At 47.7% G+C, this 144,179-nt stretch overlaps 4 protein-coding genes, 1 long non-coding RNA gene and 1 pseudogene across 12 annotated transcripts; 5 read left to right on the top strand and 1 right to left on the bottom strand.

Moving 5' to 3' along the window:
• Positions 1–12,918: 12,918 nt before the first annotated feature.
• Positions 12,919–14,497, bottom strand: LOC125760292 (uncharacterized). The gene is given in 2 exon segments (XM_049420171.1): positions 12,919–13,314; positions 13,316–14,497. Coding segments are annotated over 2 exon segments (1,575 nt in total). The 5' UTR covers positions 14,495–14,497.
• A 9,860-nt stretch (positions 14,498–24,357) lies between these two features.
• On the top strand, positions 24,358–66,191 carry LOC119372249 (zinc finger and SCAN domain-containing protein 5B). The gene is made up of 7 exons (XM_037642727.2): positions 24,358–24,653; positions 25,091–25,186; positions 25,327–25,389; positions 38,141–38,284; positions 48,595–49,182; positions 59,383–59,537; positions 65,285–66,191. The coding sequence occupies exons 1-5, from the start codon at positions 24,449–24,451 to the stop codon at positions 49,086–49,088; spliced, it is 1,002 nt and encodes a 333-aa protein (XP_037498655.1). The 5' UTR covers positions 24,358–24,448; the 3' UTR covers positions 49,089–49,182; positions 59,383–59,537; positions 65,285–66,191.
• On the top strand, positions 51,881–52,723 carry LOC119406654 (tigger transposable element-derived protein 6-like). The gene has a single exon (XM_037673386.1). It carries the CDS (start codon positions 51,881–51,883, stop codon positions 52,721–52,723), a length of 843 nt encoding a protein of 280 aa, XP_037529314.1.
• A 6,297-nt stretch (positions 66,192–72,488) lies between the features above and the next one.
• Positions 72,489–141,494, top strand: LOC119372247 (zinc finger protein 37). 8 transcript variants are annotated; one of them, XM_049419743.1, is made up of 4 exons: positions 72,489–73,103; positions 82,019–82,046; positions 126,634–126,761; positions 137,882–141,494. In XM_049419743.1, exons 1-4 carry the CDS (start codon positions 72,755–72,757, stop codon positions 138,415–138,417), a joined length of 1,041 nt encoding a protein of 346 aa, XP_049275700.1. In that variant the 5' UTR covers positions 72,489–72,754; the 3' UTR covers positions 138,418–141,494. The 8 variants fall into 8 exon arrangements, 7 of the variants coding, with proteins under 7 accessions (XP_049275700.1, XP_049275701.1, XP_049275699.1 ...); XM_049419741.1 differs by lacking the exon at positions 72,489–73,103 and adding an exon at positions 73,363–74,373; XR_007417743.1 differs by lacking the exons at positions 72,489–73,103; positions 126,634–126,761 and adding exons at positions 77,786–78,496; positions 97,398–102,031 and having other exon boundaries at positions 82,019–82,174; positions 140,468–141,494.
• LOC125760085 (uncharacterized) lies at positions 74,634–77,357 on the top strand (annotated as a pseudogene).
• On the top strand, positions 116,081–116,486 carry LOC125760087 (uncharacterized). Its single transcript, XR_007417745.1, has 3 exons — positions 116,081–116,177; positions 116,256–116,303; positions 116,398–116,486. It is a non-coding gene; the product is annotated as an uncharacterized LOC125760087 (long non-coding RNA).
• Positions 141,495–144,179: the final 2,685 nt, after the last annotated feature.

The following is a 144,179-nucleotide window of genomic DNA, read 5'->3' as shown; positions in this document are numbered from 1 at the left end:
TCTAACGGTTACGCAACTGATCCCTCCGTACACAGCTGATCCCTCCGTCATAGAAATCTGTATATCAGGAAAGTGACACGTGTCCTCGTAGAAGTAGTTGAATGTATATTATACATTGATATATGAGAGCTTGTACAACGTGTGTTGATGTTTGGCAGCTATGCACCGTTTGTTATTGATGGACCCCGGTGACGCCATGAGGCACATCTCCATCCCGATAACCAACGCCCATGATCATGAATTAATCGTTTGGTAGCTGAAGTTGTTAACATATACGTGAACACAGCATACCGTGAATCCCGCACACAGATGGCATCAAAAAGCACATGATAAACTCGGGAACTCGGTATGCACTCCTTCAAAGCTTGGTCAGTTGTGGTGCGAAACGGCAAGGTGTGCGCTCCCGCGTTTGAGCGTAACCTAGGCCTGCGCTCATGCATACAATACCAACACTGCGCTTCAGCAACACGGCAGGCAGAGGTTCGTAGCTTGAGCCATGAACTCGCGTGGGCGGAGCTTCCCGCTAGCGTGTGTCGCGCTCCATAAGGCGTGACATGCGCTCGTCGACATCGTTGCCTTTGTGCGGTGATGGTCGCTGCGTCGTCTACAACGGTCGTCATGCAGCAGCCAAGAGAGCCGTCAAGTTTCCGTGGATCGTCGTTTGAAGACACGGAGAGCTGGCTGGAGACGTACGAGCGAGTCGCCACCTTCAACCACTGGTACTCTGAAGAGAAGCTGCGCCACGTCTACTTCTACTTAGAAGATGCCGCGATTCTCGTGTTCCGAGAACCGAGAATCGACCCTTCAATCGTGGGACCTCTTTCGGACGACGTTCCTTAATACCTTCGCGAGCATCATCCGCAAGGAAAAGGCCGCTGCTTTGCTGGAGACACGAGTGCAGCTACCGAATGAGACCGTCACCATCTACACGGAAGGGATGACGCGACTATTCCGCTTGGCCGATGCTGCCATGCCTGAGGAGAAAAAGGTCCGCTTCCTTACGTGGCGAGTGGAACAAGACCTCTTTGCTGGATTGGTGCGGAACCCACCGAAAACAGTCACTGAATTCCTAACGGGGCCTACAACAATTGAAAAAAATCACAGCATATCCATGTGGTGAATGATGATGAATGGGGCGAAGCTCCGGAGAGAATCATCGGTAAACCGTGAATCTTCCGTGTAACGCCCCATTAATCATCATATAAAGAGTGAGAAACAGTGTGTGTATATTACAAACATCAAACGTTTATTTTTCTTAATTAGATTATGCTTGGCTTGCGTTGTCCCTTCATTATCACGGCTTTATGGTCCGTGAAATGAAGGGATAGCGGTTCCTGTACGGGTCGCAATTGAAAATTTGAAAATACCAGGTCTGTACAAGTCCCTCGGATGGTCGTTGGTTTCATATGATCAAAGGACGTGCACGTGAGAGCATGTCTGGCTACCATATGTTGTATTAACCACTCATTGTTCTTTTCGGTAATATCGACATTAACTAACACAAATGGTCTATTCTTGTACATGTCATAATTACACAATGCCGTGTCAATGAATGTCTTGATATTCCCACTCGACAAATTGGGTACAAGGTACATGGTCATGATGATGCATCCATCAAAATCGATGGCAGCATATTCACTGTTGTGGCTCTGTGTCGTTGGTAATAGTTTCAGATCTTGTGCCTTTTCTGTTTGTTTGACGTATACGGCCACAACACCTGCAGGATGCTCTGCATCATCGATGCACACGACTGGAACGTATCCTTTGATATACGGTCTTTTGGCGTTCCACGTCTCGGTAAGACAGAGAACGTCCACCGCAGTAAGTGTGGGGTCCTGTTCCACATCCTCTACACGCTTGACATAAAACCAGCTAGGCTTACATGGTAGGCAGGAAACTACAGAAGGCAACAACAAGTAAAGGAAACATAAGAGAACGGCAATCTTTTGCCAAGACGTTCGACCACTGCAATGTTAACGGCTATCTCGTGGGTGGATCTCTGTAGCCTTGTCTTCCGTCCGGCGACTCCGAGCGAAAGAGAAAGCGCGCCAAGACGGAGCCTCATGGCGCGTTACTTCTGAAATGTTGTCTTCGGGCGTCGTTGAAAACACGAGACGTAGTAAAGAAGAAAGAACGCCACACAGGCAAACACGCACGAGAGACTCACTCGTCAACGTGTCTTCTTCTTCTACTGCATACCAGAACGCGCGCTTCTCACGAACTAGAGGCGGCTACTACAAACAAACAAACAAACAACGGAGGATGGACAGACTCACGGCATAAGGAGCTTCGCCCCTAAAATCCCTCGAGATGCGAACGAAACAATGCAACAGCGCAACGCTGTCTACAGGCTATACCGAAGCGCACTCGCTGGGCACCGACGACCAACGGGAAACCATCAGAGCGATCGTGCGGGAGGAACTGAGCAAGATGTCATCTTCGGCGCAGCCTCAAGTGGATGCGATCGCCGACATAGTCCGCGAGAAAGTCTGGAAGTCGCTGGTAATGCCTGAACCACCACAGCCTCAGCCGCAAGCAATGAGCTACGCTTCTGCAGATCATCGTAACGCTACCCCTCCGCGCCCACCTGAAGGCACCGCACCTCCGCAGTTTCGCCGCCAGACACCGTCGCCGCCACCGATGCCATACCGCCCACCTCCCCGGCCAGCCAACCGATGTTTGGCGCGCCCCCGACCACCGCCCACTCTGCTGCCATTGTGGAGACGCTGGCCACACCTGCCCCGCTGCCAGTAGCGACAGATGGGACTGCGTGCGTTCGCCATCGGCCAGAGTAGGGTGAACGACCACGTGAAATCGCCGACTATCTCGCAGGAGCGCACTGGACCGCCCGAGGACCTTTCCGATCGACGTCGCCAGGCCACTACGTCTCTCCCCTACGCCGACCGTACACTGGCCCATCCAGGGGCCGCTCACCTAGGCCGTATCTGGAAAACAGAGGGAAGCAACCGATGGAGGTGCGGTTGCTGTACGACGAAATACCGAAGATCCTGCGCCGCCGACGACGACGACGCGACGATATCTCAAGAACACGACGCAAACCAGACTGAGCCCTGACGACGAAACCTCGATGCCTCAAGACCTGTCGACGCGACACAGAAGCAGCGGCACAATCCGACCTAGCCGTGACACGACGCCGCGACTACACCGCAACGCAAGACGACGGATTAGCGACCTCGATGTACTATTCAACGGCCACAATGTCACCACTCTTGTTGACACTGGAGCCGACTATTGCGTCGTCAGTAGACCATTCGCCACAAAGTTGAAGAAAGTTAGGACTGCTTGCCAAGGCCTCAAAAAACTGACCGCTGGGGGCTATCTAATTACTCCGTCTGGAGTCTGCACCGCAAGAGTCAACATCAATAACAGGACCTATCCAGCAAGCATTGTAATCTTACAACATTGCCCCAGGGATGTGATACTTGGGATGGAGTTCCTAAGCCACCACGGCGCCGTCATCGATCTGAGGTCTGAGTCAATAACACTAACCTCAGAAAAAGCGCTGCAGTCACACACGACGCCAGGGAACCCCGCAATGAATGTGATAGAAGAGCACGTCACCATTCCGCCTCTCTCGAGCGTCATAATTTCCGTCGGCACCGAAGAACCCGCAGACCTTGAAGGCGTCGTCGAGAGCGATCAGCACCTGCTTCTGAACCGTCAGGTTTGCGTCGCCAGAGGCACAGCCGAGCAGCGTGATGGCAAAGCAAAATTAGTGCTGGCAAACCTCAGCCATTAATATAGGCACTTCAACATTGGTACGACGGTCGCCCACATCCACGAATTCATGGACGCCAGCAATGCTTTCGCCCTCTTCCATGCTACCGAACCTGCTTCGACGGATCGAGGAACCCAACCAGATTTCGACGTCAACCCGAGCCTCCCGAAGCGCGAGCAAGATTAGCTCAAAGCCCTGATCCTGAAATTAAAGGGCTGCTTCTCGTCGTTGTCAAGAATTCGACAGTCCGCAGTCGCGCAACATCGCATCATAACAGAAGAAAGTGCCCGACCAATCCGTCAGTGTCCGTACGGAGCTTCGACGCGAGAACACGAGGCTGTCAAGAAACAGGTCGACGAAATGCTACGCGACGACATCGTCCAACCGTCCAAGAGTGCGTGGGCGTCGCATGTGACGTTAGTGAGGAAGGAGGATGGAACATTGTGAAGGAAAAAACAGCGCTACAAATGGACGAGGACTAAGGAAGAAAATACGACATGGCGACTCTTCTAGTGAGAAGGATAGAACCCTACGTTTTTGCGCCCACTATCATCGCCTGAACAAGGTCACGAAGAAGGATGTGTACCCTCTCCCATGAATAGACGACGCCCTAGATCGACTTCACAACGCCAAATACTTTTCGACGATGAACCTCAAGAGGCTACTGGCAAATCCAAGTCGACAAGAGAGACCGAGAAAAGACTGCCGTCAAAACACCAGACGGTCTGTACGAGTTCAAGCTCATGCCCTTTGGTCTTTGCTCGGTACCTGCGACTTTCCAACGTGTCATGGATATAGTACTGGCTGGCTTGAAGTGGCAGACTTGCATCGTGCACTTGGACCACGTCGTTGGGTTTGCCTCAAACTTCGACGAACACCTACGGCAGCTTGAAGCTGTACTCAAGCATTCAAGATCTCCGGACTCACCCTGAAGCCAGAAAAGTGTCACTTTGCGTACGAGGAGCTTTTGTGACACGTGATAAGCAAGTCCGCACTACGCCCTAACCCGCAGAAGACAGTCGCCATCACGATATTCCCGCCAGCTGCCGACAAGAAGGCTGTGCGTCGATTTCTGGCGCACCTCTCCCCCGTGCGCCTATTACAGGCGGTTCGTCAAGAACTTTGCCCGCGTCGCCGAGCCACTTACTAACCTTACCAGGACCGACGTCGGGTTCAATGGGAAACGTCGCAGGAGGAAGCATTTTAATAACTAAAACGACGCCTGCAAACGCCTCCGTTACTCGTGCATTTCCGCGAATACGCCCAAACAGAAGTACTATCGCGCCTAGTATGAGCTACACCACGCGAGCGTGTGGCCGAACGCTCTGCAAGGTTGTACAGTTGCGCCGATTATGGCAGATTTTCGAGTAATTGGGAGAGAGTTTGGCATTCCCTGCGAGCGCGCATCGCCCCCACTTGCTTGCTTTCACCCTCGAAGTTATCATTTTCGCAGCTGATATCACCGCAGGGCAAAACGAGGGCGAGGGTGAAAGCAAGTGGAGGCGATACACGCTCACAGGAACAGCCAAACTCTCTCCCAATAACTCGAAAATATGCCATGATCGGCGCCACTGTACAATCTTGCAGAGCGCTCGGCCACGCGCTCACGTGGTTTAGCTCATACTGAGCACGATAGTACACACCGACGCAAGCTGTGTAGGGCTTGGCGCCGTTCTTGTGCAGAGGACTGACAGATTGAAAAGGGCAATCAGCTATGCTAGCCGGTGGCTATCAAAGGCGGAAGCCAACTATTCTACAACAGAAAAGGAGTGTCTTGCCATAATCTGGGCTACATCAAAGTGTCGCCCCTACCTCTACGGCCGGCCCGTCAAAGTTGTGAGCGACCACCACGCCCTGTGTTGGCTAGATAAGTTGAAGGAACCTTCAGGTGTTCTCGCACGATGGAGCTTGAGACTTCAAGAATTCGACATTACCGTCGTTCACAAGTCCGTAAGAAAACACTCTGACGCCGAATGCCTGTCTCGTGCCCCCATGGACCCGCCGTCGCAAGCAGACGAGGATGATGACTGCTTCTTGGGAAACATAAGTGTCGATGACTTCACTTAACAACAGCGATCCGACCCGGAACTCAGGGGGCTTACGGAATACCTCGAGGGCAAGACCGCCGTCGTTCCGAAATTGTTCAAGCGAGCACTGGCATCGTTTTTCTTACACAGCGGCGTTCTCAAAAAGAAGAACTTCTCACCACTTCGGGCCAAGTACGTTCTCGTGGTGCCTTCTACATTGCGACTAGAAGTCCTCCAGGCCCTGCAGGACGACCCCAAGGCAGGACACCTGGGTTTTTCCCTCACGCTTGCAAGAATACACGAAAAGTACTACTGGCCGCGCCTTGCCACCGATGTCGCTCGTTACGTAAAGAATTGCCGAGATTGTCAGAGACAGAAGACACCACCGACTAGGCCAGCCGGGCTTCTGCAGCCAATCGAGCCCCCTCAGAGGCCGTTCCAGCAAATCGGGATGGACTTACTGGGGCCGTTTCCGACGTCGACTTCTGGAAACAAATGGATCGTCGTAGCTACCGACTTCCTCACCCGCTTCGCAAAGACAAGAGCCCTTCTCAAAGGTAGTGCCTCCGAGGTAGCGAAATTCTTCGTTGAGAACATTGTCCTTCGCCATGGCGCCCCAGAGGTCCTCATCACAGACAAAAGTATGGCATTTATTGCTGACCTAACTCAGGCAATACTGAGATACAGCCAAACAAGCAACCGCCGAACCACAGCGTACCACCTACAGACCAATGGCCTCACGGAGCGGCTAAACAAACCCATCGCCGACATACTGGCCATGTACGTCGACGTCGAACACAAGACGTCGGATGCCATTCTTCCGTACGTGACCTTCGCATGCAACACGGCCGTGGAAGAAACGACGCAAATGACGCCACACAAGTTGGTCTTCGAATGGAGCCCGGCAACGACGCTCGACGCCATGTTACCCAACGCCTCCGACGAAGAAAACTTCAACGTCACCGTCTACCTTGAACGCGCCGAAGAAGCCCGACAATTCGCCCATCAGCGCATCCAGAGCCAGCAAAAGACTGACAGCCGTTGTTACAGACTGGTATTCGACGCCTCCACGTGGAATACCAGCCTGGCTACCATGTCTGGGTCTGGACGCCAATACGCCGACGCGATCTTAGCGAGAAGCTTCTTCGACGATACTTCGGACCGTACAGGGTACTTCGACGCCTCGGCAAGCTCGACTACGAGGTTATTGCTGAGGGCATAACGAACTCTCCGCGGCACCGGGCACGCCTGAGGTCGTGCTCGTGGTACGCTTGAAGCCTTTCTATTAGGGGTGTGCGAATATCAAATTTTTCGAATACGAATCGAATACGAATATCCACCTTCGAATATCGAATCGGATATCGAATATCAATGGAAAAATGTCTCCACAGTAACAATATTTTATTTAACATGTAGCTATTTGAAAAAAAAACATTAACAGCCGGACTGGCAACACAACATACACTGCTATCTCCAGAACACAATGTCCAGGCTAGCACAATGAAAGTAATGACTAGATGTTATCATGAAGAAATATAAGTTGCTCCACATGATCAGGCAACAGAGACAACCCCCCCGCCCCTTAAAGGCTACAGCGCACAAAGACGGGGACAACAGAAGAAAACACAGGACTGAAAAGGCACGCTCGCTTGGAACAGAAGTGGCTGGTATAGGGAGGTACATGGGGCAAAGCTTTGCCAGACTGGGGTATCTGAAGGTGCCTACAGTTCGCCACCAGTCATGTGGGTCACTGTCTTTCTTCAGAAGTGGTCTCGCATAGTGAACGAGTGGTAGTGCGGCACGTTACGGCCGCATAGTATTGAAAATGTACGGTTACATGATCGCCAACAGCTCTGCACGCCGGAGATGCACCAGCAATAAAGCATGCGTATTGGGGCGCTCGTCGCAGGCAGATATCGTGCCTCCGTGTACTTACGATGTTTATCGCTCCTCTCGGCAACGTTTTTAGCGATACGAACGCAGCAGAAATGTGGAAGACGAGTTATTTTATGCACGATAATCGAATCGCACATCCGATTTTTCGAATATTCGAAGTTATCGAATATTCGAAACTTTTCGAATACACGATTTTCGAATCGAATACGAATATTTCGAATGTAATATTCGACGAATATCCGAAACTTTCGAATATTCGCACACCCCTACTTTCTGTGCGTTTAAGAAGAGTAATAGCGCACTGAAGACGAACACACAATGAAGACACACACACGCACACACATAGCGCTAACTTTCAACAGTTTATTTTTCTGATCTCGACACTACTTATAGGGAAAAACCATGAGCACATCTGCTGCGCAGAGGTGCATCTGCTGCGCAGAGGACAGAGGTGCCTGTGGACCTGTGGACTCCACTTTTTGCTTGTTTTATTATGTTTCTTTTGTATTGCATGCATGTTTTCAATTCTATGCTCTGTTTTAAGCATCGGGCGATGCTTTCTCAGAGGGAAGCAATGCCACGCGCGCTTGTTTTGCTATGTCTGTGTAACTAGTCCATTGCACGTGTGATCGCTGTCTTGGAACATTCCAGATTGTAGTAGATTATTTTGTCAAGATTGCGCACATGACGCGAATGGTCAAGATTATTCCAGAGCTTGCGCAACCACCAGTGATAGGGATAGAAAGTTTTATGCATGATGTATAAAAGACGGCGCGTCCCAGCAATAACCAGTTTTATCGATGGACGACACTCTGTTCGCCGCTTTAAGTGTACAGTGTGTATTGCTGTAGTCTGACTTTCCGTTTTCCGGCCACAAGTTCTGCCAAATAAAGACTTTCAACTTCGACACGCCGACTGCTTCCTTCGTCGACGTCACGACCGCGTGACAATATCAGTTTTGCACCCGTGATTTGGTGCTGCATTGATTCCATATTGCTGTGTTGATGGTTCTGGAGGCGCCGGTCTCAAGACACAGCAAATCATTACATCGCCGCCCAGTTGGCGAGAAGTAAATGAGTTGTGGCTTTGTGACCTCTCCCAACGGAGGCCAGAAAAAAAAGCCGCCATTCGATATCACCACACCGGAAACGCATCTCCGGCAATTCTTGCACTTCCACTTCAGCTCCACTTCACGTAACAGAAAGGTTCCGTAAGCTAAAATGCAGAAACTTCAACCATCGCAACTCACCTGGGTGAAGATCGGTCCTACCCAGTGATACTCCAAGCGCGAGTTAGGCCTAGCGCAACGGCCGAGTCCGTCTATCAGCCACCGGGTCATCAGGGATTGCCGGGAAATGAGGCTGCAGATGCGGCTGCCCCAGCGCTCATTTCCGGGTTTCCTCCGTCAATCCCAGTGGAGAGAGACGGGGAGGGTTACCCTCTCCTTCGTTATAGGGAAATTCTAGAATGATATAAGGAAAGTCATCGCCGCTACCCTCCTCCCGCAAGGGGGTTGAAGAAAGCAGACGAGCGCATCCCATTAAGACTCCAGACTAACACAATGTTATGTCCTGCAGTTATAATTGGATTGGATTGGAACAAACTTTATTTGTGCCTGCAGTTGGGCACTCGCGCGCCCCGACGAGGGCCTACGTCGTCTTCCGGGTTGCCGTTACTCGGCGCGGGTCTCCGCTCGCCGTTGCCGGCTCGCTGGGTCCCTGCCTTTCGAGCGCCCCGAGGACCTGCTGGACGGCCCAGAGCTGTTGATCCTGGTCGTAGCTCTTCGCGGCTTCCTCGAGCCGCGACGGGATCATTCTTGATCTCGCTTCCTCTGGGTGTTTGATGCAGTCCCACAAGATGTGCGTGTGATCTGCCGTCTCCCTCCGGCAGACCTTGCACTTGTCGGTCGGGTATGTCTCGGGGTGCATGCGATGCATCAGTCCCGGACTCGGTAGCGATCCGGTCTGGAGCTGTCTCAATAGTACCGCCTCCGCTCGACTCAACCGCGGGAGCGGGAGTGGGAAAGTCCTGCGAGCCATTCGGTAGGCTTTTGTGATGTCGTTATAGTCCGTCATGCGGTCCTTGGCTCCGAACCACGTCGGACGGTCTGTCGCCGGGGCGCGGTTAGTTAGCGCTCGCGCCGCTGCGTGTGCCGTCTCGTTGTGGTTGGCATTGCGTTCCGACGCGTCACCCGCGTGCGCCGGGAACCACTTAATTCTCACTTTTCTGCCTTGCAGTTGGGCTGCACGCAATACTCGTTTGGCCTCTCTACATACTTGGCCTTTGGCGAAGTTTCGCACCGCCTGTCTCGAGTCACTTAGCACAGTGTGGCAGTCTGGGTCGATGATGGCCAGGGCGATGGCCACCTCCTCCGCTTGTTCCGCTCCAATGCTTTTCACGCTCGCTGCCGTCCTTGTTGCGCCGGTCGACGCCTCGATGACGACCGCTGCGAAAGCGTTCTGTTGGTATTCGGCCGCGTCCACATATCGCGCGTGCTCGTCGTTGGCGTGCAGGTCGATGAGAGCCTTGGCCCTCGCCGCTCTTCTTCCCTTGTTGTAGTCGGGATTCATGTTCTTGGGTATGGGGTCGGTTCTGGTCTGGCGTCGGACCTCTTTGGGGACGGGGAGCTTCGTCTCCGCTTCGTTCGAGTGTCCTATTCCCAGGTCATCCAGTATTTTCCTCCCGGCATTGGTCGTGGACAGCCGCTCCAGTTGAGCGCTCCGTTGTGCTTCGGCTATTTCCTCGAGCGTGTTGTGTATCCCGAGTTGTAAGAGGCGGGTCGTGCTCGTGGACTCAAACAGGCCCAACGCCGTTTTGTACGCTCTTCTGATGATGGCATTGATTTTGTTGCGTTCCTGTTGCAGCCATCTGTGGTAGGCTGCGACGTAAGTGACGTGGCTGATGATAAAGGATTGTACGAGCATGATTAGGCTCTCCTCTCTCATGCCTGCTTTTCGGGACGTGACTCGTTTGAGGAGTCGCGTCGCGTTGGCCGCCTTCGCCGTAAAACGGGCGATGATGTCGCCGTTTCTTCCGTGCTTCTCGATGACCATGCCTAGGATCCTGATTTTACCAACCTCGGGGATAACGTTGCCGGATTTGGTTGTGATTCGGATCTTTTCGTATTCGCGTTTTTTGGTCTTGCCTCTGACGTTGGTGGTAGGTGGGAGTATTAGGAGCTCCGATTTGCTCGGCGAACATATCAGTCCGGTGCCCTCCAACCGGTCCTCTATCGCGTCGACGGCGGTTTGCAGCGCGCACTCAATGAGGGCGTCGCTGCCACCGGTCACCCACAGTGTGATATCGTCCGCGTAGATGGTGTGCCTGACGTGTTCGACATCCGCGAGCTTCTCTGCCACTCCGATCATTACCAGGTTTAACAGCATCGGCGAGATGACCGAACCCTGCGGTGTGCCAGTGCTCCCGAGCTTCTTCTCTTGCGTCTGTAGGTCGCCTGCTCGCAGCTCGGCGGTCGTGTCCGTGAGGAAGTCCTTAATGTACGTGTAGGATCTTTCACCTATGTTGAGATTTGAGACTTGGGACAGGATCGCCGAGTGTTTCACCTTGTCGAAGGCGCTCTGCAGGTCGAGCCCCAGGATTGCCTTGTTGTCGCGGGCGCTGCCATCGCCGTCGATGATTTGGTATTTGAGCTGCAGCATCGCGTCCTGCGTGCTCAGGTGCTGTCTGAAGCCGATTACCGTGGCCGGGTACAGCCCTTCTCGTTCCAGGTAATCTTGCCACCTGTTGAGCAGGACGTGCTCCAGCACCTTGCCCACGCAGGACGTGAGCGAGATGGGCCGGAGGTTGTCCGTGTCCGGTGGCTTCCCCGGCTTGGGAATCATAATGGTCTTGGCTGTCTTCCACTGCTTCGGCAGCTCGCCCGCTTTCCAGCACTTGTTGAAGTACTTTGCTAGGTTCTCAATGGAGCCGTCGTCGAAGTTCTTCAGCGCTTTGTTCGTGACGAGGTCCGGGCCTGGTGACTTCATGGTGATACGCCTGGTGACTTCATCGGCGCCGTGTACCGAGACCGCCCAATGTAAGAGCTTGGCGAGTCTGTCCCTTTGGTGTGACTTGGTCTTGGTTTCGTCGAGCAGATGCCGCAGCAGGTTCCACGTCTTCCCGCTGTGCATCTGCCCGTCTGCTGCGTTGCAGATCTCGTTCCACTGTTGCGCGCATAGCATGCGGCAGTGATCTTCGATCGCTCGGTTGAGCTCCGCCACCTGCTTTCTGAGTCTGCGGTTGAGCCGTTGTTTCTTCCATCGATTGAGTATCGACTCTTTGGCCTCGATGAGATGCGCTAGCCGGCTGTCTACTTTGTCTATCTCCGCGTCCGTTTTAATTTCTTTCGTCGCGTCGCGTACGTTCTTGGTGATTTCGGCCGTCCACGAGTTGATGTCTTCGATCTCGTCGTCACCGTCTTCCCTCTGGTTTCTGGTGTGTCGGAAGGCATCCCAGTCTATCCATCTGTGTGTTCTGTTGCTGGTGTCGTTGTGTTCCGGTATGCCGATTTCCACGATGGTGTGGTCACTGCCGAGGTCGGCCCCCATGTTTCTCCAGGTGATCGCGCCCCGGACGTCGTTCTTGACGAACGTGAGGTCCGGAGTGGTGTCGCGGGACACGGAGTTACCGATTCTCGTCGGATGCGTCGGGTCCGTGATGAGGGTGAACTCGAGTTCCGTGGCGTCTTGGTACAGGTCGCGGCCCTTTGCTGTGTACTTGTTGTAGCCCCAGGCTGGGTTCATCGCGTTGAAGTCACCGCACGCGATCAGCGTGTTGCGGCCCGCCGCGGTGCTGGCTCTGTGCAGTAGTGTCTTGAATCTCTCTTTTCTCTTCGATGGGTTGCTGTAGACGTTCAGCAGAAATATGCTTCCTTTTCTCTTCTTGCCCGGGATGATTTCGGTGAGTGTGTGCTCGATCTTGATAGTGTTGTGGAGCTCGTGTTCGACGAACGTGAGTCCCTTCCTGACCAAGGTGCACAGGCCTTTGCCGTCGGGTGGGCCCTTGTGCACTCTGTAGCCGGGGAGTGACGGTGCGTCGGTGAGTGTCTCTTGTAGTAGTATCACGTCCGGCTTGCGCGCGGCGCGTGCAATGTGCTGCTGGATGACTGCCTTCTTCCTTCCGAAGCCGCGACAGTTCCACTGCCACACTGTTACGCCTGTTGCTGCTGCTGCGTTGGCGGCCATAATTGCGTTGGCGCGTATGCGGTTCCTTGGTTGGGTGGATGTAGCGCGAAGATGGGCGCAAACGTCGGGTGGCTCACGATCGGCTGTAGGGCGAATCTGTTTCCATGTAGGCGAATCTGTTTATGTTCTCGGCTTGGTAGTTATTCACTGTTTGTTTCATTGCTGTCACTGCTGCGATGTTCGCCGTGAGTAGCTCTTCGAGTTTGGTGAATCTCGCTTCGAATTTGGCTTCGAGGTTGTCGTTGCGGTCGTTTTCCTTTTGCTTGCGCGGGGCCTCGATGGCTCGCTTCTTCTGTGCCGGTTCCTCTGCGGCTGCCTCCTGGTTCTTCGTGCTTGTTTCCTCTGTCTCTCTTGAGCTTGGCGTGGGTCTCTGTGGAGATTCGTTGTTGCATAGCAGCAGCTTACGGATCTCAGCAATCTCTCGAGAGAGCTTGTTAATGGTTGTTCGCAGCGCCGCGTTTTCTTGCCTATAAGGTCTCGTTGGCTTCTCGCACCTTGTTGATATCGTCTTTCTTCGTGGCTTCCGTGATTTTCTGCGCGCTCCTTGTATTGTTCCCTTTCGCTGCGTCGACCCAGCCTACTCGCTCATGTGATGGTGACCTTTTCTTGCTGCTGTCTCTGGATTTTGGCGCGCGATTCTTCGATGGAGTCCTTGACTTTTGCACAGCTGACGGCTTGTCGAGTGGCGGGAAATCGCTTTCCGGCAGCAGCTGGAGTTCGGCCTGTCGCCGTACCCATTGTCGCTTGCGCACAACGTAAGGCATCTTGTATTTTGCCTTGCACGTTCGGTCTCCGGTGAAGTGTTCGCCCCCGCACAGCTTACATTTTGGGGTACAGCTATGGTCTTCCTTGGGGTTCGCGAGCCCGCAGGCCAGGCATGTCTTGATTGTGGGTTTCGGGCACACGTCCTTACGGTGTCCCACTCGGCCGCACTGGTGGCAAACGTCGATCTGTGTCCTGTAGAGGTGGCAAGGTATCAGGGTGACTCCGTATCGGACGAAGTTCGGTACCTTGGGTCCCTGGAACACCACGATCGCGGAGGTCGTGCTGCCGATCCTCTTTGCGCCCACTGCTAGTGGGTTCCTCTCGTTGACAACATTTCTATCGAGCTCTTCGGCGTTCGCGTCGGTGGGGATGCCTTTGATGACGCCTTTTACGGTGTCGTGAGGTGCCGTGCGATATGCGCTGACTTCGTAGAGTTTGCCTTGAATAGAGATTTCCTGGGTTGTAGCGTACCTTGCTGCGTTGTTTTCGTTCGGTGTACTGACGACCATAATATTTTGTTGCGTGTTGGGGCAGATGGTGTCCGCAGCGCTTTCCTCGCTCGTGATCTTGGCCGCGGCGAGTATCGCCGTGGCGACGGTGGTGGTGCCGGTCTTGACGATGTCCAGTCCCCCTCTGGGTCTGACGACTATCTTGCTCTCTTCCAGTGGCATGGCTGGCATGCGTGCGGCCTTGATGACCGAGGCTCTCACGTTTTTGTTGAATTTCGATTTCGGGCTTGCTTGACTCCCGCCGGATCTGTCGGGCATGCCACTGGCGGGGGCCCGCCGGCGCAGCCTCGACATACGCTCCCCCGCGAGCGTCCATCCGGCCTCGTTGTGGTACTCCTCTGGTGTTATTTCTTCTCCTTGAACTTGAACGCACATTTCGTTGTCCACGATCACTGTTGTCCGAGCGGACGCCTCCGTCTCAGAGCTGACGAGCGGCCGCCACCGAGCAGTACGGCAGACGGCGACCGGTGCGACGGTGCCAGGCCTAGCGCCCGCGGAGCACGCCTAGGCCTAGCAGTCCTTCGCACGGCGGCGGTGGAAGAAGTCCCGAAATTTGACCAAAAAAAAGCGTACCTCAGGGGTCAGCTGGTATCAGTCGATGCCTCTCGTCATCACGGACACATTGGTGGAGGAAAAAATTTTGGTTCGAGGTAATTGGCACTGCGTAATTCGTCAGCAACGGCGGAGCTGATGCAAACACGTCTGCTCGCCTCGGCGATCGCAGCGCCCTCTTCTGCAGTTATAAAACATTTCGACCCTACGGTCACAGGACAGTGCAAGTACTGTGGGGAGGTGGCGGACCTACCAGATGGTGTGAGCCTGTCAAAAAACACAGCCCTTACTCCTCACCCAAACCCTACACGAGATGACTGGGAGGCGGCCCTGCTCGGCTGCTCATGCCTTCGGGCCCAACAGGCCTTGGTACAGAAAGCGGAGGCTTCAACCAATGGGCTCCCGGAATAGAGACTCCACCTAGTCTGTAGGAACCTCTAAAGGGGTCCCACATCTCTCATTGTAAATAAATGCTTTTCACCACCACCACCGTCGAAAGTCCCCGCCGCATCACCGCTCACACCCCTCTCTCACCTGTCTCCCTCTGACTGCGCTGCGCGCGCCGCACACTCACTCGCTCAGTCGTTGCCGCCACCGAGCGCAACAAACGCTGTCCCCTCCCGCTCCCAACCCTACCGCATTCATGAATGCCAGCAGTGAGATCTGGCGCATAGTCGCTTGCGTCCCAATTCTAAGGAGATTCGCTCACCATTTGTGTTCGTACACGGAACAACTTCTAGTTTCCTCTTTATTATCAGCGAAGCTGTTTGAGGCAGCCGTAATTTGTGCGGCCTATCCTGTGTGGCCTGCCCTGTGTGGCCTATCAGGTGTGTGCCACCGAAATTGGGTAAATAAGACTACTTACCACTGGTACACTGAAAAGGAAGAAGGCAACAGTTAGCCCAACACTAGGGAACGGGAAAGGCAATGGCGGCTGCGAGAAGACCCCGAAGCGATGGAAGGCAACTGCCAAATACGACGTGCCCGTAGATGTATGAGAGATGCGAACGCTTGGTTTCAGCGCGAGTTTCTGTCTCTGGTGTTTGGACATCCGTGTTGTTTCTGTGACTGTCTGTGGTTTACCTCGAAGCTCTTTGTGCTCAGAATCAACGTAAAAACAAGCTAGCATCACCTAGCTAAAGCTTAGCAACGACCTGGAAACAACCTAGCAACAACCCTCATCACCTAGTTAAGGCCTTCAAACAACCTAGAAGCATCCAGATTAGTCTTCGGAATCGTCCAGTTTCGATGATTCATGCATGGCTTGCGCGGCTTAGTGCATGCTTCACCAATTCTTTTTTTATATTTTTTTGTTTCTTTCTTCTTCCCTTATTCTCACTCTTCTTTATCTTTTTTTTACTTTCTTCCCTTTTTTTTATCTGTCTGTCTAATACTTTCTCACTCTTTCTTTTGTACTTTCTTTCACTTTCTGTCTTGCTATTTTCTTTCTTCCTTTATGTGCCTCTTCCTGTCTATCTATTTCTCTGTGTATTTCTTTTTTGTATTTATAGCTTTTTTTCTTTCATCTCTCTCTTGCTCGATAGTTGCTTCTTTTTCTTTCTTTCTTTCTTTCTTTCTTTCTATATTCTTTTTTTCTCTCCTTCTTTCGTTCTTTGTGTTTTCTTTTATTTTTCTCTTATCTGTTCTCGCTCTCTGGCCCGTCCGAGTTATTGCATCTCACGCCGGACAAATCGGCGCAGCAGTAGAGCCCGCGCAGGGCGCATATGTTAGGGGAGCGAAGAAGAAGTTGAAGGAGAGGAGAAAGAGAGCTCGCGGACCAAGTTATTGCATTGCACACGCTAGAAAGGTAGATGACATTCATGATGATATTGTCACGTGGTCGTGACGTCGACGAAGGCAGCAGTCAGCACGTCCGAGATGAAACTCTTTATTAGGCCGAACTTGTGGCCGGGAAAAAACTCCAGCTTACAGCAATAAACTGATAGCGGCGAACAGAGCGTCGACCGTCGATCAACTGACAGGCGGTGAAGCGCGTCGGTATTTAAACATGTGCCGTCGAATATTCCAGCGTTATCGTTGGCTGTCGTGCAAATTCTAGAATAAGCTCGAGTGTGCGCGTCTTGCGCGCAATCTTAACAAAACGATCTACAATGATCGCGAAGGTTCTCGAACAATGAGGCGCGGTTCGCGCTGAGCGTTGCTGACAGTCTTTGTGGGCGAAAACCGAATACAGCAAAAGCGATAAAGAAACTCACGTGGCAATATTGTTATTTGCGAACGCACAACAGCATAACGAAGAGCGTAAGAGCTCCACCTAAAAAAGAGAAAAATAACCGCTACTACCTAAAACTCTATGAATGCGCCTTTTTTTGCACCTGCAGCCTACGAACACAGCGAAATGCACACATGAGCAGCGCATCGACGCGAAAGCTTATATTTTCGTTGTGTATCCCCATGATCAGCCTCTCTTCGTGCGCGCTATACACTTGTGAGGTGCGGCAACGGCAGCGGGAAATCCTGCTGAGATTGTCCATATAGTTGTTATCGTAATAAAGAGGATCCATGAACATTCTTCTTTGAAAATTGCAAAGGTGATGCGTAAACGTAGAGACCTGTTGTAGCAAACTCTACACTTGCAGCATTCCCTGGAAGATTTGTGTCGGGCGGCATCCATACGCCTTGCTTCACTATCTTTGTTATGTTCCACAGCTTCTGGAACTGTACAGTAGAAAGACAGTCCCCGATCTCTGAAACGCGTGGATGTCATTGGTCTTACCTAAGAAGTAAAAGTGACATACATGGAGCTCCCAGACGTCGTTATTACGCTAAAGGCAGCTTTCCACAATTTTGTTCGAGTTCTTGTAATAAAGTTCAGTGCTTGCTGACCTGACGTTGTCTCAGCGCTTCGTAAAATCATGCATAATAAAAGTTTAGGCTGGTAGCTTAAAGAGAGGCATTAGAGAAAACCTGTGCTTTCTCCGCTGCTGAAAAGAAAGAGGTCTACCTGAGAATCCTCAGGTTAGACCTCTTTACGTTATATACCTACGTTATATACCTCTTTACGTTTCCTATTGAGGAATAGTGGAAGACTACCATTCAAGATTTGATAATGCTTGCCGAATGAGGCCCATCCAATCCTTATTCTTCTAGTTATTTCACTCTCATGGTTCGGCTCCGCGGTTACTACCTGTCCTGAGTAGACGTAGCACCGGTCCCTGCCGGCGGCAAGTCATCTTTTCGTCCACTTTACTTTCTTCACATTTATATTCTAAATACTACAGATAACACCCCCTATACTTTCCTTGGCGTTATTGTCTGTTAGTTCTCATTAATATTGTGTCTAACAAAGATAAACGAGCCCTTAAAATCGTCTGCTTTCCTTTACAACTTCCAGTGTCTCGCCACCTATCGCAAAGCGCTGTTCTCTGCCAAGATTGTTCCACATTACTTTAGTTTTATGCATATTAATTTTCAGACCTACTCTTCTACTTTCCGTATCCAGTTCAGTAATCATGAGCTGTAATTCGTCTCCCGAGTTACTAATCAATGCAATGTCATCGGCGAATCGCAGGTTACTGAGATACTCTCCATTAACTCTTATCCCTAATTCTTCCCAATCTAGGGCCCTGAAAACCTCCTGTCAACACGCGGTGAATAACATTGGAGAGATCGTGTCTCCCTGCTGTACGCACTTCTTTATTGGGATTCTGTCACTTTCTTTATGGAGGACTATAGTGGCTGTGGATCCGCTGTAGATTTCTTCCATTATGTTTATATAGGCTTCGTCGATGCCCTGATTCCGCAGTGCTTGCATGACTGCTGATGTCTCCACCGAATCAAATGCCTTCTCGTAATCTATGAAGGCTACGTATAGGGGTTGGTTGTATTCCGCGCAATTCTCTATCACCTGATTGATCGTATGAAGATGGTCTATTGTTGAGAAGCCTGTACGAAATCCTGCCTGGTCCCTTGATTGATTGAACTCTAATGTCGTATTAATTCTGTTAGCAATTACTCTTGTAAATAGCTTGTAGACAACGGACAGTAAGCTTATGGCCCTGTAGTTTTTCAGGTCCTTGACGTCCCCTTTCTTATGGATCAAGATGATGTTGGCATTCTTCCATGATTCAGGTATCCTCCCCGTCGAGAGACACTTCGTATACAGGGTGGCCAGTTTTTCTAACATAATCTCTCCACCGTCTTTCAACAGGTCTGGTGTTACCTGATCCTCACCAGCTGCTTTGCCTCTTTGTATTCCCTTTAGGGCTTTCTTTACTTCTGTCAATACTGGTGGGATGTCAGATTCCTCTGCGATATTACTGCTTCTTACGTTATCATCCTGACTGTCTCGGCTGCTGTACAGATCTCAGTAGAACTCTTCCGCTACCTCAACTATTCTATCCATATTGGTTGTGACCTTGCCTTCCTTGTCCCTTAGTGTATACATCTGATTTTTGCCTATGCACAGTTTTTTCTTCATAGCTTTGAGGCTTCTTCCGTTCTTTAGAGCATGCTCAATTCTCTCCATATTATACTTTCTTATGTCGGCTACTTTACGCCTATTGATTAACTTCGAAAGCTCCGCCAGCTCTATTTTGTCTGTTGCATTTGAGGCTTTCATAGCTTGACGTTTCTTAACGAGGTTTTTCGTCTCTTGGGATAGCTTACCAGTGTCCTGTCTAACGATTGTACCCGGCCCCGACTTCCACTGCACACTCCTTAATGATACTAGTCAGATTATCATTTATTGCGTCAACGCAGGTCGGTTTTCTCGGTTAAAGCCGCGTACCTATTCTGAAGTGAAACTCTGAATTCCTGTACTTTCCCTCTCTGAGCTAGTTCATTAATCGGCTTCTTGCGTATCAGTTTCTGCCGTTCCTTCCTCACGTCTAGTTGAATTCTAGATCTTACCATTCTATGGTCCAAGTGATGGATGCGAGCCGTTTATTATTCGGTTCCGCAACCACTTTCAGCAAGAAGAAAATGTTCCCGTCGTCGAGCATCGTATCCACGCTGTTCTTCTGGTGCCTTTAATTTCCGTGGTCTACCCATGGCAGAGCTAGAATCAACTGAACGAGTAGCTAGACGAGTCTCCCTTTTATATTTGGTCGCGGGAAACACACGCAGGGAGATGGAAGGACCGTTTCACGCCACTCGAAGCCCTCGTGTGAGGTCCAAATTAGAGCACTGCACAGGCTCGGGCCTATACGAAATCCCGGGTGTGGTCCGGCCCACGGGCCGGGCCGGGCCTGGGTTTCCGAGTAGGCCCGGGTTTTCGGGCCGGGTAAAATAGTTTTCACGGTGGGCCCGAGCCAGGCACGGGTCTAAAGCTTAGGGCCGGGCCCGGTTTAGAGATGGCGGGCTCGGGTCGGGCTTGGACTTCGCTCAACTCTTTAAGTGACACTAAAGATAAGCAATAAAGTTATACAATGAATCGGTTTATACTGATAAAGTTCACTCTGAGAACTCGAATATATATCATTATTTCACCATGATAAGTTTATTAATGGAAGATAAAATGAACGTCAATGTTCCAATTTTGAATTTCGCACTGAAATACCTGCGTGTGACGACACGGATTTCAAACAGTATTTGTCGTATTTTGGGGACATTGGCTCAACTAAATTTCGTGAAACGTGGTATGTTGGCCCCCGCAGAGGTCAATTTACTTCATTTTTACCGATTAGGAGCAGTGTATGCCCCGGAAGACGCCGTCAGATTCTATGACGTCATGGCGTTTGCTGCGTGAATTTTAAGGCGGCGTCCCCACCCGCGTTTTATTTTCGCGCGTTTTATCGCTTAGCAAGGGTCATGTCGCGGCGAGCGTGGTGATTGTGGAATGGGCCTTTTTCAGGAGGGCAGTCTGCGCATGCGCAGCGGCGGTGACGACACGCGCGCCATGTTTTTTGAGGGTCAAAGCGTGTCGACAGGAGCGAAGTGAACGCCACCTGGCGTGGAAGAGTTGCAAATTTTCCCGAAAAATGCCAGGCCTCCAAGAACGTCTACCGGCACGTGGCGGGCAACTTCGGAGGCCATGGACCCTCAGTTTCGATTTCAGCGATCTCCACTAGAGGCGCTGTTCAGACGTGAAAAAGGCCCATTGTAAAAGAGTAAATGACTGATCATGTGTGTCCCCTTATTAGGGGCGAAGCTCCTTATAGCGGCACCCGTTCGTCCCTCGTAGCGTAGTATGTAACCAGTCTTACGCTTTGACCTGCAAGGTGGTGCCTGTGGGAGATTTTTCCTGTGCGTTGTTGAACAATAAAAAATTCGCAGCGTTAGCTAAAAGCCGACTTCTTCTGTCTCTCATTCCCATTAGCAGCCATTCTTTACCTCCAAGGTAGTGCCTGGTGAGATTTCTCTTGTGCATGATTAAACAATAAAAATTTTCTTCAAAACGCCGTTGATTGAAATAAACCAACGAAAGACGCCAGATGTTTTCTAAAAGCAAAACGAAAAGACGCCAGATGTTTTCTAAAGCAATGGTTTTCCAAACAATGAAAATTCACAGCGTACATGTAAAATTAAAGTGAGCTGCAAGTCGTCATAACTCATCGAACCTTTAGTATAAACGCGCCCGATCTCACGTCGGTGATGATGTACTGGGCAGAATTCACGGAAGATTCACGGTTTACCGATGAACCTCCGCAGCTTCGCCCACTCATCATCATTCACTCCGTGGATATGCTGTGATTTATTTGTTTCACATAGGTTGTGCTACATGTACGTCACACATTTTATCTAAAAAAACGCTTTTTCTTTATGAGGGGCAAGCTATTTGAAGTTTATGAGCTGCAAGTACTGAACTTCGTTTGCTTCGTGAATGGCTACTCCATCTATCTGAAACGGGCGAGCTTAAAATAAATAGACGAGGCGCTTATATAATTAACGTATCGCTATGCGTTGCTTTATTTGCATTCGTTATTATTTTATATCCCAAATGTTATTCTGTAATCGCAGAAATAAATGTAATGTAATAACTTTATACCTATAATTTATCATCGCAAGAGCGATCACGGAGCTCCGAAGCAGCGAAATGTCCTTGAAAGTTCCAGGCTTCCACTAAAAAGAAAGGGTAAATTTTATACTGTGTTAGTCTCACAAGGTTTCAATAACGTCATTAATACGCCAACACGTATCACAATGCACACAAGCACCGTAATAGACCTCTTCATAACTAACCTTACTCCTAGTGATACTGCAAGCGGAGTTGTTGCATCACATGTCAGCGACCACCTGCCTGTATTTTTAGGGACGAAGCTCCTTAAGGCGGCACCCGTTCGTCCCTCGTAGTGGTAGTCGTAGTCGTAGTCATAGTAGTCGTAGTGCGTAACCAGTCTTACGCTTTGACCTCCAAGGTGGTGCCGGTGGGAGATTTTTCCTGTGCGTTGTTGAACAATAAAAAATTCGCAGCGTTAGCTAAAAGCCGACTTCTTCTGTCTCTCATTCCCATTAGCAGCCATTCTTTCCCTCCAAGGTAGTGCCTGGTGAGATTTCTCCTGTGCGTGATTAAACAATAAAAATTTTGTTCAAAACGCCGTTGATTGATGAAATAAACCAACGAAAGACGCCAGATGTTTTGTAAAAGCAAAACGAAAGAACGCCAGATGTTTCTAAAGCAAAACGAAAAGACGCCAGCTGCTTAACGAAAGACGCCAGATGTTTTCTAAAGCAATGGTTTTCTAAACAATGAAAATTCACAGCGTACATGTAAAATTAAAGTGAGCTGCAAGTCGTTATAACTCATCGAACCTTTAGTATAAACGCACCCGATCTCACGTCGGTGATGATGTACTGGGCAGAATTCACGGAAGATTCACGGTTTACCGATGAACCTCCGCAGCTTCGCCCACTCATCATCATTCACTCCGTGGATATGCTGTGATTTTTTTTTCATTGATTTATTCTCGAAGCATATCATGAATTTTTTCCCGTCATCACAATAAAAAAACCTAAGCGATCTCGTAAACCTTGGATAACGATTCATTGCCTCAATTTAATTAAAATATAAGATAGGTTATTTAAAATCTTCCTAAGTACACGTAACCCTGAACACTGGGAAACGTTCAAACACAGAAATCAAAGTGCCTCATTTCTTCGTAATGCTAAGAAAATATATTTGCATATATTTTTTTTAATAATCACTATAATTCTAGACCAGAAATTGTGTGGAAGAAAATAAGTGAGCTCCTAAATCGTTTACTAATGATGAAGATGTCACGTTAACAATAAACAATCGGACTTTGTACGGTGACGATTTGTCTGAAGCGTTTAATGACTTTTTCGTGAATTTAAATACCAGTGGTCAACACTCAGAAGCTGCGAACGCCGTTAACAGAAATGACAGTATTCTTTACCTGAAAGCTACTACTTCATTTGAGGTGCAAACTGTCTCGGCCTCGTTTAAAAATAGCTCAGCTCAGGACCTCGTCCTAAAACAGAAGTCGTCCGCGGCCTCGACTTCAGTTTCGTTTACCTTGATAACATACTGGTATTTTAACGCGACGCCGAAGAGCACCACATGCACCTTCGTCTGCTGTTCCAACGCCTCGATGACCACGGTGTCCTCGTCAATATCCAAAAAAGCACGCTAGGCGCTTCCGTCGTCCGCTTTCTCGGCCATGAAATTTCATCTGAGGGAACTCGGCCCTTGCCCCAACGCATCTCGGACCTGCAAAATTACCCTCAACCCACCACCGCTAAAGACCTTCGCCGTTTCCTCGGCATGCTGAACAAGCCCGCGGTAGAAATAACTAGAGAAACTAGAGAGAAAGGAAAAAAATAAATAGTGCGAAAAGTTAGGATTCTGCCGTAAGGGGCAGGGGACTGGGCTGTGAATTTGTTTTTGTTTTTCTCTATAGTAAGATTAATTTGATCATAGTAGACTAGACAAGGCATTACGCCAAGGGGAGAAAAAAACTGGCGGATCCCACGCGTTGTGGGAATCGGTTTCATGCAAGCAGTCAGCGAGTACTTTGCTGTATTTTATGGCTTTGAGTCAAGCGTTACTAGGTGGATCGACGTGTTTTTGTAAGTGTAGTAGCTGTGTATTTATTAACCCTGGAACCACAGACGTTCATTTGATATGGCGCTTGTATCGTAGGAGTACATATGTAGCGTTTATTGCTTTCTTGTAAAATTAGATAGCCAGTACCACAACCACAATTGACGTCACACCGACATTACGCCTGCGTAAGCTGTTTTTCCAAAACCAGTTGATAGACTTGGCGTGGTTATTTGGTGGAATACCTGATTGCCACGCAGAATGCTTGGGTTTGATTCCTGCTGGGATCCTAATTCTTATTCTTTCCATTCGTCAGGTCAGCGCTGCCGATGTCAGTTTTTCTTAACGCTCTCGCATTTAAATTGCCAATGTCTGTTCTCGCCGTTCCTGAGTAGATATAAATTGTCAATCACCTGCGGAGCATACCCGTACACCGCGGGCCGTGGTAAACGGGTATGTGCCACACGTGTCAGGAGGAAAAGGTTTTGACGACGTACCGTCACGTACGTGACAGGATTTTCACGTTATTTTCACGCTAAGAGATGCTTCGCATTTAAAATGCTTTTTTTTTTCTTTTTTTGTCGAGCCTGGTGGCACTGGCACACACATTTCACCGCTCTATTATAAAGGGGACGCTCATAGCATCCATCTATACTAGGTGTTCACTAGGGGTGTCACACTAATCCATACATCCATTGCGAATTGTCGCCATTCGCCATCGCCTGTGCGTGTTCCTTACACCGCTTACACTACGGTACAGTGTTCTAACTACGGTGTGCTGTACTTGCACTGCCGAAAACGCTTCATTTTCGATGGTGAGGTATTGTTCGGTTCCACAATGCCGTACATACTGCACAGAGCCAGGGATAAGCTTCCATTTCTATCCCACCGACGCGGAGCGTCGTCGAGTGTGGCTCATCGTGCTTCGCAGCGGCAAGACTCCTTCCAAGTACGCGATGGTGTGCAGCAAGCACTTCGACGACGGTGCGTTCAAGCGTTCGCGGACGAGAAAGGAGGGTGAGTTGTCAGCGATAACTTCGTGAATCTACGAGCGCGATGACGGGTGCAATAAGCGAAGGTTCGCCATGATTTCCTCGCGCTTTGATTTTCATATGTAATTCGGCAAGATCGACGGAATTTATTCTGTATCCCTCACGTACCGCCTGCGCTGTGAATGCGAAGTTTGTTCGCGCGCAGCTGCGAATCTGTTTAACCCCCGAGCCCCGTATTGTCGCATGTTCCGTTGTGTCAGTGCCTCCTTTCTGGTTGTGTTTACACAGCTACGAGAACAGTACTCGGTGTTCCGAAGTGTAAATACGAGCACCGAAACGCGGCAAGTAGTAAAGGGTATCGTTTTGTGAGCTAGCAACTGACGTAAGCGATGAATGAACATGAGTTCATCGCCACTGCTGATCTTGATATATATTTTATCGCTCGCTCTCTCTCCTTTGAAGGGTTCATGCGGAAGAGATTGAGGCCTGACGCACTTCCGACACTGAACTTGCCAAAGCGCAAACTTGACAAGTGTAAGCCTCCTCGCAAGCCACCGGGTAAGTGATGACAGGCTGTATCGATGCGCATTATCATTCCTACCTGCTCGCGCATGCGCCTTCAAACACCTCTGGCGGTGAAAGGTACCCGAACGTTTTCGATAACGCCGCCGATTACCTCTTTGTTTATTTTCTAACAGCAAAAAGAGCCCCGGTTTCAAGGCAGTCGCAGAGGCCTGAAAGCATAGCCAACAATGTTGCAGGTGAGTTATTTCTTATTGTCTCAGATCATTAGAAAACTAATTTTGGCTGCTCTTGGTAAATGTTGAGGCAAATTCTTTCCGACGTGATGTGCCTAACTGTCGTGACGTGTTGTGCATAACGTTTTTTTACTGCGAAAAAGAAATGATGTATTTTCATAAACACACAGTTCTGTAAAGAATTGCCTACACATGCTCCTTTTTTTATGCGTTCACTTACAACTAAGTTCTTCCTAATGTTTCATTTTTAGTAGCGACTTTTTGCATAAGTATTATTATATGCATCACTTTTCATTGTATGATTGTATGATGTCTAAGAACTGCTATTTACTGTCTTGCATGTGTGTACTTACGTGCATGTTTCTTCATTTATAATTGATGTTTTTTTTTATTCACATAACCATCAGTTGTCTACACTGTGTAACCTTTTTTTTTAAGCTCTCTTTACCCAATGTGCTTTTTCTTTGTGCCTTTAGTTATTTCTATCAAATAAATATCAATATGGCAGGAATTAAATTCAAAGAAAAGCTTTAAGGGGGTTGTGATAGAGCAGACATAATTTTGGGGACTGCCTTCATTTTTGTTCACTTATTAAATGCACAATGCTCCTGTGAGAAACTTCACTCAAAATCATGTCAGATCCTTTTCAGCACTGAAATTTAAAAGCAGAAACACAACGTCAACATTTTGTACAGATAGGATTGTCAGCTATGCACTGCTGCAAGCGTGCAGATAGACAGCACAGAGCCCAGTCAGAACTTGGGAAGGAGACAGTTTTCAGGCACACATGGAAGTGCATACTGTTGGGTATCAGGTGTCTCAGCTTGCGACTGCTTCTGCGCAGAGCTGATAGACGAAGCAATCAAGGCGACGGTGAGTTAAGGCAAATTTATATACATATAAACAGAGGCATTACTTATTCGGCACTGGGGCCGACAGCTTATTGGGCTCGCACAGAGGTGTGACAACAACCCGGGATTTCTTCGCTCGCTGTCTCTCTCTCTCCGCGCAGCTTGGTTCTTTTATAGCCCTGGCCAAGTCCTTGCATCAGCCAGTAGTTCGAAGCCTCCAATCAGGAACCGCTGTTGGTCGCTGGCTCGAACCGGATCCGCGGATGAGAGGGCTTGCCGCACGTTGCATGAGAAATTTCCGTCGGTTGCGTCAGACGCATCGCCGGAGTTGCCGGGGATTGCGTAAGGACTCCCGCCTGGGTTGGCTCCCATTGCATCACGCACCTCGCTGGTGTTGACGTTGGTTGCATCAGACAGCGTATCGATGTTGACACCGCTTGCGTCAGACGTTCTACCAGCTTGAATGTCTTGCCGAAGCAAGGAAGTTTCGGTTGGGAGCCCTGGCATAACAGCACCCCCGCCGCCAGACAATGCGCCGGAAAGACGAGCTGCTTCCACGTGGCTCAGATGCTGGGCGCGCTCGTTCGCCAGGTCCATCCAGGTTCACCTCCAGTGCCATGGGGACATTTGGCTCCACGGTTCGTTCTGTAAACAGATCCCATTTGTCAGGCCGGGTCCCTGCTCCACTGGCTTGCCGCTAAGGTGTGTCGACTAGCTTTGCTCGTCTCTTCTGACGATCTTTGGTCTCAGCCCTTGTTGATCGTTCTGCAACTTGTCAAGAACAGTCCGACAACAGACAACACACGACACAAGTAAATGCCCTCGGTCACCCGACATAACACCAGACCTAAATATCATCATATATTCCTAGCTACGTGTCTGTCGAAATTTTGTTCCCTCTATATCAAGAGGCACATGTGGGACACAAGTCTCTTAAAATCAGAACTTAAACTTTTACACGTGTAACAAACGTAATGTAACAGAATTCAAAACAATGTTGGCCCCTTGAGATCACTCAGAACGGAAGCGTTCAGCTGAGACTGCAAAGAGGACAAAATTTTGCCCCAATTTGCCGACGAAAAAACCGAAAGGATAGCCGAAGATGGCACTGATTAGAACGCGCGACTCGGTGCATCTGCGTTCGCATTTAGCTTTCATTTCTTGTAACGAACATTCAAGTTGTGCTGTTGGAGTATCATGCTCCACCACAGTAACCGGCCGCTTTTGGACGACATATTATTCAACCAGGTTAGAGGACAGTGGTCCGTTTCGACCACAAACTTGGAACCGGAGACATAGCAGGCCAGCTTTTGAACGGCCCACACGAGGCAGGCACATTCCTTTTCAGAGGTACTATATGCCTCTTCCCTGCAGCTCAGTTTTCGGCTTAAATACAAAACTGGTCTTTCGTGACCACTGCCATCTTCTTGGCACAATATAGCTCCCATGCCGCGATCACTCGCGTCGCATTGAATGATAAAGCCCTTGGAAAAGTCGGGTGCCATGAGGAACGGGCTTTTCGCTTAAGGCTTGTTTAAGCTTGCAAAACACATTCTCTTTCTCTGAGTCCCATGTTACTTTAATCGGCTCCGACTTCCGAAGTGCGTCAGTTAGAGTGCTGGCAATGGTGGAGTAGTGTTGCACATAATGCTGATAGTATCCCGCTAGCCCTAAGAAAGCCCTTATCTCAGACTTTGTGGTTGGTCGTGGATAGTTCACGACGGCGGCTACCTTGATCTCTGAAGGTCGACGCCGGCCACGCCCCACAACGTGTCCCAGGTAAGACACCTCGCCGCATCCTAGGTGACATTTAGCAGGTTTCACTGTAAGACCCGCTTCTTTCAACTTGTTCAGCACGACTCGTAAATGTTCGACATGTTCTTCCCAGCTGTTCGAGAAGACGGCAACATCGTCGAGATACGGCTGTGCGAACTCGGACAGGCCATTAAGAACGCGGTCCATTAGACCCGAAAAGCAATAAGGTGCATTTTTCAGTCCATAACTCGGCATAAGTGGACGATACGTTCCGAATGGAGAAACAAACGCGGCGTATCGGCTAGCACGCTCGGTAAGGGGAACCTGCCAATAACCTCGCACGAGGTCTAGTGTGGAAATGTAGTTTGACACTGTTTCCACCCTTTCCTCTAGATTTGGTATCGGATAGGTCTGGTCTCGAGTTATGGCGTTAAGGCGCCGATAATCGATGCATGGCCTAGGATCCTTTCCGGGCACTTGAACCAATATTAGAGGAGATGTATAGTTACTCTCACCCGGTACTATGACTCCCATTTCAAGCATTCTATCGATTTCATCTTTCATGATCTGCTTCTGCACAGGGGAACATCGATATGGCTTACTACGGATTGGTTCCTCACATGTTAGCTCATGTCGTGCTTAATAACAGTCGTTTTTCCGGGACGGCTGGAAAACACGGCTTTAAACTCAGAAACAATCCTTCTCAAGTTCTCCTTCTGGACTTGACTTAACCTTGGCTCCAGGTTCAACTGTTCCAACATCACCTCTGAACCCTTTTCGCTTACATCGCTAGAAGTCAGAACTTCTGCTCCTTCCTCCTCTGAAGCATTCAAAAGCAGATTTACGACCGCCTGACGTTGAACGTGCGGTTTCATCAAGTTGCTGTGATAAATTTTGTTAGACCGCTTTCCTAATTTCACTTCGTAGTTGGTATCGGAAAGCTTCAATATTACTTTAGCGGGCCCCTCCCAATGAACCTCCAGCTTGTTCTTGGAAGGCCGCAGCAACATTACCTGACTTCCCACTTCGAAGGTACGTTTTTTTGCTGATTTGTCGTAGTATTCTTTCGACAAAACTTGCGCTGCCTTCATGTGGCTCTCCACAAGAGCTTTTGTTTTTCCGAGCCTCTGAAGGAGGTCGAGAACATAAGCAACTACATTCGGGTCCTCATCATATCCCTCCCAGGATTCGCGTAGCATTCGCAAAGGTGTTCTTAAGCTCCGGCCATATACAAGCTCTGCGGGACTAAAGCCAGTGCTCTCATAAGGAGCAGGCCTCAAAGCAAACATAGCAGGAGGAATACATGCTTCCCAGTCGCATTTGTGCTCATAACAAAGAGCTCTCAGTATACGTTTCAAAACCTAATGCATACGCTCTACCAGATTAGATTGTGGGTGATGGATCGAGCTGTGCGCCACCTTGATTCCGCATTTATCCAAAAAGGTAGAAGTAAGGCAACTGCTGAAGACGTTGCCATTGTCGCATTGAATTGCAGAAGGAAATCCGACGCGCGAATATCGAGAGCAGAGCATCCACGACGTGAGGAGAATTGAGCTCTATAAGAGGTACCGCTTCTGGAAATTTCGTTGCTACACAGAGGGCAGTCAGGATGTATCGACAACCCTGCCTTGACTCCGGCAATGGTCCAACAATGTCGATAACTAGGCACCGAAAAGGTTCTGTTATAACTGGCGTTCATGGGCGCCTTCCACTTGTCAGTGGATTTCCCCACCCTCTGGCAAGTGTCGCAAGAGCGCACAAAGTCTTCAGTATCTTTCCAGCATTTCGGCCAGTAAAACTCAAGGGAAATCCTAGCCTTGGCCTTTTTCAAGCCCAGATGCCCTGCCCACGCGTTTTCGTGCGCAAGTTCCAATAGCTGGCGACGATACTTTTGCGGTATCAAGAGTTGCTCATACTTGCGACCTTGTACATCTGTGTAGCTACGATACAATAGCCCAGATTTCTTATAAAAAGAAACATTCTTTTTCTTTACTCCCAATTTTACGCTTTCCATTAGCGCTTTTATCGAGATGTCTTCACGCTGCTCTCGAATGAGCGTCGCTCGATCAACCCTCAACAGCTCACACCAACTTTCAGCTACAGGCTTGAGCGTATTGCCCGCCTCGCCCAACGGCGCCACTTCGGTTTCTCCGCCGACGGAGAGGACACTACCCGCTGCATCTGCAGGCGGCTCGAGTAACCCACTCCGAGAGTTTTCTGTCCGAGGCTCGCTCGACTCGATGCCAAGGTCACGCAGCTCGGCCGCTTTTGCAGGTGGTGTTGTACTACATGGAACGAGATCAAGTTCCTGTGAGAGCATCCGCGCTTGCGATCGCGTGAGGGCCATGTACGCAACGCTGGGAAAGAACGATTTACCCTGCTCTTTGAGAAGCTGCTCAGAGTTGTTTGAAAAAAGATAAGGAAAACAATCTGGAAGAGTGGCAGACACAGCCGAAGCGGCTGTGTCTGCCGCTCTTCCAGATTGCTTCCAGATTGTTTCCAGATTTGTTTGGTGTAAAGCTTACCAAAAGAGCCTTCAATGATCACCATAGCGATCGGTAAGCAAGTGCTCTGCTCCTCTGCGACTTGCCTGATCCATGCGCATTCTCCTGTCAAGTCGTTCAGAGACACAAACGAAGGATGGACAACGTCCATAGTTGCCGCTGAGTCTTGAAGTGCTTGACACGTTTTCCCATTGACGCTAATCTCCTGAATATACGGTTCTAACAACCACATGTTCTTTTCTGATTCACGGATCGTTGCGAAAGCAACCTTTCGTTTACGATTTACCGCGATGTGCCCTTTGTTTTTGCAATTGTAACAGATTAAACGCCCGTGTAGTATCGGTGCGCTGTTTGGGAAGCTCACTCGACTTCTGCGCTTCCGTTTGCCCTTCCCTCGCAGTCTCCTTCGTAAAAGACGGGTCTTTTCTGAAATTACGGTGCGGAGCAGGTTTCCGGTCATCAGGCTTTTTGAAAAGCCCTCTTTTCTCAGCTTTTTCAGCACGCACGGCCCTACTGCGCAAGTTTCTACGAGTGTAGTACTCTTCAGCTAACTCTGCTGCCTTGTTTAGCTGTACTTCTCCAAGCTTATCCTGTAGCCAAAGCTTGACATCATCCTCGATACAGCGGTAGAATTGTTCCAATGCTATGCACTCTACCACTTTATCGTGATCGTCATAGACATCTTCGCCCTTGAGCCGTTCAATTAAATCGGCTTTAAGACGAAACGCGAAGTCAACGTGTGACTCATTACCCCTTTTTGCATACCGGAACCTTTGCCGGAAAGCCTCGGGTGACAATTTATATCTTCTCAACAGAGCCTCCTTAACCTCGTCATAGCTCTCAAACGCCTCCCTCGACAAGCACGTTATCATGTTGGATACTTCCCCAGGAAGCAGAGCTAACAGGTTCTGTGCCCAAAGAGACCGCTCGATGCCATTTCTATCGCAGACGTGTTCGAACTTCACGAGATACTTCGCCATGTCCTCGCCCACTACGAACGGTGGCAGTTGGTCCCGAATTCTATGACCGCTGGCCTGAACCTTTGCAGAAGCTACGCTAGGTGCTTGCGAACACTGACGGAGTGCCAATTCTATTTTCATCTCGAGGCGCTCTTTGCGTTCCTCGCGCTCGCGGCGTTCTTGCCTTTACGCCTCTTCACGCACACGGAGTTCTTCTTTCAGCCTCCTCGTGGCGTTCTTTGATATCCGCCCAGGCCTCATCGACTTCTCAGCCGTTACTCCCTCCTTCTGCATGATCTCAAGGATTGCTTGCTTTCGTTTCGCACGGCCCAGAGTAAGGCCGAGTTCTTCGAATATTTCGATGAGTTCCTTCACTTTAAGGTTCTCCATCGTTCACACTAGCCTCTTGCTATTTGCCCTCGTTAGAATCTACTTGCCGTATCCCCTATAAGTCTACTAGAAAGACACGCAAGCAATTCTCAACCTGCCGTGTTTACACCCTCCACATTAACTTTGGTTTCAAAGCGCTCCTTCTTGGCTCGAAACAATCAAAGCTCACTCCAATGCTTCACACAACCTTCTCTAAACTACGATAACCCGTGCTAGAGAAGTCTGGTGAACTGAGGGGAAAACATCAGGCACTCGCCGCATCGAGGTAGCTGACGCCGGCCGATCCCGCAGCTGCCATCCATTGTTGGGTATCAGGTGTCTCAGCTTGCGACTGCTTCTGTGCAGAGCTGATAGACGAAGCGATCAAGGCGACGGTGAGTTAAGGCAAATTTCTATACATACTAACAGAGGCGTTACATATTCGGCACTGGGGCCGACAGCTTATTGGGCTCGCACAGAGGTGCGACGACGACCCGGGATTTCTTCGCTCGCTGTCTCTCTCCGCACAGCTTGGTTCTTTATAGCCCTGGCTGATTCCTCGCATCAACCAGTAGTTCGAAGCCTCAAATCGGGAACCGGCGTTGGTCGCTGGCTCGAATTGGATCCGCGGATGAGAGGGCTTGCCGCATGTTGCGGGAGAAATTTCCATCGGTTGCGTCAGACGCATCGCCGGAGTTGCCGGGGATTGCGTAAGACTCTGGCCTGGGTTGGCTCCCATTGCATCACGCACCTCGCTGGTGTCGACCTTGGTTGCATCAGACAGCGTATCGATGTTGACGCCGCTTGCGTCAGACGTTCTACCAGCTTGAATGCCTTGTCGAAGCAAGGAAGTTTCGGTTGGGAGCCCTGACATAACAATACATAGGAGCATAGGTCGGCAAAAATGTTGGAGCTCACTCAGACTCACTCGAGAAATATATTTTAATCTGAGGGCTCACTCGGACTCAGACTCACCAAAATTTTCCTCAACCGGTTTCACTCGGACTCGGACTCACTAAACTTTTTCTCAACCGGATTCACTCGGACTAAAGCTCCCCAACATATTACTCGGCTGGACTCCCCCAGACTCAGGCTCACGACTTGACTTGAGCCTGAGTGAGTCGATTCATGAGTCCGTGAGCGTAAAACTACCTTTTTTCGATCTTGGTGTCAATGCTCTTTAATGCAAATATCTCACATAATCGGTGCTCTACAATACACATTTTGATCTTATATCTTCAAGTACGAGTTTTGAGTAATTCAGTAAGGATATTTTTTATGAAATACCTGACTCACACAAGATATTTTTATCAAGAACTTTCCGTGAAAGAGTTTGTGGGGGGAGGTCATGGCACGGCTCCCTGTTCACGTCTCTGACCTATAAGTATTGAAGTGGCGCATGAACGTGAGTGCGTTGACATACGTGTGAATAGACTTGAGTATAAACGTAAGCCAATGTAAGGCTGACAGTAATGCTGAAGATGAGTAGATAGGACCACAGGTCGGCAATAAAAGGTAGAGCTCACTCAGACTCACTCAAAAAATAAACTTTGCGGTTAAGGCTCACTCGGACTCGGACTCACTGAAATTTTCCTCAATCGGACTCACTCGGACTCAGACTCACTGAAATTTTTCACAACCAGACTCACTCAGAGAGAAACTCACCAAAATATTACTCACCAAGACTCACTGAAACTCAGACTCGCGGGCCGATCTGAATCTGAGTGAGCTGACTCATGAGTGAGTTTGCCGACCTATGCATAGGAGTGCTGATGGTTCCCTGCATCCATGTTGATCAAGACAGGTACAGTGTTTGTGGAAGGAGATGTTTCTTTCCACTTAATCTGAGCAACATTTTTTTTTACAAGAAAGTGTCTTTCTACATGGCAGCAATTGTAACATATTAAATTGTTCATAGTGTCTAACGACGGATGAATTAGGCATGACATAAACAAAGGAACAGGAAAGCAAACATGTTTTAAAGGCCCTTTAACATCATGTGTTAAACTTTAGGCTACGCAGCACTAACTGAAGAGAGACTCGTTGTTCTTAAGTTCATTGTTAAGGTGCCATAAGTGCACCTTAAAGGCATTCGCTATAAATTTTGATGAACGCTATCTCAAAAATCGCGCCGCCGCGTCTTCCTAGTCGAAGTAGAAAAGAAAACGCCTCGCGTGGCGCATCGCCCGCCCGTCCGAGAAGTGGAGTGTAGGGTGCAGACGCGTGTTTGTTTGGTTTCTTCCAATGCCTCCAGACGGCGCTGACCTCCGCGCATTTCGAAGGAACTTTTTGAAGCCGGTGTAGGCTTTTGACGAAAATGCAACCCGGCAAACGCGGTGCAATAACGCCGCTGCTGAAAAACGTTCATTACCATCAACGTTTTTCATTTGTCAGTCTAGTCAAGTGTAGCTATTCAAAACATCGCTTATCTCATTTTCCTGAGTCATTGCTTTATCACAGCTGTGATGTTTTAATGATAACACGTACGCGCGTGTGTATATAAATATCATTTGTTTAAGTGCTGTTGGTTCATCAATATTGAATGTTTTCTAAAATCGTTGGAATTTCTTGTGTTTACCAGAAATGAACGGGGCAACCGACACTTGTCACATCACAGTCCCGAAGTGCGTCAAGAAGGGTTCAGAAAGTGTCGAAACAGAGCCAGTTCCTTTGTAGCTAAACTGAAAACAACTTGGTTTCAATGCCTCTAAACATACAAAAAGCTCCCATGAAGAAATGTCACGGTACGGGACTTGCCACAGCAGAAACATACCCCGATAACGGCGCACTGCACCTCGGCATGTCGAGAATTTGCGCTGACATTTCGCGGTATCTACTCAAATATACATATGCATGATCACTGCAAAGAGCTCATGCCTTGGTAGAAAGCGTGAGACTTCAGAATACATGAGTGATTAGGCAATCTTTGCGGTAGCTTTTCACGCAACTGTGCATGCATCGTACGCTAACCGCTTGTGTGCTCCCGTTAAGCGACGGAAATAGCGAGCCGCAAACGCTAACTTAGCGTACGCTATTCTACAACTGCCTATTAATGCACGACCGCAAACCAGCAACGCAGCAAAAGCACGCAGCTGAAGCAAGTGTCGCCCTTCGTACTGCATCTCAATTGATCTCAGCGCTACGCCAGCGCCACCTCTTGCGGCGGTGACAAAACCTGGCCGCCTCTCGAAGCTAGTTTGCAGACTGAACATAATCTAAAAGCGTTGGTTTGTACACAAGGGCCTGGTACCATCACCCCACTTGAGGCAATTCTTACCTTTTTCATCGTACAGGAAAGGTGCATGCGAGGAAAGAAACTTCACTGAACATGACTTATTTTTATTTCACGAAGTGATGAGGGTTTGCTTAGCTCCTGCCAGAGAAGCCGCGGTCACCTTGTGTTGCATTTCTTTGAGCTGCAGAACTTATGCGGAGCAGTCACCTTGCTGCTGCAGAAAATATCCTTTCAGGGCCTCAATGTAATCCATGGCCTGGGACGAAGAAAGCTTAGCTTCAGCCTCTTCCCTAATGTCGTCTTCTGATAGCGGGTCAGAAGAGTTCTTCGCAAGTGCTGCAGTCTCGTTGTCCATCAGTTGTTTGCTGTCAATGCCATCATCAAAACTGACGAAGTCTCTGGCCCCAAAAGCTTCTTGAATTTGGGGCCACACACATGGATCTTGTGGTGCAGTGCTGGGTGTGCTATTCGTGTGCCTGCCTTCCAGAAGCATTTACAAATGACATCACTGTTTTTTTAGAGAAGCGAGTTGGTCTAGTTGGTGCGTATTGACTGCAGGCATAACTAATTAACACAAAAAACAACGGTCAAGGTGAAGGCAACAGACAGGACTCGGCGCTCAATTTCAACTGAGCATTTACTCACAGAAAAACAACCAGAAGTCGACCTGATCAATAACAACCGATTTCAGCAACTCTACCAAGACAATCTTGACCACTTCGCGCAGAAACAGCAAGAGTACACTCGGGGCATAGACAACGACCGAATAATGGAGCTTACCCACACCACCATTGATGAGGCAGAACATGAGCAACAGCAAGTAACACCGGCTGACAATTATACTTCATTACATTGCAGCAGTTCGAAATGACAGCTACTGTGCAGCCATTCACAAGAGAGACGACATGGAACAATACTACAGTAGAACCTCGTTAATTCGGCCCCCGTTAATTCGGATAATTCGTCATTCCCACTCCCTCCCTTCAAAAATGTTCATAGCCCTATGGCAACAAACATTCGCTAATTCGACGCAAAATTGCACGCACACTGGTTAATTCGGACTGGAGGCAAGCCAAAGACGGCGAAACTGAAACTGTGTCTTGGAGGCCATAATATTTATCGCATTGTATTTTCTTTGCCACACATGTGCAAACTTATGGTCTCCGAGATGGGCTCCCACAGCAACGGTGCGCTGTCGATGCCGATCGCGGAGGCAGAGGAAAACCGCAGTTTTTTCTTTTTTTCAAAAACTTATGAAAGGGGACGCAAGGTGACGTTTTGGAGCACGCATCGTCCTGTCTTTGGCAGAGAACGGATAACAAAGAAACAAGGCCTCAGACGGATGGCGCGCGGACCTGCAGGCGTCGGTTGTGCTTTTTTTTCCTTCTTCGGTGCGTTGTGACATATCGGCATATCGGCAGTGTCGATAACAAAGAAACAAGGCCTCCAACTATATGGTGTTCCTTGACCTGCTTCCCTCCGAAGTGGAGCTTTTCAGATTACGTTACAATTGATGACGGTGTTGTCGTCACCAGTCACTTGAACGATGACGAGATCATCAGGGCTCCCTCGGTGAGACGGATGAGGCGTCCTACGAAGACCCGTGCGATGAACTATGCCCTTGTGCGTCGTACCGCAAGAGAAGCCGCGGACGCTCTCGTCGTTCTAGAGGAGTTGTGTTATGATGTCCCAGGCAATACTCTTGCCATAGAGGGTTTGTCACATGCCCGCAAACTATTCCTTGCCGCCCAACTGTCCACAAAAAAACAAACAAACAAGCATCACGGACTACTTATCAAAATAAAGGTATGCGATAAAGGAATTTAAAATGTGCGTTTTTGTTACGCATTCGTTAATTCGACATTTGGATAATTCGGACAATTTTTTCACTCCCTTGAGATCCGAATTAACGAGGTTTTACTGTATAAGATCATGTGCTTGACAAACGAGGAGCAGCATGAGTCGATTAGAGAAATAATTCACCGTGTTACAGCTCCTGGCTGCAGATCTTCTTCACCGGGGCTGTGGAAAGACCTTTGTGCTCAGTCTGGTGATAGATGTGTACAACATTTACTGCAGTGACTGCTCTGAGAGCTCTGGCGGTGCCTACAATGCTTAACGTTGCCTGCACAAGCACTGGTAAAGCAGCCATTGCATTGGGGGGAACGACCGTACATTCTGCCTTCAAGCTCGCCTGACAAAATCACGGAGAACTTGGCGACAGAACAGCGGCCTCAAAACCTTTCAATCGACCTTCCGCAATGTCCGGTGTGCTGTCATTGACAAAATTAGCATGCTCTCGGCAGATGTCTTCAATGGAATCGGCAACGGACTAAGGCAAACTTTATATACTTATGATCAAACGTTCAGCATGTGCAGAGGCCTCATGCAGTTGCCAGCAGCCAGAGCAAACAAAGTTGACAGACACTGCCGAGACTAAAACAAGCTTTTCAGCTCTGAAGTCAAGTGAAATGGTTTCTCTTACTTCCCCCGCATTCAAGCTGTATGCCAGAAAGACGCCACATTCTCATAGACACTTACGAAGGTTGGAGACGGTAGGGCTTTGGGACCCCAAGAAGTTAGTCTCGTTGAAAGCAGATTCGTGATGGCAGATCGAGCCTTAGCAGTTTCACATAATGCAGTCGATGCTGCCAACTTTTAACATGGAAGTCACATTGCTTGTAGCAGAAGGCTTTGAACATTCAAAGGCAAAGGACACCTACATTGAATACACGTCAGAAGAATCACGACGAGGGAAAACCGAAGCATAGAAATTCATTCACACAGAGATGGCCAACCTGCTGCACGTAATCATGCTTGCACATAGAAAGCCATACATGATTACTCTGAAGAACGTTGTAATGCAGTTATATTAATGTTTACGTTAAGACCCTACTATAACCTATTGTAAAAAGATACAGTAGAGGTTTACAGCTCCCATGCTATATTGACAGCTGCAATAGTATTCTCGCCTATGCTATGTTTTGCCATCTAATCATGCCACACAGGTGTCATGTTTTGCCAGAGAAGTCCAAGTGAAATTTTTATATTTCTAAAAACTGTCCGCACTGGCTGATCCAGATGTGCCACTGAGGAGGTGCCCCTGTGGCCAAGTGCTCAACACGGATGATGCAAGCCAGTTCCCAGGTTGGGAAGTGCGGAGGGAGGTGTCCATCCAGTGTGGCTTGCAACAGATGCCCCCTCTGCCTCTCCCACTGGATGTTGGTAAGTACTATGCAGCTGAGCTTGCGCAGGTTTGCAAATTGCAGTGATGCAACGTAGATGAACATGTGGGATGTCGTGTCTACTGAAGGACAAATCCCACCATAAAAACCTGACAACTGTTATTCAGTCAGCAGCGGCAGCGATCAGCAGCGCTCAGAGCACATGAACGGTGGTAACGCGCTGACACTTTCCTGAGATGTACCTTAGCTATGGATCTTGGTCCAGAACAGCTTTTTCGTAATTCCTTCCACCAACACCTCCAGGTTAATGAGAGAACCAACCATTACGATAAACCAACTAGCCCAGCAACAAGTACTTTTAAGTTACATCCAGGTTAGTAATCGCTCTTGCGGTAAATACCCCCTAAAAGGCCCGGCCCTTTCGAGCTCGTGAGTGCTAGGGTCCCAATTCTAATTTTTTGCTTGCTTTTCTTTAAAATTTCATCTCATTAATAAAAGCATGAGTCTGGGTCGGAGCAGCCGCAATTCGGTTTTAATATGCGCAGCTGTCAGTAGCGGACCCGTCGCTGGCGGCCCTGGCGTCGGAAGGCCCACTGTAAAGCCGCTACGCCATGTTACCAGTGACAATAGCTGATGGTTAAAAAAAATCATAGTTTTACTTAAGAGCGAAGCAATGAATGCGACACTACCAACAAAGTATTGTTATATGCAGTAAGGCTAGCAGCTAACTCTTTTGGGTCCAATCTCGAGTAATTCAACAAAACTCTGGTTTAAGGGAATATGGCCGCTTCAGGGACCGAAGAGGTTTTCGGGCTGTCAATTCTCTAAACACGAAGTAAGCGTTGAGAGCACAGCAAATCTGCGAACAGCCTCCTGATGCCTCGAGATAGCGTACGCTAGCGGCTGCGCCCTTCGAGCTTTGCAGCCCCCTCTCCTCCCCTGGCGTCCCTTCATGCTCCTTATGAAAGAAGGGCAGAGCGTTTCCTCTGTTAGATGAGCAATCGACAGTATGCCTTGCACATGGGATGACATTATCGCATCCGCCCTCCGTGCAATGGAGATGGCCGGCTCGTTTCATCTCCACTTCAGCCGCGTTCGTTGCAGCGGTCGCTAGCTTTTGCTCGCGGGTAGAATATACGATGCGCTGGGTGATGTTATCAATTCGGACTTTTTATGGAAAGTGACAGCGATGGCAAAAAGCTGTCTAGGGTGTCCATAGAATTGCTATTGCAATTCTATGGATTGCAATTCTATGAATTGCTATTGCAAAAAAAATTGAGGAGCCATTCCACTCTGAGGTGAATGACCAGTGGAGCTGTTTATCACACTCGCGGGATCGAGTCCCGGCCGCGGCGGCTGCATTTTCGATGGAGGCGAAAATGTCTGAGGCCCGTGCACTTAGATTTAGGTGCACGTTAAAAAACCCCAGGTGGTCGAAATTTCCGGAGCCCTCCACTACAGCGTCTCTCATAATCATATCGTGGTTTTGGGATGTTAAACCCCAGATATTATTATTATTATTATGTTTATCACATGGCACAGAGGTAACATAATAGAGGCCATTTTGGTAAGTAAGGCCAGCTTGTTAACAGCCAGGCTGTTAACCCTTTGAGGCAGGGTGTAGGAACGAAATGTTTTTCGTTTCAGTTTTAATTTCATTCCACCGCAAAAAGTTCCGTTCCGTTTCTGTTCCGGAACGGAAAAAAAAAATGTTTTGTAACGGTTCGTAACGTCTTTTTTTTTGTATGCAAAAATTCGAAGTTAAGGAAATCATAAAAAAACATTGAATTTGTGATACAGTCACTTGCCATCCTCTTAAGAAAGTGGGACAGGGGTAAAACACGTTCTTCAGAGGAGCGGAAGTAACTGTACCACGAATTCCTACCAACTAGCACAAACCAGTAGGGTATAGTCTTACTATACCCTTCAGAGTATAGTATTTCAGGGGTGTACCCAGAAATTTTTTTCGAGGAGGGGGGCGTCCGACCATACACTATGTATGTTCGTGCTTGCATTTGTATTTGTGCATGTATATATACGCAAGCAAAATTGAAAATTGAAAGGGGGGGGGGGGGTGGAACCCCCCCCCCCTTTCGCTTCGCCCCTGTAGTATTTATTTTCTCCAAAGTCAATTACGTTTGTTTTAGCGGGCTCGACGCTTACCACGATCCCAGAAGCAGCACGTCATTGAGTGTACTCTGATGTGCGAGACCGCTGTTCTGATAAAAATATCGCCATGGCCTGCGCGGAACACGCAGCAGTCACAGCAAAAGCTGGAAGAGCGGCCTTTCTAGAGCCCGTTGTAGACTCTCTTGGGGAAACTAATACAAGTACACATGCAAGGTACCCACTACGCCCTAAATCATTTTTTATGCGGAAATCATATTTCCGTTGCCCGAAGAAAGTGTGGCGATGCAGTGAAGCAGACTTACGGGCCCGCGTCCAGGCGCGCTGCGAACACTCAACATATTTTGTTTCTCGCGTAAAACAAAAATCACTCCGATTAAACTTTCACAAATAAATCTCCTTTGTTTACTCTTCCAAATGAGACCAAGCGTGCATTTTTACTTGAACCGCATCACCACTCTACGTGTGCCTGAACATGGGGCATTTCACACATTTTCCAATGTTTGCGCCCCTTCCACTTCGAAACTACTCGGTCATCGACTTCAATACTTTTTTGACACGCTTACTGCCAACTATCCAGCCATGTGATATAGTCCTATTGTGTCTGTAATATTTTTAGATTTTTAAAAAAAATAATCAAAATGGGCACAGAATTGCAACATTGCTTCGCCACAAAGCACACCGTAAGACATAGTAGTGGTCGTCAGTGGGTGATAATAACGTAGTGCCATTCCTTTCCAAGCAAATAGCTGATATTTAAGGTGTTCTGTGAAGTATTGTATTTTTTAGAGTATTTGTTCGCAACCTAGGTTTCACCCACTACGGCAAAATTCAAATTGCTGTAATAGACACAAAAATTTTTTCCCGAAAAATACTTTCCGAAGGCAGATAGTGCACTGATATGAACGTCCACAATTTTTTACAATACAATTGGAGAGGGTCGAGCGCAATGTTTGGGACGTTCGGCATGGAATGACCCATGTATGAGACCAATGCCTGTTATGGGCCTGACTTAAGCCCGAGCCAGATCCGACAATTCCTTACCTGTCCCGAGCCCACGGGCCAGGCTGGGCCCGTGCAGTGCTCTAATGCTAGACACCTGCTTTGCAATGTTGTTATAAGGATTCTGGTGGATTAAGTTCGTTACCTTCAGCTGAAGCTCCTCACAATTCTGTTTAAAATTTGGACTGCCATGTCTAGCACTTGTAAATGTTACATTGCTGTGATCCAAGTACATCTCTTATACCCCTGTCACACGGCCACCACCGAACTCCATTTATCTCCGTTTCGCATTGAACTCCTGGAGCTTAACCAGAATGGAGTTGTGGCCGTGCTACACGGCTCGATCCAAACTTTCGACGGTTGCCGCACTGCGCTCGTCGAAACATCCAATTTTTCGCCTGTGTAGTCTGTGGAGATAGGTTTGCGAGACGCTTACCCTACGAGGCGACCGGCAAGGGACGCGACGTTCTCCACTGCCGCAGCGAACAAAGACGCTACGGCCGGGTTCGTCGATTCTCCGGCACGGCGCAGAAAAGGCACTCGAGGCAGGAGGTCAACAAACAACACGGGTTTATTAACCCAAGATGCAGCACAGTACGACAGTCACGGGCTTGCAGGCCGTAAAGGGAACTCCGCAAGACCGATCGAGTACGCTTGCCAGCGGCGCTACGACTATCACACAAAGGGCAGCAGTCGAGCACACGAACGAGAAGCCGCCTGCTACAGCAGCGCGTCAACCTCTCGGGCCGGCCTGAGTGCATCTCTGACGCGGGCAAGCCCGCGCCAGACAGAAGCGAGCTCAAGGGGGAAGGGGGTTGTCACTGGCGGCCAATGAGGAGAGGCGTTGCGCAGTGACGTAAGCTAGCTTGGTGGTGTGAGCATGTGAGCATGTCGAGGCATGTCCGGACGCGTGCCCGCGCGCCGGGAGGCTGACGCATGGCTTGCACCAGACAAAGAGGCCTGGCGCTGCCGCCGCGGTCGCCATACCGCCGATTAACGGCGGTTCCCGGCGCTCGAGCCGCGCGGGGCCAACACGCGCGCTAGCTGGGGAACGAGGCGCCAAAGGGAAGGGCGCGCTCGATTCCCACATTCCCCCCTCCTAAAGACCGAGGCCAGCCTGTGAAAGAGGCTGTCCGAGGCCAAGTGGCAAGGTCAGCTCAGCCGCAAGGGGGCTGGCCAACGGGGCAAAGTCCAACAGGGGGGTGTCGTCTTCCCGGAGGTACAAGTCCAAAAGTCGGCCATGGCCACACAAAAATTCCACCACAAGGGGATAGCCCACCGCCAAGAAGAAGGTCCACAGCCCAGGAGGAACGGGGGCAAGACTGCACAAGGGCGGGCAGCCAGCCCGCTTGAAGTTCGCCGGACTGGAGAGGTTGGCAGCCGGGAACGTACGAGGCGTGGCTGCCAGTTGCGTGCGGCAGCCAACCGCCGAAAGTCGCTGGGACGGGGGCCACACAGGAACGGCAGGCAGGAACAGCAGGTAGCCAGGAACGGAAGCCGGAGCGACCACGCTCGGGCCTGGGCCAAAGCTTGAGTGGGCGGACCAGCCGCCGAGGGCGGCTGCCGACGCTGCCAGGTGGGTAAGGCAGGGTGGAGGTGACTGCAGGGCAGAAGGTGGGTACCAGGTCACAGCTGGAGGGACCAGAGAACAGCAGGCCACAGGCTCAGCGACAGGCTTGGCGGCCCAGTAGAGCCAGGCGCAGGGAGACGACAGGGTGACGCAGGAGTGGACAGAAATGTCCCCGGCATAGCCGGCTTGCCAAAAAGGGTGCCTGCCTGACAGTGCTGCCCAACAAAGGGGGCGCTTGCCAGGTTATGGCTTGGACAACACGTAAGAAGGTATTTTCGGCCACGAGAGCCTTCTACCACTTCCAGACGCGTGCCGCCGCACCTTAGCGGTTATTCTCCGATCACTGTCATGGTATGGAATAAAGTCCAGCTACCTGTCAGTGGGAGAAAGGTCGCTTAGGTGCGTTTCCGCAGGTTGTACCGATGGCGTGGCTTGGAGCCAGCCTTCTCCCGGCTTTCCTGCGGTTGTGTGACCGCCTCCCCCCCTCCCAAGTCGCTGCTGCGGGCGACGAAAGGGTTTGAGGGCAGCTGCATGAGCCCGGGGGGCTTGCCCGCACGAGACTGCACGCATTGTCACACGAGGAGTGAAGAGCGTCACGTTTATGCCTGGCCAGGTAGCACAGCGGCACAACTTTTAGAAAGTCTTACGGCCCCTCGCCTGTCCGGCCAACCGCGAGTCGTGGAAATAGCCGAGGGTGGCTTTCCTTAGACTGCGGGGTACCCCCACCTTAAAAGACTCCTGGGGAGCTTCCTCTGGTGGGATGTGGAGCGCAGGAGAACTCCGCCGGCGACAAACAGATGCGAATACAACGTGCCCGCAGCAATACCAGACTGCGTAAACGGCACACGGCGCCGACAGCAATACCAGACTGTCAATACGCGCCCGCTCCTTGGGAGCACGGCTCTTGGAGCCCAAAACGGATCGCACTGCTGTACCTTTGGTATCTCTTCTCTGCTTAACAGGATACCGGCTGAAGTGACGTGCTCACCCGAGGCGACCGACTCGAAAAGTCACTTCGCCGTCGGGGTTCGCGCCTTTCGACCCATTGGAGCCAGAGGCCCCGGAGTCTACTCGATGCGATTGCTCTCGGGAGTGGAGAACACAAGTGTCACACCGAAACGGGGGCACACGGCAAGGCGTGAACCACGACGTTTGAACTCCCTTTCCGGAAGCGCACAACGAAGTTGTACCGCTGCAAAGTCAACGCCCAGCGCGCGAGGCGGCCCGAGGGCTCGCGCAAGCGCTTAAGCCAGACGAGCGCCATGGGGTCCGTTTCCTCCACCAATGGCACTATGTTGACATAGCAGTCAAGCTACCGGCGAGCGAAATCTCGAGTGGCGTGCCGTGCTTAAAGGCAGCGGTAGCCACTACGAGGGTTGCAAATGGTTGTAGGGCGCCGAAAGGGACGACCCTGTAGCCACCGCTTGGGAAGTCATTCACGATACCCGTGCGCGCGAGAAAGACGCGACCTAGAACCGGGCAGCGAAAGACCAGGGAGATGCACAAAGCGCTGTCGGCGCGCGCGATTCTCCCAGCGCACAACCAACTGCGAAGCGCGCCGCACGAAACAGCGGTGCTGCTCGCGAGATGGAAGGCAATGTTTTGCCTGGAGCCTTGCCGCAGTTGTGTGCAGCGCTTATATCTCCGAGGCAGGCGCCGCCGTTCGAGGGTCGTGCGCCTGTATCTCCGCCATGCACGCCAGACCCAAAGGGGCCAATAAACGGCACAGAGAAGAAGGGTTTCCGCCCCGACGGATGCATGAAGCCTCATGCGACAGGCAAACGAATCGACGACGGAGCACGGTGGCTCACATTTGGCGAAAGCGTCGCCAAGGCGCGCATGAGGAAAATGATCGTCGGCAAACGCGGCGACGGTGTTGCCTATGCGAGCTGGCTCGCGGACGACACTGTCAACCCTTCACGCTCGTGACAACGATGGGACAGCGAGCGTGTGAATGCCAGCACCATGTGGCCTAAGTAGGGACGCTCCGGTGCGGCGGGTTAATCACTCAGCTGTGCTGCTAACAAAGAAAGGCCAGCGAGCGGAGACGACGCATTGGAGGGGCCCGAAAGCACGTACTCCGCGTGTCTTGAACAGCTGAGAAAACCCGATACTGGCTAGGCTAGGACTGTAGTCCACATTCGAGCGGTCATCACCAAAGGAGGCCCCAAAGACGGGATCTCTCCCGGTGGCCGAGAGCCGAGGGCCACTAAGGCGAGCTAACCTCGTGCTGCCGGCGTCGTCCGCATCGAACGAGAAGTCCGTCGCCACGGGATCGAGCAGGAACGAGCGCCTCGAGGGGGTCTGCTCTGAAGCCATGCCGAAACCAAGTTGGTTGGGCGCCAGTTATGTGGAGATAGGTTTGCGAGACGCTTACCCTACGAGGCGACCGGCAAGGGACGCGACGTTCTCCACTGCCGCAGCGAACAAAGACGCTACGGCCGGGTTCGTCGATTCTCCGGCACGGCGCAGAAAAGGCACTCGAGGCAGGAGGTCAACAAACAACACGGGTTTATTAACCCAAGATGCAGCACAGTACGACAGTCACGGGCTTGCAGGCCGTAAAGGGAACTCCGCAAGACCGATCGAGTACGCTTGCCAGCGGCGCTACGACTATCACACAAAGGGCAGCAGTCGAGCACACGAACGAGAAGCCGCCTGCTACAGCAGCGCGTCAACCTCTCGGGCCGGCCTGAGTGCATCTCTGACGCGGGCAAGCCCGCGCCAGACAGAAGCGAGCTCAAGGGGGAAGGGGGTTGTCACTGGCGGCCAATGAGGAGAGGCGTTGCGCAGTGACGTAAGCTAGCTTGGTGGTGTGAGCATGTGAGCATGTCGAGGCATGTCCGGACGCGTGCCCGCGCGCCGGGAGGCTGACGCATGGCTTGCACCAGACAAAGAGGCCTGGCGCTGCCGCCGCGGTCGCCATACCGCCGATTAACGGCGGTTCCCGGCGCTCGAGCCGCGCGGGGCCAACACGCGCGCTAGCTGGGGAACGAGGCGCCAAAGGGAAGGGCGCGCTCGATTCCCACAAGTCGCATTTAAAGCAACAAAAACGTGCTTTTGTGTGTTGATGAAGTGCTCGGAATCAACATTGCTGTCACAGTGCTTGTGCGTGCGCCTCACACGTGCAGAAACAAATATGGCACGACGCTTCACAGCGGCGGCTTGGCGAGGTGTTGGTGTGGAGAGTACAAGCGCTGATGTCCGAAAAAATACAACTAAAACTTACACTACGGGGCGTGAAATGCTACGCAAAAAAAGAGCAAAATTATAATTGAGCTCATCAGGACAATTTTGCTAGTGCGGTTTTCAGCGTAGCAGTAGCTGGCTGGGAACAAGAGTACTCCATCGAGCCGAAATAGTCATTACCAAACTCCCTCCACCAAAAGCTCCATTTAACTTCCTCAGCGAAATGGTGACCGTGTGACATGAACCCCATCTTCCTCGAGGAAAAGACAAGGGAGTAAACGGAGTTCGGTGGCGGCCGTGTGACAGGGGTATTAGAGACATTCTCCAATTTTTTAAAACTACCAAGTCATGATACAGTGAAATCTCGGTATAACGAACTTCAGGGGACCGCGGGAAAATGTTCGTTATTCTGAAAGGTCGTTATAGTGAAAGCCCAAAAATTTACCATAACAATAGAATTTCAGTAACGCAAACGTCCTACCTTTGCAATGGTACGTCCTTGAACTCGTTTCTCACAACAATGCACACGTGAACGTCAGACAAGGCACGTTTATTTGAAATAGTCCGTGATCGTTTTTTTGACGGGTGCAGCACAAACTCTGCGTCACGAACGATTCTAGACCGTCCGCATTTTTATCCGCCGCTTCGGTCGCTGTTCCGCTTTTTTCTATGAATATGCGGAGTTTCCTCAAGTAGTCCGACGCATCTGTGGCCGACACGGACTCGTCGCGATCTTCGGGTGCTACCGTGACATCGTCGTCCATGTCATCGCTGCAATCCTTTAAGGCCCAACTGCATGCACGCGAGTTTTGAGCGACAGCCGACAGGATTTGCTGTCGCAGAGGGCCACCCATCGCCGTCGCTTGTCGCAGGGGTGCAATCGCGAAACGATGCTATTTCCGATTCCACACGGCTGGCTGATCGCGCTGATAACACGGACGGACCGTCGTTCTGACCACTGGCCAAGCGCGAAAAGCACGAAAGGCATTGGAATCTGAAATAGAATCGTTCCGCCATAGCATCCCAGGTTTCTGGAAAGCCAGAAAACATCGCTTGTCGCCCGGAAGTGAGCATGACGATATCCAACAACATGGCAGCATCTCTGACCCTTGCTTCGGTTGCAATTTGCTCGTGATGCTTCCAATCGGCGCGTACTTCAAGGAATGCAAGTTATAGACTACCTTATTTACAGCCCCATCTCACGCGGAGAGCGATGCAGCGGCCGTATTTTGTCGTTATTTATGATCGACGGTTCGTTTTGATGTTTCGGTGGTAGCTTGCTGCAGTGGTGGTAGCTTGCTGCAATGTCAACATCGTCGTCGTGTGAGGTAGCCCTTCTCCCTGCGAAGCAACGACGTGAGGCGCTGCGGCTTTTCTTAAACGTTCTATGACAGCAAGAGGAAACGTTGTCGAAATGCGCCTCGTGGACTAACCCAAACATAACACAGTTTGCAAAGTGCGACGTAGCGTAGGCAGCGTACGCTTCCGGGCGCCCCATGGGATCACAGCAGATACTACTGCCGCGGTTAAACATAAGATTGCGAAAAAAGGAAGTCCCGAAACGCTTTTATGGCATCTTTATCTCGTCATTCATCTACTCTGTAATTCTTTTTCGTAATTTGCCTGCGTGCGCGCAATAGTTTTCAATCGAGCAGCGGGACGGAGCCCGTTTGTCGCAGTCGCCTTCGCTCGAAAGTCGCATGCTATGCATGCGGTCGGGCCTTTACAAAACCTGATGCGTTGTCGCCTCCGCAACGAAGGGGAAAAAAAAAAAAGTTCTCCGCCCGCGTCTTTCTCCTCCCGTGCCATCTCAGGTTTTAGCGGGAGGGCGTCCGCTCTTCACGCTGCGTCGTCTGCTACCTTACAGCTCCGACTGCCATGACCGATACACGGAAATCTAAGAATCCTCGCATTTCGGGATATAAGTTCGTAGTACTGAGGCGTTGTTAAGATTACACAGGAATTAAATAACGATCGTTATTCTGAAATGTTCGTTAATCTGAAGTTCGTAGTAGTGAAATATTTTTACATTGAAACTATAAGCAGTCGGCACGGGATTTCTTAAAAGTTCGTTAATTTGAAATGTTCGTTAATGTGGTGTTCGTTGTAACGAGATTTGACTGTATTTGTTTTCAGTAACAGCATAGCTCTCTGTTGATTTTGTTTATGATGCAACACATGCTTAAATGTTGGCCCTCTTGTAAATTTAGGCATAATTCTCAGCAGCACTAGTGTAGTGAAAAGTTTGAAGTATTCTGAGACCTCTTGTCTTATCTAGCAATGAATAGATGCAAGATGCTTTGTGGAGGAATTGAGTGTGGGCTAATTTTAATCATGATGGTTGTGGCAATAGCATTGTGGAATGACCACTGTAGATTGGTTTGCTTGTGAACTTGCAGTAAGAAGAATTTAAAGTTTTGAGTAAATTCGGAGCATGTTGTGTTTTCTTTTACAAACTGCAGTTCCATCAGCGACAACTGGTGACAGTGCTGAGGAAGGAACAGACCACGGCACGGGCAATGCACCGAACCATGAACGGCTTTTTTGGTGCCATCTCTGCAAATACTCAGCACCTAGCCTTTCCAAGTTGAAATCGCACCTGTTATCACACAGCACAGTGAAACCTTTCAAGTGTGAGGTCTGCCCAGCGGCATTCAAGAACTTGGCATCCTACAAAGCCCACATCTGCAAACATACGGGAGAAACGCTCTACCAGTGTGACCTTTGCCCATATTCGACTGGTTACAAGTCACGTGAGTTGGAGCACAGAAGAACTCACTTGAATGCCTGTACCATGTGTGCATATCGAACTAAAAGCGAGTCAAGACTCTGCATACACCAGCACCAACACACAAGCAATAAGCCTTTCAAGTGCAAAGTCTGTTCTCTTGGCTTCACCCGAAAGTACTCCCTAAAGATTCACATGCAGCGACATTTGGAGTCTCAGCTTTCGTGATGATTATGGGCTTCATGAGAGCAGCATCCACCATCGAGCACCGCGGAAGCAAGAGCACATGCACAAGCCAGGAACACAGGCTTGACAAAAGGAGGTAGGCACGGTTGATACCCATTACCTCACACTGTTCTTTGCATTCAATTAGTGTGTGTCTCTAGTGAGACACACACTACCCCCACAGAACGTTCTTGGCTATCCAAAATTGCACATTGCAGTGTGTGTGATTGTATGATGTGTACATATCAGATTGCCAGGAGTTTGTGGAATAGTTTGATATGTGAATATAGTTTTCAAAGTTATGCTGATACATGAAGCTGAATCTGGATGTAATGATCCTCGATTTAATGATATGTGTGATGTCAGAACTATATTGGTGCGTTCGCTTAAGAACGCCGGTGTATGTCTGCCGACCACTTTTAATTTTGCCAAAAAAAATATATCTTGCTGTCCGCTTCCCCAGTGCCACAACACCAACCTTAGTTTTGCAAAAAAAGATTGGCCTTCATCAAAAAAATTCTGATGTCTCACCGGGCCAGAACCACTTTTTGTGAGTTGCGTGAAAATTGTGGATTTTGATGAAATCCTACAAAAAGAAAAAAAAAACACCAGGCCTGCGCGGAAAGCGCAGCACAGTCGCAGCTAAAACTGGAAAAGCGGCATTTATACGCCATGAATAATAATTTTTGTGAAGTTGGGAAGCACCGACTACGCCACTATTCATCATTTTGCGGAGAAGCGAGGTACAAGCTACACATCTGTAAGACGTTATGAGCACTTTGTTGATGCAACGGCTGATGATGAAGAATTATGGCTGAGCCCTTTGTAATGGGTTGGAAGGTTTAAATGACCCACTAGTTACTTAATTAGCATTGTATGACACCCAGTCGTTATTTCACTCTCCCACCACACTATATAACATACGTTTATGTGAGAAAGAGAGAGAGAGGGAAATAACTTTATTGAGACCCTGAGGAAATGGATCATGGGGGCCTTATGGGCTCCCTTGGCAACCAATAGAAGTGCATAGTGTAATGAATGGGGCAGCGCTAGAACGAATACAAGGACGAGAAAAGACAGGACATGCGCTGTTCTCGTCCTTGTATTCGTTCTAGCGCTGCCCCATTCATTACACTATGAACCCTAACCAACTCGCCCACCTTTCCGTTATTCTGCAATAGAAGTGCACTTGCGAGGAACCCACTATGCTAGAAATCATAATTTTTGTGAAGTAGGGAAGCAGCCACTATGCCATTTTTCGTCATTCTGCGGAGAACCATGGTACTCGTTAAACACCTGTAGGCATTATGTGCACTTTGGTGATGCTGTGCCTGATGACGATGACAAATTATGGCAGAGCCCTTTGTAATGGGTTGGAAGCGTTCTACAACCCACTCATGCAATTTGCATTGTGTGATGCCTGGTTGCAGAATTCGTGTTGTGTGACGCCTGGTTGTTATTTTACTCTTCTACCGCGCTATACAGTATAGACCACTTATAATGTAACCGCTTATAGTGCGGGACCGGATATAATACGGTCTTTTCAGACTCTCGTTAATTCTCCCACAGAACCCTATGTATACGCATATCGCTTATAGTGGAGTCGCGGGAGGCAATGTACCGGTTACAGTGCAGATGCCTCGAAGTCCGGCAGACAACCGCGACGGCGAACGCCCTCCTCAACGGGGTGCAGCGGGTGCCCCAAGGAGCGCTGGTGAAAGAGAGAGAGAGACGAGGTCATTGTGCGAAGGAGAAGGGCGCACAGAGCGAACGAGTGAAAACAGGTGCAGAGAAGACGCCGGAGCATGGTGCGCCAGAGCACTCTTATTAGGCGATATTCGAAACAGCGCGTGTTTCCTCCGCCAATCGGTGTTCTCGTTGTCAAGTTGTTGCTCTTCAAGTTAGATGGAAGCACCGCCGCTACAGCGTGCGTTGTCGAACCGGTTGAACGGCCGCACGGCAACTGGCGCGGCACGCTCAGTCGGCCCGTAAGCCTCGCTCCTTTGGTGTTGTGTTTTGCTTCTCCTGATCGATTGGTTGCTGGGCCTACTTTTCTTCACGACCGCGTGCTTTTGATGGCTTCATCCACACCTGCAGGCGCCAGGAAACGGCAAGCCGTTTCGCTGGAAACGAAGGTCGCCATAGTGAAAGATGTTCAAAAGGGCACCAAGAAAACTGCTGTGGCGGCAAAATATGGTATCGCGGATACCACCGTGTCGGCGATTTGGAAGAATCGTGACAAGGTGCGACAGCAGCTGGACATGAATGCTGCCTCATCGTAAGAATGCGCACTTCGAAGTACGAGGATGTCGACGCTGCCTTATTCCGATGGTTCCGAAGTGCGGGCTCACAACGTGCTGATTAGTGGGCCCATTCTACAAGAGAAGGCCAAGTGCTTCGCTAATCTTTTGCGGCACGATGAATTTAACCCCTTAAACGGCTGGATCCAGCGGTTTAAGGATCGCCATGGAATGACCTGCAGAGTTATTTCTGGCGAAAGTGGACAAGTTGACGATTCCGTGGTGCAAACGTGGCTGAATATCAACGTTGAGGCAATGTTTCTGGCCCATGCGGACCGCGACATTTATAACGCTGACGAAGCTGGACTATTTTATAACCTGCTCCCGAATCGGACTCTTTCAATGAAAGGTGAGCCCTGCACTGGACGTAAGGCGTCAAAAGAACGTGTGACAGTATTGTTCTGCGCCAACTTAGATAGTTCAGACAAGCGCCGCTTACTTGTCATAGGGAAGTATGCGCGGCCGCGTTGCTTCCGGAAGACTGAGCATCTTCCCATGACGTACAAAGCCAACGGCAAGGCTTGGATGACCCAAGACTTGTTCAAAGATTGGCTGCAAAAATTTGACGAGGAAATGGTGACGCAAAAGCGCCGTGTCGTCATCATTTTGGATAACTGCTCAGCTCGTAATGTCCAGCCAAAACTTGCAGCTGTGAACTTGAAGTTCCTTCCTGCCAACACCACCGCGAAGAGCCAGCCGCTAGATCAAGGCGTCATAGCAACTGTAAAGGCTCTATACAAGAAGCGCATATGCGAAAAAGTTCTCCTGCATTTGCAGCGGAAAGAGCCTCTGAAAGTGGATTTGAGAGCAGCTATAGATATGGTCGCAGCCTCTTGGTGGCAAGTCAAGCCGTCTACAATTAAGAAATGCTTTGAAAAAGCAGGCTTCATCAGCGATCGCTGTGCCGATGCGCCCGCTGACGACGGTGACGACCAACCAGGAGTGCTGGTTGGTCGTCAGGTATGGTCCGATTTGATCAAAAACCACGTTGTATCGGAAAGCGACACTTTCGAGGACTTTTCGGAGGACATCGACGCCGACGTGGACGTGTGTGAGAAGGCTGCAACCGATGAAGACATCGTCGCAGCGGTCCGGGGTGACGAAGACGAGGCTGCACTCGGGTCTGTGCCTGTTGAGGATTCCGACGACAATCCAGACGTGTCGTGCAAGGAGGCACTGGAGTACCTCACCAAACTGAAAGGGTTTTGCGCCGCGAACAAGCTCACTGACGAGGCACTCCAACGCCTATGTGCTGTTGAGGACGAGATCATAGCCAAGGCCATTAGCAAGCAGCGGCAAAGCAAAATAACGGCATTTTTTCGCCCACAGGGAGAATAATTAAAGGCGTTTCTTGAATCTGTTTTGTGTTTTGTCTGCTTCACATCAAGGCCGTTTGGAAAGACTGGGATGTGCACAAACAGGTAACCCTTTCCGCTTATAAATAGACAATGAATGTTTCCGCCGCGTCACGCGATCGGCGCATACGCGTGGCCGATCAGCCCAAATGTTTTGCATATAAGAGGACCTTAAAAATCATTGTTTTGGTTATAGTGCGGTACCGCTTATAGTGCAGTTATCTGCGACTCCGGCGACCTACGTTATAAGCGGTCTAAACTGTATTACATATGTTAATGTGGTTCCTTCCCGACATGAAGCCTGTATATGGCCTTTTTGCAGAGGAGTTTCAAGCACCGGCATGGCTCTGAAGTAGCATACCGGGCTCCCACATAGAGGGCCCATGTTCGAACCCCGTTCCGTCCTGGATATTTTTTCTTACTTCGCGCGTTAGCTGTTACGGACACTGGCGGCGGCGGACAGCTATGGCGCCAAAAAACGGCCATTGTTGTGATCTCATAACAGCTTTTGCTGTAAAAAAAAAAAAATTGTAGCTGTGGGTGTCAAAATTTTTCTTGACATACTGTGAATAGCGTTTGTTTACAAAATGTTGTTAACTTGCAGTTTCCAAGCTTTTATTTACTAAAAAAAATCACAAATATGGCACAGTGTTCAATAATGCTCCTATTATTACGGGTAGCTCTCGTGAACACGAGAGAACATATTTACGATCTAAAAGTCGTGACAATGGCAACTATAGCCACATACACGCTTGCTCATTTAAGTGGTTGCGCATTAACATCACTTTGGCCACTTTAGTGGCTTTAAAACTCCAATCCCGCAAAAATAATGTAACATAGTTTTACAGATTACACAGTGAAACCTCATTAATTGGAACTCGGTTAATTCGAAATGCCACTTAATTCGAAAGATTTCTGCAGTCCCGTATTTTGCAAAGTAAATTTGTGTGGATAATTTGAAGCGGTGGTCAGCACCAGCCCGGTTAATTCGAAAACTTTAGGTGCCATTTGCCAATTCCCGGTCCCGATTTCGCTGCAAATTCGTGGAAATGACAGCCCTTAGGAGCCACAAGGCAATGCAATGTAACGATACTAGTGAGTGACAGGTGAAGCACCCCAGCCTCATTGCTGCCAGCATAACATAAAAAAAACAAAAAAGAACCCACGGTTTTGTGGTCAGATGAAATTTGCCCCTGTGAAAAAGACGTGCTTCACTGCAATACAGTGGTGACATGCGGGCAGCATGTCGTATGCTTCTCACAACGTCACTGCGTCATGATTTAGCCATTCTTTCTGGGAAAAAAAAGTAATAAAGGGCGTTCTGACGGAATTCGTGATGTATGCAAACCTTCGATTCGCAGTTGCTTCGTCAATTTGCACACTTGCACTGCTGGCAGAGTTTTTGCCTGCAACACCTACTTCGCAAACTCAGTTCAAAAACTTCAATGATCATGTTTTCCAGCCAGAACACATCACGAATACCGTCACACTCGCCCTTATTAAATTATTTATTTGACCAGAAAGAATGTGTGAATGGTCACATCATGACGTGCTGACGCAGCAAGGAGCAGGTGACATGCTGCCCGCGTGTCACTACTGTGTTGCGGTGAAGCACGTCTTTTCCGCAGGCACGCATTTCAGCTGACCACGTGACCGGTTTTCTTTTTATTGCGATAGCGATTTACGGACACTCTCGACAGGTTTTTGCCACTGCCGTCATGTGCCATATAAAGTTCAAATTGATAACATTCTGCTGCGCATCGTATGTTCTACCGCGGGTAAAAATGCGTGAACGGGGGCGACGAACGCGGCTGAAGCAGAGATCAATTGAGCCGGCCCATCTCTGTCGCTCAGAGGGCGCATGCGATAAGATCATCCCGCCTGTTTTGAACAAGCTTGAAAAGACACAAGGGAGAAGGGTGTCACTCAAGCAGCAACTTTAATTCTAAGGGCACAGTCGCGATCGCTGGCGCATGTGCTATCCCTGCAGCCCTCAGCGGGCAGCTCGTATATCCTGGGTCATTCCATGCCAACTGTCCCAGTCAGGGCGCTCGACAAAAATGAATTTCTCTGAAAAAGTCTGAGAAAATTACACACGTATAGACATATGATCTGCAGTACTTTCCCAAAATATCTTGAGCGGCAAAAATTTTTTGGACACGTGAGCGCCATTTGAACTTCTCGATATGGTAGAAAACCAGGTACGAAAGAAAAATTCGCTATAAATGGACCCTTTTACGCATTCATTTGAAACTAGCTTTTTTGTGTTTTTAGAGCATCGCGCTTTAATTATAGGACAGTTGCTTAGGGTAGCTTTATGTTTTTCACTCCTTGGCGCGTAGGTAAAATTGGGTAAATTGCAGCGTTTTCGGGAATTTTTTTACGAAAGACGACTGTAGATCAAATGCATCAATTATTTTTATAGAACTCTCCATAAAGCGTACTATTGCCTAAAATTTTTGTTTTGCCTGTGTGAGGCGCGCAGGTTCTGAAATAAAATCCTGAACTTGGAAAAAACGCTACATTGGCCTACGTTCAGACGTCTGTAGCACCCTAAGGTGGTCCAAGAAAAAATAAGCAGAAAAGCGCATACGATTGAGAATCATAACATATTCGTCCACAGAAAGTTTAATCGAAGTAGTTTTTGTTTCAGTGAAGAAAACATTTTTTCAAGTTTAGTCCCACCATTGCATTATTTTGCTACGGGGGAAGTAAAAACCGACTGAATTTACTGGATAAAAAAAAAGAGGTAATGTATTCGTATCACATGGTTTTCAGCTCCTTTTGTTCGTACTTTATGATGTATGTTACATATCAAGGAGACGATAAACACAGGTAAAAATATAACAATACGATTGACTTAGGTGCCGAAATTCCCCAATAATGAATCGCGTTACTTATTGCATGCGGCTCTGAGAATCATTTGGCGTCAAAATAAGTTAAGTCTCAAAGTTCATGTAAATCGGAGAAAGTAGGCGTGAGCGTGGTAATTTATAGCGGATCCAAACGGAGTTCATCTGGGTATTCCGCAACGAACGGCACATGATGTGACAACGCCCCGCGTATTCACGCATTCCGTCCGTCGACCGCGACACTACAGACGGGATATGCCAAGCTATTTTTCACATCCTTATTTGGATGGTTGCAGGCAGGAGATTTTGGTTAAAGTAGAATTTGTCAGTCTAGTAACATGTACTGTTTTACAGCTGTTATGAGATCACAAGAGCCTTTTTATGTGGCGTAGTTATCCGGTGCCAATTCCTCCGCCTCCGGTGTGCGTAAACAATGCAATATGTAACGCGATTCATTATTGGGGGAATTTGGGCACCTAAGCCAATCGTATTGTTATATTTTTACCTCTGTTTATCACCTCCTTGATATGTAATATACATCATAAAGTACTAACATAAGGAGCTGAAAACCATGTCCTACGAATACATTACCTCTTTTTTTTATGCAGTAAATTCAGTCGGTTCGCGCTGCCCCCGTAGCGAAATAATGCAATGGTGAGACTAAATTTGAAAAAAATTTTTCTTCACTAAAACAAAAACTACTTCGATTAAACTTTCCGTGGACGAAGATGTTATGATTCTCAATCGTATGCACTTTTCTGCTTATTTTTTCTTGGACCACCTTAGGGTGCTACAGACGTCTGAAATTAGGCCAATGTAGCGTTTTTTCCAAGTTCAGGATTTTATTTTAAAGCCTGTACGCCGCACACAGGCAAAACAAAAACTTTAGGCGATAGTATGTTTTATGGAGAGTTCTACAAAAATAATTGATGCATTTGATCTACAGTCGTCTTTTGTAAAAAAATTCCCGAAAACGCTGCAATTTACCCAATTTTACCTACGCGCCAAGGAGTGAAAAACATAAAGCTACCCTGAGCAACTGTCCTATAATGAAAGCGCGATGCTCTAAAAACACAAAAAAGCTAGTTTCAAATGAATGCGTAAAACGGTCCATTTATAGCGAATTTTTCTTTCGTACCTGGTTTTCCACCATATCGAGAAGTTCAAATGGCGCTCACGTGCCCAAAACATTTTTGCCGCTCAAAATATTTTGGGGAAATACTGCAGAACTAATGTCTATATGTGTGTAATTTTCTCAGATTTTTTCAGAGAAATTGATTTTTGTCGAGCGCCCCGGCTGGGACAGTTGGCGTGGAATGACCCTCCTACGTGCTGTGCTCTCAACGCAAAGAGACTGTGCGGAAAGAGCATCTCTCCCTTGAGTGGCCGTATTTGCTTACATCAACATTTTGTAGAGTTACGCAAGATTGAACCCAAAAGAGTTAGCTGCCAGCCTCACTTCATATAACATTACAGTTTGCTGCTATCGCATTCATTGCTTCGCCCTTGCATTGAAACTTCTACTTTTTCTTTTTTGCGCTGGCAGCAGCGAGGCCTGCTGTTTTCCCGGGTTTGCGGCAGAATTGGGACCGGGTATTGCTGGAAAACATAACCCTTGGGGCCTCAAACTAGCAGGAACTGGAAACGACCACCTTTGATTACTTTCAGTAATTCAACAAAGTCCCTTGCATCCCACTTCTTGTATGTTTTGTTAATTCAAAAACCCACTTAATTTGATGATTTTTCACGGTCCCAGTGACTTTTAATTAACGAGGTTTTACTGTAATTAGAAGGGTGAACTTGTTGGCTAGTTTCACCTACGACTGTACTGAGAACATGCGCTGAGCTTTAATTCTGGGGAGTTTAAAGAAAATTGAACGATTGAAGGTGGTCTTATGTTTTTCATTGATGTTCAGTATATTTCATTTTCAAAGACATGCCCTCAAGCATTTTTGGTTTTGTGTTTGACATCCTTCCAGGCAGTTGTATTTGGCACCATTGTTAACCCAATGTGTGCTAACGCTCTGAGAAATTTGAAAGTTCATAGATGTGGAGCAAAAAAAAACCTAAAATTTGAGCATTATGGAGCAATGTGCCCTATTTGTTATTATTTTTCTTAAAATAAGGGCCTCAATACTGGAAGGTAACATTTTGTAAATGCACGCTATTCATAGTATGTCAGGAAAAATTTTGAGACACAGCTACTATAGTTTTTTTGTGGGATGTCATCAGAGTCCCCCGTTTGAACAATTAGAAAAAAGCAGTTCTGGCTCGGTGAAGACTTCTGAATTTTTTTGACAAAAGCAAAATTTGTTTTTGCCATCCTAAAAATTTTTTTTCCTTTCTGCTGTTTCTCTCCTCTGTGGTGCTGCTGTTTGTTGTCAATAAAAATATTTTTTATTTGCAGGAAAAGTAGGAACTTTCACCCATGTAGTTTTACGCTGCAACGCGTTCCTTTTGTCACCCTAAGATTATGCAAAAAGGAATTTTGGAGATAGACGCACGCAAACGGAAGTTATTGAACCAAGTTCAGAATAAAAGTAGATGACAGAAACTGGCATATCCTTTCATATTTCACTCGCCCAGTGATGTGTCAGTCTGGTTGTGGCTGCTTCCAGTCAAAACGCGGCTTACATTTTGCTGTACCAGAATGCTGCAGCACATGGTGGCCTTCCTGCCACAAGCAGGCCCCCGTATTTTCTGATGGATTCGGTGCCGCATAATTCAGCAGACGACTATATGCTGTCAAATGGGAGGTCAAAACACACCAGAGACGATGAGCTGCTGCGACTGGACTTTGAATGCAAACTCTCACGAGGAAGCAACACACCGTGCCTCGATACGTACGAAGAGAAGCCACTAGAAGTTCATGGACGTCGCCAAGACTGCTGAGCGATACCTCACTGCTGAGCGATACCTCACTGCTGAGCGATACCTCACTTTTGACAGCAGAAATTGTTGATGTACGTCGCTGCAGTTGGCGCGGAAACGCGCTTTGGGAACAACTTAAAATATCAAACGCTTCTTTCTCGTCAATTTCACTGGTGCCACAGCACTCATTAAGACCCATAGCAAGCGACATGCGTAATTTGGGGTGCAGGGCCCCTGAAGAAGATACGAGACTGTCGAAGTAACAACCCTTCAAGTTCAGCTGGATTTAGCAAATATGGCAGCCACTGTTAGCCAATCATTGTTTGTTTACTAAATTTGCATTGCAGAATATGTTAAAGCTGCTTATTTTTCATGGAAATCAATCTTGCAGCTGTCAGCACCAGCTGTTTTTCTCATTGAATGGCTAGTTGTGGCAAAGCAAATCATGTCACGCAATGTTGTGACTGAAGTAAAATTGGCATGTATTTGCCTTTATAGACGTCTCTTGTGTTAAACGCTGAAGTTCCTCTTAAACACATAAGTGTATCTTGACATTTGTGCAGTAGAATCAACTAATGTTCATTGATTGTGTAAAGACAGTAAGTGTTCTCAAGTAGTGTAAGTTCCATTCTCGCAAGAAGTAAGTGATACGTGAGAACAGCGGAATTTGGAAATAAACGTTGTCTAACAGACCACCAAAAATCTCTATACGACTGAGGTCACACAAGGCTAGCCCAATGAGATACTAATAAAGAAACAGCATAACCTCTATAAGGCTAGCAAGTGTAATACACAGAATCTATTGGTCTTGTACAGTGTCATCCACATCTGTGTCGAGTGTTGGAGCAGCCGGCATTGCTCTGTGGGAATGATATGGAACGTTATCCTAAATAAAATTGCTTCTAAAAATGATCTGCAGTGGCTAATCCACATGTGCTGCAGAAGAGGTGTCCCTGTGGTCAACATGAGTGATGCAAGCCCGATGCCAGGTTGGAAAGTGCAGAGAGAGGTGTCAAAACAGCACAGCTTGAGACAGATTCCCCCTCTGCCTCTCCCAGTGAAGATTGGTAATTGGTAAGTACTATGCAGCTGGTGTTGCACAGGCTTGCGAATGGTGATGACTAGAGACTGGATTTTAGGCAAATGGCTGTTTTGTTCCTTGCATTCCTATCGAGCCACTTTGATATATGAGCATGAATTAGAGGCTAAAGAGGGCTTTTATAGTGTTTTTATTTTAAAATAACAGAGAGCTGAGCTAGTTGGTAAGTATTCATTCTGAAAAGACAGGGCGTGCAAACACTGACACAAGAGAGAAGTCGAGACACCACAAACGCCGACTAACAACTAAAAAGGTGCACAACGGCGGAAAAAAAAAAGAAGGCACGAAAACTTATCTGCGCATGCCCAAGCAATAGGCGAACCTATCAATCTGTCACGCGTGGTGGTCTACGTGAGAGATCACTATTCAGACACTTGATTTCTTCTTTATGCAGGTTAATCGATGGTTGGCTCACGTATGCGCTACCACTATTATCGATATGCCAAGCCTCAACCATTAAAGGCGTTTCTTCATTCCTATGCCGGTACAAAATCGCACATTCATCGAGTTTTGGTGTGCACTTACAATCTCAACAATGTAAAGACAGATGGTGAGCCTCCGGTTAGGGATCTCTTATGTTCCATTAATCTCAGGTTAACACAGCGACCCGTTTGCCCTTCGCAAAAGCGGCCGCAGCTAAACGGAATCTTATACACTTTTACCGCTGTTACGTAGGGCAAACGGGTCGCTGTGTTAACCAGAGATTAATGGAACATAACAGATCGCTTACCGGAGGCTCACCATCTGTCTTTACATTGTTGAGACTAAGTGCAGACCAAAATTCGATGAATGTGTGATTTTGTACCAGCATAGGAATGAAGAAACACCTTTAATGGTTGAGGCCTGGCATATCGATAATAGTGGTAGCGCATACGTGAGCCAACCATTGATTAACCTGCATAAAGAAGAAATCAAGTGTCTGAATAGTTATCTCTCACGTAGACCACCACGCGTGACAGATTGATAGGTTCGCCTATTGCTTGGGCATGCGCAGATAAGTTTTTGTGCCTGCTTTCTCTTCCGCCGTTGTGCGCCTTTTCAACTGTTAGTCGGCGTTTGTGGTGTCTTGATTTCTCTCTTGTGTCCGTGTTTGCACGCCCTGTCTCTTTAACACGAGTATTTTTAGAGTGCCTATAAATGCCTATTTTTGGCATGCCTGAATGCCTATAGGTGCCTATAAATGCCTATTTTCTAAACTGGTGCTTATTTGAACACTATTTAACCTCAAGTTTCACTTCCCGGTGCAGTTTGAGCTTGTTATTCATGTTACCGCTAAATATTGAACTGTTCAGAACTCTATGGGGTTCAACCTAGCCAACTCCCGGAAACAACCGCTAGCAGCAGTGAAAGCGCCAGCGAGCATATACCACTGTGCTGACATGGTGCGAGCGGTTGGTGAATGCGAAATTGTGGAGAGTCATCAGGGAAGAGTGAAGAGCAAGAGAAGAAAGAAAAATGTGATGTGCACGCGGCTTTTGTTTAGTTTGTAATTTACTCTTTAAGGTGTTCACTGCCGGGGGACAATCTAGTTCTATGCCATTGGACCCAGCCAGTAGGAAGAGTTCTTTCCTTCTGGTCTTTTAGCGATCTGGCTGTCTGCTCCTGCTCCACCCTTTTCAGTCATGCCGAAAAGAAAGGCACACGGGAGTGCGTTGATTCGACTGTGACACTTAACTCACCATGCTAAATAATAAGCGCAGAGACTGTGCGTGTTCTGCAAGGCATGACGGACAAAGGAGAATTGCATGGCTACGTTCAGCTCTTGGTGCCTGTGTACCACCTTAATCAATAAAATTTTTTTGTTTTCTTGTCGTAAACAGAGGTCACACGTCTTGCTTTGAAATTATTTGCATTTATGTAAAAATTTATTGTGCCTATATTTACGATATTGTAGGCCTAAAACGCTGTCTTGCCTGCCTATTTTTGGCGCTTAAAAAAAGCTTTTTTAGTGCCTAAAAATCCAGCCTCTGGTGGTGATGCAACAATGTAAGATGCTACATAATTGGTGAAATAATGCAAACAAGTCCAAATTACTTTAAGGGGAGATGCGGGTCGAAAAACTCGAGTTTTTTCAAAAATTATCGATTTTTTGTTTTCACCTGTTTTGTTAACATTAGTATCTCTACTGTTCCGAAAATAAAAATAAAAATCGAGACTCAACTGGAAATGCGTTAAAATTACGTCTAAAGAGCACAAGGTGGCTGTTAATCTTGACCGAAAGTGTGACGTCTTCTAGCGCCTCGCGGCCGATAACGCGCGGCCGCTCGCCATTGGGGATCGCATGAGGAGATCTTCAAATAACCACGGTTTCCCGCGATACAGAAGCACAAGAAATAATAAAGAAAGCATGCTTTTGCCGCGCTTTTCGAGCGCTACGACTGGCTTTTAAATCACATGGTACGGATCGGGGACCGCCATTGGTTGCTGCACGCCTTGCGTGTTGTGAGTTGTGAAGCCTGCTTGCAGGGTCCGTGTTTCATCGAGCTGCGCAGCTGAACGTTTCTCTCGCGTATTTATTTTCATCATGGATGAAGAGAACCGTAGCAAGCGCAGTCACCGGCCAGTGAAGTATCGCTCGGTGAGCAAATTTTGAGGACGCCGGCGCAAATTGAAGCCAAACACTCGCCGAACGGCAAGTGCGTCTGCTGCCGCGAGGCCTTGCGACGGCGATGCTTCCGACGAGTTTGCCGTGGCGTTCGAATATGTCAGGGCCTCTCGGACTCTTCGACGACGAAGAAAGATCATGATAGAAAGAGTCTTCCTTGATCGATGACATAACAGCATTGAACATCCTCGTGATCGGTACAGTGTGTCCAACGTGTCACCATTCGGGAATACGCGTCCGGGAACCAGCTTACAAACGCAAAGGCGTCATTTCTGGAACTACTATGCGAGAACAGCGAGTGCCCCGAAAGTATTCTTTCGATGACGTATACGTTGCGGCAAGTTTCTCCGAGCGAGGAGGCCAGCGTAGGTGTGGCGAGTGACGGACCAATCGCAAGCAGAACCTACGGCAGCGGGAGCTCGCACAATAGCTACTCTGCTCGAAAGAGCTGTGAACGAGAAACTTGAGGCGCTGGCTCATTTTAGTGGCAGTGGCTACTAAAAGAACAATTTACCTCTTTTGTGTGCAATTTTGATCAGATTTCGTTACCTGTTTCATAAATAAACACCCAAATTTAACTTTAAAATTCGTTTTTCTCAAAACACACTTTTTGGCAACTTTTTCAGCGTGTCCCTCTTGATTTTGGTATTTGTGGTGCTCGGATCTGCATGAAATTTTGCCCAAATTTTCTCTAAGGTGTGAGGAGTGCAGTTATCTCCCCCAAATCTCAATATTATTTATGCATATTCGAAAATTCGCAAGTAAACATTTACCGGGGTCGGCGTAATAATGGATTTCCCATGTTTGAATTTTTCACGTCTAGCAAATATTTTCTATGCACTTTCTGGATAGTTTTCAGCACTCTACAGTTCAAATGGAACAATATGAGCCATTAATTGGCAAAATGTATAGAAGTTTAAGAATCTAAATAGGGGGGCTAAAAGGCCTATGTTTTACACATTTGTCATGGTGCAGAACAAAAAGTATGCAACTTACAAGAAAACTAATTATATATTTGACATCAGCATAAACATTTCTACAAATACCCCTAGTTTCATTGCTCTAGGTTGAATAATAAAAAAAGTGTCTTCGACCCGCATCACCCCTTAAGAGTGCCCTTCTAAGGAGTATTGGTCCAGTGGACGCTACTCCTTCTGCGAACCATGCATTGGTTAACACGCTAAAGCCTTAACTCCATGTAATCTAAGCCAATCAAGCAAGTCCATGTACATCTTAGCCAACTTCACTTTGGTCTCGCCACAGGCAGTAGGAGCCACACGGCTTGGCATTGAGGCATGAGGAAAGTGTCTAACGCCTCACTGACCCCATTAGAGCTTCTGGAAGAAGCCTTGTCCCTGCAAGGAGGGCTTTTCAGAATAATCCTTGACGGCCTTGTTCTCTACAAGCGTTACCCTAACACCCTCATTGAGGCACACACCCTTTTACGACGTGATCTCATTGTTGGGGGAAGACACAGCTGCATGCGTGCTGCTGAGGCAATGCCCCACGCAGGCACACATGGGGCACACATGCGTGCCTAGAGTACATGTGTGCCGGCTGGCTTGAATAGCCAGCCGGTTTGACTGGTCTTAATCCAACCGAAAGTGCACACATGTGTAGCGCAGAAAAATATGCATGTGGTTTGGAGATATCTGCTCTAAACTTGAGTACAAACATGTTTGTTCCTGGGTTTCTGGTTTCAAGCAAGGCATCTTGTGAAACAAGACTGCTTGTTGCTATCTCTTGCTATGGTTCTGTCTCAGATGGTACCATGCCTATGCCTGCATTTGCACTTGTAGCATAGGAAACATATGGAGCTTGGAAAAGCATTGGAAATGAAAAAACAGTGGTGAAAGGTGAAAAACACAGATTTCAGGTTCAGCAATATACCACTCTGCCCAAAGCTACATGCTAGCACGCATTCGTCTGCTAGAAATGCTGTATGTGGCCTTCTTCCAAACGTTGTTGTTTTTGAAAAAAAAAAAAGCCTCAAACTTTATGCCTCAAAGGAAGTCTGTAAGATTTTTTTTTCTTGATGTCTGTGAGCGGGAAAGAAATATTTGAGCATGCTGCAGGCACTTATCGGAGTGCCATTTGTGTCAGACTGCCCAGTAAAGCTTGCTAGGCACCTACCCTGCAGTGTTATGATGTTTTTGGTGAATTTCATGTCTTTACTTTTGTCGAAGCTCTTCACAGTTCTGTTTGAAATCTCGGCTGCTGTGTCCAGCACTTGTACGATGTTGCTTTGCTGTTAACCAAGTACATGTTGTAGAGGCATGTCTTCAGACCCACTGCAGTGGTCTAGTGGTTAGGCACTTGACTGCTTGTCCAAAGGTCGCGGGATTGTATCCTGGTCGCAGTGACCACATTTCGATGGAGGCTAAAGGCTAGATGCCCGTGCACTTAGATTTAGGTGCACATTAAAGAACACCATATGGCCTAAATTTCCAGAACCCTACGGCGTCCCCCATAATCATATCATATGGTTTTTGGATGTAAAACCCACCCACCACGGTGGTCCAGTGGTTATGGTGCTCAATTGCTGACCCGACAGTCACGGGATCGAATCCCGGCCGTGGCAGCCGCACTTTCGGTGGAGGCGAAAACCCTGGAGGTGCGTGTACTTAGATTTAGGTGCACATTAAAGAACCCCAGGTGGTTGAAATTTTTTGAGCTTTTTTTCCACTACGGCCTTTCTCATAATCATATCTTTGTTTTGGGAAGTAAAACCTAAAAAATTTTTATTATTACATAAAACCCCGACAATTATTATTATTGTAGACATGTCTTCAGTAGCAGCATAGCTCTCAGTTGGTTTTGTTGATGCAACACAAGCTTAAATGTTGGCCACCTTGTAGTTTTTGTGTAATTTTCAGCAACACTTGGGTAAAGAAAACTTTGATGTGACCTGACACCTCGTTACTCTTCTGGCAATGCATACTTTGTAAGAAGCCTTTGTTAAGCATAAAGTATGGGTTAATTTGGTCATGCTAGTTATGGCAATAATGCTGTGTAAGTTCCACTGTAGATCATCTTGTTTTTGAACTCGTGCTTAGAAAAAAATTAAATATTTATACCTAATCGAATGTGTGCCATCGTTTCTTTTACACATTGCAGTTCCATCAGTGACAAGTGGTGGCAATGCTGAAGAAGGAACAGGCCACAGTGCGGGCAAGGCGTCTAAGAACAAACAGCTGTTTCAATCCCAACTATGCTAATGAGCAACGAGCCCTTCCAAGTTAAGATAGCACCTCACCACAGAGAAACCTTTCAAGAGTGAGCTCTGCCTGGCAGCTTTTAAGTGCTTACCTACAAAGCCCACATCTGCAAACATGTGAGAAAGCCTGTACCAGTGTGACCTTGACCCATATACGGCTTCTTACAACACACCTGTAGGGGCACAGAAAATCTCACTCGAATGCCATGATTTACGGCTGGACCGTGTGTGCATAGAGCATTAAAGCAATTGAAAACTCCATACGCATAAGTAGAAACACACATACAATAAGCCTTTCAAGTGCTAAGTCTGCTCTTATGTTTACAGCAAGAGCTCTAGTATCTAAAAATCCACATGCAGGAACATTTGGAGTCACAGCTGTGCTGAAGATTATGGGCTTTCATTAAAGCAGCATCCACCATAAAGCACCTCGAAAAATGAGTGAATGCACATGGGAGGTACTCAAGCTTGTTTATTGACATGGGCATTACATAGGCATTGTTGACGCCTATTGCTGTACATGGTGATCCTTGCATTCAGTGATGCATTTCCAGTTGGTTGAACCTCCCACACTGAAAGAGTTTCTTGACTATATGGTAGAATCATGCTTATTTTGCACCCAAATACTAAGAGACTGCGCAAAATTTGATGTGTCGATAATTTAGTCTTCCAGTACAGTCAAATCTGGATGAATGGAACTTCGAAATAAAAGCCACGTTTTCTTTTCGCAGTTGTGGTGTTTGACAGTGGTGGGCACGCACAGCTGTGCATGCCATACACTGCCACAAGTCCGAGCACTCCCGGCTCCACACGGTGCCGCGCCCACACTCGTCTCGGGCCGTGTAGCGATCACATAGCTGCACGTGAGAGCTCAGCCATTCATTGCTAAGGGAAAGAGAGTGTGTGCACGCTGAGAGCGAGACTTGAGGCGACACTCATCAGTCAATCATTTTGTGCAAGAAATGAAAGACAACAATTGTTAGGCTAGAGCCAAACGTTATCTTAATTACAGTTCTAATGTTTGTCAGTGAATACAAATGGCGCACCATTGTTTATAAAGGGGACCATATTTGTAGGGACAACCTACCCTTTAGTCAGTGCTACCACAATCATGCACCCCAGAGCAGAAGAAATTGAGGAAAGTTGAGCCTGGGGAAACATATGGTGTCAAGATCACAAGGTGCTCCAGCAAGCCAAGGTAACTAAAGTCTGCCACTAGCCAGAGAGGATAAAACATGTATGCACCTTCTGTTGTCCCGATGTAGTCTTTCAAAGCACCATCTTGCACTCATGCACGTTGGGTGTGTGAGCAAGGGTTTGAGTCTCGCCAAAACAACAACAATAATAATAATAATAATAGTAATATAACCTTATTTCAGCATCAACAGGGAAGAATACAACTCGTGAGGCTACAGGGTGCTAGCAAAAAGCCTCTAACGGCTTGACAAAGGCCAGCGCCCCATTTACAAAGCAAACCAGCAGTGGACAACCAATAAGTGCAAATAAGGAAAAGCCTATAAACATAGCGACGGCTTATAGGTACATTTATCAGTTTACATTTAGGTGACAGGACTAAAAATGCTAGGGGCAGAAATTGCACTTATATAACTTCATTAATTGTGGTAGGCTACTTAATTGCTTAGTTTATCGTATTAGCGGAGGAGTTAAGAGCCTGTGGCAGCAAGTACATCAGCATTTGGTGGCCATAGTTTGTACGAGTGTAGGGAACGTTCTACGTGTGACTGCTTCGTGTAGCATATGTTTTTGCAAGTGGAGTAAGGGTGGCAAGTTTTTCTAGAAAAGAGTCGTTATTTTTGCGGATTCCATGATACCGTTTCAATAGAAGTGTGTTGAACAGGTTCAGCAATGATGTTATTCCAAGATCTTTGAATGTGGGCTTTGTATGGGCATCATATGGTTCATTGGAGACGATTCTTACGGCTTTTTTTCTGCAGGCGATGGATTTTGGCCAAGTTTGTGTCAGTCATTGTGCCCCATACCAGATAGCCATATGTTAATGTAGATGAGAAAAGGGAACTGTATAAAAGCAATTTGTTGTGCTTTGGTAGAAAGTAACGGAGGCGTGTACCCACTGTTCGCGAAAGTTTGCAATAGAGATTAATATGTGTGTTCCATTGCAGATTCTTTTCAAAAAGAACACCCAAGGTTTTTATTATTGGTACCAGTTCTATTACTGAAAGACCAAGGTGCAGGATAATATTTGAATTGATGGGCTTATTTCTAGGGCGAAAAAGAACTGCTTTTGTCTTTGAAACATTTATAGTTAGGAAATTAATTTGACCCCAAGTATTGGAAGCACCCCATTCGCTTTTTTTTGCAAGCAGAGGCAGACTGTGATGTGTCAAAAATGAACTTGTGTCGTCTGCATAAATTACAAACGATGAATTTATGTCTATGTTAACAAGGTCATTTGTATATAAATTGAAAAGCAATGGGCCGAGAATGCTTCCCTGAGGTACGCCATGTAGTAATGGTTTGAAGCATGAATGAGAGTTATTAATGTGCACGCTTTGCTGGCGGTACTGTAGGTACGGCTTGATGACAGAGAGGAAACAACCCCTGAAACCGTAACATTCTAGTTTCTTTAAAAGCATGACGTGATTTATTCTATTGAATGCCTTTGAATAGTTGATGAAAATTCCAAGTGCATACAGTTTGTGTTCAAAGGCATCAAGGATTATTTCTTTTTGCATTAGTAAGGCGCTCTCTATCGAACGTTTTTTTTTTTAACCCAAATTGATAGGATGTCATGATGTGGTGTTTGTTTAGGAATGAGGTCATTCGCACGCGTATTAGTTTTTTGACAACTTTGGAAAATATCGGGAGTTGGATGTATCACCGCCTTTATCAATGGTAATAACTTTGGCGACTTGAAGTCGGCGAGGAAACTGGCCGCATGAAAGTCACAGTCTTGAAATTCCTGCTGAAACACCCCATGTATAGCAAAATACTTCAGAAGTGATACAAAGAAACTTTAGGCAACAAGAATGCTCAAATTACCATTAGCTCAGTGTTTGTGGTCTCTTCCTTGCCAACAGTGCACACAAGTGGCAAATGTTGCATCTACAAACAAGGATGCCATGTCACAAAAGGCTAACACAGCATTTCAAAGCATTGCGTCGCAAGGAAAAACAGCATTTGTACACTCAAATGGGTAATTAACAAAAACTAGTTAACTAACTATTTGATCATTAACTTGAGGACAATTTATATGGAAAAGTTCTAGGACATGACAATTTATGGCCAACCCATTTTAAACAAATCCCCAGAAACACATGTAATTTAACGTATTAATTATCGAAATTGAAGGCCCTGATCCAGATAATATCAAAACTGAGGATGCTGGGCACACAAGAAGTGCGGCAGCCGTGTTACGTCAGACCGGAACGTCGCGTGACCAACTTAGAAAAAATGTGCATTGCAGCAGATTCTGGTCAGGAAAAATGGCAAGTCTATATGAAATGCACAAGTGGACCACTTATTCCTTACGTATGATGTTTTGTGCAGAAGGGAATGCCACAAACAACGGAATGAACTAAGGCAGTTTAACAAGGTACAGTGCTCATGGATTGAAATGCGTCATCAAAACGTTTAGTTTTGGGACCATTATGCGCAATAGCTCAAGATAACCATGCCATGTTACGATTCTGGCCACTGAAGGTAATGTAAGTGTTCTGATCGAAGTTTCTGATGTAAGTGTTCGAGTCAAAATTACGCCGATATGACACAAACTGAAGGCAATGGAAACAATACATAACTTGCACGCAATGTCGCATCTGTAGTCTGCACCGACCGTCCGCCATTACTTAAAGGGGTGGTGCCACCAAATTTGTGGCTTGCGCGTTCTTTGCTGTGAGCGTTTCCTATAGCTCCAGGAAGCATGATGCATGCACCAAGATTCATTTATTCTCGCTAAATAATTTAGTATGGCCTTTTGATGTGGACAACTTTCGGTTTCGGTTTCTGGGCGCCGAGGTTGGGCAGTGACGTAGAAGTGTAGGAGGCGTGGTCACGTGACCACACAATTCTGTGACGCACTTTAGCCAGGAAGCGATCGAAACTCGGTGAGTGATGTAGCAACCGATGCTTTGCCGGTACCATAGTGAACTAGAATATATTCTAGTTCACTACAGCCGGTACGTATGTTGCGGAAGTGGCGGAGGTCCGGAGGTCACTCGCGTTACTACAGCAGATTTGGTGTGACGTCACTACAACTTTCGTTGCCCACCCTACAGATCTACGTCAGTGTTGGCGCGCTAGCGATGGGTTTCGATCGGGAGAATGGGCATTTAGGTACACTTTGGAAGTGAATTAAAATATATTCTAAACGTTTGCTGTGTCCGACCCTTCGTGTGGAATGTCCTTGTATACAGAGGAAACCCACAACAGGCTTGTTATAGCCTCGAAATTCGATGGCACCACCCCTTTAATATCATGTTAGGGTTGCTTGCTCATCTGTGAAGCATAAACGTTTGTGACTGGCGTGTACGATGGTTTAAGCTTGGTGATGCAGAAAGGTAAGTGCTCTGAATTTTTTCCTGTGTATTACAATGGTCTTGTCAGCGCTACTGGAACACGGTATTGTATGAAGACCTGCAATGGCGTTGACCCATAGATTCTGCAAATCGGCGCAGATGCAACTGCAGAAGAGGAGCTATGCAGATGGATGTAATCAATTTAATGGTTTTGTCAACCAACTAAGTCCCCTTGCAGCAGATGCAACATTAATGAGAACTAACAGACAATAAAGCCAAGGAAAGTATAGGGGATGAAGGCAAAAGAAAGCGTATAAATTGCTTGATGCACATAACTATTTCATCAGCAGCTGGGTGCAGAACATCGCAGCAATGTGGCTCCAGTTGAAGTGCGTTCTCGTACTCTGTGAGGTGAGACAACGGTGAATGAAAATGCATCCTTGCATGCCGAGATGTGAAAACAACAGAAAGATATCGTTTCATTGCATGGTCCCATTCAGGTGCAGCCAATTTCGTGCGCAAGCAAATCTAGCTGTTCAGTGTTTCTGCTGCTGATCCTGGAAGCCCCATTCTACACGCTGCCTCACTTTTAGAGCAAGCACCATCTTCTGGCGGGGACAGCTGCAGGACTGTTGCGCTGTTACGCTTGCTGTGGCCCTCTCTTTCTTTTTTTGTTTTGGGGGGGTTGGGGAGTACGCTTCAAGCAATGGCACCTCTTGTTCAAAGGTCTGTCACTTCCGTGACTCGGATGCTGTATTGGTGCCATTAAGGTTTACATCGTCCATAGAAACTTTGAAAGTCTGCCTGTAAATTAGGAGATATAAGGAGTGGTCATATGTACGTTGTGAGACTACGAGCTGCGCACCCTCGTTTTCACAAGGTACATGATGAGATGGCACAGGAGGAGTGAGAAGTGAACATAAACAGCGTTCGAAAACTCCAGGTGCGCATGTAGCATACATCAACAGAAGTGTGAGCCGCATACTCAAACAGCAGCCGAGATCTACTGAGTGCATGCATTGAAATCAAAGGCACGGCGTGGCGATATCCGTTTGTAGATGCATGCTGGTCGGCCTTTCCTTTACCTCTATTGACGTACGTGGCAACTGCAGACACGAACATTTGCCAGATTCTTTAAAGTTTTTTTCGAGTAATGCGAGCAAGCCGGAGGCTCCTACGTTTTTCAAAGACCTCGTTTGTTCACACTGCCGAGTTTCTATTTTAAGCATGCTACGCAAGCCTGCGTCCACTTCATTGCAATCCCGCTTCTTGTTCTGCAACCAAATATTGTGCACATAGAAATTGTTGCGAACGAAACAAGGAATGGGGATTGTTGTCAACGAAACAAAGAACAGGGAAAGACGCATAAAGAGCTGTACGCATGGCAACCAGATTCGATATTACCTGGCAATAGCGGACGTCGCACCGGAAGCTGCCGAAAGTGACGTGCGTGCAAGTTATGTATGGTACATGCAGTACTTAATCCTAAATTGTCACGTTTCAATCTGTGAGCCATCTTTCGATAAGCTTTGATTTGGGTACGTGACTCTGCCCGTTCTTGTAACATGAACACGGCAAACTAGCCACCGGGGGCGAACTTTTAGCGAATTGTCTTGCAAGTAATTCTGCTAGTTGTCAGCAGATTTTATATTGAACATACCTCTTTTGTTTGGGTAACACCCTGCCTTTCTGCTATGCAGACAGCTGTCTAACAGAAAATGTAAATCTGCAGAGAATTGAAATAAAGCATACATTTATGTGACTCTGCATAAGCAGTCCCTGTGGTTTTCTTGTTCATGCAAGTCGCTCGCATCATGACTTGTGTAATTTCAAGTTATCATGACCCCAGCATTCTCGGGCATATCGAGAACAGCACTGTATCACGGCAGAATTTTTAACGGGTACAGAAGAATTTGAAACAAGCAAGATGCGAGAGAAGCAGGAAATTCCAGTTTGATACAGCTTCTCTATGGAGATGGTTGATACACAAGAAAACTCCACTGGTAGCATACATGCACAGCACACACACACCAAACTTTTGTGTCTAGTGCCACTGCAGCCCATCGCAGGCTCACATCACTACTTGTATGTCACGAACAAACTTCATCAAGGGACGCCCTTCGGACACGACGCAGTCACCACGGTGTATCGCAAGTAGCAAGACAGCTCACACACTGTAGCACCTGTCTAATGACTGCAAGGCAGAAAAACTTATCGCTATTGAGTGTATCATTACTCCAAAACTTGCATAGGACTGGCTGTTCACAGAAAGCACCCACATAAAAGTAAGCATTTCACTGCGATGAACCCCAAACACAGAGCACATACAAATCGCGTACGCTGCAGGATGAGGCGATCGAACACCTTCTATTTTAGAGCGCGGCTCTTACGCACCTGTTCCTGCGTTGAGCGGCGTCGGCGTCGTCGTAACCGGCAGAGCGAAGGAGGAAGGAACGATAGCTTCCGCGGCGCCGCCACAGTAGTGCGCGCCGCCGCGGAACACACAGATTACCGTGTTAGTCTTTTCTCTGTTCATATTCTTGGTTTGAAAGCTGTCAATATTTCTGTTAGAAAGCCAAGGTAGTAGTCTGACCACTTGCTCGTTAAGCATTTCGATGGTTTCTTTTTAATCTGAGTTTCCAGCTTCGTTTAGCATCCACCAGGTAGAGGCAGTAGAGGTCATCGTCATCGTCGACAGACGCCTGTCTGCGGCGGCTGTTGTGGAACGCGCCCACGCGCTGCACGAAATTGGGCTGGACGAAATGGGCTGCACGAAATTGTCCGCGCCAGTCACGTTACTCACGGCGTTCTCTTCTTAATGTAAATCGTGTGCCTTATATATACAAAATGGTCTCAGCCAGTTCTTTCTGAACAATGAGCGCCGCAACTGGTGCAAGTGCGTCGTCTGCCGCTGCTGCTAAACGAGCTGCCCGAGCAGAGGCTCAACGCCGCCGACGCCAGAATCCAGAGGTGCGCGCCGCCGAAGCAGAAGCTAGGCGCCGTCGCCGAGAAGACCCCGGAGTGCGCGCCGCCGAAGCTCAAGCTCATCGCCGCCGCCGAGAGGACCCAGAAGTGCGCAGCGCTGAAGCAGAAACTCGTCGTCGCCGCCGAGAAGACCCTGGCGTTCGAGCCGCCGAAGCAGACGCTCATCGCCGCCGCCGAGAGGACCCTACTGTTCGCACTGCTGAGGCCGAAGCCAAACGCAAAACAAGGCTCGCAAACAGTGAGGATACATGTCTATCTCAATTTGTTTGCCTCAATTTATCGCAAAATCAAAACGCCTAAACAGCTGATCGTCGGTTATTGTGTGTGTGTGTGTACGATGAGCTTTATAGCCACCCTAGATGAGCATACGAGATAAGACGACGTCGTCTCAAAATCAAAAAGAGCACACTCCGTTTATTAACGTCGGCGATCGCACGCGCTGATGAGGCCAGGAACGAGTGGACCCATTCGTTTCACTTTGTGCAGGCCTGCGGTCTGCGGTGGAGCTCAGTGGAGCTGCCGTCACAGAACACCTACACAAAATGGTGCCACCCGTGCCAGTACTAATCAAAATGGCGTCAAAACATATGCGCCTGCCGATTACCTCAGCTCTGCATACCTCCACCGCCTTTTGTCAGCGAATCGATGACCGAGAAACGCTCCTTTCGCAGATGTTTCAAGGATGTTTCGCGCGATGCTGAGAAGTTGTGGCCGCCCGGCCCAAAAACGGAACACAGAAAAACCGTGCGGAGCGGGCGTGCAGATTGACCGCGACAGTGCCGGCGCATCTTCCGAAACTCAACTGGACCAGCGTGGCCTTGTCGGCCTTGTCGGAAAGGCTAGTGTCGCCTCGCCTTCCCTTCGTATACCACGGAGGAAGGATGCATTAGACGGTTGACTCACTCGCGGCGACAGTGACTTCATACAGCTTCGCCTGTCAACCAGCTTCGCAGAGTGGAATGGCTGGCAAAGTTCCTCCACGGCGGATGCACACCTCCTTGATATTGCGGCGTCCGTCCGCCTACAAAAAGCGCCGTAGGAGTGGTGTATTATGATGCATTAGAGTGGAACCCCTGGCTCTTTTTATGTAATGGCCGTCGGTATGCGTTTCGTAAAGCGTTTCGCAAACCGAGTCAGATCGAGTCCCGGCGGCAAGGCGCTGCAGCGTTGGCGCAGTCGAGAGTTGTGTGTGACAAACACGCTGGCAATTATGGGTCGACCGCGCATTGAGAGAACGCCGGAGGAGCAGCTCACTTACGAAGAACGGCGACGAGAGCAGAGGCGGGAGTGTAGCCGTCGGTACCGCACAAGACCCGAGGTCCGTGAACGAGATGCTCTACGCAAGCTATTAGCGAGAGCAACACACAAGAGAATGCCGGGAGCCCGTGAGCGAGACGCGCAGCGAAAACGAATGGCGCGAGCGGATGCTTCGCAGCGTGAAGCGGAAAACGCAGCCAGGAGACGCAAACGCCGGGAGACGAAGCAAAAAGAGCTGAGGACAATGCTGTGTAGGTTTTGTCAGTGTGTGTGTGTGTGTGTGTGTAGCGGATGATTCCGTCAATGACACTCTAAATAAGTTCGTGGGCGCTATATCAAGTTAGCACTTGGTATAAGATCGGCCATTTTAGGGGCGAAGCTCCTTATGTCGTGGGTCTGTCTATCCTCCGTTTGTTGTAGTAGACACCTCTAGTTCGTGAAGTGCTCACTAGATGGCATTGGTGGCGCTCGCACCATATATATATATATATATATATATATATATATATATATATATATATATATATATATATATATGTAATTCCATATAATATCGCTAGATGGTGCTAGTTTTAGTATAGTTGATGACTAAACCTAAGAAATAGCGCTGTATGGCTCGCTTGCTAAAGTACGAGCCAAGTCGACCGGGAAAAAGACACAAACGCAAAAGCTGGTGGGACGAGGAAGTTAAAGAGGGCCATAGTAAAACGTCAGGAAGCCTCCAAGGAACACAGATACGCTAAGCAGAGGGGTGAACCGGAAGATGATGTCGAAAGAAGATGGGATAACTTCTTAAGCTGTAGAAGGGAAGCATCCCATCTTATCAATGAAAACATTAGAAGAAAGGGGGCCTTGTGGCTGGCAGAAGTAAACAAGAAGGATAGAAAGGCAGCTGTAAAGTTCTGGTACCATCTCAACTCCCTAAGTAACAAGACAAGCCTAGAGCAGAGGTTTATAACTACAGCTCAAGATGTCAGGTTAGAAGGGGATGAGGCAATAGAATACATAAGAACAATGATGACAGAAAAATTTTAAAAAACAAGGAAGCGCCACATGCACCCTAACAGACAAGGATAGAGCAAGTAGCGCAGTGGCTCCACTTGGAAAACGAGAGTGGAAAAGGGCAGAGAAGAGAGTTCCTAGTAGCACATCAACAGGCCCTGACGGCACCCCAATTGTGCTCATAAAGGAATTGGGTCCAAAGTCTAAGCAAACATTAAGAGAGGCAGCGAGCAAAACAATAATGGATGGTGAAGTCCCCGATGGGTGGAAACTAAGCAGGACGAGCATGATCTTTAAAGGAAAGAGGGACAAAGCAGACATAAACAACTACTGCCCTATAACAATGACATCAGTGGTTTACAGGCTGGTGATATGCAAATTACAAAGGAAAGACTGAAGGCATGGGTAGAGGATGAGGGGGTGCTGGAGGAACTGCAAAACGGGTTCCGGAAACAAAGGAGGTTGGAGGACAATCTGTTCTCATTGACGCAGTGCATTGAAATTGCAGAAAAAGAACACAGACCCCTGTGGCTGGCATTTCTGGATGTCAAGGGAGCCTACGATAGTGTGATTCAAGAGGACTTGTGGGAAGTACTGGACACACTAGATGTGGAAGATGGAATAACTAATCTCTTAAAGGATATTTATAATGGTAACAAGGTATTTATAAAATGGGAAAAGCAGGTATCCAAGCCTATAGAGATACGAGGGCTTAGATAGGGGTGTCCCCTGTCACCCTTGTTATTTATGCTGTACCTAAGAGGATTAGAAGCCATATTAGAAGGGAGTGGACTTGGCTTCAGCCTTTCTTTTGTCAAGCAAGGAAAACGCATTGAACAGTCATTACCAGCATTGATGTATGCAGATGATATAGTATTAATGGCCGACAATAAGGAGGATTTGCAGGGATTGATAGCCATCTGCGGTAATGAGTGAGATGGGTTAAATTTGAAGTGCAGTAAGGAAAAATCGGCAGTCATGATTTTTAATGATAACCAAGGCAGTGAGCATAGGATACAGGAGGGCACACTAAAAATAGTAGATAAATACGAATATCTTGGCGTATGGATAAGCAACGGGGCTGAGTATCTAAGGGAGCACGAAAGGTGCGTGTCGACTAAAGGTAACAGGAATGCAGCTGTAATGAAAAATGGGGCACTGTGGAATTAAAATAGGTATGATGTTGTGAGAGGCATCTGGAAAGGGGTCATGGTTCCTGGTCTGATGTTCGGCAATGCGGTCTTGTGTATGGGATCAGAGATTCAAGCAAGATTAGAAGTTAAGCAACGTGGCATAGGTAGGCTGGCTTTGGGAGCACACGAGAATACACCAAATCAGGGTGTACAAGGTGACATGAGATGGACATCATTTGAGGGCAGGGAGGCTAGCAGCAAGATAAAATTTGAGGAGCGATTGAGAGAAATGGGGGAGGAGCGTTGGGCTAGGAAAGATTTCAGCTACTTGTACATGAGGAATGTCGATACAAAATGGAGGAAGCGGACCAGAAAATTGACAAGTAAATACTTAGAAAACGGCAGGAGACTGAAATAAAGGGAACTATCGGTTAAGAAGAAGGTGAAAGAAACTGAGAGGGACATGTGGAAAATAGGGATGAGTATGAAATCGGCACTGGAGACCTACCGAACTTTCAAGCAGGAAATTGCGAAGGAAAAGATCTACGATAATTCTCGGGGTAGTTCTCTGCTGTTTGAGGCCAGGACGCGAGTATATTGCGGACCAAGACGTACCGAGCCAAATACGAAGGAATAGACACGCTATGTAATACGTGCGGAGAGGAGGAGGAAACGGCTGAACACTTGATACTTGTCTGTAAAGGGCTTCACCCTACAGTTCAAGAAAATGGTGCAGAATTGTTTTTAGGGACAGTGAAGGTAAAATAGACTTTAAGCGGGTAGAAATAACCAGGAGGAGGTTATCTGATTGGTGGCTACAATCAAGGCGCGAGTGAAAATTTCTTCACCTACATAGTGCTAGTATTTAACTGTATTACGGCTAGGTGGCGTGAGCCGCCCCCGCTCTAAAGGGTACAGCCTTATCCATCCGCCCATAATATGAAGAATGATCCCTAGATGGCGCGTGTTAGCGCGCCAAAATTACGCCAAGAGGCTCCCTCTTGGCGCGCTTTCTCTTTCGCTCGGAGTCGCCGGATGAAAGACAAGGCTGCGGAACGGAGGGCACGGAAGGCGGCGGCAGCGCGCGCTCGCAGACATAATCCTGAGGTGAGAGCCCGCGAGGCCGAAGCTGCTTGACATGCTGCACGGCTGCGGCGAGAAGACCCCGCCGTTCGAGTCCGCGGGGCCAAAGCTGCAAGGCTGCGGCGCGAATCGCATCTTCAAAATGTGAAGGACCGTGAAGCGGCGAGAAAGCGCGCGTACCGGCAGGCTGAGCCCGAGGCTGTGCGAGCACGTGAAGTGGCTGCAAAACGCATCAGGCGGGCTCTGCCCGAAGGCGCCGACGCGCGCTTCCAGCGGGATTTCGGCCATAGTTGTGGTGTGTGCGACAGATTGTGGTTCTCAAACAATCTAGTCACAAAGCGTTACACGGAAGATTTACGGTTTAGCGATATCCTCCGGAGCTTCGCCCCACTCATCATCATTCACCACGTGGATATGCTGTGATATTTTTAGGGGCGAAGATAGGGTGTGGGTCGTACCCTCTGTAGTAGTATGTATGTAGCCAGCTCTAGTTTGATGAATTGCTCACTAGATGGCGTTTCATGTATTTCTTAGAGTTGCTGTTTAAAGATGACTGATGGCGCTTGTATAATGCAAATGGCGCATGTCATTGGACATGCGACATGCGTTCGCTTTTGGCGCGCTTTCTATCTCGCTCGGAGTGGCCGGATGGAGGCAGACAAGGCTGCGGAGCGGCGAGCGCGCAAGGCGGCGGCAGCGCGCGCTCGCAGACAGAATCCGGCCGTGCGAGAACGAGAGGCCGAAGCGTGTCGTCAGGCTGCTCGGCGACGCCGGGAAAACCCCGCAGTGCTAGAACGAGAGGCCGAATCGGCACGGCGGCGTCGCGAAGATCCAGCCGTTCGAGAACGAGAGGCCGAAGCGGCACGGCGGCGTCGCGAAGATCCAGCCGTTCGAGAACGAGAGGCCGAAGCGGCACGGCGGCGTCGCGAAGATCCAGCCGTTCGAGAACGAGAGGCCGAAGCGGCACGGCGGCGTCGCGAAGATCCAGCCGTTCGAGAACGGGAGGCTGAAGCGGCACGGCGGCGTCGCGAAGAGGATCTCCAAAACGTCAGGGATCGGGAAGCGGCGAGAAAACGCGCGTATCAGCAGGCAGACCCCGATGTTGTGAGAGCTCGTGAAGTGTCTGCAAAACGCATCAGGCGAGCTCAGCCCGAAGGTATGCCGACGCGCGGTTTAAGCGAGACTTTAAGGCCCGAACACACGTACGCGTTGCAGCGCGTCAACGCGTGACTTGACGCGGCGCCAGGCCCTCTCCATATGGGGAGAGAGGGCGCGCGGCTACGCGAAGCAGCGCGCCCTCCCTCTCCATAGGGAGAGAGCGCGGCGCCGCGTCACAAAGTCACGCGTTGACGCGCTGCAACGCGTACTTGTGTTCGGGCCTCATTCGGACACAGTTGCAGTGCGTGCGACAGATTATGGTTCTCCAACAATCTCGTAACGGTGTCCGGACTGCACTTTCACGCTTTACGGATAATTTCCTCCGGAGCTTCGCCCCACTCATCATCATTCACCCCGTGAATATGTCTTTTTTTTAAATTTTTTATTTTTTTTTAATTTAACGCCTTCTGCACATCAAAAGCATTATGGTTACCATGTGGTGTCTTTTTCACAAATACGCTATGTAACCGCCTTCACAGAATGGAATGGCACCTACTTTTTTTGCTTCCTATAATTTCGACATTCCTTTTTCTTTCTGTGCAGCCACTCGAGCCAGATTTAATTTTTATAACCAATAATGCTGCATGAGAACATTGCACCGAGTGGTCTCTTTCACCAATGACAACAAAGAAAATTTGTGCAGTGAAAATTTGTGAAAATTTTGTACAGCGGTTGCTCATTGTTTCAATCTGATATATTCTTAAAGGGACTGACAACCAATTTTTAGGGCATCTGTTTTCTTTAGCATAACAAAAAGCTAACTGGTCAGAGTGTCTAGTCACACAATGGTAACATATGGAAAACACCGTGAAACATTTTAAATCAGAATTTTTCTATCTGCAGCGAATATGAAGTCTTGTACACACTTGACAACACATGCTGCAAACGGTGAGCGCGAGAGTGGCTCGACATGGGCCACTGGCGGCCGTGAAGGCAGCGCCACTTCTCACCGTGCAATTCCTTTTACCTCGTAGGGATAGATAAGAGAGAGTAGGGATACAGAGCGGGGATAGATAATAATATATATACTCTAACTTTGAGGACCAATTATGGCGTGCATGACAGCATCAGACTACAAACAGAAAAGTGACCGACTTCATAATCCAGCTTCAAGGCTCTTCCGCTAGGCTGCGCGACATCTCGGTTTTTGTTGCATTTAAGTATGATTGAGAAATATAAATCTTACTCACAACGCGAGAAGGATGCTGGAACCTGTCACTATATTTCACAGTCTTTTCATTTCTGCCAGGATCTAACCCCCTGTTCTGGCCATTTGTCGGTCCCTTTAAAGGGATACTAAAGGCAAATATTAAAGGGCCATTGACATAAAATTTCAATATCATAATGTGCCCTTCATTCGACTTCTTGGTATGCATATAGGTCTTGGCCAAATTTGAATGGCGTCTGTCACCTGGAAATTATTTTATTTTAAGGGCAAACAGTGTACGGAAGCTCAGCACGCTGCGACATTGACATTACTGTGACGTGTTTGGTGTGGCGCATACCATCCTGAGTGACGATGTATAAGTAGCAATGACGTCGATGATCTGAGTGTTTTTATCGTGGCGCTGACGCCTGGAAGCACTCTCACTCCCAGTGGCTGTCCCCACTCCTCATGCATGATCTTCGTCGCGCCACTTCTTATGGCTTGTCATGTGCTTGTCACTCAGCATGTTGGTGAACCGTTGTGCGCCGCACTCGTGTTCTTCGAAGCGCGGAAAAAGCAAAAACAGTGCGTTGTTTCGTTACACATACCGTACATGCTAACATGACCACAAGCTATCAAAGTGCATAGACAAATATCATAGCTAACAAGGAACATGCAGATAGCATTAGTAGAGAATTTTAGTTCGTCCCTAGACTGCTTTGTGTTGGCGTAATACCAGATTATCGTAGGTGTAGACATGATAGGGTGGATAGGTGGTGCCATCTGGCGGCACATAGAAGGACCTGTCAAGCACAGAATTTTTATTGTAGAAACCTAGTGTATTCTACTTCTCTCCTGGTGTACATTCGCGGCAGCAGCGTAATTCCGAATGCGTTGCCTTGTTGGAACCTTTTTTCATTATGGCCATTTGGCGAAAACATAGACGATGTATCTATCGTTGTGGTTGTCCAAAGCGTCGCAACTTGTCCATATCATAGTATGGTAACCCGACATTCCATAAATCCCTTTACATATACCGGAATGACGTACACACTGAAATTATCTAATGCAATATAGAGCATGGCGCAAGTGTGCCTCATGCACCTCCCCATTGCTGCTTGGGACGACGTCCATTTCTGAATCACTGCTTTGCAAAGTGTCGATGCTTAAATCATTTGAGAAGTCTCAAATTTGGCGATTGCCAATTACAGAATGTTGCCTTCACCACTTGTCAACACTGTTGACGGCGAAGATGGCTATTCTGGTGACATCTGGCAGACGAAATGTCATCTGAACTTGACGCCACTTCTTTCTGTTTAATGCGATTAGCTGGGGTGCTGTCAGAAAGTGGCCACGAGACAGCGCCGCCAGTGCTACAAATTGGTGAGCTTTCCACCCGTTTTAATATGTGCGCGATACTGGTCATTTTAATCAATAAAACGGATAGTTATTCGTCCCTCTGTAGCATACTGAGTCGTGAATTGCTACCAGGGGGTCGACAACTACTCGAGGACTAAAAAATATTGGCATGCATAAATTTGATGTCAGTGCTCCTTTAAGTCAACAGGGATTGTTCATATAGCGTTCCAGAAACCTCGTAGTACTTTTTTTCATGCCACAGTAATGTTTAGTTTCAAAGAAAGTCACGTATAAGTGGTCCGCATACCATTAGCGCCATTCAAACCGCCTGCCTCCGACAAGGGGGCTTGTGACGTAGCATTTGCCATGCCCGCTCTTTACGGTGACACCCAGCGCAGTGGAGCAAAACCCGGCAAAAACGGAACTTTTGGACCAGCGATGTCATTCTCAAGGTTAACGTTGAAAAGGTCATTTTTCCATGAATCAAAAAAAAAAATCCACAACTTACATTTTATTCTGTCTTGTAATGCAATGAAATGTTTTTTTTTTTTTTTTGCCGTGGGTAGTTTGAGTACTTGTGATTAATTGCACTGAGGCCTTTCTATTGCATTGGGCTTATTACAGATTACATCGGGCTTATTACCAGTGGAGCAAATCATGACCTTGTATTCTCGATAACTAAAGCCCTGCTGTTTGCACGACATCCTCAAGCACTGACCTTTCATTCTGAAATGGTTGTTTGCCTTTAGTGTCCCTTTAAAACTGGCACTGTTAGGACCCTAACTGTAGTGAGAATTTTAGTTCGTTAGATGATCGCTTAATGGGTAAGACCTGACAATATTATAATTTAAAACTTTGTGGTACAGGTTTATGGCACTCATGCTATATTGACCGCCGAACTACTATCCACACCTATACTTGGTTTTACCATAATAGTCGTGCCATACAGCAGTCATACCTTGCCATAGGTGGAGAAATAAATTTATTTTTTATGCTTGTAAAAATTGTCTGCAGTAGCTGGTCCAGATGTGCTCCTGAGGAGGTGTCCCTGCGGTCAAGTGCTCAACACGAATGACACAAGCCAGTTGCCAGCATGGGAAGTGCGGAGAGACGTGTCCATCCAGTGCGGCTTACAACGGATGCCCCCTTTGCCTCTCCCAATGGAGATTAGTAAGTACCGTGTAGTGCGGGTTTTGCAAGCTTGCGAACAGGGCTCATGCAATGGAGGTGAGCACAAGAGAATGGAGGAAGTAATGCAAAGAAGCTCAAGTTGCTTGTAGAGTGCCTTTCTAGGTAGTATTGGTCCAGTGGAGTGCACTTATTCTGTGAAGCATGTATTGGTTGACGTACCAAGACATTAACTCCATGTGTCAAAGCCCATCAACGTGTCCATGCACAACTTACGTTCACGTCGGTCTCACTGCAAACAGCAGCAGACACATAGCAAGGCAGTGTCATGTGTGGAACCCCCAAGCTCGCATGCCACACCAGTGACTTATGCAGAAAATTTGTTGGCACCACCGAAGGCATGGCAACGATGCCCGCAAATGCCCTTCACCCTGTGATTACATGGGAAGGCAATAAGAACTGGCACTGCAGGTGAGCAACGTGGTGGGTTTATCACAGGAGGCTGGTCACCTTCTTCATCTTTATTCTTCTTTCTAACCAACCAAAATATTGGCTCATAATTATTTGTGGAGACTGCTGCTGAGGTAATTACCGTGTGGGTATCATCAACAGAATGTCATTCGTCCAGTATATCTTGCCTTCAAGTGGTTGACAATAACACCATTGCAGCCTATGGATATCGCCAATTGCCGCTAGCTTTAGGCATCAACAAGGGATTCTGCTGGATTTTGATGGTGGCTGGTGTAAAATTCACTGTCTTGGATGCAGACTTCCTTCGAGGCTTGGGTCACCTCACATTGATGCATGCTACAAGATCCTCCAAGAGTGCATGGCAAGTGGGTGTACAAACCTTGACACCACTCATTGAGCTCAATATTAGTACAACTGTCTGGGAATCAGTGCTTTGCTCATGTCCTGCACGAGTTTCCAGACTTAACAAAGCAGCTGCAGGCAGACATTGTGGCGAACCACACTGTATAGCATGACAGGGCCACCCCCTGCCCACATGTCCATGGTCTTCCTGGTCTTCCCTGGAAAAGCTGAAAGTTGCCTGGCAAAAACTCTACCATATGTGGGAACAAGAGATCATGAGGCACTCATCAAGTGTTTGCGCATCTCCAGTCCATGTGGTCTGAAAGTCGACATCAGCAGACTGGAGCCCATAAAGGTACTATCGCAAGCATTAAGCTGGGTGACAACACAAGGCATCTGGTACTGCAAATTCATAACATAACTATGAGCCTGGACAATGCCATCATTTTTTGTAAGGTAGACATAGTGTTAGCATGTCAAGTATTGCACCGTGTCTGAGGTTGTTCAAGTTCTTTCAGGCGCTGTTCTGCCTCCGGAACACGTGTTTACCAGGGATTCATGGATGCCATCTCACACAGCTACAACTTCCCTATTGTTACCTTAACAACGTATTAATTGCAAGTAGCATGCCAGAGAACCATGGAAAGCACCTGCACATTAATTTCCAGCACTTTGGTGATCATTGACATGGTTGTTCACATGACCAAATTCGAACTTGGATTGCTGGACTTGTTTTTGGAGACATGATTTCTAGCTCTGGAGTTTGCCTTCACTCTAACAAGGTGTAAGCAGTGCAGAGACTTCTGCAACCAAGTGCTAAGCGCCAGCTCCAGGAATTCTTCAGCTCAGTGAATTCCTATCGCCAGTTTGTTTCTCGCTGAGTTCAAATCTTGCAATTTGTCCACAACGTGCTGGCTGCCTCATAAAACTGCCTGGATGATCTTGCGAAACTTCTGCTTGCCTGCAGACAAGCAGAATTTTTCGCAAGATCAAGGATGCCATGGCAATGGCGCCACTCCTTGCAGCACTCGTAGGCCCGGTACCCCATGGTGTGCGATGGCTGGTGCTTCTGGTACGGCTGATGGGGCTCTTGCAGGAACTTCTAGGTGGAATCTGTCGCACAACGTCATTCTTGCTTTGCAAGCTAATTTATCACGAGGACTGCTACAGCAGCTTTGGGAAATAATAACCAGCCATTCGGAATTCTCCTTTCTCTCATTGATAATTTCTCCAAGCAGTCAGTGCCTCTCACGCCAATTCAAGGAACCTCCTTGCTTTATTCGGAAAACCTGTCGATGTGTCCTGTGCTGCCTTTGAAGCAGTATTGAGCTGGCTGCTGCGCTCTCTCTTCATGTGCACCTCTCGATGTCATCGCATGGCATTGTGGAGGAGGAAGTGACTAGGACTGCCAGTCCTGCATGTATGTTTGTTATTGCTTGGGTAACGCACATTAGGGTGAAATTCGTGAAGGCCCACTCCTGAACGTGTGAGCTGGTGTTGCAGGTGATCTGCCCCACCACATTGGCAACAAAGTGGCCTGTTAATATCTGAGGTGCTCAGGTGTGCTGTACATTCGATTTCCTGGTGACTTGTCATGGACCCTCATACTTGTATGTTGTGTAGTGAAGCGTTCCTACACAGTAATGGGTCGTCCTCTCGAGTGCCTTCTGGTGGGTCGTCCTCTTCTTTGAGAGCATGCCTCTCTTGCAGAGAGTCAGCCCCACTTTGACTGTCGCTGTCGTGCACCATTGCCGAGTGCCCGCTAATAAACGTCTTGACAATTCGGTGGAGGTGCTGTGCCCTTTAAACAACTACGGTCCGCATTTGATGCCCTTGGAGCTTCGATCCCGTACCATGCCTGCTACCATGACTCAAGACGCCGCCCTGCAAACGCCCCCTCTTTGCACCGACGCTATGTCCAGGTGTCCCCCGCATCCGCGACCCTCCTGTCTTCACCGGCGCGGATGGCACCGACGTCAAAGACTGGCTCGCGATTTACGAGCGTGTGAGCATCCCCAATAAATGGGACGAGGCAGGCAAACTGAGCAACCTCGTTTTCAACCTCGCGGGTGTGTCAAGCATATGGTACAACAACCACGCATCCGATTTCGCTACGTGGTCCGCTCTCAAGACCGCCATCATCGACGTGTTTGGCCGTCCTGCCGTTCGCAAGCTGCAAGCCGAACAGCATTTATGTGAACGAGCACAGCAGTCCAGCGAGTCTTTCACGAGCTACATTGGAAACGTGCTCGACTTGTGCAAAAAAGCCAACGCGACCATGTCTGAAGCCGACAAGATCCGGAACGTCATGAAAGGCATCGACGACGATGCCTTCACCATGCTACTCGCCAAAAACTCGCACTGTGGCAGAGGTCATCACACTGTGCCAAAGCTACGAGGAGCTGCGCCGGCAGCGGCTGATGATGCGTCGACCTCCATCACGCGACGCCGATCTCGCTGGCTTGTCGGCCATGTCGGACCACTCCGTCTTACTCGCCGAGATCAAGTCGCTCGTGCGCGAGGAAATTGCCCGCCAGTTCTTTCTACTGGCCTTCTCTCACCCGCAGCACGTTGAACAGCCATCGACCACACTGCTGCCTCCCCTACGCCGGGCTATTGAGCAGGGAATCGCGGAGGTCATGCTGGAATACCACCAGCCCCCTCCAGCGCCTGCGCCGCTCAGTTACGCGCAAGTTGCAACCACGCCGCCCCCAGCGCTCCCTGTGGTGCCCCCGCTAACATACGCCGGAGCCGTCGTCAGGCCTCAGGCCTTCGAAGCGAGTGTGCCGGCTGCGTACGCCGACATCATCCACACGCCCCGACTGCAGCCCACCATGCAGTCTTCATATCAGCAGCCGCCCCGCCCCTCGTGTCCTGCGACGTGGATGGCACCTAGCCCGGCAAACCAATGGCGCACATCCGACAACCGCCCGATCTGCTTTGCGTGCGGTTGCGCTGCTCATGTGGCCCGCTATTGCAATCGCGTGCAGCCGCCTCGAGTCGGATCAGCCGCCCGTATTACGACCCGCCGCCGCCTATGTCACTGACGTCACGCCCAGGTCCATCTACCCGTCGTTCACCGTCCCCACGACGCCGCTCACTGTCACCGATGTGGCCTCGTTTGGTCGATCGAGACCAGGAAAACTAGTCGCAATCCAAGAGGCAAGGGCTGCAACGCTATCGAATTGCCAAAGCCCTCAGCAAAGCCCATCAACCGTAGTAGACGTGTTTGTAGATGGTATGCCCACATCGGCCCTTGTAGACACTGGAGCTGCCGTATCCGTTATGGATGCTAAATTTAGCCGACTACTACGAAAAGTGACGACGCCACTTTCCGGGCTCTCCCTCCGTACAACCAGCGCCCAAAGTATTCACCCGACAGCGGTGTGCACAGCCCGTGTCATCATTCAGGACGCTCTGTACGCTGCCGAATTCATCATAATTTCTTCATGCTCTCACGACGTCATCCTGGGATGGGATTTTCTCGCCCGTCACGCCGCCGTAATTCGTTGAGCACCAGCCGAAATAGAGCTCTCACCATTCTCAGATTTGACGCCGGTGGACAGTTCACCAGCTGCGACCAAGGTACTCGTCAAAGACGACACCACAGTTCCTGCAAACTCGTCAACGGCTGTGTCAGTCTACTGCACCGGTGTCGCCGATGCCGTTGCACTCCTTTCTCCATCTGACCGCGTTTTTACTAGGAAAGGCTTGTTGGTGCCATTTGCGACCATGCAAGTCATTCAGGGCGACACCGATATTTTTGTTACGAACCCATCCCCGTACATTGTTAGGTTGGTGCGAGGGGAATGTCTCGGCAGAGCGGAAGCCCTCGAAGACGCACAAGTTATGGACGCACTGGGTGACACGGACTGCGCCAGCTCCCATTCGCTCAGTGCTGTTTCCACATCTGATATGTCACCTGCTGATGTATTTGGTTCCTCGATTGCTGACAACCTTACGTTGGTCAAGCGTTCCCAGCTTCTATGCCTGTTGGAAGAATTTCGTTCTTCGTTGTCAAGACGTTTATTATCGGGCACTCGGCGATGGCACACGACAGCGACAGTCAAAGCGGGGCTGACTCTCTGCATGAGCGGTGTGCTCTCAGAGAAGAGGACGACCCCTTAGAAGGCGCTCGAGAGAACGACCCATTACTGAGTAGGAACGCTTCGCTACAATCGCCCCGGGTACGAAGAGGGAGCCGCCTGGCGACCTAGCAGCTTGTCACTATGAGCGGATCATGGTAGGGCTTCAGGCGCGCCACGTTGACAATGTCGCGCCCTCAACGGCACATGTCCGAAGATGGGTCGATGGGTTCGATCAGGTAGTTGAGCGGGGATGTGCGTCCAACGACACGGTAGGGGCCTTCGTATTTTGGCAGTAGTTTGGAAGAGAGGCCAGTTGCAGTGGTAGGGACCGAGAGCCATACGAGCACTCCAGGAAGGAACGTGGGCGCAGAACTGGTGGTGTCACCGTGAATGCTTTTCTGCCGCTCTTGGTTATGCGTAGGAAAGGTCTTGGAGAGCTCACGACACTCCTCAGCAAGTCTGGCTGTGGCAGAAATAGGCGCAAAGTCAGATCGATCCGGCTTGTATGGAAGGATTGTGTCGATTGTGTGCGACGGGTGCCTGCCACACAATAAGAAAAATGGTGAGAAACCAGTAGTGCTCTGAGGGGCGGTATTGTAGGCGTACCTGACGAAGGGCAGAATGACATCCCAATATGTGTGGTCGGTGGCGACCTACATCGAGAGCACGTTGCCGAGCGTGCGGTTAAAGCGTTCGGTGAGGCCGTTCGTCTGCGGGTGGTAAGCAGTAGTTTTGCGGTGAACAACGTTGCGCTCTTTGAGAATGGCTTCGACAACTTCCGACAAGAAGACACGGCCTCGATCACTGAGCAGCGCCTGGGGTGGACCGTGACGCGGCATGAATCGGTGGAGCAGGATGGAGGCCACATTGCGCGCTGTAGCCACAGGGAGGGTGGCAGTTTCAGCGTATCGCGTGATGTGGTCCTACAGCTACGATGGCCCAACTGTTACCAGCGGACGTAAGAGGAAGTGGCCCATACAAATCGATGCCAACGCGCCCAAACGGTCGGTCAGGGCAAGGTAGAGGTTGCAGACCTGTCGGCGACAGGTGCGTTGAAGTTTTGTGGCGCTGACAATCGATGCAGGAGCAAACGAACTTCTGCACGTAGCGGTACATCCCTTGCCAAAAGTACCGTTGGCGAATGTGGTGATAGGTTTTCGATACCCCAGAGTGTGCACACTGCGGATCAGAGTGGAACGACTCGCATATGCCAGAACGCAGACTGCGGGGTTTTACTAGTAACCACTGGCGGCCGTCGCTGTTGTAATTGCGTCGGTGGAGCAGGTCGTCACGAACGGCGAAATGGGGAGCTTGACGACGCAACGCGCAAGTGGATGGTGTGACCGATGGATCAGTCAGCAAGTCTATCAGTGAGGCAAACCATTTATCCTTGCGCTGTTTGGTAGCGATGGTGTGAATGTTGATGGAAGAAACGACAAAGTGAGACGCTGAGCTGTGGGCATTGTCGTCAGGCAAGGGAGAGCGTGACAGGGCGTCGGCGTCAGCATGCTGTGGTGCGATCTTGTACGCGTTACAAAATAAACACGGAGGTGTGGCAGTACATCCAGCCGCACGTGACCGCACGCGATTGGTCAATGCAGAGCCGTGGCGTCTGTCGCGGTTCAAATGGGCCATTCGCGTGCGGCTGGATGTAATGCCACGCCTCCGTGTTTATTTTGTAACGCGTACAAGATCGCACCACTGGTGTCCATTGTGGTACAGCACGCGGATGTCGTAGTCTTGCAGGCGAAGTGCCCAACGGGCGAGACAGCCTGAGGGATCCTTCAATGACGACAACCAGCAAAGTGCATGATGGTCGGTGACAACATCAAATGGGCGACCATACAAATAAGGTCGGAACTTCGTAAGGGCCCAGATGATTGCCAGGCATCCTTTCTCCATGACGGTGTAGTTGGTCTTGGCTTTAGTAAGCGTACGACTTGCATATGCGACGACATATTCCGGGAACCCAAGTTTGCGCTGCGCAAGGACAGCACTGAGGCCAACACTGCTGGCGTCCGTGTGTACCTCTGTAGGGGCCGTAGGGTCGTAGTGGCGTAGAATGGGAGGAGACGTCAACAAACGACGGAGCTTTGCGAAAGCGTCGTCGCACTCTGACGACCACGAATTTAGGGGCCCGTTACTTCCAAGGAGCTTCGTCAGCGGTGATATGATAGTCGCGAAGTAAGTTTTGGATGAAGCGCCGAAAGTAGGAGCATAGTCCTACGAAACTGCGCAGTTCTTTGACGGACGTATGCTTGGAGGACTCTGTCACGGCCCGAAGCTTGGCTGGATCAGGGAGGATGCTGTCCTTGGACACGACGTATCCTAGTATCGTCAGCTGCCGTGCTGCAAATCGGCACTTCTTTAGCTTCACTTGTAGCCTGGCGTCGCTCAAACACGTCAAAACCTGCCGCAGGCGTTGAAGATGCGTTGAGAAGTCCGGGGCGAAAACGCCGACATCGTCGAGGTAGCACAGGCACGTGCGGCATTTCAAGTTGCGCAGAACGGTATCCATCATGCGCTGAAAGGTCGTGGGTGCATTGCACAGCCCAAACGGCATGACGTTGAATTCGTACAAGCCGTCGGGTGTGACAAACGCTGTCTTCGGTCGAGCGTCATCAGCCATGGGGACTTGCCAGTACCCTGAGCGCAAATTGAGAGATGAAAAGAATTCTGCTCCTTTCAAGCTGTCAATGGTGTCGTCTATTCGAGGTAGGGGATAAACATCCTTACGGATGATCTTATTGAGTCGTCGGTAGTCCACACAGAACCGCACAGAACCATCCTTCTTCGCAACGAGAATGATAGGAGACGCCCACGGGCTGTTTGAGGGTCGAATAACATCGCGGCGAAGCATGTCTTCGACTTGCTCGTTAATTACACGACGCTCTGTTGGCGACACGCGATATGGACGTTGCCGCAGTGGTGGTTGGGCGCCAGTGTCGATGCGATGCGTGACAGCAGACGTGCGGCCGAGAGAAGTTTGCGCGACATCGAACGAAGAACGAAATTCTTCCAACAGTTGTTAAATTTGTTGCTTGGTTTTCAGATTGGTGTGGCAGTGCATAAAGAGTAGAGGCAAACAACACCTTGGAAATGATTCAGAGCTTGTTAATATATGGCATACTGATGCTTCAGCTCGTGTCGGCACCACTAGTTGTACATTTTCACGCAATCGCATTAATCTGCTTCATCACACGAGGACCTGAAGATAGGGGAGGTTGTGGCAATCTTCAGTTCAATTCAGTTTTATTACCTTGTCAAAATTATTACAAGATCACAAATCTACAGGGCAACATTGATTCACTTAGGTCCGACATTGATTCATTTACCTATGTCGACCTATATCGCCAAGTTTGCTTGCATGCAAAATAATGGAGCGTGTAATTTTCACCCATCTGGTGAACATACTGAAAGGTAATAGCTTCTTTTCTAATTTTATTTATTTATTTGAAATACTGCAAGCCATTATTTGACTCAAGCGGATGAGCTTCATGTACAGAGTAAAGTGTATATACAAACAATGCAAGAGATGAACACAGGAAACAAAACATGCACTAAAAAAAATAAGAAAAATGGCATGAAAATAATTTTACAGATGTGGCCATCAAACGGAAGGAACAAAATGTGAAAATAGTAGGAACAAGATAAGCAGAAACAATAAAGAACTAAGAACGCTAGATGTTCAAAGCATGACACTGCATTTCACTGACAAAATCATCGGAGTTAAATATGCTATATGGCAAAAAATTCCAATCTGCGACCGTGCGAGGGAAGAGTGGTGGGAAGAGCCGAGTCCGCCAGACATGCATTCGGGGACTTCCTGAGGACACAAACGGGGCGCTAGCGCCCTGCAGCTCCTGGGATGGTCGCCCTTACAGGTTCAAAACCAGTGGAAGCATTTCCCCATACTTCCAACTCCCCCTTCCTCGCCTTCCTCTCCCCTGGTACCACCCGTGAGGCTAGAGACTTCTTTGACTAGTTAAATGGTGCTCCTTTCCATCAACAAACGAAACACAATCTTTTGGAAGCCTGTGGCTTCCGACATTCCATTTTTGTCGCCGCTTTGTCTGCGTAAGCAGCACTGCCTTTTTTCGTCTGGTCCAGCGTATCTTCTGTATTGAAATTGTTCTCGAGGAGGTGAAGGCTTGCGCTGCATTCTGTAGCCCTGTAGCCCTTGCCACGACTTCGGAGTGCCTCTTGTTCTCTCCCTCCCCCCCCCTTTCTTTTTTTTTTTTGCTCATATCCAAGCCCATGAAAAGCAATAAGATAAAAAGGTCAGTGTTCCTGTTTCCACATAGGCATGATTTTAACCATTTAAATGTAAACATTTCGACAGAAGTCTGTCTGGCTGGGTGGAAGAATTAAGAAGTTGAAATACCTCCAGCCACAAATTCTTGGAGGAAACCCGACGTTTCGAGACCGGCTTGGTCTCTTCTTCAGGGATGGCTGTGCTGATCAGGGAGGCTTCGTCGCAGCTTGTTTTTGGCTCCGCCTTTCTCTTTCCCTCACGTTCCGGAGGCCGTGCACATAGATAGGAGGCATTGTTCCGAGGGACCGGTTCACATTCGCAGGTGTGTTCTGGATGTGCCACGCCTCCTTCCCAGATTCCTTTCCGTTTCTATGATGGAAGCGCCCTCGAAGCCAATTTTGTGTCTTCACCACGGAACTTATCGCTTGAAATGTTCATTTTCTTCTGGTTTGGCCCAAACACCTTGGTTCTTCCACACGTAATAACCGTAATGAAAATCAGAAAGGGAAAGCGCTGCCCACCTGGTCTTGTTGCTTAAGGGTTGCGATCGAGCAGGTCTTTACCAACTCATCCGACATGTGAGCCTCCAAGCTTACGGCGAGCTTTCATGGGCAGACGTCGAGATGAAATAATGAAATGAAAAAAACTAAGTACAGGCTTTCCTGCAAGGTTTCTTTTTTGTCTTTTTCAAATCAAAAACTCGTTCACAGACTGCTTTCTGCCATCAAATTGCGTCACCCCTCCTCATTTTTATCTGTGTATCGGTACCTTCCCCACGACATTTTCCCCGATCAGCATGCGAAGGATGGGGTTGACTATGAGTAATGAGGTCCCCGAAGTAATTTTTGAGAAGGCTTCATGGTATGGGGGTCTTCACATGAGGACGGAGGTGTCATGTGTCAACTCACTGTCGCTCACCAAATTAATGTTTGCGTTCCTAGTTTGCATACAAAGTCGCCTTCTGAGAAGTGCTTGCTGCAAACACCTGCACGGGACTTCAGCTCATTACTTATTCTAGGCTAGCTTTATCAGCCATGCGTCGTGATGTTCATTATCCTTGAAGTAAAACCTTAAATGTGAATTTCACCATGCGCATGTGCAGTGCACTAATTGTGTCACACAGCATCACCAAAAACATTGGTCACGCTTTACAAGTTCTTGTTGTTTCTAGATGCCAATGCAGATGAACTGGTTGTGAAACGAGGCTGATTGAAGGGGGAAACTCAAAGAAAAAAACGCGCTTGGGCCACAAGCTTCCCGTCTTTAGAGCAAGGTTCCGTGAAGCAAGGTGGCATCACATGATCGTGATGTCGTAGCATATCGACTGCAGCGCCCGTGTCTCCAGTGGTGGGCCTCATGCGCAATAGCTTTAAAGAGATACAGTAAGTAGAACTCCAATGGCAAATTGTCATATATTACGGTCACATTCATGCCATTATTACTGTGAACTGAGTTTTAACGAGTGGGAAAATTGCGAAAAAGTGAAGGATATATACATGTACTAACGGTCCTACACATTTCTCGTAGTTATCACAAACGCAGTCCGGCCGTGATTTGCCGAGAGCTATTCATATTGATATCTTTCTCATTCATTTTTTTTTGCTACTGCCAGTGAGCGCGGTGGTATTAACAGCAGCTAGGTGTAGTCTGACACTAGTGATGTTGACGTAGTTTATACGAGCGAGCCTTGCAGCGACTCTGCATCGGATTTTACACGTGTTCTGCCACTGTCCCGCAGAGAACTGAGGGGCTGCAGTGGTTTTGATCTTGTGGTACATTTCTCCTCACTGTACCCTCCGTCCTGCTTAGGATGCGTGCCGCATTCCACGGGCGGATTGAGTGGCCCTTCATGGCCCTGCTCTCACTGATCTGCCGTGGCTCTCCTCATGGCATGACGCCTCAGCTCGAGTTCTCCAAAAAAAAAAAACGCCAATAATAAAAACGAAAAATTAATTACGCGTGCACATAAACAGTATTTGGCAATCGGACGCCTCTGTCGTTTGGAGCCAGGCTTTGTACGCAGAAAGAGCTGCCGCCGCCGCGAGAGAACGGAGGTTCATTGCAGACTCCATGTTGAGATCTTCGCTGCGAGGTTCTAAGTCTGCAACCACATCTATCACGGCGATCATGAAAGCCGCGGCTTCACTGCACCACGGCCAAGCAGTGGCCAATTGCACGCGGGGTGACGTGTGATGGAGCTTTCTAATTCGCTGAGAGCAATCAGATGCGTAACGACATCGTTTCAGCACTGGGTCTGGGGCCAGAGAAATTGAGTAAGAGATACGTATTCGGTCTTCGCTTTATCTCCACTAATAACTTATCTTTTCACACCCAACCAAAACTGTACGCATTCTTCAGTGTCCCTGCTCTTTCCACCTCAACTTCACATTTCTCATTAGCGTACTTTTAAGGTTCCTAACTGACTGTGCGTATCGGACGCCCAAACTGGAAAGTTACACCAGAAAAAGATCTATACGCTCGTTTTACCCACTACCTTGGAAGAGAAGGCGGATCACGAACATCGACTTCACTGTCAGCTTCAGTGAGGCGGTAAGCTACAATGACACTTTTCTGGTAATAGAGCTCAAGATTTTGCGTTTGATGTTTCATGTAAACGGGTTGTGGGGGCTACATGAGATGCTATTGGCGTCATCTGGTCGATATAGACTCTGGATGAGGCACGAAACACGCACAAAAAAAAGGCTAATGTTTCAAATAACATTGTCATTTGAAATAACTGTCTTCTATCTCATATAGGGTCATTTCTGAAGGCGATTTGGCACCGCGATTCCAACAACATATATCTACCTCCAAAATGACTAAAATACGGACGACGATGTGAAATATAGTTTTGACTCACGGTTATGTATCAACACATGTTGACCACAGGGTTTCCCTCAAGAAGAAAATGCCTTAGACAAGTCATGCCTGTGTAGCTCATGACCGCACTTATTAAGAAAATAATAATGAAAAAAACATGCGATGAAGACAGGCATTCGTGGGCCACTGTTCGCTAGCGAGAGGTCCGCGAGCCGCAAGTTTGAAACCCCTGGTCTATAGTGCAGCCGACGGCAGAAATGTGTGACCAGAGCGCCACAGCTCCTTTCATAATGCACGTGCGCCATGTCAAATATAATTTTATATGCACGTGCGCCATGTCCTAAATAAAGAAGCAGCCACCACGTGCAAATGCCTTATACGAGACCTTAGGCAGCGTAGGCATTTTTTTGTCTTTTCCTTTCACACCAATGAAGAAACACATTGGAAGGGGCGAGGTTAACAGCGTGCTGAAGGAGTGAGATAAAAGATTCACTCACTCTTTTCGGCCGCTTTTTCGTCGAAGGCTTTTTTTATTATTTTTTTTGAGACAGTTCGCCCCTGCCATCACTCAGCGTTCATCACAGTATGTGATAACCTCTTCAATCGACCTTTATACGGAGCAGCCTTTAATAATTCATTCAACTTGCAATTCAGGGCACTAAAAGCACCGCGTGTTTATTGTCACTAGAAAAATTTTCCGGGGACTACGTGCGTTAGGCGGCAGTCACGTGGTATTTTTTAAAATTCACGCGTTTTAAAGAAAGGCTGGAAAATGATTAAGCAGGGGAATCATCTGAGCATGCATTAAAAATTCCTATGTTTCTGAACAAGCGCTACAACTTCGGCACTGAAGATCTTTCGCTAGAGTTACTATTTAAAAAGTTGATTAAGCAATCTTTATTAATTACCAAGCTTGGCAGACTGGAAAAAATATCCTGACGTGCTCTATATGGCTCAGAACAACACTGCGTCAATTCGAGATGCGTAGCACCTATGTTTTTTTTTTAATACTTGGTTCTTTTTAGTAGAAACACCCTGTATATGCGAGAACAGGGTTTGCTGGAACGTATTTTTGAACACATCATTAACACTGATAAAAAAAAAATGTAGGCATAGTATGCAGATTTGATTTATGCAATAAATAATTTTGAACAATACATTTCATGGTGATGTAGCCAAAAACGATAAGAATTGTTTACATGCCCACTTCGTCGTTCTCTTTTGTGTAGTTGTGTGTAATTTACGAACTTTTCGTGTAGAGCGAGACGACAACCGGCAAGGTCCATTTCTTCTTTCACTTTTTTTCTAACCGTGTCGACTTCTGGTGTGTCGTACAATGCATGGATGTGCAAGATGGCTTTAGTCCACTGTAGTGAACGTTCAGTCAAGAAATTGCTCATTCACTTGCCCTAAACAGCCAGATGGCTTTATTTTTTTGTACATAAATAATAATAATAATACTATATTAATAATCGCTATCATTACCATCATGAAGGGCGTGGAAATGTATTTGCCATGGGCGCCGTCCTATCTAGTTACGCCACTGGGGGAGATACAGTTTCAGCTACCGTTACCATTTGAAAGAAGACCTTTTCCATATCTGCTTTGTGGTCAGTTTTGACGGAGATTTAGCGTCAGGATTCGAGAAACATAGCTATATTGATCTCCAAAATGACTGAAATCTGGACGCCAATTCTGAAATATAGAGTTTTTGTTCGACGGTTATGTTTCATGACTTGGTGACTGGATGGGATGCCTCACGAATAGGATGCTTGAGGCCAGTCACGTCTCTGTAGCTCATGAACATGCTTATTAAGAAAATGAAAAAAGAAAGGGACGATGACAGTAATGTGCGGGCCTGGCCACTAGCGAAAGGTTTGCGGGCCATGACCCCTGCATGCATAAAGTGTTGCCAACTCTTGGGTCGCTACACATTAGACCATGTCACTTAACTCTGTTGCATAATTGTGGTCAACATTCACACTGCTCAGCGGACCCAATTCAAGAGGTAGTGCTTGGAAGCAGCTGCTACAGTGGTGTGCCTGGTTTCCATCTATTTTATTTTTGCCTACTCCCTCTGAAGCCTCCACAGTGTGCAACCAAAGCTGAAGCACACTGTTGCTGCACAACACAGAAATGCTCTGAATGTGGGTGTAAATATAGTTTTTATATTGTACTTTATTTCACCACTAGTGGCTTTTCCTACAATTCTAGGCCTAAAAGTCACGGTTTTTTAGGGGACCCATGTCAACTTTTAGCGTAGAGTGATGAGCAAATTCTCATAGAGGACACATTTCGTAGCGAGACCTAGGAAGTGTAGGACTGTTGTAAGAATACCATATTTTCTAGTATGTAAGACGCACCTTGTATAAGTCGGCACCATCACTTTTACAAGGTGTCAAATAAAAAATTGGCATATCAGCGACACTGTCATATAAGAAGCACTTATTTTAACTCGGTCACCATGTGACTTATCACAAAATGGTGTTCTTATCCATTTCGCAGCAGTTGCATAGCAAATCCTAGCACAAACAAATTTAGCCAACACTCCTTATAGGTTCAGGCAGCTGACATTTGTTACTCTTTATTCAAACTCATCGAATGCTTTGTCTTTCAACGCACAATTAAAGGGTTGAACCACTTCAGCCAGCAGCATCACTTTGTTACTCTCGTTGGCTTCTGAATCACTTCTCGACTGCATTTCTGTGTTGTACTCAGGTGCACACTTGATGAGGCCAGCTTTTCTGAAGCCGGCAGTTATATTAAAGATGGAAACTGCAGCTATGTAGTAGCTATGCATACTTTGCAGGAAGTATGGAGAATTTGGGCTTGTGAGTGTAAGATTATGAAACCAAACAGCGCTGGTAAATGACTAGGACACATTTTTGAAAAAAAAAAACAGCTCACAAGACGACGTAGACAAAAAAGAGAGGAAACACACGCAGTGCTGCTATGCTGCATGTCCCTCTCTTTTTTAAAGTCTAGGTCTTTTTGTGAACTGTTTTTCTTCAAAAATGAATAAGCACCAACTAGCCCAACTTGCCATTTTGTTACAGACCAGGACACAGGTCGTGTGTTCTCCTTCTGTGTCCTGGTTGTTTAGGTGCGCTGTTTAGTTTCATTCTGCAAGAAGCCATTGTGGTGTAGTGGACTGTGAGCTAATTATATTCATGATGGTTAGGGTAATAGTGCAGTGGAAGTACCACTGTAGGTCACTCTGTTTTTGAAATCATTTACGGTTAAAATTTTCATAAGAAGTTCAGAGCATGTTTTCCTTTACAAATTGCAGTTCTGTCAACGACAACTGGCGACAATGCTGAGGAAGGAACAAGGCTGAGCCAAGTCCTTTCTCCAGTTGAGAAAGAAGAAGACCATGGCACAGACAAGGCATTGAATTGTGAACGGCTGTTTCGGTGCCATCTCTGCAAGTACTCAACACCTAAGCTTCAGAGGCTGAGATATCACCTAGTATCGCACAGCACAGAGAAACCTTTCAAGTGTGAGGTTTGCCCAGTGGCCTTTAAGTGCTTGGAGTCCTACAACGCCCACATGTGCAAACATACGGGAGAAAAGCTGTACCAGTGTGACCTTTGCCCGTATTCGACTGCTTACAAGAAAAGCCATTTGGAGCACAAGCGGACTCACTGAAATGTCAGGCCTTTTGCCTGCACCATGTGTGGATATAGAACTAATAGCAAGTCAAACCTTCTTATGCATAAGCGTCAACACACAAACAATAAGCCTTTTAAGTGCAAAGTCTGCTCTCTTGGTTTCGGTCGAAAGCACTCCTTAAAAATCCACATGCAGCAGCATCTGGAGCTGTAGCTGCGCTGAAGATTGTGGGTGTTCCTGAAAGCCGCATCCAAGATTAAGTGCCTGGAAAGATGTGTTGATGCACGAGCCGGGAGACATGTTGAACGAAAGCAGATAGGCCCTTGATGCCCATTACTGTACATCTGTGATGAGCAAGTGCGCGTTTGAAAAGTCCGTGACATAAAGAATATAGACTCCAGACAACGATGAAGACGACGCAGGACCGCAGCACGTGTGAGCGTGACCACATCTGTCCAATGAAGTGCCGCCACGGGGTTTTCGGAAGGAAAACCACGGGTGTAGAACGGCAGAGCGAGGAGACGTGGCCAGGACGTGACCGAGTGAAGAAGGCGACCAGGGCGCGGGAGTGGCTGCCGGCAGAGTTCCTGAGTCGCGGCCGCTGTGGGCTCCCACCTGGGCGCGTACCCAGCTTCTTCAATCGTCTGGCATTGGCCAGATACATGCTTCCCATCGTCTGGCATTGGCCAGGCAAGACCTGCGTCTTCCATCTGAACCCCAGTCTGCAGTAGGCGAACGCCGAAAGGGCATCCAGCCGTTGACCTCGACTCGCCCTACGCTTCTGTCCATCCGAGTGAGCGTCTTGCCGCATCTCTAGCCCTCGCCGTCTGCGTGAGTGCGTCTGTGCCTTGCCCTCACAGTCTCCGCTACAAGCTTCGCGTCCCAATGAATGGTGACACTGCCTTTTTCTCTTGTACATATCTTCTGTGAACTGTTCGCGTCTTCTAACATTTTCCTGCTCTTGTTAACTTCTTTTGTGCTTGCATTTTCTGTAACTTCCTCTCCCTCGCTATCTTTGTCTTCTGTGTAAATATATTGAGTGTTTCGTTTCAGGAGTGCACAAATGGTCTCGCCTTGTTTCTTGATGACGGTTATGTCATTGGTTGAATGTTTACACGAACCTACACGAGAGCGTAATTAATTGAATAGCCTCGTGACAATTGGCGTCCGCAGTGACAGGACAAAGCCGTTTGTTTTTCAACTTGATGTTTCTGTAGTTAAAGCTATGACGAGCGCGTAAGAAATATTGGAACTGGCAGAACGCACGGGTTTCGAGGGTGTGGAGCTTAGAGTGTGGTATGACGAGCGGATGGCACGAGAGTTCGAAGGGAACTAGACAAGCAGAAGGTTGGCACCGGACCGAGCGCTGAAGAGGGGTTGTCGGGTTTCGGACCCGAGCCACCAAGACTTCAACTGGCCGTGGCCTCCTGCCATCGAGTTCCTGTGCGAGACCATAGCCACGGGGCATGAACTCCAGCCCAAGGCCTGCGGACTTCGGTTCCGGCAGGCAAGCAGCAGCAGTTGGGCTACGGGCCCGAGCTGTCCTCCCAGGTGCCTGGGCCTGTTTCTTCAGGCATCTCAGCGTGTCGCCCAGTAGCCACCGTTCTCTTATCAACACCAGCCACACCCGCCAACTCAGCCAGTCAAGCCTCTGCTGGTTGGCGATATCGAACTTGTATTATTCCCCGCTCCACCGCTCAGCTGCGTCAGAATTAGACTCTGTAGTTTTGGTCTTTGAACTTGCATTTGGTGCGTCCTTAGAAGTATTTAATGTGTGCAGTGAACTTTTTATTAAGTATTTACCTGTGTATAGTTTTTTAGGGCCGAAGCTCCTCTTAGTCTAACCTTGTCACGTCTCCGTTGTCCGGCGTAACCACCTTTCCAAACTGCCCACTCCTTCGTCTTTGCAAACATCCCACTACGACCCATCACCGATTCTTTGCAAACTGCCCACTACTTCGTCTTTGCAAACATCCCACTACGATCCATCACCGATCCACTACTTCACCGACCATAAAGCCGTTATAATGAAGGGGGAACGGAAGCCACCTTTGCAAACTGTCCACTACTTCGTCTTTGCAAACATCCCACTACGACCCATCACCGATCCATCACTTCACCGACCATAAAGCCGTTATATACAGTGTTTGTCACATCTTTGATGATGTACTGGGCTATCGCTTTGATTACTGCTGGGCTAAACCACTGAAGATTTCACGGTGTAACCATGATTGCTTCAGGAGCTTTGCCCAAGCTCTTCATCATTCACCCGTGGATATGCTGTGAATTTTTTTCCTTTAGTTTCTCATTAAACGTTTTGTGTGGTGTTTCTGAAACCAACGGCTTTGTCCTAATAAATCTCTCCGACGCTCAGTCTTAGAGAGCTGTCGCAAACGGAAAAGAACCTGCATCACAACATCTCAATCCCTGCTCTATGAGTTGAATTATGCCTCTCGAGAGGGCTGAACTCTCCACATGAGACATTTTCTTGTCTATTCGGTACTGTTGTATACATTGTGTACAACTTTATTGTATCGTTGAACCCATGTGTGTCAAACTCGAAGGAGATTGCAGAATAGTTTGATATGTCAGCAGTTTATTAAACCACATTATGCCATTCACATCAAATGTGGATGTAAAGAACCTCGATTTAATGATATCCATTAAATTGTGAACTATTTTCGTGTTGTAATTGCAGCCTCACTGAAAAATCATGTTTTCTTTTTGAAGTTGTGTTTAATTATTTCAATGGCCAGCACGCACAGCCTCTCTTCTCTCTACTGTGCCCGCCGAATACCGCAAGAAGTCTGAGCTCACTGAGCCCCGCATAGGGCACCATGCCCACACTTTTGTCCACACCACACATGAGAACTTAGCTTTTCGATGTTAAGATAAGGCAAGAGTGTGCACGTATGCCACAAAGAGACTGCAGGCTCTTTTTTGCATACATGCGGAGAGTCTCTCCAATCCGCCTCTTTCATTTTCCTGTGCTGCCATTTTGGTAGGGGTTTGGTAGGGGCTGAGACAACCGGTATTGCCAGAAGCAAAGCCTCCGAGATGAAGAGACGTTTCGTGACTTTTCAGCTGAGGGAGAGCGCATGTGCAGGGTCGTCGTGAAAAAGGCGGATTGACCATTTGGAGAGACTCTCCAAATGGTGCTTTATTAGCAAGATTTGAATGAGTACACAATTGTGAGGACAAAGTCTAATCTTAGCCTAATCAGAGTTTTAATACATGAGCTGGTGAGCACGAATGGTGCACTGTGAATTATACAGGGAACCACTTCTGTAGGGACAAGATACTCTGTGGTCAGCGCTTGCACAATCACCCACCCCATGCTTCATCTATCGATGTGTGGGTGCCAAGTATACCAACCACACACTGCACAAGCAAGCTAGGGACTGTTTATCAAATGCTTCCCCCCCGCGTTTGCTCCTAGGGAAAGGCTGCGGCACTGCTGTAAGTGGGTGCACGGTACATCCTCCCTTCTCTTTAGGTGACATGGTTTGCGAAGTGTGCTGGTGCCATACCTCGCTTAGTGGTTCTTCGAGAAAGTGGGTCGGCTTCTTGTGGTGTGTGATGACTAGCTGCTGGTCAGTCACCTTGCAATGGCCCTTTGGTGGTTTATGCACACCCGGTGATGCCAGTGGAGCTTCATAGTGGCTACAGTATGACAGAGACAGATGGAAGGCAAAGAAACATATGGAACACAGGGCTTCAGCTGTGCTAATGTGGCTGAATTGCCCGGTGCTGCTTCTGGTGTAGGATGTGGACTTGCAGGGACATGTTCTGCAGGGACACACTGCTTTTATTGAAATAGCAGTGTTCACGTGCACTGTGCACGATTTAACCGATGTTGAATGGTTTGTACGTATTTTTGTTTTCTTTTCTAAAAGTAAGCCTTCTTTGTTATACTGCTCCAAATTTGGGATATTGTGCTAAAAGAATTCAGGTGTTTTTCTGTAACCTGCTCCAAATTTGGATTTTTGTGCTCCAAAAGCAACATTTTGCTTCTCCGAAAATTGCTCCAAATACTATTTCGGCTGTTGCACCCCTGTAAATTCGAGAGCATTAAGAAAAACCAACATCGGCATCGTTGACCCTACGAATGCAAACAATAAAGATCAGGATCGTGGCAGTCAGGTATCCTACCCCAGAGCCATGCCAGGTCTTGAAATTGCTTTGGAAAAAGGCCCTATGCAGGCATTATGCCGGTGCAACATCAATTGTGGTTGAAGTGCTGGCTATCTAATTTGATAACAAAGCAATAAACATTACATATGTACTCCTATGATACAGGTGTCATGTCAGGTTAATGTCAATTGTGGTTCCAGTATTGGCTCCACTTTTATAGCAGAGTAATAAACATTACATTTGTTCTCCTATTATTCAGCAAGCTATAGTCAAGCATTGCTCGAAGCCGGAGGAATATGTTAACTTATGATACTCGCACATCACACTGTAGCGTGCACTTCGTTTCGATAACACTGACGCCTGTGCTCTAACGTGAGTGCTGATATTTCATCAGATCATTAAAAAACACCACTGTATTTAACATTCCTGGTAAGCCCGCGATGTGCACACAACTACTAAACTTATGAAAACACGTCGATCCACCTCATAATGCCTGGCTCAAAGTCGAAAAATGCAGCATAAACAATTACTCACCAACTGCTTTGCATGAAACCGATTCCCTACAAGGCGTGGGATCCGCCAAACTTTTTTTTCTTTTGCAGGGGTATCAACAAATATCTAATTGCATAGCATCAGGTGGCACTGTATTTCAAGCACTGTGATTAACTTATCACTGTTTTGCTTTTGAGTGAAACTATTCACTTGAGCAAATGTACTGAAAAGTTCAAAATAGGTTTCAAGATTACTCTTTATTGCACAGTAATGATAGCTTTTTTACTTTCTCTGGTTCTGGAACAGTGACAATTTTCCACTTGTCTGCATCCACTGTTGCTCACAATCCCATCCTCCCCTCCACATTTTAGATACCAGGCATACAACAGGCAGATGGCTGTTTTTTCAGCAGCAGCTTGCCACAACAACAGCAGTAAGGAAAAAGACACACACACTCCCGTGTCCTGTTAGTTCTATAACTTAATGTTCGTGCTAGCATACTAAAAAACAGTGCCCACCAAGTACACAGCGCACATATCTGCCTTCTGTTCTTAGCACTGCATGCTTAGTCCATTTCTACTATACTCGCTGTTTGCCTTGCATGAGAGTACTTAATATATGAAATAACGATTCACTTCCGAAAGCTGGATTGTCACATGCATTGACCTGCAAGTCAAAGATGTGCTTGAATATTATTGTGCTTGACATCACTGGAGGTAGCAGCAGAAGTGCATTGTCATTTAATGCATGGCGGGCGCTGTATCTTCTCACCAGTGCACCTGAAAAGCACTGGGCTCAATAAACCATCTCTTGAAAATAATACAGTTAATAGCTACTATTAACTGTGCAATCAAGTGCAGCCATTTCCAAACCTGCCCATCCTCTACAGCTAAAGAAAACCAAGGTCAAGACCATGATTTGTGCTCCACCCATTGCCACATTGCTTTGCCACATCACACATTTCATTAACATTAACGGACTCATTTTACATTTTACTTTAACGTTAATGGACTCCTCATTTTCTGTACTCAAACTTTTTTAAAGCATTAGACGTTGGGTGCCTTGTCTGGAATTAAAAATGGCTTCTAACGGGCCTACCTTCAGTATGTTTTATTCCATTGTTTCGTTACCATACAGCCAAATTACTGACACGCCTTCACTCTCGCCTTCTTGCTGGACGACCTTGTATAAACAATAAATTTTGTGTTTCGTTCACAGTATGTACGAAAAAAGTTGGTTTCCTCCATCTTGTACTCTGCAGTGGAGCTACAGTTAATGTTTTCAACAATGACTGATTTGAAAAGGACATGCTGCGTTTAAATCGTTATACGAACAAGCGGCGGACATGAAGCCCATGCGACGTAACTATAGTTACAGGTTTACAACTCTCACAGAACCGCGTGCTTGAGTGTGTGCTTTGCATTTGTCTCCGGTTAATTACTCGCCATCGCCTATAACCACGTTTGTGAGACATTAGGTAGATGTATGAAAACTGAGACGAACAAACGAGTTCACTTTTGCATGAGTCGATGGTGCTCTTTATCCGATTGGAACTTGTCCCTTTTATTCAGGCTGGAAGCGTTTTTAAAGTATTCCGGAACGCCACACAGCTGATTGGTGCACCCAGAGAAAAGCTGAGGAATTGCAGAATCGGCGCATTTCAAGAAGAGATGCCATGAATCCTCCGATATCATCTGTTCATTTTCTCCGAGTTTATCATGACTAGTTATATGAAAATCAACGTGTTGGGAAATATAGTCAATAAAGTGCTGCCAATATTAGTTGTGTCATATGTGGAGTTCATTTTGACATGTTTAAAATGATCTTTACATTATTATTCTATTTTTAGGTATTTCAACTGCTTTCATTGCAGTGAATGTTCAATTTTGTTAGTTATGATAATTTTGTGCAATATCGTGCGCATATATCAGAAGCTCTTCTCCACTTTTGTCAGTATAAAAATTGTTTTTTATTATATGCCCTAGTGTTATGTTGTTTTTTATTCCCCTATTCTCTCAGTTCTTAACTTTGCCGAGAACTTTCGACTTTCGTGTTGTTTAGTGATCATGAACACGTGTACGTTAATCTCCTGTTCATCACTCCTGAGCCTGTATCGCACCACATTTGATGAAAATGTTGATTTTCGGAAACGAGGACAACAAAACGAGACCAAAGATATTTGGTGTTGTCAGTGCAATTCATTCTTTTGCGTTCTGGCACATGCTGCACGACTGCAGTGTTTGCAGAATGCCTGATTGCAAATTGCGCACATTCAGACGCGCAACGAACGCGTGGCGCAGCATGCGCAGCGGATGCAAAAAAAAAAAAAAAAAACGCGCCCGGCGGCGTAATTTTCTTTCCTCGGGGGATCGTGCACGCGAGAAAGAGAAGAGAGGAGTGCGAGGAGGAAACCGCGACGGGCGGACGGCTGTTCTACCGCCGGCCTGCACAACCGGGAGGACGCCCCGAGCAGGGAGACGTTGTTTTCACAACTCGCCCGTCTAGGGCGGGGCTTCTGCTCCGCGACGTCATTTGTCACGTGCGAGGCAGTTTATTTTTCTCTCTCTCTCTTTTTTTTCTGTTTGGTTTGATGCGCGCATTGCACGGGCGCGGTGTAGACTAGCACAGTTGTCCAATATAGCGCGTGCAGTGCCAGTTTGGCCACACTTCGTGTCTGCGTTGTCGGCGCGCGTACCCGCGCGCCTAGAGTTTGGTGTTCAGCTACTAACTACGGACATATCAACTAGCGCGAAAAACACACAAAGGACGAGGTAAACACGGCAGACAGGGCGCAGCGCTAATCTGCCGTATTTACCTCGTCCTTTGTGTTTTTCGCGCTAGTAGATACATCCGCAGTTAATACGCACCAACTAGTCCAACTCGCTTCTCTAATTCAGCTACTACTTCGCGTACGCAGCTGCGAGAAACGGGACAAATAAGGAATTAATGAATATAAGTGTGTTTAAAGCGGCTCTTCGTCCCGGGTCAGACGTTGCAACCACGTACTACTTGGTACTGCGTATTTTCTGTTTGTGTGTGCATGTGTGTGTGTGTGTGTGTGTGTGCGTGTTTTACACACCATCAGAAGGGGGAAGGCTCGTTCCTAGGAGAAGCTATCGCATTGTGTGCATGTGTGCGCGCATGCGCGTGCGCGGCTGCTTCGTAAGGACTACACTCTTGACGTTTTCCGGCGTACTAATGAGCGGCAATGTTGACCTACGAGCGCCCATTCTAGAAGTCATACAAGCATACGCAAGAACATATGTAAAGAGGAGTCAGACAACCTTCCCACCCGGAATGAACTCCTGGAACTACGCCCCTACGCGCTAGGCTTTTTTGTATTTTCTTTTGGCATGGTCGGCTCAGGATCTAGAGGTTATGTATCCATCCTGTTGAGCGCCGATTGTATGATCCCTGTACTTCTCACAATTATATTCTGTGCTTGATAATGTGAGCTCGTGTACAACATGCAACCACTCGTGTTCATCGTAGCAGTGTTTGTAGATTTCCAAATTATTGATAATTTCCAAAGCTAACCAACCAGCTGAAATGCTGAACAGGAAATAAGTCTCAATTTATCAGCATTACGTGCATTTCATATACACTCGGATTTGTATCTGTAGACTGCAGCCTAATGAATTTGAAGGCTATCAGTCATTAACGTATGAGAAGTAAGCATGTCATTTGAGATTAGGTTCTTGGGCCTGCCTCCTCTAGCTTGATATCTACCAGTGTTGCGGAGTTGCCACTCCGGAATTGGAATGAATCCGGAATCATTCCGCATTTTCGCGACCCTGTAATGGAATGGGAATGGCATGGGGACAACGCTTGGTGGAATGGAATGGGAATGGAATTAAGCGCCTTTTGTACGGAATGGAATGGGAATGGAATTGCGTCTTTTTCCGTAAATAGAGCACGTTTTTGTCTATACGCTGTTTTTCAAACTTCAAACATTAGTAAGTTAGAGCCTCGAATTTGGCAATAAAGCCGTATTTTTTAAATGGCTTGGCTGATTACAAGCACGGTACATTTATAAGCAACGTGCCTACTACAAACCGAGGCATAAGCTAGTGTACAAACCATAGGCGGAGAGTATGGGGGGGCTGGGGGGCTTGCCCCCCCCCCCCCCCCGGACTGCCTCATGGAGGGGCAGAGCCCCCCCTGGCGCCGGCCCAGGATATTTTTTAAGAGCTTGGCTTAGGAGGCTGTTTATGCCCGCTTCTTTTTCATTTCAGGCATTTAAAGTTCGGCTCATGGGCCAGTCACAAGTCAAACATTCAGTGGGAAAATGCCCCTTAAGCGAATTTTTACGTGCACAATATTTTACGTTGATGAGCAACTGAAGCGACGAATTAAGCTACGACGAATTCAAAAATTCACCGGCGATTACGATACTGCATAATTCGCTGAGCGCAGCCTCGTGTTCGGGCAACGCCGGCTGTGTTTGAAGATTTGACTATCTGCAGTTGTAGCAATGTAACATTCGTTACATGTTGCCACAGAAACTGCCAGCACGCAAGTGCTACGCGCACGTACTGTATACTCTGTGCATTGCAGCTGTCGCGAACCAAGTGAAACGCCCATAGATCCGTTACGCAGTGATGCCACAGCTGCTGCTTTATCATTAGATCTACTGACTTCTTAAATGTTCTGCTCATTCAGTGATAAGGCGTCTCGATCTACTGATTTTGTCTTTTTACAGAAACGAAAGGAACTTCTACTTTTTTATCACCAATTTTTCTTTACTGTAGTGCCACCAGGCAAACAAGGATTTTCCTTCATTTTCAGGTTCACAAACGCAGCACTACCTACGTCTTAAGAGCCATCGGCTTTTCAACAGTATTTGGTGTAGAAAGCTCCATCTTATTCCCAAATATCGGACAATCGCAATGTGAATGCATTAACGCGCCCCCACAGCTACGATGCCACAACCAAAGAACTCTATTCCTGTCGTGCTTCGAGTTCCCTTCCCGTGCTAAGAGGTATCGGGCACTGGCTCGAGAGGAAGATGACCGGCCGGGAGCATGTTCACGCTCAGGAGGCTCGCGCTTGCTGGCCACGCTGGTGATTTCAGCAGTCCGGCCTCAAGAAGTGAAGGTCGAGACTGTTCACTTGTCCTCTACGTCCTCTCTGAGAGCCTCAGCTGGCCACTGGCTCGCGGCCCTGAGTCCATAGAGGGAACCTCATGGGAAGACCTACACACCACCAAGCTTCTGGCGATTAAGGCTATTTGCAGTCAAAGCTGCGGAGCGAGGCCAGCACGGACGCTATTTTGGTATTCTGCACACGGGAGACCTCAAGACTTCTTCAGCATGTCACATATTCAACATCTACAGGCTATTGATGAGGCGAATGAACTACACGGAGCAAGATTGTGTATTTGGTGTTGCTGGTGAACCCACTTCTGGAATGCATTCGGAACACATGGTCGTGTTAAAGCTGTTTCAGGAAAGTCATTTGCTGAAGCCTTGTAGGGCTCATGTTTTCTTTCATCTCTGGCATAAGTAACGCCTGAAATAATCATGCTAGGATATGGCTCTCGGTATGCCGTGTTTCTGTAGTGCATCACCGCTAATCTCACGGACATCTTTGCGCTATTTGTTAGAAAGTACAATACTGCAGCAATTGCCAATATAAGCGCTGAATTAGTCATTAAAGGGAAACCCTGCGCAAATGCTGAAATTAGAGATCTACTGATTTCCACTGATTTTTCGCAAAAATATTAACTACTATTTTTTGATGTGTCGTGGCAACACTGCCGTTACGACAAGCGACGCCAGCCGTAGTGCACGTGCCAGCCTTGCATGTGTGCGAGCTCTGACCGAGGGGCCGGCGCGCGCGACAGAGGAAGAAAGCGAGGTTAGAGGCCAGTATCTCGTGATATCGACAGACTCCGCGTTCGCTCTCATTCGCCCTAGTTCGCGCTATCGGTTACGCCACCGTCGCCAACGGCGATGCCGCTCAACGCAGGAACGGACGCCTAAGAGCTGCGCTCTAATTATCTTGAACCCCGTAGTGAATGGTTTTGAGAACACAAAAATGCTACTGAGAATACAAAGCCAATCCCGACACAGTCAGTCAGTGAATGCTTTCGCACAAACTTACTCGCCAATAAAAAACGGGTAGTTTCTTGGTTGCCTACAAATTGGTACCCTTCGACATGCCTGCTTATCAAAGTGCCGAGAAAAGATGGTACGCAGTTTTGATTTATCAGTAATGGATTTTAATAAAAGTTCGGTCACCAATGAGCAACTCCATTACTCGTCCAGAAAACAAACTTTGGCAGAAAGATTCGTAACCGCAGCTTCGCACAAAGTGTAGTGGTAGCAAATGGTATTTGCTATCATCTCAGAATTGCTTTCGGCCATTTTGAATTGAATTCAGTGGCATAAATAAAGCTTCCCGTGATAGCGTTAGCCTACTCTCTCCTGTGTGGCGCATGTTTTAACATAGTAAAGCCTAATAATAAAAAAAATTCGGCAGACCCCACGCATTGCGTGAATCGATTTTGCGCGATGCAGTCAATGAATAGCAGCCTACGCGACCTTTTTCGCTTTGAGCCAAAAGTTACGAGGTGGATCGATGTCTTTGTGTAAACTGAAAAATAAATCTAGGGTCTTCCACTTACAGATCTTCATTATAATATCGCGGGCACCTAAGAGACTAAACTTAGATTGATTTCTTTAATTTGGATGTTGGACTCCTCTCTCTCTCTCTCAATATATATATATATATATATATATATATATATATATTTATTTATGGAGAGTGAGAGAGAAATGTGGAAGAGTAAGTTGGGCCCCCGCCCCCTCCGGTAAAATGAAAACTCTCCGCCTATGGTACAAACAAATGTATTATCCCAGCAGATACTGAAGGGAGAAACAATTTATCCCTGCGAGTTGGTTCCCATTGATACCCCCACACGAAAGTAACACATACTCTAAGCACAGCCTGATCTTTATCTCACGAGCACTTTAGTACCTGACATACGTGAATAACCCTTTCTGATTTTAGGTACCCAGACCAAATGCCATCTTCATGCTTTAAGTCCTGCAAGTGCCTTCTGAGAATAGGCTCCTGAACATCAACAGTACTGCTCATCGTCGACACGCAGATTCGCACTACGCGCTCAAAAGCTAACAGGACTCACGCAGCTCACTCGCGCCAAACCAGTCAAACTTTGGTCGGACAGGGAGCGGGCGCCGAGCGCCAGCGCCTCCTCTCCCCCTCATAAAAATGAAACAAAAAAAGAGAAAAATAAACTGCCACACACGTCTCTACCATACACGTCTCCCTTCTTGGTGGTTCGGGAGGAAAAGGAAAAAGGCACCTAATTTCTGTCTGCCTTTAGGCGACACGGCGCAGTGCCTTATAGGGGTGGGGTAAGGGGGGATAAAAGAAAAGTAGAAAGAAAGAGGAAAGGAAGTGATCGGATGTCGACAGGCGCGACGAAGAGAGAAGATGCCGAGAAGCGGAACAGGCGTCCTTCAGAGCGGTTTCCTCCTCGCAAACGGAGGAGTGCGAGGAGGAATCCGGTCTCCTGGGGGTGAAGTCCGGCGGTGGAACAGCCGTCGGCCGGTGCCGGTTTCCTCCTCTCACTCCTTCGTTTTTTTTCTCGCGTGCACGATCCTTCGAGGAAAGAAAATTACGCCGCCCGGCGCGCTGCGCGGCGCAGCGCGCGGCAGATGAGGTCATAAAAAAAGGAGTGGGAGAGGAAGAAAACGCACGCAAGCAAAACAAAAAGAATAAAAAAAACGGCGCGCGAGAGGTAGGAGAGGAGGCGCGGCTGGTGTCAGTGTTGCCATGACGACGCATACCGTGTGCGCCACCATTCTGCAGTTTGAGTTTCTGAATCCCAGCCGCCAGGATAGTAACTAAAGGGACGTTTGGCGCTGCCAGCGCTGACGTCATGCATGAGCTAGAGTCACTCTACCGTTGCATCGGGCGAGGAGGACCGGACTGGCAACCAGCGCTTTCCTCCTTTCTGGCTCGTGCGCGACGTTGCGGAGTGTGCGGGATGGTGCTTGGATGAGTGACGTTTTCGAACAATTTTGGGTGTTTTAAGTCGACCTGCGGATATTGTTATCTTTAATTGCGATGTCAGCCAGAGAAAGGTCAACGGGAAACCACTGTGCCGTTTTTGGTTGTTTAACAACTATAAAAATCACAGCATATCCACGGAGTGAATGATGATGAGTGGGCGAAGCTGCGGAGGTTCATCGGTAAACCGTGAATCTTCCTTGAATTCTGCCCAGTACATCATCACCGACGTGCGCCTTTATACTAAAGGTTCGATGAGTTATGACGACTTGCAGGTCACTTTAATTTTACATGTACGCTGTGAATTTTCATTGTTTAGAAAACCATTGCTTTAGAAAACATCTGGCGTCTTTCGTTAAAGGAGTGGTGCCATCAGAATTCGAGGCTATAACAAGCCTGTTGTGGGTTTCCTCTGTATGCAAGAACATTCCACACGAAGGGTCGGACACAGCAAACGTTTAGAATATATTTTAATTCATTGCCAAAGTGTACCTAAATGCCCATTCTCCCGATCGAAACCCATCGCTAGCGCGCCAACACTGACGTAGATCTGTAGGATAGGCAACGAAAGTTGTAGTGACGTCACACCAAACCTGCTGTATTAACGTGAGTGACCTCCGGACCTCTGCCACTTCCGCAACATACGTACCGGCTCCTAGTGAACTAGAATACATTCTAGTTCAATATAGCACCGCCAAAGCATCGGTTGCTACATCACTCGCCGAGTTTCGATCGCTTCCTGGCCATGTGCGTCACAGCCTTGTGTGGTCACGTGACCACGCCTCCTACACTTCTACGTCACCGCCCAACCTCGGCGCCCAGAAACCGAAACCGAAAGTTGTCCACATCAAAAGGCGATATTAAATTATTTAGCGAGAATACATAAATCTTGGTGCGTACATTATGCTTCCTGGAGCTATAGGAAACGCCTACAGCAAAGAACGCGCAAGCCACAAATTTGGTGGCACCACCCCTTCAAGCAGCTGGCGTCTTTTCGTTTTGCTTTAGAAACATCTGGCGTTCTTTCGTTTTGCTTTTAGAAAACATCTGGCGTGTTTCGTTGGTTTATTTCATCAATCAACGGCGTTTTGAACAAAATTTTTATTGTTTAATCACGCACAGGAGAAATCTCACCAGGCACTACCTTGGAGGTAAACAATGGCTGCTAATGGGAATGAGAGACAGAAGAAGTCGGCTTTTAGCTAACACTTACACTTCTACTTCTACTAACGTTTCCTACTGGAACATGCCAATGGCTACTAATGGGGAATGAGAGACAGAAGAATTCGGCTTTTAGTTAACGCGCACGCTGCGAATTTTTTATTGTACAACAACGCACAGGTAAAAATCACAGCATATCCACGGAGTGAATGATGATGAGTGGGCGAAGCTGCGGAGGTTCATCGGTAAACCGTGAATCTTCCGTGAATTCTGCCCAGTACATCATCACCGACGTGAGATCGGGCGCGTTTATACTAAAAGTTCGATGAGTTATGACGACTTGCAGCTCACTTTAATTTTACATGTACGCTGTGAATTTTCATTGTTTAGAAAACCATTGCTTTAGAAAACATCTGGCGTCTCTTCGTTTTGCTTTAGAAACATCTGGCGTTCTTTCGTTTTGCTTTTAGAAAACATCTGACGTCTTTCGTTGGTTTATTTCATCAATCAACAGCGTTTTGAACACAATTTTTATTGTTTAATCACGCTCAGGAGAAATCTCACCAGGCACTACCTTGGAGGTAAACAATGGCTGCTAATGGGAATGAGAGACAGAAGAAGTCAGCTTTTAGCTAACACTTACACTTCTACTTCTACTAACGTTTCCTACTGGAACATGCCAATGGCTGCTAATGGGGAATGAGAGACAGAAGAATTCGGCTTTTAGTTAACGCGCACGCTGCGAATTTTTTATTGTTCAACAACGCACAGGAAAAATCTCCCACCGGCACCACCTTGGAGGTCAAGATCTGGTACTAGCGTTACGACTGGTTACGCACTACGACTACGACAACTACGAGGAACGAACGGGTGCCGCTTTAAGGAGCTTCGCCCCTAAATCTCCCACCGGCACCACCTTGGAGGTCAAGATCTGGTACTAGCGTTACGACTGGTTACGCACTACTACGACTACGAGGGACGAACGGGCGCCGCCTTAAGGAGCTTCGCCCCTAAAAGGAAACTGCTGTCAGCAGAATAAGTATGCGACTCGTGCATCACCAAACGCGGAGTGTTTGCGGTTGTGCGCACTCTAGGTACATCGTTTGTGTTACGTTACAGGTTCTAACTCGGCAAGTGCTGCAATGTATCCGGAATTCCTAGTGTTCCACGCCGTGAAATGTCAATCGGATATGACCAGATTTGGGAACAAACATAAGCGTTCAAGTACGGCCCTGTCCGGTTAAGTGCTAGACATCTAAGTTAGGGTGTCTAAGTAGCACTCGAGTAGACACCTGAGTTGTTTTCGCTTCGTTTATTATTATATTTTAATATGATGTGTTTGGACTAACAAGTAGCTTCGTATCCTCAGTTCGCAGCGGGGTAACCGGCATCATACATTCAATTGTTGCTCCGTACCAGCCTTGTAAAACCTGAACATTCAATGAACACTACATCAAAAGGATGTGGTAAGATCTTTGTCGTGAGGTTGCAACTTCCGGATATGAAAGCCCAATACTAAAAAAAAAAACCAGGAAAAATAATAATTTTGTCGCTCCGTGTGTAGAACAACTACCTCAGGAAAACAAATTTTTACGTGGTCAAGAACCGTGTCTGAAAAGTTGCGCAATGATATACAACATAGTTAATTCTCTTCTAAGCGCGATACAAAAACCACGTTGTTACGCTTGTCTAGTGTTTCTTGAACTGCCAATTTCGCTGGCAGCTTTGCGAAGGACAGCAAGAATTTCGCAAGAACAGCACATAGTACAGTACGGAGTTATAAACAAAACAAAAACGCGAATCACGTCCGATGCCGATCAAAGGCTCGAGGCCGGGCGCGCTTCGTGCCTTACCGGCAAAAGAAACTCTCTAACCACCTTCATCTTATCACCGCCTAAATACAATCTAATATCACGATTCTTAAAAGAAAAATCACAGCATATCCACGGAATGAATGATGATGAGTGGGCGAAGCTGCGGAGGTTCATTGGTAAACCGTGAATCTTCCGTATCATCACCGGCGTGAGATCGGGCGCGTTTATACTAAAGGTTCGATGAGAGTTATGACGACTTGCAGCTCACTTTAATTTTACATGTACGCTGTGAATTTTCATTGTTTAGAAAACCATTGCTTTAGAAAACGTCTGGCGTCTTTCGTTAAGCAGCTGGCGTCTTTTCGTTTTGCTTTAGAAACATCTGGCGTCTTTTCGATTTGCTTTTAGAAAACATCTGGCATCTTTCGTTGGTTTATTTCATCAATCAACGGCGTTTTGAACAAAATTTTTATTGTTTAATCACTCACAGGAGAAATCTCACCAGGCACTACCTTGGAGGTAAACAATGGCTGCTAGTGGGAATGAGAGACAGAAGTCGGCTTTTAGTTAACACTTACACTTCTACTTCTACTAACGTTTCCCCCTGTAAGTCAACACCAAGGAATATTACGTTGCCTCGACGCCAAAGTGGCATTCCTTCCAGCAGGTAAAGCTCGCGCACTCAAGACCGCAGCATCCCAAGGGAAATCCGCCAACCTCCTTTAAGCAGCGGAACCAACCTTCGGATCGTTTCCGCTATTCTGGAAGCACTCAGAAAAAAAGGAGTTTTTAATAAATCTCGTGCTTTCCTTCGCATGTATACTTTTTACTGATATGCTGCACTTAAGAACACCAAAACAATTTTCTTGAAAAGTGACTCACGGGTGTTTTCGCTTCGGTCACCATCATCACGACAAGGACTGGCGCACACACACAAAAAATAGCCGCCATCCATCCTTTTATGTGCTTTTTGTGAACGTGGTGGAAGTGCTATGCTAACCCACGGTTACTCTACAGCGACATCTTCAAGACGCCGCAAACCTTCCCGCATAGAGCGCAAAGGAATGGAGGGGTAGTAGGCGCGCGCCGCGGTGCGGCGAAAGGAGTGGTCACGCCCCTTTCTGCAATTACGCCTCCTCCGTCCGAATGGGACGGCCGGAGCAACACCGCCGCGCGCCCCGATCCAGGTGGCCGTGGTTGACCGCACGTGTTGACTGACGAATTCCACCTGGTCTCAGTAGTTAGTTACGTGCTTCCTTTGCTTGCATCATGAGCATGGATTCTCCGCCTTTGAAAAAGCGAAAAGTACGTCAATGCACGTTCCGGAAAGAGTGGAGATCTCACCCCGAGTACGAGACCTGGCTCCTGCCCACTGTGTGCTGCTTTTGTTTGTGCATTGGGTTTATTTGGCTCAATGAAAGCAATGTTACATTAAATATCACTGCATGCCGAAGAATTGACATAGCGTCTATTGTTCAACATTATTTTAATCTTCTGTTACCCCCCCCCCCCCCCCCCCCGTCGAAGGGCCGTTTTTTTTTTTCGGTAAAAGGTGGCAACCATATTTCCTACTGGAACATGCCAATGGCTGCTAATGGGGAATGAGAGACAGAAGAATTCGGCTTTTAGTTAACGCGCACGCTGCGAATTTTTTATTGTTCAACAACGCACATGAGAAATCTCCCACCGGCACCACCTTAAAGGTCAAGATCTGGTACTAGCGTTAAGACTGGTTACGCACTACGACGGGGACGAACGGGTGCCGCTTTAAGGAGCTTCGCCCCTAAAAAGAAAAAGAAGCGCGCCGGCACGTCAACATCAGCATTGTTTTTATGTACCAGCAGCTCCCTGTAGACATCCCTAACTTCGTCCACACCGGTGGGCAATAAACGAGCGAGTAATAAGCGGTCCCTTAAATGATGGCAAACAAGATAGGCAACTGTTTGTGAGCAACAAACAGATACCCAGACAACACACTACATCCCAGGGACTTCCCAAAAAAGTCCAAACGTCCCACATCCCAACAAGGTGGTTTTTAGGATGTCCTTTAGACATGTGCATAGGGATCATTCCTAAAACATCCCTTGTAGGATCTGATTGGGACTTCAAGTTAGCGGTGAAATAAGCTACCGTGTTGAAAATTGGCGATCCTAAACAATCGGAAACAGCAACTCCGCCGGAGAGCATGGTTGGCGCGCGTGCACAGTTGCATATCTACATGCACATGAAAAACAATATATCCGCGTTTTTTGTGAAAGTGTTCGTTTGTTTTTTTTTTGTTTCTTTCTAAATATCGCGCCGTTATGAGGACGAGGGATCGATTGCTGTCTGCGTGGGCAAGTGTTGCACTTGGTAAAGGCGGTACAGCGGTACGGCGCACGTACTCGCGCCACGCACGCCGTGCTTTGCGTGAAAGATCAGAGAACGGCGGCCGCACCGCACGAGCGGTGGTGTGGTAGTGTCGTATTTATAAAAACACCGACATATTAACTTTAGAAGAATTGAATGAAATATTGTTATTTTATTGTTTTCTTTCTTAGGTTTAATACGCAATTGCTCTTTAATTGCGCTTACTGCGAGCCAACACCTGCTCAAATAGTGGACGATTTGCTGCGAGCACTGCGCAGACATTGCCATCGCCATCATGGCGCCCGGCGTGTTTGGAGGTTTGGAGTTCGGATAGATCAGACTCTTCGTTGGCCTTGTTTTTAGGTGTTTGATCCGTGACGTTTCGTCGAAAAATCACAAGCGCGCATGCCGTAGGTGTTTGCCTGGTTGCAAGATCTTGCCGATTTCAACGTTTTTCCACCTCTTCGGTAAGTACTTGACATGCCTGGATTACTGCAATCAGCACGTTCTTAGCACTTTCTTCTTTGGCTCCCCAGCGCGCGCAGGTTGGCGTACGCTGAACTGGACCCTCGCAGCAAGAATGGCACGTGGGAGTAAGTTTTATTTGTGACGCGATTTGGTTTATCTTCCGCAGAAACTGTTAAGCTCACAATGCTGATATGTTGTTGTTGTCGGCCACGTGTGTAGATTGACACCGCGATCGTGGAACACATGGCTGATCTGCCTCGAATAACTGCAAGCCGGCACGTGCGTAGTGCCGTGGAGAACGATCAGAAATCCTGGACGACAAAGAAAAAAACTTCAAAGGTTCGTTGTATATGTTTTCCACGGCAACTGACATAAACGTAAAGAAAATTGGAATGGTCAAATGCATGTGTCAAGTTTAACCATTTGTAGTGGGCTGTGGACATGAATTAAGCATTGCTGCACACAAGACTGGCTTGCCCTCAGTTTATGCCCAGTACCAAATTTTTTGCTCTCATTATGACACCATTTGTAAGAAAAGCCAGAACTTATGTTCAAAACAGCGCATATTCTTGCTATTCTTTTATTCAGTTGCACGTGTGAGTCCTGCTGCTGGCCATCAGTTAGCCGGTTATCAGAAGAAAAGGGCACAGCCCAGTTTTGTACTGGTATATACCGTATCGTTTGTGATTATGATCATGATTTTTGTCTTACTGAAACAAGAAACTGAAAAATGTATGTTGGTGTTTCTGCTACATCTCTATGAAGCAGCAGAACCTGTTGCTCAGTCACTTGGTGCATATTAGCAACTGGCACCTTGTCTGGCTTCCCGATACCTCCGCCTTTTTTCAGTGCATGTTGTTTTCATCCTTTACCAGCAGTCAAGTAGTTTCACACAACCAAAATGACCAACTAGCCCACTCTGTTTGTCAAGTAGGTTTTACTTCCAAACAAATGTAGCACATTTGTGATATGCACTGTTGCTCAATGATATTCTTTTTGCATGTGCTAGCTGTGTACACATATTACATATCTTTTTTCTTTTTTTTTTAGCTGCTTCTAGTAGTGGTGCCCCTGGTGTGCACCTTTACCCCAAATGTCTGCACCTTTGCCTACCGGTAATGACATAGAATGTGCTCAGCTTCCTGGACATAGGCATGCAGGTTACGAGACGGAAAACGTGCAGCTTAGACTTCATGCTTGTAAATGCGAAAGTCGTAACCGACATAATTAGAGTAAGCTAAAGGAGAAATTTCTGCTTATGAGCAAGTAATTATGAAGCAGGTTTTACTCCTCTTAAACTAGCAGACATGCAACAACACAGTAGTGCTTTGTTTTGTGCGCCACTTTCATGCATATTTGTGCTTGCAGTGGATATGCATATACATGAAGGATTTGTTTTTGTTTTCCTCAGCTGCCTCTGCGAACCCCGCTCCTGGACAACAGCTGGGAGGCTCTGTGTTTAAACGCGTGCAGCTTGGACGTCATGCTTGTAAATACCAATTCCTTTGTCATTCCTGGCATGAATTTCGTTGGTAAAGCAATAAGTAAAATTGTGCATTGTTGTTTACAAGCACTTCAGTATGAACCAGGATTAAAGGAGAAGGGACCGACAACTGGCCAGAACTTGTGATTAGATCCTGTCAGAAATGAAAAGACCGCGCTATATACTGACATATTCCAGCATCCTTTTCGCGCTGTGAGTAGGATTTATATCTCTAAATTGTGTTTAAAAGTAACAAAAAAAAGGCATGTTGTGCAACCTATCGAAAGAGCCTTGAAGCTAGATTGCGGAGTTGATCACTTTGCTGTATAAAGTCACGTAGTCTGATACCGTCATGTGTGCCATTATTGGTCCTAAAAATATTAGTATGTATATTACTATCCATCCCCGCTCTATTCTGTGCTGCTTATGAGGTAAAAGAAGTTTCATGGTGACAAGTAACGGCGCTGCCTTCGCGGTAGCCAGTGGACCATGTCGAGCCGCAGTGCATGCGCGCGAGTACACACACACGCAGTAAACCGCCGCGCTCGAACACGAACCGCTGTCACGCTCACTGTTTGCATCATGTCTTGTCACGTGTGTATACGACTTCATATCCGTCGCAGATAGAAAAATTCGAATTACAAATGTTTCACGGTATTTTCCACAGCACCATTCCTTGATTATACACTCTGACTGGTAAGCTTTCTGTCGCGTTAAAGAAAATAGGTACCATAAAAGTTGGTTGTCGGTCCCTTTAACCTCTTAACACACACACAGGACAAAATAGGCATGCTATATCCCCGTTGTGCACCATCTTTGTGCGTTTGTGTGTGCAGTATGGAAATGTACATTAAGGCTTTGTTTTTGTTCTCAGCTGCCTCTGCGAGCCCTGCTGTTGGACGCCAGCTGGAATGCTCTGCGTTTGAAAGCGTGCACCCCAGATGTCATGCTCATAAATACAGAGTTCTCATGATTCTAGTGTTGACAAAGCAATAAGTAAAAGCAGGCACTTGTGCATCTGGAATGAGGTTTAACCCTGTCTCAGGAGACATACGACAATATAGTCATGCTATGTTCCTGTTGTTCACCATTTTCATGCATGTTGTGTGCAGTACGTATACATACATGCAGGCTTTGTTTTTGTTGTCCTCAGCTGCCTCTGCAAGCCCTTTTGCTGGACGCCGTGGAAGGCCCTCCACTCGAAAGTGTGCACCTTAGACTACATGCTCATCAATACCAAGTTCTCTGTCCTTCTCGGCATGATTGTAGTGCCATATAATAGTGAGGCAATAAATCATTTTTGCTGGTCACTTGATGTTCCATGCATGTTGCTTGGTTTCTGAACACATGACTTGGTTTTTGTGAAAAAAAAAGTGGGTTGGTTGGACGAGGAATATGCTTTCCTGGAGAGGCAACTGGCTCTCTCAGGTAGGGGGTGGTCGAGCGCGATGAAGCAAGTTAACATGTTATGGGAGCAGATGTCCCACCCTTTTGAAATAATCCTGCAGTAAAAAGTGGCCACATGTCCCAATAACATCCCACACGCATGCAGTTTTGGGACATCCCAAAAAGGCCTTTTTTTGTATCACTTGGGATGTTTTTCCACCTTGTGTGGGACGTCTTTTGGATGTCCCGAACTCCCAAAAGGGATGTCATTTGGATGTCCCTAGGATGCCTTTGCGTTGTCTGGGTACCGCGCCATGAAATCGACACTGCGTGTTCACGCACGACCGAATGTACGAGCGGTAGTCGGTGCGACAGCATAAACATACCGTGAATGAAGATTACAGTCTAAGAAAAAAAACTAATTGTATCCCTTAAGAGTGGCGGAACTTGCTTGCCCTGCAAGTCGAAATATTTGCGTGGTTTTCCAACAGACAGTGCCGAAAATATATGACATCGATCACTTGCGACACGTTCGCGCCGACGAATATTAACATCGTTGACTTTCAACGGATCAAACCTTTCCAGTACGTCTCACAGACTCATTTCCTACGTAGACGCGTAGACCGCATCTCTTGATGCGAAATTCTGCGCGTCAGAACGAAAAAAACCGATCGCAACTGCAGCCGCACGCATACCTCCCATACAAACGCGGAGCTTCGCATGCTTCGCACACATCACACATGGGTTGCCAGACCAGAGACGGCGCCGCCCGCTAAGCAATATGGCGGCGCCCACGAAAAAAAAGGTAGTGTGGTAGTGTACTAGCAGCGGCAGTCGCAGTGTTTCCGGGTGTTGGAACGAGTGCCTCTCTCGGATCGTTGCCGCACCGGCCGTACGTGTTGCTCGGAGGTTTTCACGCGAGACGGACGTGTTGGCCGCGATGCCCCGTTCACCCGTTCAGGGCGTACTCGTGCGCCTCGCCGTCGATGCCCCGTGACGGTTGCCTCGTCCGCTATGCCGTGAGCCTCTCATCGACGGGGCCTTCGCCGCCTCGTCACCGATGTGCACCGTGCCCCTGGCCGATCGTGGTCCCGTCCTTGAACTCCTGTGACCGGCTCCCCATCTTTCCTGTCTTGTTCTCTCTTCGTCGCGCCTGTTCCTATTTCTACTTTTCTTTTATCCCCTCAAATAGTGCCTTCTTCCTCTCCTTCAACCACACATTCATTCGGATCGTAGGTGGGGCATGGACGAAGCGGAGCGGCGGGCGCGGAGGGCCGCGGCGGCTCGTGCTCGTCGCCAAGATCCCGCGGTGCGAGCCCGAGAAGCGGCGGCGAAGCGAGCGCGGCGCCTGGCGGATCCCGTGACGGTGCGCGCCAATGATGCCGCGGCGCGCCGTGCACGCCGAGCGGACCCCGAAAGGCGAGCCCGAGAAGCGGCGGCGAACCGAGCGCGGCGCCTGGCGGATCCCGAGACGGTGCGCGCCAATGACGCCGCGGCGAAACGTGCGCGTCGAGCAGCGGACCCCAAAAGGCGAGCCCGAGAAGCGGCGTTGAAGCGAGCGCGGCGCCTGGCAGACCTTGATGGTGCTCGTGCGCGGGAAGCGGCGACCAAGCGGCGCCAGCGGTCTCACATTCAAGGAGCCGACGCGCGGTTCGAGCGGGAATTTCTCGCTCATTCGTTTGGCCACCGTTACCACGTGTGTGATCGACTTTGGGTCGATAATAACCTCACCGCGGTTTCTGGCATCAGGAACGAGCAGAATCGGGCCGCCGCCGTCGCCGTGCTCCGCTGCGAGTTTCCCGTTGGCGAGAAGGCGCACAGTGAGTACAAACTTTGCGTTGTACACCTTTTAGTACAAACCTTCCGTTGCAGTGAGTACAAACTTTACAAGTGCGTAATATATAAAGGTAACTTGAAATCTCAATAAAAGTTTTCTTCACCGTACCTCACATGTTCGCTGTGTCTAAAGGTACGTCGGACGTACCCGAATTTCAAAAGCTAAAGGTACGTCCGACGTACGCGGAACCGAGAGGCTAGAAATACGTCGGACGTACCCGAATCCCAAAAGCTAAAGGTACATCGGACGTAGCGGAGTCCCAAAAGCTGAAGGTACTACGTCGGACGTACCCGCAACCGGGACGTACCCGCCAAGCCGGCCGAGCCGTTAAAATTGCGCCGACGTGTAAATAAATTTAGATTGGACAAGCGTTTCCAGGCACGAAACCTGCTCCTTCGACTATATGCTCTAGCTGTGCCCATTTAACGTGGGCTCCACTCTACACGACGCGGTCAGCTGAGATGAGCGACTGCGCAATCCCGATCTTGCTCACCAACTCCAGGCAGTCCAGAGGGCTCGTGTCGTCGCCGAGAGTCATCATCTCCAGGTGCCGACATGGGTGGAGCCACTCACTTGACTGGGGAGGTCTCTTGGCCTCTTTTAATCTTGTCGCTCAGGACTCCAATAAAGTTCTTTGTATGGATGTATGCAAAGTGTTTATAAATGGCAGAGCACGCGTGCTGTTCGTTACCGTTCATGAAAGCTTAATCATAACGCACAGATTTCTACATTCGTCTGAAAAATTGTGCAGTGTCTGCCACAAAGAACGGCAGCAAGCAATTTGCTCGCCACGCCATGCAGTCGCAGGCCATTAGCAGCACATGTGAAATTAAGCCGAACGGAGCGACTTCGCTGTCATCGCGGCATGTGAAACACTGGCGACTGACAGAAGTCCACGGCAGGTGACCGCGACGCCCTTCGTCACACACGCAATGCTCAAAGTTTTCATTGCTCAACGTTTTTCATTGTCAGCAGTGGTCGCCTGGCTTGCTCCTTGTCGGTCTTTTATGTCAACAGACTCGTACAAAGGCTCGTTGCGTGGTATATCTGCAAAAATCGGTAGCCGCGACCCGCCCGTCGACGAGTGCGACAACATCGCAATGGCCGGCGTATCTTTTAGACTCCCAGTGGCGGGTACGTCCGACGTAGTACCTTCAGCTTCTGGGATTCCGCTACGTCCGACGTACCTTTAGCTTTCGGGATTCGGGTATGTCCGACGTATTTCTAGACTTCCGGCTCCGCGTACGTCCGACGTACCTTTAGCTTTTGGGATTCTGGTACGTCCGACGTACCTTTAGACACAGCGTCACATGTTTGCATGATGATTTTATCGGGCGAACTTCTCGGAGGATTAACGGTATCACCCATAACCTCCGGTGCTTCGCCCACCTCACCATCATTCACCTCGTGGATATGCTGTGTTTTTTTAAAATTTAACGCCTTCTGCACACCGCAGAGAAAAGCATTATGCTTACCATGTGGTGCCTTTTTCACAAATACGCTGTGCAACCGCCTTCACAGAATGGAATGGCTCCTGCTTTTTTTGCTTCCTATAATTTCGAAAAAAAAGAAATCGACCGCAGTCGTGGCCTCGTGGTAAAGTGTCCGCTTCGGCTGCAGGAGGTCGCGGGTTCGAATCCCACTGCCGCCGGTTACCCACCGGTTTCTGTATAATTGGGCACAAGCGCTCCCTCGGCCTGGCACTTTGGCTTCTATTCACGGGGGATGATGCTTGGGAAAGGAGCCTGCGCCAAAAAGCTCGTCAAAAGGCGATCATGAGCACAACACGGAGACCCACTCAAGGCGCTGCGCCGTGCTCCCGACCGGGCTGCAGAAATTAGGCACCTTTTCCTCTTTAAACCACTACCACCACCAATTTCGACATTCCTTTTTCTTTCTGTGCAGCCACTCGAGCCAGATTTAATTTTTATAACCAATAATGCTGCATGAGAACATTGCACCAAGTGGTTTCTTTCACCAATGACAACAAAGAAAATTTGTGCAGTGAAAATTTGTGCAAATTTTGTACAGCGGTTGCTCATTGTTTCATCTGATATATTCTTAAAGGGACTGACAACCAATTTTTAGGGCATCTGTTTTCTTTAGCATAACAAAAAGCTAACTGGTCAGAGTGTCTAGTCACGCAATGGTAACATATGGAAAACGCCGTGAAACATTTTTAATCTGAATTTTTCTATCTGCAGCGAATGTAAAGTATACACACTTGACAACACATGCTGCAAACAGTGAGTGCGAGAGCGGTTCATGCGAATGCGCCGCGGCTCGACATGGGCCACTGGCGGCCGTGAAGGCAGTGCCGCTTCTCACCGTGCAATTCCTTTTACCTCGTAGGGATAGATAAGAGAGAGTAGGGATACAGAGCAGGGATAGATAATAATATACATACTCTAACTTTGAGGACCAATTATGGCGCGCATGACAGCATCAGACTACGTACAGAAAAGTGACCGACTTCATAATCCAGCTTCAAGGCTCTTCCGTTAGGCTGCGCGACATCTCGGTTTTTGTTGCATTTAAGTATGATTGAGAAATATAAATCTTACTCACAACGCGAGAAGGATGCTGGAACCTGTCACTATATTTCACAGTCTTTTCATTTCTGCCAGGATCTAACCCCCTGTTCTGGCCAGTTGTCGGTCCCTTTAAAGGGATACTAAAGGCAAATATTAAAGGGCCACTGACATAAAATTTCAGTATCGTGATGTGCCCTTCATTCGACTGCTCGGTATGCATATAGGTCTTCTTGGCCAAATTTGAATGGCGTCTGTCACCTGGAAGTTATTTTAAGGGCAAACAGTGTACGAGCACCCTGCGACATTGACATTACTGTGACGTGTTCGGTGTGGCGCATACCATCCTGAATGACGATGTGTAAGTAGCAACGACGTCGATGATCTGAGCGTTTTTATCGTGACGCTGACGCCTGGAAGCGCTCTCGCTCCCAGTGGCTGTCCCCACACCTCATGCATGATCTTCGTCGCACCACTTTGTATGGCTTGTCATGTGCTAATCACTCAGCATGTTGGGGAACTGTTGTGCGCCGCACTCGTGTTCTTCGAAGCGCGGAAAAAGCAGAAAGAGTGCGTTGTTTCGTTACACATACCGTACATGCTAACATGACCACAAGCTATCAAAGTGCATAGACAAATATCATAGCCAACAAGGAACATGCAGATAGCATTAGTAGAGAATTTTAGTTTGTCCCTAGACTGCTTTGTGTTGTCGTAATACCGGATTACCGTAGGTGTAAACATGAGAGGGTGGATAGGTGGTGCCATGTGGCGGCACATAGAAGGACCTGTCAAGCACAGAATTTTTATTGTAGAAACCTAGTGTATTCTACTTCTCTTCTGGTGTACATTTGCGGCAGCAGCGTAATCCCGAATGCGTTGCCTTGTTGGAACCTTTTTTCATTATGGACATCTGGCAAAAACAAAGAGACGATGTATCTATCATTGTGGTTGTCCGAAGCGTCACAACTTGTCCATATCAGTACGGTAACCCGATATTCCGTAAACCCCTTTACATATACCGGAATGACGTACACGCTGAAATTATCTAACGCAATATAGAGTATGGCCCAAGCACGTATCCTCATGCACCTCCTCGTCGCTGCTTGGAACGACGTCCATTTCTGAATCACTGCTTTGCAAAGTGTCGATGCTGAAATCATTTGAGAAGTCGCAAATTTGGCGATTGCCAATTACAGAATGTTGCCTTCATCACTTATCAACACTGTTGATGGCGATTCTGGTGACATCTGGCAGACGAAATGTCATCTGAACATGACGTCACTTCTTTCTGTTTAATGCGATCAGCTGGGGCGCGGTCAGAAAGTGGCCACGAGACAGCACCGCCAGTGCTACAAATTGGCGAGCTTTCCACCCGTTTTAAGATGTGTGCGATACTTGTCATTTTAATCAATAAAACGGATAGTTATTCGTCCCTCTGGTAAAAAACAGGTCACTAACCAATGTCAGAAAACAAAATGACATTTCGGGGTCCGTACGGATCCCTTGTTCACAATGGAATGACGGCAGAGCAGCAGGTTCTTAAGTAGCGTTGAGCGCATGACGCAAAGTGCGGGAGTACACGTGGTTTAGTGTGCCAGGTGATCTATTGATTGTGTTACTTGTTGTCTGAATTAATAGTGATTCGAGATTGAGCCTCGTCGTCCAATTCTTCTCCGTGGCCATGATGTGCGCGTTGTCCCAGCTTATCTCGTGGCCCGTCTTCTCGGAATGCTCTGCGAGTGCATTTGTCACTGTGTGGCCCTTGGCAACGTCATTCTTGAGCTGCTTCAAACGCTTGCAGGAATTTCCGCTTTCGCCAATGTACACCGATTCGCAGTCGGCGCATGGGATCTTGTAGACGACACCAGGAAAACGTTGCCGAGGGAGAGGATCCTTCACATTTAGCAAGTGACCCTTAAGCTTGCTTGCTGGCACATGCGTGATCCGGACACCACGTTTTATAAACACGCGAGCTAGGGCTTCGCTTACACCTTGAATGTACGGAATCGCTGCGCGCTGGCTTGTTGACACTGTATTATCAATGGCTTGACTGTTTTGCTGCTGGTTATGCATGATGAAATTAGTTGCCTTCTTAATAAAATGTTTAGGACATTTTACAATGCCTTTACCTGACCAGACGATATTTCGTCGAACTCTTGACTACATTCGTCCCTCTGTAGCATACTGAGTTGTGAATCGCTACCAGGGGGTCGACAACTACTCGAGGACTAAATAATATTGGCATGCGTAAATCTGATGTCAGTGCTCCTTTAAGTCAACAGGGATTGTTCATACAGCGTTCCAGAAACCTCGTAGTACTTTTTTTCATGCCACAGAAATGTTTAGTTTCAAAGAAAGTCACGTATGAGTGGTCCGCATACCACTCGCGCCATTCAAACCGCCTGCCTCCGACAAGGGGGCTTGTGACGTAGCATTTGCCATGCCCGCTCTTTACGGTGACACCCAGCGCAGTGGAGCAAAACCCGGCAAAAACGGAACTTTTGGACCAGCCACGTCATTCCCAAGGTTAACGTCGAAAAGGTCATTTTTCCATGAATAAAAAAAAATCCACAAGTTACATTTTATTCTGTCTTTTAATGCAATGAAATGTTTTTTTTACCATATCGTACCGGTATAGCGCAGCTCAGTTTGAGCGTGAAGGAAAGAGGCAACAGCGGAGAAGGAAACACAGGCAACAGGATGAGCGCTAAACAGTACTTGTTTTTTTTTACCGTGGGTAGCTTGAGTACTTGTGATTAATTGCACTGAGGCCTCTCTATTGCATTGGGCTTATTACAGATTACATCGGTCTTATTACCAGTGGTGCAAATCATGACCTTATATTCTCGATAATTAAAGCCCTGCTGTTTGCACGACATCCTCAAGCACTGACCTTTCATTCTGAAATGGTTGTTTGCCTATAGTGTCCCTTTAAAACTGGCACTGTTAGGACTCTAACTGTAGTGAGAATTTTAGTTCGTTAGATTATGGCTTAATGTAAGGACTGACAATATTATAATTTAAAACTTTGTGGTACAGGTTTATGGCACTCATGCTATATTGACTGCCGAACTACTATCCACACCTATACTTGGTTTTACCATAATAGTCGTGCCATGCAGCAGTCATACCTTGCCATAGGTGGATAAATAAATTTATTTTTTATGCTTGTAAAAATTGTCTGCAGTAGCTGGTCCAGGCGTGCTCCTGAGGAGGTGTCCCTGCGGTCAAGTGCTCAACACGAATGACACAAGCCAGTTGCCAGCATGGGAAGTGCGGAGAGACGTGTCCATCCAGTGTGGCTTACAACAGATGCCCCCTTTGCCTCTCCCAATGGAAATAAGTAAGTACCGTGTAGTGCGGGTTTTGCAAGCTTGCGAACATGGCTGATGCAATGTAGGTGAGCACAAGAGAATGGAGGAAGTAATGCAAAGACGTTCAAGTTGCTTGAAGAGTGCCTTTCTAGGTAGTATTGGTCCAGTGGAGTGCACTTATTCTGTAAAGCATGTATTGGTTGACGTACCAAAACATTAACTCCATGTGTCAAAGCCCATCAACGTGTCCATGCACAACTTACGTTCTTGTCGGTCTCACCACAAACAGTAGCAGACACATAGCAAGGCAGTGTCGTGTGCGGAACACCCAAGCTTGCATGCCGCACCAGTGACTTGTGCAGAAAATTTGTTGGCACCACCGAAGGCATGGCAACGCAGCCCGCAAATGCCCTTCACCCTGTGATTACATAGGGAAAGCGATAAGGGCTGGCACCGCAGGTGAGCAGCGTGGTGGGTTTGTCACAGGATGCTGGTCACCTTCTTCTTCATTGTTCTTTCTAACCAACCAAAATATTGGCTCATAATTCTTTGTGAAGACTGCTGCTGAGGTGATTGTTCTGTGGGTATCATCAACAGAATATCATTCGTCCAGTGTATCTTGCCTTCAAGTGGTTGACAATAACACCATTGCAGCCTATGGATATCGCCAATTGCCGCTAAGCTTTAGGCATCGACAAGGGATTCTGCTGGATTTTGGATGGTGGCTGGTGTAAAATTCACTGTCTTGGATGCAGACTTCCTTCGAGGCTTCGGTCACCTCACATTGATGCATGCTACAACATCCTCCAAGACTGCATGGCAAGTGGGTGCACAAACCTTCTTGACACCACTCATTGAGCTCAATATTAGTACAACTGTCTGGGAATCAGTGCTTTGCTCATGTCCTGCACGAGTTTCCAGACTTAACAAAGCAGCTGCAGGCAGACATTGTGGCGAAGCACACTGTATAGCATGACAGGGCCACCCCCTGCCCACGCGTGCATGGTCTTCCTGGTCTTCCCTGGAAAAGCTGAAAGTTGCCTGGCAAAAACTCTCTCATATGTGGGAACAAGATATCACGAGGCACTCGTGAAGTCTTTGCGCATCTCCAGTCCATGTGGTCCGAAAGTCGACATCAGCAGACTGGAGCCCATAAAGGTACTATCGCAAGCATTAAGCTGGGTGACAACACAAGGCATCTGGTACTGCAAATTCATAACATAACTATGAGCCTGGACAATGCCATCATTTTTTGTAAGGGAGACATAGTGTTAGCATGTCAAGTATTGCACCATGTCTGCAGTTGTTCAAGTTCCTTCAGGCGCCGTTGTGCCTCCGGAACACGCATTTCCCAGGGATTCATGGATACCATCTTACACAGCTACAACTTCCCCTATCTTTACCTTAACAACGTGTTAATCGCATGTATCATGCCAGAGAAACATGGAAAGCACCTGCACATTAATTTTTAGCATTTTGCTGATCATTGACGTGGTTGTTCACATGACCAAATTCGAACTTGGATTGCTGGACTTGCTTTTTGGGGACATGATTTCTAGTTATGGAGTTTGCCTTCACTCTAACAAGGTGTAAGCAGTGCAGAGACTTCTGTAACCAAAGTGCTAAGCGCGAGCTTCAGGAATTCTTCAGCTCAGTGAATTCCTACCGCCAGTTTGTTCCTCGCTGAGTTCAAATCTTGCAATTTGTCCACAACGTGCTGGCTGCCTCATAAAACTGCCTGGATGATCTTGCGAAACTTCTGCTTGCCTGCAGACAAGCAGAATTTTTCGTAAGATCAAGAACGCCATGGCAAAGTCGCCACTTCTTGCAGCACTCGTAGGCCCGGTACCCCATGGTGTGCGATGGTCGGCGCTTCTTGTACGGCTGTTGGGGCTCTTGCAGGAACTTCTATGTGGAATCTGTCACACAACGTCATTCTTGCCTTGCAAGCTAACTTATCACGAGCACTGCTACAGCAGCTTTGGGGGAGAATAACCACCCATTCGATATTCTCCTTTCCCTCATTGATAATTTCTCCAAGCAGTCAGTGCCTCTCATGCCCATTCAAGGAACCTCCTCGCTCCATTCGGAAAACCTGTCGATGTGTTCCTGTGCTGCCTTTGTTGAAGCAGTATTGAGCTGGCTGCTGCCCTCTCTCTTCATGTGCACCTCTCGATGTCATCACATGGCATTGTGGAGGAGGAAGTGACTAGGACTGCCAGTCCTGCCTGGATGTTTGTTATTGCTTGGGTAACACACATTAGGGTGAAATTCGTGAAGGGCCACTCCTGAACGTGTGAACTGGTGTTGCAGGTGATCTGCCCCACCACAGTGGCAACAAAGTGGCCTGTTAATATCTGAGGTGCTCAGGTGTGCCGTACATTCGATTTCCTGGTGACTTGTCATGGACCCTCATACTTGTATGTTGTTACATTTGTTGCTTGGTTTTCAGATTGGTGTGGCAGTGCATAAAGAGTAGAGGTAAATAACACCTTCGAAATGATTCAGAGCTTGTTAATATGTGGCATACTGGTGCTTCAGCTCTTGTCGGTACTACTAGTTGTACAGTACGGTCCACTGTTAAAGGAGCACTGACGTCAAATTTACGCATGTCAAGATTTTTGAATCCACTGAGTAGTTATCTACCCCCTAGTAGCTATTCACGACCGAAAATGCAACTGAGGGACGAATAACTATCTGTTTTATTGATTTACATCACCGGTATCTAGCACGATTCAAAACGGCCGGCAAGCCCGCCATTTCTTAGCGCTGGCAGCGCTCCCTCGCAGTCAATTCCAGACCACGCCCAGTTTACGACTTGTCCACAGAAAGGAGTGACGTGAGGATCAGCTGCTCAGCTAACATTTCGTCTGCTAGGCGCGCACGTTCAGTCATGCCTTGTCACCAGCATCGCCGTCGTCGCCGTCAAAAGTGTCGACTAGTGTTGAAGACTGCATTCTGACAGCGATTCAAAAATGGACGCTGTTCCAAGCAGCAACGAGGAGGTGCCCGGGGACGCACACTTGGGCCATACTCGCTGGTGTGTCTCAATTAGATATATCAGAGAATTTTAGCGTGCACAACATTACCGGTATACGCAAAGGGGTCTATGGAATATCGGCATAGCGAATGCACACCAGCGGACAAATAGAATACGATAGGTTTCTACAATAACAATTCTGCGCCACCAGATGGCCCCACCTATCCGGCCTCTCACGGTTACGGCTGACAGTAACCCGGTATTACGCTAGCGCAAGGAAGTCCATGGATGAACTAACATTCACTAATAACGCTACATACGTGTTACTTGTTAGTGATGATATTTATCTATAGGCTGCTCCACTTCGATAACTTGTGGTCGTGTTGGTGTGTACCGTACGTGTAATGAAACGCCACGCACTTTCCGCTTTTTCCACGCCTCGACGAGCAGGTCCGTACTACGCAGCGGTTCCCCAACATGCTGGCACGTAGTCGCTCCGATTGATCGCACTCGCGCTGAGGATCACACAACAAATCAGTCGATACGACACGATGAATCGCAGGCACGAATCAGAACAGCGAGGAGAGCCACTGGCTGGGAGTGAGAGCTGGTGAGAGCGTCGCCTGGCGTCAGCGGCACAATAAATACACTCAGATCGTCGACGTCATTGTTACTAGCGTATCGTCACTCAGGATGGTATGGTCGGAATGTATCACCCTTGTTATGTAGCACTAGTGTCGATGTCGCAGCGTGATCAATCTTCCGTTGAGCTTTCGTACGCTGTTTGCCCTCGAAATAAAATTACTTCCACGCGACGGACACTACCCTGTGGTACTCCCAAGGTAACAGGTAGCACAGGAGATGAGCAATTTCTGATTTCTACAAATTGGATTTTGTTGGAAATATTCATTTAACACTGAAAGATGACAGGCCGAGGCATTCTAACTTATACAGTAGCTTAAAGGGCCCCTCACCAGGTTTGACAATTTTGAGCCGACGAGCGCAATGCATGGACTAGGCGTTCACGATTACGTCTGCCAAAATTTGCAACGCTACGCGCCGCGTAAATGGGTCAAATTTCAAGCTGAACGCTGCTTGCCCTTCTTCTCGCGTCCACGCGCCCAGAGAATGAGGGGATGACGTACATGAGAGAATGACCCTGCGTAGATAGTAGTGCTGTGACGTCGCTCCTCTACGTAGACGACTGTGCTCTGACGTCGCCAACAGTAGCACGTGACACTGCGATAATTATTTGACACAACGCGTAGTTTTTGTAATTTGTTGCTTGAATGGATGAATAAAACTTGAGAGCAATAATAAAACACACAAACGGAATGTGTGCATTTTCTCTTTACATTTTTACTGCGAATCGCAGCGAGATTCGAAACTAATCTACCTCCGTTTCGCACGCGTTCGTGTTCTCGCGCTTTGAGCATCGTGCAGATGCCACCATTTACAACGAAACTAATTTTCTACCGCGTTCCAGCGCTCATTAGGCTCATTTATCCTCCCGCGTCTAACTAGATGTTCATGCGGCACACCGCTAGTCTCGCGTCCGTACAAATGTTGCAGCTTTCGCGCTCAGTAATAGGTTGAAAGCCAAGTGATCGGCGAGGGCGCATTCGGCATAACTTGCAGAGATGAAGCGCAAAGAACGCCGCCACAACACCGCTCGCGTCTCGGGGGCTCGGGCTGGTTCAGGCGCGTCATGCGCTCGTGACATTTTGTGCGCATGACGTGATCATGCGTATGCGTTATGTGATCCTTCCGCTCGCGTGGCGAAGAGGGCAGGGAAGGGATTTGGCTTGCGAAGGCTACGCGGGGCGAGCGGCAAGGGTTTGCAGCTCGCCTCCTCGCATCATGGTTTCGCGCCGCTACAAATTATTGTTTTTCTCAGCTTCTAACCGACAGATTAGAAAAATTCTTGTGGCATAATGCTCTTTATTGGGCTCGCAACAACTTGCAATGTCTAACTAAAATTCGCTAGGTCACCCGGTGAGGGGCCCTTTAAGGCCTAGGTATTGTCCGGCGTATTCGGCGCATCAGGTTGCGTGCGCCAAGGTCGGATACGCTTGGTACGTGCAGCCAACGAGGGTGGCCAATTTCTCACTCTAGAGTCCCGCGCGCACCATGCCGCGGCGATCAGCTTCGGAGTGGCGCATGTGCACTCTTCGTCAAACGTGTCCGCGGCTCCACGTTCTTCGATTGACTCGCACACACTTTTCTCGCTCTCTGCTTCTCTACCCACGCTTTTTGTTTGACAAGCGTGTTTTTTTTTCTCTATGGACACTGTTTGTCTTGGCATCGGAAACGACTTTCCTCACAGGCATTGCATTCAATGCTCTAGGGGCCAGAAAATAGCTACATTGGTTGCATCAGAAATGAAAGCTACAGTACGCCTTGGCGTTGCTCCCTCGAGGGTCGATCCTTCGGCCGCGGTGTACAGAGTGCCGTGTTCAGAATGCCCAGCCAGCTACATAGGCGAGCGCAAGTGCTTCCCAGAAAGAATGCACCATCATAAGAACGACGTCAGGAAGATGGAAATGAAACCAGCGCTCTTGCAGAGCCTGTGAGAAGCATGACCATAAGATCGACTTCAACGGCGCTTCTCTTCTGGAAACAGAAAGGAATCTGGGAAGGAGGCTCTTGCTCAAGTCGTGGCACATTCAAAACACACCAGCAAATGTGAACCGGTCCCTAGGAACAGTAGGCCTCAGTATACGTTCATGGCCTCCGAAACGTGAGGGAAAGGGCAATCCGGAGCCGTGGTGAAGTAAGTCAGGGAAATGCTTCCATGACCAACCTAGTCACCCCCTGAGGAAGGGACCGAATCGGTCCCGAAACGTCGGGCTCTCTATAAACTTGGCTGGAGCCATTTTCTGTTGCTTCAAGGCATGATTTTAGTTCTGTGATTTCGGATACAATAGCTTGTTGAACATCCATAATGGTTTTAACGTGGATTTCATAATATTTTGAACAGGGATTTTACACGTATTACTTTTGTGAGACTCAGCTGCATTCAAGTACTCACAGCTCACACATTTACCTTGATTCTGGTTTTCCCACTGACTGCGTGTTGACACCTCTAAAGCCTTTGACAAAGTTGACCATCTCTTGCAAAAACTAGGCTTGCAATGACTGGTGCAGCATATGTGGCTCATCAAACTCAATGCGAACAAATGAAAATACATGCAAGTACAGAGTTCTAGTGCAGCATACCCTGTCATTTTAATAAAGAATTATACTTTCCAGTTTGTCACATAATATCATTACAATAGCATTCATATGACTAACAACCTGTCATGAAAATATCACGTTAAACTAATAGTATACAAAGATAACCATATTCTAGGATACTTAAAGGACACTAAAGGCAAAGAACAATTTACATCAGAGTGAAAGCTCAATGTATGACAATGTATAAAACGGCAATATTATCAACAGCAGTGCCCTACTTACCGAGAAATTAAGCTAAATGTATCATTGATGAGTGCCACGAGCGGCACATTTTGGAAATGATCCCCATGACATGAGAGAGTTCGACTACAATTAATCACTCGTAATCAAACTAGCTGCAATAAAAAAAGAATCTTCCGTGCATCAAGAGACGTAATAAAATGCTGCCTCTTCGTTTCTGTTTGATTCATGGAAAAAAGAACCTGTTTGGCATTTCCAAGGGGTATGGCGTGCATGGTTCAAAGGTTCCGTTTTCACCGAACTGCGCTTCGCCCGGCACCCTGCTTCGCTCACGCGGACGCGTCTCAGTGGTAGTTTCGGTATCGCGTACTGGCACGTGTGTTTTGCGCGCTCGTGAAAGTCGCTTTGACAGAAAGTTAGACAAATTGCCACATGCATGCGATGGTGCCAGATGGCGTGCGCCGCCAGTGCATGCCGCCGCGCAGTAAAGGCGGGTAACGTTGGGCACTGCAGTAGTGACGTGAGAAACACCGCTTTCAGGCGGGTGATTTGAAGTGCGCTAACGCGGTGCGGACCACTAAAACGTGATTTTATTTCAAAGTAAGCACTTCCTTGGCACAAAAGTAGCACTACGAGGCTTCTGGACCGTTATTTGAACAATCAATGTCGACTTAATATTTGCCTTTAGTGTGCCTTTAAAAGAAATGATTTTCTTGCACTGTCATTACTGAAGTACATCTGTACACCACATACATTAATCTTCAGCTACAGTATGCATTGTAAGTTTGTGACCCCCATCAATCAGTGTTAGCTGACACAATTAAAGCAGTACAAAATTGCTTTATTTTATGCTAGCAAGCTGTCATCGTACAGCATGTGTAACAGAAATAAATGAAGGCAACTCTTAACCTTCCATTACTAGCTGTTTGCCAGAAGTAAACTTGAATTTAAATTTTTTTATGAATTATGCTATCATAATAGTACCACTCTATGCCTCTTGAATAACGATCCACCATTGACATCTGCTAGCAGAGATCATTGTCATCAAGACAATGTATCCTCCCATTACATTGTGACGTGCTCACAGTCATTTATTCCTAAAACCTCTCTTTAATGGAGTAACCTGCCTTCATCAATAGTGAGCATACACGATCCAATGCATTTCAAAAGTGCCTTAGCTGACATGATCAAGTGCCGTAAAACTCTTATAATCATGACGGCCAGTGCAAACAAGACACGAAACACAAGAAAGTACACGACATAAGCGCTGTACATCTAAGCAAATGTGACATGTGCTTGACAAGCATGGCTACGCTTTCATTTTGCTTCTGTACCGACCACTGCAGAGCTTGCTCAGCATCTGCTTCCCTTTCGGACCTGCTGTGTCCATAGGTCGGCAAACTCACTGACGAGTCGACTCACTCAGACTCAGATCGGGCCGTGAGTCTGAGTCCGAGTGAGTCTGGGTGAATAGTATTTTGGCGAGTTTCAATCCGAGTGAGTCCGGTTGAGGAAAATTTCGATGAGTCTGAGTCCGAGTGAGCACTAAGCGCAAAATATATTTCTTGAGTGAGCCTGAGTGAGCTCCGCATTTTTTTGCCGACCTATGGCTCTATCTAAACAACTTCAGCATTAATATCAGCCTTATGTCGGCTCAAGCCTATACTTCCATTGACTCACACATACTTCAAAGCACTAGTGTTCATACGCCAGCTCAATATTTATTGATAAGAGGCGTGAAATATGGAGGGGGGGACGGGGACAGGTGACACCACCCCCCCCCCTCCCGCGAACTCTTTCACAGGTAGTTCTTGTTAAAATATCTCGTGTGAGTCATCTCTTTCAACAAAAACGTCTTTGCTGGATCGCACCCACTGATAAATCATATTTGAAGGTACAATATCAAAAGGCTCCAAGTATAGCACCATTTATGCGAGATATTAGCGTTGACAACATGGTTGGAAAAAGCTCGTGAGTCGACTCACTCAGACTCAGATAGAGCTGTGAGTCCGAGTTTGAGTAAGTCCGAGTGAGTCCAGCTGAGAAAAATTTTAGTGAGTCTGAGTCCAGTAGAGGAAAATATTCATGAGTCTGAGTCCAAGTGAGCCCAAAGCACAAAATATATTTCTTAACCTTCTATTGCCGACCTTGTGTCCTATCTACTCATCTTCAGCATTACCATCAGTCTTATATTGGCTTATGTTCATGCTGAAGCCTATCACACACATGTCAACGCATGAGCGTTCATGTGCCACCTCAATAATTATTGATCAGAGGCATGAGTTTGGGGGGGGGGGTGCCACGACCGCATCCTGCAAACTCTTTCACGGGAAGTTCTTGATAATATATCTCGTGAGAGTCGCGTATTTCATAAAATTGTCCTTACTGGATTGAAACAACTGAAAACACATATTTCAATGTATACAACCAAAAGGCGTATCGTAGAGCACCGACTATGTGAGTTAATGGCGTTAAAGAGCTTTGGCACCATGATCAAAAAAGCTAATTTTATGCTAATGGACTCATGAGTTGACTCACCCAGACTCACTCAGGCTTGGGTCAAGCCATGAGTCTGAATGAGTCCGGCTGAGTAATATATTGGTGTGTGAATCCGAGTGAGTCCGGTTGAGAAAAGTTTAGTGAGCCTCAGTTCGAGTGAGTCCGTTTGAGGAAAGTTTTGGTGAGTCTGAGTCCGTCTGACCCCTCAGAGCAAAATATATTTCTTGAGTGAGTCTGAATGAGCTCCAATTTTTCTGCCAACCTATGGCTGTGTCTCACGAAGCTGTTATCACAATTCCTCCCAGCTAGTAACAGACGCCCTGTAATTTCTTATTTTTACAGTAGAGATGTTATGGTCAAGTTTTGTCAAGCTGCTATGGTCAAGCTGTTATGGTCAAGCTGTTATGGTCAAGCTCACCTCAGCTAGTGGGTGCCGCCGTCACAAAACTTAGTCTCCCAATGGGCCGAGATGATGGAGGTTGGAGCGGAGGGGAGAGGAGGGGAGATGAAGTTTCAGCTACCATTACCATTTGAAAGAAGGCCTTTTCCATATCTGCTTTGTGGTCAGTTTTGACGGAGATTCAGCGTCAGGATTCGAGAAACATATTGATCTCTAGAATGACTGAAATCTGGATGCCAGTTCTGAAATATAGAGTTTTTGTTCGACGGTTATGTTTCATGACTTGGTGACTGGATGGGATGCCTCACGAATAGGATGCTTGAGGCCAGTGATGTCTCTGTAGTTCATGAACATGCTTATTAAGAAAATGAAAAAATAAAATAAAAATGGGACGATGACAGTCGTGCGGGCCTGGCCACTAGCGAAAGGTGTGCGGGCCACGCGTTTGAGACCCCTGCATGCATAAAGTGTTGGCAACTCTTGGGTCGCTACACATTAGACCATGTCACTTAACTCTGTTGCATAATTGTGGTCAACATTCACACTGCTCAGCGGACCCAATTCAAGAGGTAGTGCTTGGAAGCAGCTGCTACAGTGGTGTGCCTGGTTTCCATCTATTTTACTCCCTCTGAAGCCTCCACAGTGTACAACCAAAGCTGAAGCACACTGTTGCTGCACAACACAGAAATTCTCTGAATGTGCGTGTAAATATAGTTTTCATGTTGTACTTTATTTCACCACTAGTGGCTTTTCCTACAATTCTAGGCCTAAAAGTCACGGTTTTTTAGGGGATCCATGTCAACTTTTAGCGTAGAGTGATGAGCAAATTCTCATAGAGGACACATTTCGTAGTGAGACCTAGGAAGTGTAGGACTATTGTAAGAATACCATATTTTCTAGTATGTAAGATGCACCTTGTATAAGTCGGCACCATCACTTTTAGAAGGTGTCAAATAAAAAATTGGCATATAAGTCTCACCGTTGTATAAGAAGCACTTATTTTAACTCGGTCACCATGTGACTTATCACAAAATGGTGTTCTTATCCATTTTGCAGCGGTGAATTTACGCAATATTACGTAGCAAATCCTAGCGCAAACAAATTTAGCTAACACTCCTTATAGGTGCAGGCAGGTGGCGTTAGTTACTGTTTATTTAAACTCATTGAATGCTTTGTCTTTCAATGCACAATTAAAGAGTTGAAGCGCTTCAGCCAGCAGCATCACTTTGTTACTCTCGTTGGCTTCTGAATCACTTTTTGTCTCCATTTCTGTGTCATACTCGGGTGCACACTTGATTAGGCCAGGTTTTCTGAAGCCGGCAGTTTATGAAGATGGAAACTGCAGCTATGTAGTAGCTATGCATACAAATTTGCAGGAAGTATGGAGAATTTGGGCTTGTGAGTGTAACATTACGAAACCAAACAGCGCTGGTAAATGACCAGGACACATTTTTGAAGAAAAACAGCTCACAAGACGACGTAGACAAAAAAGAGAGGGAACACACGCATTGATGCTATGCTGCATGTGTTCCCTCTCTTTTTTGTCTAGGTCTTTGTGTGAGCTGTTTTTCTTCAAAAGTGAACAAGCACCAACTAGCCCAACTTGCCATTTTGTTACAGACCAGGACACAGGTCGTGTGTTCTCCTTCTGTGTCCTGGTTGTTTAGGTGGGCTGTTTAGTTTCATTCTGCAAGAAGCCATTGTGGTGCAATGGACTATGGGCTAATTATATTCATGATGGTTAAGGTAATAATGCTGTGGAAGTACCGCTGTGTGTCACTCTGTTTTTGAAATCATTTACGATTAAAATTTTCATAAGAAGTTCAGAGCATGTTTTCTTTTACAAATTGCAGTTCTGTCAACGACAACTGGCGACAATGCTGAGGAAGGAACAAGGCTGAGCCAAGTCCTTTCTCCAGTTGAGAAAGAAGAAGACCATGGCACAGACGAGGCATTGAAATGTGAACGGCTGTTTCGGTGCCATCTCTGCAAGTACTCAACACCTAAGCTTCAGAGGCTGAGATCTCACCTAGTATCGCACAGCACAGAGAAACCTTTCAAGTGTGAGGTTTGCCCAGTGGCCTTTAAGTGCTTGGAGTCCTACAACGCCCACATGTGCAAACATACGGGAGAAAAGCTGTACCAGTGTGACCTTTGCCCGTATTCGACTGCTTACAAGAAAAGCCATTTAGAGCACAAGAGGACTCACTTAAATGACAGGCCTTTTGCCTGCACCATGTGTGAATATAGAACTCATAGCAAGTCAAACCTCCTTATGCATAAGCGTCAACACACAAACAATAAGCCTTTTAAGTGCAAAGTCTGCTCTCTTGGTTTCGGTCGAAAGCACTCCTTAAAAATCCACATGCAGCAGCATCTGGAGCTGTAGCTGCGCTGAAGATTGTGGGCGTTCCTGAAAGCCGCATCCAAGATTAAGCACCTCGAAAGATGTGTTGATGCACGAGCTGGGAGGCATGTTGAACGAAAGCAGATAGGCACTTGATGCCCATTACTGTACATCTCAATCCCAGCTCCATGAGTTGAATTATGGCTCTCGAGAGGGCTGAACTCTCCACATGAGACATTTTCTTGGCTATTCGATACTGTTGTATAACAACTGTATTGTTTCATTGAACCCATATATGTCAAACTCAAAGGAGATTGCAGAATAGTTTGATATATCAGCAATTTATTAAACCACATTATGCCATTCGCGTCAAATGTGGATGTAAAGAACCTCGACTCAATGATATCCATTAAGTTGTGAACTATTTTCATGTTGTAATTGTAGCCTCACTGAAAAACCATGTTTTCTTTTCGAAGTTGTGGTGTTTAATTATTTCAATGGCCAGCACGCACAGCTTCTGTTCTCTCTACTGTGCCTGCTGAATGCCACAAGAAGCCTGAGCACACTGAGCCCCGCATAGGGCACCATGCCCACACTTTTGTCCGCACCACACATGAGAACTTAGCTTTTCGATGTTAAGATAAGGCAAGAGTGTGCACGTATGCAACAAAGAGACTGCAGGCTCTTTTTTGCATACATGCGGAGAGTCTCTCCAATCCGCCTCTTTCATTTTTCTGTGCTGCCCTCTGCGATTTTGGTAGGGGTTTGATAGGGGCCGAGACAACCGGTAGAGCCAGAAGCAAAGCCTCCGAGATGAAGAGACGTTTTGCGACTTTTCCATTGGGGGAGAGTGCATGCGCAGGGGTGTCGTGAAAAAGGTGGATTGACCATTTGGAGAGACTCTCCAAATGGTACTTTATTAGCAAGATTTGAATGAGTACACAATTGTGAGGACAAAGTCGAATCTTAGCCTAATCAGAGTTTTAATACATGAGCTGGTGAACACGAATGGTGCACTGTGAATCATACAGGGGACCACTTCTGTAGGGACAAGATACTCTTTGGTCAGCGCTTGCACAATCACCCACTCCATGCTTCAACTATCGATGTGTGGGCGCCAAGTGTACCAACCACACACTGCACAAGGAAGCTAGGGACTGTTTATCAAATGCTTTCTCACCGCATTTGCTCCTAGGGAAAGGCTGTGGCACTGCTGTAAGTGGGTGCACGGTACATCCTCCCTTCTCCTTAGGTGACATGGTTTGCGAAGTGTGCCAGTGCCATACGTCGCTTAGTGGTTCTTCGAGAAAGTGGGTCGGCTTCTTGTGGTGTGTGATGACTGGCTGCTGTTCAGTCACCTTGCAACGGCCCTTTGGTGGTTTATGCACACCCGGTGATGCCAGTGGAGCTTCATAGTGGCTACAGTATGACAGAGACAGATGAAAGGCAAAGAAACATATGGAACACAGCGCTTCAGCTGTGCTAATGTGGCTGAATTGCCCGGTGCTGCTTCTGGTGTAGGATGTGGACTTGCAGGGACATGTTCTGCAGGGACACACTGCTTTTATTGAAATAGCAGTGTTAACGTGCACTGTGCATGATTTAACTGATGAATGGTTTGCACATATTTGTTTTTCTTTTCTAAAAGTAAGCCTTCTTTGTTATACTGCTCCAAGTTGGGGATATCGTGCTAAAAGAATTCAGGTATTTTTCTGTAGCGTGCTCCAAATTTGGATTTTTGTGCTCCAAAAGCAACATTTTGCTGCTCAAAAAGTTGCTCCATATCCCATTTCGGCTGTTGCACCCCTGTAAATGCGAGAGCGTTGAGAAAAATCAACATCGGCATCGTTGACCCTACGAATGCAAAGAATAAAGATCAGGATCCCAGCAGGAATCGAACCCAAGCGTTCTACGTGGCAGTCAGGTATCCTACCCCAGAGCCATGCCAGGTCTTGAAACTGCTTTGGAAAAAGGCCCTATGCAGGCATTATGCTAGTGCAACATCAATTGTGGTTGAAGTGCTGGCTATCTAATTTGATAACAAAGGAATAAACATTACATATGTATTCCTATGATACAGGTGTCATGTCAGGTTAATGTCAATTGTGGTTCCAGTGTTGGCTCCACTTTTATAGCAGAGTAATAAACATTACATTTGTTTTCCTATTATTCAGCAAGCTATAGTCAAGCATTGCTCGAAGCCGGAGGAATATGTTAACCTATGATACTCGCACATCACACCATAGTGTGCACTTCGTTTCGATAATACTGATGCCTGTGCTCTAACGCGGGTGCTGATATTTCATCAGATCATTAAAAAACACCATCTGTAGTCAGCATTCCTCGTAAGCCCGCGATGTGCACACAACTACTAAACTTATGAAAACACGTCGATCCACCTCGTAATGCCTGGCTCAAAGCCGAGAAATGCAGCATAAACAATTACTCACCAACTGCTTTCCATGAAACAGATTCCCACAAGGCATGGGATCTGCCAAATTTTTTTTTCTTTTCAGGGGTATCAACAAACATCTAATTGCATAGCATCAGGTGGCACTGTATTCCAAGCACTGTGATTAACTTATCACTTTTCAGTGGAACTATTCACTTGAGCAAACGTACTGAAAAGTTCAAAATAGGTTTCAAGATTACTCTTTCTTACACAGTAATGATAGCTTTTTTACTTTCTCTGCATCTGGAACAGTGACAATTTTCCACTTGTCTGCATCCACTGTTGCTCGTAATCCCATCCTCCCCTACACATTTTAGATACCAGGCATACAACAGGCAGATGACTGTTTTTTCAGCAGCAGCTTGCAACAACAACAGCAGTAAGGAAAAAGACACACACTCCCGTGTCCTGTTAGTTTTACAACTTAATGTTCCTGCTAGCATACTAAAAAACAGTGCCCACCAAGTACACAGCGCACATATCTGCCTTCTGATTTTAGCGCTGCATGCTCAGTCCATTTCTACTACTCACTGTTTGCCTTGCATGAGAGTACTTAATATATGAAATAACGATTCACTTCCAAAAGCTGGATTGTCACATGCATTGACCTGCAAGTCAAAGATGTGCTTGAGTTTTATTGTGCTTGACATCACTGGAGGTAGCAGCAGAATTGATTGATTGATTGAATAACTTTATTATAAACAGTCCTGAAGCTCGGTTTTTTAGGCCGAGGCGGGCCGCATCCACGTCGGCACCACCAGTCCGAGACGGGTGGCGGCGTCGTGGGCCTTCTGGACAGCCCTTAACTGATCGTCAAGTTCGTCGCTCTTGATAAGCCGCATCCACTTCTCCCATTCGTGGTCGGGATCGGCGAGAGAGGCGGGGCATCCCGCCATCACGTGTCTGATTTCCATGACGCCATTACATGCATCGCACACTGTCCTTAATTCCAGCTCCGGATAAATTTTATTTACGTTGTACGGTGTCGGGTAGGTACCCGTCTGCAGTAACCGCAGACTGACCGCCTGTGGTCTATTTAATTTTAGGTGTGGCAACGGAAAATGCCTACGCTCCATGTAGTAGTGCTTTGTAATTTCGTTGTACGACAGCAGTGAATCTTTTGTGTCCCCCGAATGGTCGTAGACGTCACCTCGAGTTTGATTGGCACGGCATGTCAGTCCTCGTGCCCGATCGTTGGCGACCTCGTTGAGGTTCACTCGGGTTTCGTCCACTTGTCCCATATGCGCAGGAAACCATCTGATGGCTGTTTCTGGGATTTCTCCTTCTCCTAAGATCTTTCTTACGCATTTGGCTACTAGGCCTTTCTCAAAGCTTTTCACTGCCGTTTTTGAGTCGCTGTATACTTGGGTCCATTTGTTACTCCTGACCGCCAGGGCTATCGCGGCCTGTTCTGCGACAAACGATTGCTTACTGAGTACGGTTATCGCGTCCCGCACCTCTCCTCTAATGTCTACGACTACTGCCGTGTATGCTTTTCTACCTCTGACCCATGCCGCGTCAACAATCGCCGCCTGTGTTCCCACGCTCTCAATTTCTTTAAGAAGGGCTTGCGCCCTCGCCTTTCTCCTGTTTACGTTATGTACGGGATGCATGTTCCTTGGGAGAGGGGTGGTTCTGATCGCATCTCTCTGCTCGCAATTAAGCTCCACCTCGACCTCCTCCGGCTCACGCATTCTATTCGGGTCTAGTCCTATTGCAGCGAGTATTTTCCTACCCGCGCGCGTCTTGTTTAATCTAGCGAGTTGCGTTACCTGTTGTGCCTCCGCAATCTCCTCCATGGTGTTATGGACTCCTAGATCTGCTAGTTTCTTGTTCGGCGTGCTAATGGGCAACCCGAGTGTGGACTTCGTTAGCTTTCTGAGTAAAGCGTTTAACTTATTGCGGTCCGTGACCGTCCAGTTTACTAGACCTCCCACATATCTAAAGTGGCAAAGGGCGAAGGCATGGACCAGCCGTAGCGTGCTGTCCTCTCCTATGCCTCTGTGTCTGTTGGTAATTCGCTTTAAAAGTCTCACGACCTGTGTCGTTTTCTCCGAGATTTTCTGAATGGTAGTAGAGTTACAACCCTTGTCGTCAATGTAATAGCCCAGTATTTCGAGTTCCTCGACTTGCCTTATTTCGGATCCGTCTTGGGTTCGTTATCGGGGTCGTACCCTTTGGGTCTTCTACCCCTACCTCGCTTTAAGATTAGTAACTCCGACTTCGCAGCCGAACACCTCAAGCCCATTCCGCTTAGGGTGTCCTCGACCACTCGAACGCATTCTTGCATTCTCGTCTCGGTTTCTCCCATGCTCCCTTGAGCACTCCAGATGGTTACGTCGTCCGCGTATATCGCGAAACCCACCCCCTCAATCCTTTCTAGTTCCTTAGCAACTCTGGTCATGGCCAGATTGAAAAGCACTGGAGACAGCACTGCTCCTTGCGGAGTGCCTCTGTCCCCAGTTGGTGTTCGTCTTTCGACCTCAGTTCTCCCAGCTTGAGGCTGGCTTTTCTGTCTCCCAGGAAGGATTTGACCACATTAAAGAGCCTTTCTCTGAGTCCCATATCTGACAAGGCTTCGAGTATGGCTTTGTGCGCCACCCTATCAAGGGCCTTCTCGACGTCCAGCCCCAAGATCACTCTCGTGTGCTTTGGGCTGACCTGCAGGACCTGATGCTTGATTAAAAGCATGGCATCCTGGGTTGACAACGCAGGACGGAATCCTATCATATTGTAAGGCAACTTGTCGCTTTGTTCCAAGTGCCTCGTGAGTCTGTTGAGAATCATGTGTTCCATCGTTTTGCCTAGACACGAGGTAAAGGAGATGGGACGGAGGTTGTCGAGCCCCAGCGGTTTACCCGGTTTGGGTATTAGAGCCGTGGAGGCCTTCCTCCACTCGTCCGCGTATTTCCCTTCCTTCCACAGTTCGTTGAAATGATCTGTCAGGAAATTAAGGGATTCCTCGTCCAAGTTCTTGAGAAGTTTATTTGTTATGCCGTCTGGTCCTGCTGCTGACTTACTGTAGAGGTCGTGTAAAGCCGACCTCACGTCTCCCTTCGTAAATTCTTTGTCCATTTCCTCGCACAGTTCCCCCTTGTATTCTATTTCGTCATCTCTTTCACCGTCTTGTGCCAGTGGCAAATACTTTTCTGCCAATCGTTTCATCATTTCATCCTGTGGTTTATCTTTGCTTTCTTGGTGTACCAATTTACTGATCATCGTGCGTTTGCCGGATTTCGTATCGCCATCTTTTAACAGATGCCTCAACAGATTCCAGCTACCTCCGCATTTGATCTTACCTTCTGCAATGTTACATACCTCGTCCCACTGCTGTCTTGCTAGTGCTTTAGAG

This window comes from Rhipicephalus sanguineus, chromosome 10 (genome assembly GCF_013339695.2).
Source record: "Rhipicephalus sanguineus isolate Rsan-2018 chromosome 10, BIME_Rsan_1.4, whole genome shotgun sequence".
NCBI lineage: Eukaryota > Metazoa > Arthropoda > Arachnida > Ixodida > Ixodidae > Rhipicephalus > Rhipicephalus sanguineus.
Note: the sequence above shows the minus strand (reverse complement) of the source record. Positions and strands in the feature narration are given on the sequence as shown.

Coding starts and splice junctions, on each gene's coding strand:
- LOC119372249 (XM_037642727.2), top strand. CDS start 24,449: ATGGTGAGGTATTGTTCGGTTCCACAATGCCGTACATACTGCACAGAG. Junction 24,654..25,090: donor TTCGCGGACGAGAAAGGAGG/GTGAGTTGTCAG, acceptor TCTCCTTTGAAG/GGTTCATGCGGAAGAGATTG. Junction 25,187..25,326: donor GCCTCCTCGCAAGCCACCGG/GTAAGTGATGAC, acceptor ATTTTCTAACAG/CAAAAAGAGCCCCGGTTTCA.
- LOC119406654 (XM_037673386.1), top strand. CDS start 51,881: ATGACGTACAAAGCCAACGGCAAGGCTTGGATGACCCAAGACTTGTTC.
- LOC119372247 (XM_037642719.2), top strand. CDS start 120,291: ATGGACGAAGCGGAGCGGCGGGCGCGGAGGGCCGCGGCGGCTCGTGCT. Junction 120,868..126,605: donor CGTTGGCGAGAAGGCGCACA/GTGAGTACAAAC, acceptor AATTGTCTGCAG/TAGCTGGTCCAGGCGTGCTC. Junction 126,762..137,881: donor GCCTCTCCCAATGGAAATAA/GTAAGTACCGTG, acceptor TACAAATTGCAG/TTCTGTCAACGACAACTGGC.